The following is a 113,828-nucleotide window of genomic DNA, read 5'->3' as shown; positions in this document are numbered from 1 at the left end:
AAGTCAAGTTTATGACGTGGCTCACAAATTCCTACACATTGCCTTCGTGTTAAAACATACACAGCTGGAAGTGCAGCTTCTATTTAGTCATTTTGAGCAGTCATTTTGGCAGCTTCCTTTCCTTTTGGGTTCTGTTCTTTGTGGGAAGAGTAATCAAATTGGAATCCTACTAATGTAATACACTTGTGTCTCTGACCAGTGAAATGACTGCCCACTGTATTCCACATAGAAGATGAAGGAGAAACAGATAATGATGCAGAAGAAGACATATATCACTAATGTAACACATAATTTAAACAAAAATGTTCATCTGCATTGTAACAGTTAGATGTCTGATTTCAGTATATACAACAAAATAACAAAACATGTGGTAATGAGATTTAAAGTATAAAAACCAGTCAAGTGAATAAACTGTCCTAACAGTGGCTGTGGGAAGATCATTCACTGTCTTCCTCAATTGTTTCAATCAAGGACCCCCACAAGCATAGTTAAGATTAACAGTGCCTTACAATTCAGTTTAACTCTGATTTGTACAACCACAATAACAGAAAAATAATATTCAAATAGACTTTGTCTTGTTAAAATTTAGAGTGGATTCTTAAAATTTAGACAGGATTCTGTATTCTGCTGTGGAGGTTTGTTTTCAGTGATGAACCAGTATTCATTTGTCTATAAAATGTAAATAGGTACAAGGGTACGATCTGGGGAACAGTATTATGGAACTTTAAAGACATTCCTGAGAGTTCATTATTTCTATATGTGCTATGCGAAAGTATTATGCCATTTCTTCCTAATAGAAGGAAGGAAAGTTGGTGGGAGAGAACTGTAGGATTCCTCTGGATAGGTGAGAGTGCACTACACAGAAGAAACATTTACTTAAGGCTAGGTCATACTTTGTGGTCTTCTGATAGAAGGCTCACCGGTCAAAATATGCAGAGTGCAAAACTGATCATGTACAAAGTACAGGCACTTGAAATACCAAGATTTTAACAGCACATTGCTCTGAATTTACCAACCTCTCCAGAAAAGCTGTCATACCCAGAGTATACTCTGAAATGAAAGGTGAACAAAAGCCAAGTAGACAGCTCCAAAATATTTAACAAGACATGGAACATATACCGACAGGATATCGTCATAGGAGAGGGAGTGTTCATGGCAGTCAACAAAAAGATTATGTCTCTAAAATTGTGTCTCATTGCAAAGTTATCTGAACATGAGTAACCAGACAAGGTCAACTCAAATTAATCATCTAATTTTTTACCACCTACCTGATTACACTATAACAGCTGTTGAATCATTCAAAGAAAGTCTATACTCAGCAGAGTGGAAGTACCTTAATCACACAGTATTAGTTGGAGGTGACTTTAACCCATCAAGAAGAGACTGGGATGCTGCACATGGTACAGACAGATAACCTTGTGCAGTTCTGAACCTTTCTCTAAAAACAAACAAATAGTGAGACAACCCACACATAACGGAAATATTTATTACCTAGAGAAGCTACAAACAGGCCTGAACTTATCGACAGTGTCAGTAGAGACACAGGGATTAGCAATCGTGGTATTACAGCTGAAATAATTAAAAAAGTTAATAAACCTATCAAGAAGTCTGGGAAGATTTTATGATGGAAAGAGCACGTAAAAGTTGTTAGCATCCTGCTTAGGCAATGAATGGACATCATTCAGTTCCTATATGATGGACATAGAGGAATTATGTGCAAAGCTTAAATTGATTGTTAATCTTGTTCTGGAGCACTGTGTATCTGGTAAGTGGATTAAGGATGGAAAAGACCTACTGTGGTTTAATAACAAAATGTGAGAAAACAGATTGTTGTAGCACTCTTGGTTCAAAAATGAACTTAGACATGTCAACATTCAAAAATTGGTAGAAACTTATGCATCTGTAAAAGGTGTGATCCACACAACTTCCACACTCATAGATTAGTGAAAGAGATAGTTAAGAATCCTAGAAAATACTGATAATACGTAACACAGCTGAGTGGATCCAAGGCTACTCTTAGACCAGTCAATTGTGGCAAGAGTAGACAGCAGGGGGAGGGATGGCAGGTTAGGGGTATGAGCCGCTGGTGGAAGTGTTAAGGGACGAGGTTAAGGAGGGTAAGGCAGCTAGCTGCAGTTGGGACGTTCGACGAAGTGCAGGGGGGGCACAAAAGGAGGAAAGCAGGAAGATTGTGGGTGCATTGGTGGAATAGAGAGCTCTGTAGTGCTGGAATGGGAACCAGGAAGGGGCTGATGGGTAAGGACAATGATTAACGAATTAACGAAGGCTACAATGATTAACGAATTAATGAAGGCTGAGGCTGGGAGGGTTATGGGAACATAGAATATCTTCCAGGGACAGTTCCCACCTGCACAGTTCAGGGAAGTTGGTGTTTGTTAGAAGGATCCAGACGGCATAGGCTGTGAAGCAGTCATTGATATGTTGGAGTTAGCAGTCATGTGTGTATGAGACATGCTTGCCTGTGTGTATGAATGATATGTGTCTCTCTTTTGCAGATGAAGGCTGTGGCCGAATGCTTTATGTAAGTGTCTTTTCATTGTATCTGTCAACAACTTAACATGTCTTTTTTTACAGCAAGTAGCAATCTGCCTTCTCCCACATTGTTGTAATTCTTGCATTGCATACAATGATAGCAAAAGTTATGTTTCCCAATTTGTTTCAATCTAAGAACATAGCTAAACCTTCAATACAGATATTGGCTTCATTAAATGCCCCATCTTCTGCAGTTGTTACACTAACAGCAAAATCATTGTCATGCAAAATTGTCCCTTCTAAATCTCCTTTATTGCAATGCTTTTTGTTCTTGCTACTTGCTACACCACATTGCTAACTTCAGTTTTGTGGCTTTATGAGTATCAGCTAACTTTCTTCCACGGTTGTCAGAAAACAAAAGTATGTTGTACTTCGTTGATGATATCTGAGGGCAGTTGCTGTTACCTTAACTCTTTTTACCAGATTTGTTAACAGCCTTTTTTCCATCCAATTCCACAAGTTAACTACCTTTCATGACTGGAAACTGATTTCTGCTTTTTTTCCCCCCTTTGTGAACTGGTTTGTTCTTCTGTTAACATGCTGTTTGCAAAATCCGTCATCATTCTCACAATCATCATTACTTGTGACAGCACACTGCCTCTCTTTCTACCCACGACCATCATTTCATTTGCTAAGTTTGATACCTGTTTGGCACTTCCTTTCCACTCTTCGTAAGTCTTCTGATTCCCATTTTGCAACTTACTTGTTTTATTGTTAGTAACAATGTTGTGATATCTGCAACTCAGAATTTTTGTTTCTTAGATGTAAAATAACACTATTTAGAAGTTCCACAGCTTTTTGTTAACTTGAAGTGTGTTTGTTTAGTTTCAGAATTTCACTATTACGATTCCTACAAATTCCCTTTTTTATGGCAGAAGTGTAATTTCTATTTGCTTGATCATTAAACACAACTGCACTAAATGCCATCTTGAGCAGTAAAACAAAGTATGAAGATGTAGTTGGTTTTTATCAACTTTATAAAATTTAATCAAAAACTTGATGTAGTCTCACAAACCAGTTGTATTTTAATTCTGAAAGTGAATGTGGTGCTTTGGATTGGGTTGGCTTGATTTGGTGGAAGAGACCAAACAGCAAGGTCATCGGTCTCATTGATTAGAGAAGGACGGGGAAGGACACACACACACACACACACACACACACACACACACACACACACACACACACACACTACGTGTAATGGTTTCTTTACATCAGAATTGGTTTACACTGTGTACAATCAGATCAGAAAAAACACTAAAGTTTAGGTGTTATCACTTACAAAATTTATTAACACTAACGCCAAATAATATTAAGAAATCATCACATTATTTTTAAATGAACTTACACAGTGAGCTATTGGTTCCACAAAACACATATGTTTGTGGATAAGGCATTTTGGCTCATTGTGAGAGCCAGCTCAACATCTAGCTGACCGTGGGGAAAAAGTAGAGACAGCATATCATATTAGATGGGATACAGACAAAACGACAGTAATTACACAGTAATTTACTGGGTGTTGCCACCACAACAAACAGTTCTGCTAATATTTTCTCAGTGAATTATCTTAAACATTGATCAACTGGAGTTTTTAAGAAATGTGTCATCTGGTCATTAAGGAATTACATTTCAGTCCCACACAAGATGAAAGATATTTTAGTACTTTCACATACCACGATTCTGAATCTGAGGATAAATTGTATGCCAGATTTGTTAACTGGTATGGGTCAACATTCAGATTGTAAGCTTCTTTGTAGTTCTGAAATATAAACAAAAATGAATTATTAAAACCACATCAAACTGAAAGCAATTTTAGATGCATTAGTGTAGTGCCTATTGAGGATATGACTATTAATGATATAAAATTGTGTGCTAAATCTAGACTCGAACTAAAATCCCTGTCTTTTGTGGGAAACTGAGATGGTAATTACAGTGTTACAGGTGCATCTAAACTCAAGTTCTGAATTAGTAAGTGAGGTATGTTTGAACAGCTGAACAGGAGGAGCACTTCTAGGAATGTCGGAGATTTGATACCATTTTCTTCTCCAGCAAACATTTATAAGTTGTTGCAAAGGCTGATTTAGAATGAGCATACTAAAATAATTTACTGGAACAAAAATAAAACTTTTCTCAAGAATGTAGTTCCCAGAGCTAAGAGCCTTATGTATTTAAAAATGTAGGTAACTATTTTAATAATTTAAGGAGTAAAGGTAATAACTCCACAAACAGTAGAAGTGTTGAGTCTTCAAAAGAAACATACATAAGACAGAGAGCTTTTATAGATTTTGGAAGAATACTTCTGAGCTAGAAAAAGAATTTGCCTGAATACAAAAAGGTCCTCAGTCTTAGTTGTGTCCCTTTTGATGACTCAACACATCTACTATTCATTGTGTTGTCAGGTTACTCCTTAAATTATTTACATTCCAACAGGACTTCCAATTACCATATGTAATTGAGAAATACTAATGTGATCAAGTAAATATTGAGCTAACAACAGGAGATAAATAGCAGCTATTTTGTGTAACTGAGAAAGCAGCTGCTTTTTTCTGCTGTTGCAGCTTTCTTTCTAGCTTCCTTATTTAAATTTATCTGGCAAAAACATGAATAGCATTGAGCAGTACAGTGATAGTTACTGTTAATACAGCACACACATTGTTTCTGCGATTTGCTTGTCTTTTGCTAATGTATACTCTGACTCATTCCACATCCCTGAAGGATCAACTTCTAAATGGAAAAGTCTATCGAACCTGATGAATGAATGTATGGATGAATAGGGTGTTATGAATTGTAAAGTAGAGAGCAGGGGGTGGGGGCACAACAAAATGTGAGTGGTATACAAATAGTAGAGGAAAGAAGATGGCTAGTAGAGATGGCAATGACTTAGGGCAACCAAAACTAGATATGTTACGAGAGAAATGAGATTAGATACTAGTTTGGTGTTTATTCTACAAAGTAAGTTAGTGTGTCCTTCTCACCACAATGTCTGAGTGACCTGCTCAAACCTGTCCCTCCTAGAGGAAGGACCTAACAGTTTCAAAAGCTAAAAATAGTATCCACACTTTTAAATGTATTTACTGAAATTTCACCCCCTGAAAATAAGTATTGGCTAGCCAGTCTCCATCCTAGTAATTTTACATCTAAATGACTACTCTGCAATTCACAATTTTGTGCCTGGCAGAGTGTTCATCGAACTACCTTCAAGCAATTTCTCTACTGTTCCACTCTCAAACAGTGCATGGGAAAAATAAACACTTAAATCTTTCCATGTGACTGCTCTTATTTTATTACAATTATCAGTTGTCCCTATGTAGAAGGGCACCAACAAACTTTTTTCAAGTTCGGAGGACAAAGTTGGTGACTGAAATTACATGAAAAGATCTGCTGCTATAAAAATGCCTTTGTTTGAATGACTGTGATGCCAACTCATGTATGGCATTCATGACACTGTCTTCCCTATTTAGTGACACCAGAAAATGAGCTGCCCTTCTTGGAACTATTTTGATGTGCCTCCTAAGTCCTATCAGATGCAGATCTCACACCATGCAGCAATACTCCAGATGAGGATGGCAAGGTGTAGTATAGGCAGTCTCTCTCATAGATGTGTTGCACCTTCTAAGTGTTCTGGAAATAAATCACAGTCTTTGGTTCACTTTTCCCACAACATTATCTAGGTGGTCATTCCAATTTAAGTTATTCAAAATTGTGATCTTCACATATTTAGCTCAATTCAGTGCTTTTAGATTTGTGTGATTTGTTATGTAACCAAAACTTAGAGGAGATGATAATTCTGTAAGCATGCAATTTGATTAAAAGTCGTAGAAGTTGCTTGTGGGGAACAGTGTTAAATGCCTTATGAAAATCTAGAAATATGGAATCAGATTTGTGTGATTACTGTAAACGAAGTAATAAATAGAGATATTTAGTTTTTTTGTTCTAGTTGGGAGAAATGCAAAACAAACAATAAATAATATAAGATATCTGTCCTGGGATGGAAATATGAAAAACAAAATTAAGGGATTTCAGAGGGGGGCATTATCCTCTCTATGTGTAATATTTCTTTGGAGAATGAGTGAAAAAATTCTACCAATTCTGATTATTGAACATGATCCACCCTACAATAAAATAATTGTTGTAGCATCCTTTATGTAAATTCTCACAATAAATAATTAAAACATGACTTGTGTGTGTCTCCAACATGTCAAAGTCACCAGAAGTTGTTGTCCCCTTCAGCAAAAGCTTCATTGCATCATACGCAAACCATGCACTGAACTTCATATCCTCCTGTCTGCCACCAGTAGGTTTTGAAGATGTTACTTTCTGTTATTTTTCATGGATAAATTATGAATGGAGTGTATGCAATCAGACTTCTATTTCTTTTCTCAGAAACTTTAGGTAAAAGCACAGTTTCATCTCCCCACACTACATACATGTTGAGGGTCATCTTGCACATGCAATTACACTCTGCAACAAATGGCATGGAACTGACACGACACGTGCACTCCCTCTTAGAGCGAGAGCTTGCAACATGTTCTGCATCATGTCAATGTGTCGCAAAATGTTATGCAGCACATTGTGGGACACTGAGCAACATTGCAGTGTCATGTAGATTGAGTGTTGTATGTCATGTTAGGGAACATTTTGTCCTATCCACAGCTTAAATATGCATGCTCTTAAAGAATATACCGAGATATAATTACCTCTGAGTCACTGAACTGGCAGTAAATAATATTCTCTGCTGAAGACATATAGCGTAGACAGGTGTAAGTGTTGTTACGTGAATCCTGACACTTGCAGGATGCTGCTTGAACACATTGCTATAACATAAAATTTGAAAAAAAAAAGTTAAACTTATTTACATCAAAGTGGTCTTTCTTAAATTGTTACATTTCTCATCAGGTCATAAAGATCGACTGCAACAGTATTTATTGTCCCCAATGAATCAACTCCTGATCCAGAGCAGTACACAATACTGAGCTTGCATTGGAAAATTAATGTTTGTCAGAGTAGTATAATGAAGACAATATATTTCCAATGTGGAACATACTTACACTGATATCATTATCCACTGGTAAATGGCATTTTGGATCAATCGTTTCATCATTTCCTTCACCCACATATTCCACAAGAAAACCTCTTTTGTTAGTTTTGTTCACAGATATTAATAACTGTTTAAATGATTTTCCATCCATATTTATCAAAGGTGAAGCATTAGCAATATCAATAATGGTTGGTGCCAAATCTATATTTAAAACAATATCATAAATAACCTTTTTCTTGGGAATACCTGGGCCCCTAACTAACATAGGGACGCTGATATCAAATTCATATGGCTGCCTTTTATCCCAAGGTAGAGCAAACTGACCTGCAAAGGAAACATGGCTTGATATATGGACAAACAGTAAAGAATCTGTTGCTTGTAGAGTAGCAACACAATTAAGATATCAAATTAGGTTAACATACGTGAAGTACAGGTTACTGCTAGAATTCTCTCAAAGCAACCAGTAGACAAAGATAAAAAATATTTACATCTTAAGCAAAGATTTGTTGATCCTAAATATTGGAAACAGCATTACTCATTTGATCTTGAAGTAAGTACAGCTCACTCATTTACTGTTGTCAATAATATGCTATGTTCCACTTTTTTAAAAAATCTCTCAATTGAGAGCAATGCATGTAATAACTTGAATGCATACCTATATGAAATCCATTGTCAGATGTGTAAATAATATATGTATTGTTCAGTACATTCATAGAATTTAATGTGTTTACTACTGACTCTACCATATCATCCACTGATAACAATGTTTCCCATCGTTTATGGTAATATGTATCAAGTGTTTTCAAGGTAGTTGTTGGAAGCTCTTCAGGAGGCATACGTAGAAGCCAGTGCTTGTGCTGAAGATAAAAAAGAGGAGAAATTAGACACAAATACACAATGAGTACTCAACAGAAACAATGTCCTTTTGCAGGACATTTAGTTCTCAGTTGCATCCAGTGACGTGATAAAGGAGACAGGGCAAAGTTGGATTTTAATACAAAAAGAATTTAGACTGAAATACAATATTGCTTAAGGAATAATAAAAAACATAAATTTTAAACGGTGTGTTAAAAAAGTCTCTCCGCAGTGCCTTATGATTGTTAGCCACAGGTGCCGTATGCTGCAGTGAATATACTGAAATTAAACTCAGTGAATTACAAGTTATTAATTTATTGAATAATCATTTTTACTTACAAATTTTCACATTAAATGTCGAAAGTGCACGCATGGCTAACAATCATACGACACTGTGGAGATACTTTTTGAGCATCCTGTAGAACGAATTTGATAATAAATTTTATGTTGTGACTTACTTTGCTGGGAACATTGAAATTTTTTGTTCTCATGGCTGTGACATGCTTGAAGTAACCACTGTAGCTTTGTGCAGGTGTGAATGGTGCATGAGGTGCTGGTGGAGCCAGCATCATAAAAAAACCAGAGGACAGAACATCTTTCTGCTTTAAGAATTCCAAGCTGTATGAGGTCTGCAAATTTTTAGAAAACCTTTACTTTCTTTTGCAATACAAAAGAGAAAATTTTAACACAAGAAAGCAATGGCTCATGCTCATATTATATGCATAAATTATGCACATCAAATCAATGAAAAAAATAAACAAATAAAATAAAATAAATAAATGAATTTACAGATATACACTTTTTTCACTTTGGTCTTTATCTTTCAAAGTTGACACACAATGAAACTAAATTTTGTTAAAAAAATTTTTGCAAAAACAGGCAGATCAGAAACTTAATCCTAGATACAAGGTAGGTGCCTTGCTGAAGACATGGCACTTTTGAAATAATTGTTATGGCATGTAGCTGTGAAGCAAACTGCCATAGAAAGAAGCCCAGAAGTCACTCAAGTGGAAAACCTACTTGGTATTTCCATTATGTGGATGACATGTTCATCATCTGGTCCCATGGAAGTGGCTATCACCATGACTTCCCTCACACATGTAAACCAAAGATGAAATAGATAGCTGTTTGGTCAGATACCAGATGTCTAGCCATCCTACAAAGCCAGATATTCAGCCAAACATTGCCATGGAGTATGTCATAATACACAGGTTTCAGCGAGTCTGCAGTAGTCAGGCGTTCAGGCGTGGATGACTGGGAAGATTTACACAAATTACAACATCATAATTCATGAGTGAAATGAGCAAATAACATGTTGATGTTGTGACAGTGCCACGACATTTAACAGTGCCGCCACGACAGTACGCGCAAACGGCGATAGAGGCGCTCCGCACCTCGGCTGAGCGCGAGAATGCCACCTAGCTACAAACGGCGCCGGCCGCATGTCACGGCATGGCAGTCGTATGAGAGAGACTGAGTTGTTATCATGTAACCAGCTATTGTTTCTAAGTTTGAATATCCACGCAATTATTGGTGATTAAAGGTTATAACACTTTTAGGCGACGAGGTCGGATATTTTTTTTTTTCACTGCATTGTGGATTTGTGTGTTCGTGATGGGGCAGACATGGAACAGCTTATGCAAGCACTCATTGAACAACAAACACCACTGACGGCTGCTATTCAGGCACAACAAAAACAGCTGACAGCACAGCAAACACAGCTGTCGGCTGCTATTCAGGCGTTGTCGACGTCGCTTACTCACCGTCTGTCTTCCTCTTCTTCGCCTCCCTTCCCTCCTTACGATGAGGCCGCTGAAGACTGGGAGGATTATGAGAAGTGTTTGCGGCAACACTTCTTGGCTTTCAGCGTTGTCGATGCTCCTATGTGTAAGTCGTTATTTCTATCTTGGATTTCCCCACGGATCTATCAGCTGCTATCTCAGTTAGCCCCTCTGCGGGAACCTGCCTCCTTGTCCTTCCAAGAAATGTGTGACTTATTGTCTAATTATTATTGCAAAAACACCCACGTCGTTGCCGCCAGCGTGGCGTTCTACCGGTGTCATAAACAGCCCCATCAATCTTACCGGGCTTGGGCGGCGGAACTACATGGTCTGAGTAGGAAATGTCAGTTTGTCACGGACACTCATCATGAGTCTTATGCTAATTCAATGGTTAGGGATGCTATTCTATGGCTTGCTCCTGATAAAGAAGTTCGGCAACGTGCCCTACAACTGCCAAACCCGCCGTTGTCGGAAGTTCTAAGCATTGCTCAATCCTTCGAAGTGTCGCACGCTGCTGGCGTGAAAATAGACGCGTGGTGTGATGTAGGCGCTGTACAGTCAACTTTCGACATGGACAAATTGCCTGTTTCACAGGAGAACGAAGATGTGGCGGCAGTTCACTCGCGTCAACAACGTCGCGTTGGGCCGCCACGCTCGCAGCGAAAACAGCAACCACAGAAGCAGGTTCGTTCCGCACTTCCTTCTTGTCCACGTTGTTTCGTACAGCATGACAGGGCCGTGTGTCCAAAACGTTGGGCCACGTGTAATTCATGTAGGAAAAAAGGCCACATTGCTTCTGTGTGTCAGTCCCCTAAGGTTCCTGTCGACGGGACGAGGCCTCGGACATGGATGTTAACTGTGTGCTTTCTCAAACAAATAAGTTGTTTGTTACTGTTCGTGTTCTGGATAAAGACATTCGCATGCAAGTGGACACTGGCTCTGCAGTAACTCTCATTAATTCTCGCAGGTATTTGGAGTTGGGCTCCCCTCCCTTGTCTCCAGTTACGCGAAATCTGAGAACTTATAATAAACAGAAAATTCCTATTATTGGCCAGTTTGATGCTTCCACTGCCTAGTAGATAGTGTCGGAAGTTCCATGCGGCTTTTCGCGGATGATGCTGTAGTATACAGAGAAGTTGCAGCATTAGAAAATTGTAGCGAAATGCAGGAAGATCTGCAGCGGATAGGCACCTGGTGCAGGGAGTGGCAACTGTCCCTTAACATAGACAAATGTAATGTATTGCGAATACATAGAAAGAAGGATCCTTTATTGTATGATTATATGATAGCAGAACAAACAGTGGTAGCAGTTACTTCCGTAAAATATCTGGGAGTATGCGTGCGGAACGATTTGAAGTGGAATGATCATATAAAATTAATTGTTGGTAAGGCGGGTACCAGGTTGAGATTCATTGGGAGAGTGCTTAGAAAATGTAGTCCATCAACAAAGGAGGTGGCTTACAAAACACTCGTTCGACCTATACTTGAGTATTGCTCATCAGTGTGGGATCCGTACCAGATCGGTTTGACGGAGGAGATAGAGAAGATCCAAAGAAGAGCGGCGCGTTTCATCACAGGGTTATTTGGTAACCATGATAGCGTTACGGAGATCTTTAATAAACTCAAGTGGCAGACTCTGCAAGAGAGGCGCTCTGCATCGCGGTGTAGATTGCTCGCCAGGTTTCGAGAGGGTGCGTTTCTGGATGAGGTATCGAATATATTGCTTCCCCCTACTTATACCTCCCAAGGAGATCACGAATGTAAAATTAGAGAGATTAGAGCGCGCACGGAGGCTTTCAGACAGTCGTTCTTCCCGCGAACCATACGCGACTGGAACAGGAAAGGGAGGTAATGACAGTGGCACGTAAAGTGCCCTCCGCCACACACCGTTGGGTGGCTTGCGGAGTATAAATGTAGCTGTAGATGTAGATGTAGATGTAGACAAGTCTGTTGTCAGGCCCCTCACGTTTTATGTGGTGGATCATGCGGGCACTGAAAACCTGTTCGGTTATGAGGCTTTCCAGTTGTTCGGGTTCTCCATTGATGATGATGTGCAGCTCATATCTGAGGATATTCCGTATCAACAGCTGGATGGATTGTGTTCTGAATTTTTGTCCATGTTCTCTGCTGGTCTGGGTCGTGCCAAGGATTTTGAAGCTGACATTACTCTTAAAACTACAGCTCGCCCTAAGTTTTTCTGGGCACACCCTATTCCGGTGGCATTGCGTGCACCTGTCAAGGCTGAGACAGACAGGTTAACAGCTTCAGGGATTCTCCTTCCTGTTACCTCCAATGAATGGGCATCCCCAATCGTGGTGGTTTCTAAACCAAACGGGAGTCTGCGATTCTGTGGTGATTTTAAAGCCACCGTCAACGCTCAGAGACTCATTGACACTTATCCTCTTCCCCGTCCTGAGGAGTTATTTACCAAACTCGCTGTGGGCCAGTTCGTTTCCAAACTTGACTTATTGGAGGTGTACCATCAGTTGCGTTGGGTGCTTCTTCCAAGGAATTTCTCGTCATCAATACACCTTGTGGGTTGTATCAGTACCGGCGGTTACCATTTGGCGTCGCTAGCGTGCCGGCCATTTTTCAGCAGTTTTTGGAACAGCTCACGGCTTCCATTCCCAGCTGCATAAACTATCTCGATGACATTGTTGTCACGGGGGCCTCCACTGAGGAGCACCTTCGCAATTTGAGTTCACTGTTTCAGGTTTTGCATTCGGCTGGGTTGAAGTGCAATCTGGACAAGTCACAGTTCTTCCAATCCTCCATTGTGTATCTTGATTTCCACTTGTCCCATGAGGGTATACATCCTCTACGTCAGCACGTTGCGGCCATTAACGCTCTACCATGGCCGTCTACAGTCAAAGAACTTCAGGCATTTCTAAGCAACATTGCTTATTATCACAAATTCATTCCATCAACGGCAGCGGTAGCTCATCCTCTGCATCAGCTATTACGCAGAAACGTCCATTTCTGTTGGTCCGACGAGTGTGAGCAGGCTTTTGTCCACCTGAAGGCTTATTTGCAGTCGGCGCCTTGTCTTGCCACATTCCGTCCGGGTCAGCACTTGGTTCTGGCGACTGACGCGTCACAGTATGGCCTAGGGGCTGTTCTCGCCCATCGGTATGAGGATGGGTCGGAACAACCCATCGCCTATGCTTCCAAGACCCTCAACGGTGCGCAACGGCGTTACTCTCAAATCGAAAAGGAGGCGCTCGCTATCATTTATGCTCTCAAAAGTTCAGCATTTTTTTGTATGGTTCTAAGTTTCACCTCATCACCGACCACAAGCCGCTGGTCTCTCTGTTTAGCCCATCGGCATCGCTTCTGGATAAGGCAGCTCACCACCTGCAACGTTGGGCCTTATACTTGTCTTGTTTTCACTATGAGATTTACTATCGCCCCACGGCCCAGCACGCCAACGCTGACACATTGTCGCGATTGCCGATGGGCCCCAACCCAGTTTTCGATCGTGATGAACTACTCTGTTTCCACATTGATGAGGAAGAACGTCGTGCAGTCGAGGGTTTACCACTTACAGGTTCGCAGGTCGCGTCGGCTACTGTGCGGGACCCGGTCCCGCGTCACATGATCGGTTTTGTTCAACGGGGTTGGCCGGGCAGGACAAAGGGCTGGGCATCGGATCCCCTTTGCAACTACCATGCCTTGCACCTTTGTCTGTCTGTTCATGATGGTGTTGTTCTTCTGGCGACGGATGGCGCATCTCCACGGGTCGTGGTGCCAGCCTCTCTTCGAAAAGATGTTCTCAAACCGTTGCATGAAGGCCATTGGGGGATTTCTCGGACTAAGTCCCTGAGCCGCAGGCACGTTTATTGGCCTGGTATTGATTCGGACATCACCCACATGGTTGCTGCGTGTGGTCAGTGTGCTCAACAACTGGCTGCACCTCGTACAATGCCCTCTCCGTGGCCTGATCTGGCGCAGCCATGGGAACGGGTGCATGCTGACTTTGCCGGCTCCTTCTTCGGTACTTATTGGCTACTGTTGATTTACGCCTTCTCGAAGTTTCCGTTTGTTGTTCGAAGTCCATCACCCACCACTGCGGCGACGACGCTGGCTTTGTCCAAAATCTTTGCACTAGAAGGTCTTTCATCCACGATCGTCACGGACAATGGCCCTCAGTTCTCTTCGCAGGCCTTCCGTGATTTTTGTACTGGACAAGGGATTCATCATGATACAGCACCGCCCTTCCATCCACAATCGAATGGGGAGGTCGAGCGCCTTGTCCGCACTTTCAAAAGCCAGATGAAAAAATTCCTTTGTGATTTTTCCACAGATGACGCTCTGCTGCAATTTCTGAGTTCTTATCGGTTCACGCCTCTGGGTGATCGCAGCCCTGCGGAACTCTTGCATGGCCGCCAACCGCGCACTCTACTGCACCTGCTTCACCCTGTCAGGTCTTGTGCTGTGTCCCCTAGTGTGTGAAAATACTCGGTGGGCGCCGACGTGTGGGCACGAGGGTATGGAACTCGCCCTAAATGGATTCTAGGGGTGGTCAAGGCTCTTCGCGGCCGCCGGCTTTGTGAAATACGTATGGACGACGGCATGGTTGTTTGCCATTACGACCAGATGCGCCCACGCGTGGTGGCCATGCCGGTGCCACCGCCCCTTCCTTCGCCCCCACCACCCCGAGAAGCCAGTCCTGTCGCTGCTGCCGATCTACCGTCCGTGATGATGCAGCCAACGTCACTACTGTTTCCGAATACGCCGGAACCGGCCCCAGTCGCGACGCCGCCTTCTCCGGGACCCATCTCGCTGGAGCACATCCCCAGGTCCACGACACCTATGGATGCTGCTCCGGAGTTTTCACCCATCATCTCGTCCAGGAGGCACGTTCCACGCACGAGCTTCCGTCCTGGACATTTCGGACCATACTCTCATGTCTCTTCGCGGGATCTTCTCCGGGCCTCACAAGAGGCAATGGATGTCTCCGCACTGTCCATGACTCCAAGGAAGTGAGTGTTTTTTTTTTTCAAGGGGGGAAAAGTGTTGTGACAGTGCTACGACATTTAACAGTGCCGCCATGACAGTACGCGCAAATGGCGATAGAGGCGCTCCGCAACTCGGCTGAGCACGGGAGCGCCACCTAGCTACGAACGGCGCTGGCCGCCTGTCACGGCACGGCAGTCGTATGCGAGAGACTGAGTTGTTATCATGTAACCAGCTATTGTTTCTAAGTTTGAATATCCACGCAATTATTGGTGATTAAAGGTTATAACAGTTGACTGTCTTGATAATTAGATCAAGAAGCTCAATTCAGCATGATATGCCATTATCTCTCAATGTATTGATCTAAAGACAAAGGCATAGCTCATTTTCACTCCTTGTCTAACAGAACTATATTTTGAGGCAGTATACCTAAAGTAAATAAAGACAACAATTATGGAATGAATAGATTGTTACTTACTGTAAAGAGAACTTATTGAGTTGCAGAAAGGCACAACACATTAACCTTTTGGCCAAAGCTTTCATCAGAAAAGAAAAACACATATGCATCCACATAAGCAAGCACACCTCACAGGCACATGATTGCTATCTCTGGCTGCTTAGGCCAGACTGCAACTGTAATGTGTTGAATGGGAGCAACAATCTGTAGTGTGTAGTGGAATGGGGAAGGGGGAGGATAGCAGGGTGTGGATGAGAGAACAGGGAACAGTGGAGTGTGTAGAGACTAGAGGTGGCAGACAGGGTTGTCTAGTGTAGAGTTGAGAAGCTGTGGGGGAGGGAGGGAAGGGGAAAAAAGAGAGCAGAAAGGAGAGGACCAGAGAAGGGGAAAAGATCAGTGAGTGCACTGGCAGAGAGCACTGCACAATGAGGTGAGGGAACGTGAGTTGAGAGGAGGTGATAGGACAGAAGAGGTGGAAAGTAAATAAAGTGTTTATTTAGCAGACATGAGCAATGGGACAGTGTACCTTAACCAAATAAGGTGTTTGTTCAGCAGGTGCAAGCATTAAGAATTCTGTGTAAAGTAACTAACCGTATATCTTGCAGAAGCCTTTTTAAGGATCTTGGAATTCTTACACTCACCTACCAATACACTTATTCCTTAATATGATTTCACTGTAAAGGTGCATGACAAGTAATAATGTTCTTTAAATTGGACTCAGTATTTACAGATGTAAGTAAATATTTTCTTTGAAAACATACTGTTGTAGTCAAGTAAATATTAAGCTATCAATAGCAAATACCATCAGCTATATAGCACAACGGATATGGTAACAATATTTTTTGAATTAGCAGCTTTCTCGTTTACTCAGTTAAATTTAGCTATCATAAGCATAAATAGCATTAAGCATTACAATGATAGTTTGCTGTTGATATAGCACAGAAATTAAATTTCCATGATTTCCTGGCATTTAGTTAATGTATACCTTGTGTTATTCCACATTCAAGAATGTTGTCCTTCTTGGTGGTATTTATGAAACATGATGGATGGATGGATGGATGGATGGATGGATGAAGGAATATATCCTTTAGCTGTGTGTGTAAATAATTTCGTTATTATATGTGTTCATGTTACCTCAATAGCAGGATTGTGTTTTGATTTCTTCAATTCCTAATGTAGACTGACTGGCTGTTGCTCAGTTAGACTGGAGCTAATTATCAAATAAACATTCTGTCCTCTGGCAGCTTGTGGGATTTTCAATGGGTCGTTCCACAGATATAGCCCACATTGTTTCTGTAATGAACACTTTGCCATGTTTGTCAGCAATGTGTATTACCCATTTTAATTTATTATCACAGTCAGAAAAGGAATCTAAATGCAAAAACCATTCAAGACCTGAGGATTTCTGAGTGAGCAATAGTTTGCCACTAGAACAAAACAAACATGTGCCTCAAAAAGCTGTTGAACTAATGCAGCAAAATGCTGTATTAAAATCTCTACAGTTTGAGTTTCAAATTATCATTGTAAAGCTGGTCAACTTTGGTACTGACTGGATATAACAAATTATCAACAAGTTTTTCAAGTCAGCCTACCTCATGTGATATCTCAGATTTAGAAAGATACTCACAATCACATCTGTCAAGTAATCACCCTCCTGATCTCCATGTTGAACTCTGCTTCCATTGACAGAGAGAGTGTAGTTATAATAACGGGAATTTCCAACAAGTCCAATCCACCAGTCCCATCCAGGTGGAACATGTGCAGTTCCCTTCTCTTTCCTGCCATACTGCAATGGATACAATAGATGCACTATCATACACTTAGACAAAACATGTACATCTTCAAATTTTTATATTTTATAATTTATGCTTCACTTATTTCTTTTTCATTTTCTTTCACACAAACTTGTTACTAAATAATTGATTCAAAATATTTTCACTGTGATACTGCAATGCAAAACACAAAATAAATATTTTAAATTTCTTGCCTCAGAAAAAGAAAAGCTATACTTACACAAAAACGTACAGTTGACTAAATTTTGACCCAACTAAGTTTACAATTCAGACAAGAGACCACAAAACAATGGTACTATTTGGATGCCTATATCACTATGCAAAGTACTTTGTTTCACAACCATAACTCACATTTATGACCTTTACAGGGACTTTTACCTTTCAACAACAGTTTCTTATAAAATTTATATCACAAGTTGGCAAACATATGCCATTTACTGCCTGAGAAGTGGGGATGGTTGGAGGAAATCAGTGTTTTTGAAGATTAAATGCTGCAGTTACCCAGAAATGCAGTTCAAATTAGAACAATCATGACACACAGAGAGAAATAATGATATGACAGTAGCAACAGATGCAACCTGATAAGGTGTAAGACTATCAGTAGCAGACAGGGAAGACATAAAAAAAAGGACAGACTGCAACAAGAAGTGTTAGGATGACAAGGAGTGGAGGCAACAGAGAAAAACATTTAAACTTGCAAGACATGTATATGTTGAGCTGTCATTCTAATTACTTTTTGCTTGGATGATAAATTATTCAAACATATAACATGATGTGATACCACAGAATGAAAACATTTTAAACATAATTTCTGCTAATCAACTGGTGATAAAGACATTTTTAGGGTGAAATGCACCAAGTAACTTGCACTTAAATGTAATTTTCTGAGGTTCACTTGAAAGCTATGACTTGTAATAATCATGTATTTTAACAGTTTTACATGTATTTTTGCTATGGAAATGAATCAGCAAGAGGGGAGCCATAGAGGTTAATATACCTATCCAGTAAACGTTTTTCTGGAACAGTATACAGAGCACATAAAACTGCAGGTGTGTGTCGTATTTAACAGAAGGCTTTTATACACAATGACAAGCATATAAACTACATGACAACATTCTTAAACCTCTGCTTGCCCCACACTGGTAATGGCAACAATTTCTAAAATCAAAATATGACCTGGCTACCTTCTGGCTATGAAAGTTGATTTAGTGACCTTTGGCAACAAATGAAGAACAAAATTACAAATCAAATATATATTGTCTTCATAGATTGTAGATGATGAATTACCTGAATGATAGTATGCTTATAGTGCCATTACTACAGTCTTATAGAGGCCACCTCATTTTTGATTCTCCAAGCACATCAGGAGTTGCTGTTGTCCTGGGTTCTGAGCAACCTATCATTGACACCCCCCTCCCTCCTTCCAACCCTTCTTTCCTACATTATTCAACTTCAGATACAATGCACAAGCTCTCATGTAACAAATATGAGGTATCTGCTGCACACTACTTAAGGAAACCAATTTGGCATATGCTATAATCAGTTTAGATAAACCATGAAGTAGCTAAACCTGAGTGTCCAAACAGGGTTTCAGAACTTGACTTTCCCAAACATAAATCAAATGTTTCAATCACTGCACCTCTTCACTCAAGCTAAACTTTTGATGTACCTGAAACGGAAAGTTTGTCATCAGTTTGTATTACCAGTTGTGACTTGAGGATAGTTAGATGTGGACTTACAATGCAAAACCATCAGATCCCAGTTTCTCCACCATATAGAAAGCTAACAGTGGTCTGAGTACAGTTAAAATGATTTGTTTGAACTACAAGTATCAGATAAAAGCAGCTGAGTACTACAGGAGGAGGAGCAGTGGTTTTTTTTTTCATAGTAGCCATTGTTCCCCTGTTTTAAATAATAGCTATTTTTCTCATAAAGTACATGTATAAAGTGTTGTAGAACTAATTATTATAATTATCAATTTGAGTAGTTTAGCACTAGATATAATTTGTTATTAGTACACTTCACCAAAGTATCCAGCAGTTGTTCGTGTCTAGCTGTTAATGTATAACTTGACTCGTTCCACATCCCTAAAGGGACTCCTTCCTGATGTGGTTGATGGAACACAATGTGTGAATGAATGAATGAATGAATCTACATCTATATCTACATCAATAATCTGCAAATCACATTTAAGTGCCTGGCAGTGGGTTCATTGAACTACCTTCACAATTCTCAATTATTCCAATCTTGCACAGCATGCGGAAAGAACGAACACCTATATCTTTCTGTACGAGCTCTGATTTCCCTTATTTTATCGTGGTGATTGTTTCTCCCTATGTAGGTCAGTGTCAACAAAATATTTTTGCATTCGAAGGAGAAAGTTGGTGACTGTAATTTCGTGAGAAGATTCCATTGCAACGAAAAATGCCTTTCTTTTAATGATGTCCAGCCCAAATCCTGTATCATTTCTGTGACACTCTCTCCCATATTTCATGATAATACAAAACGTGCTGCCCTTCTTTGAACTTTTTTGATGTAATCAGTCAGTCCTATCTGGTAAGGATCCCACACCGCGCAGCAATATTCTAAAAGAGGATGGACAAGCATAGTGTATGCTGTCTCCTTAGTAGATCTGTTACATTTTCCAAGTGTCCTGCCAATAAAATGCAGTCTTTGGTTAGCCTTCCCACATCATCTTCTATGTGTTCCTTCCAATTTAAGTAGTTCATAATTGTAATACCTAGGTATTTAGTTTAATTTACGGCTTTTAGATTAGACTGATTTACCATTCCTTTTAGCACTCCTGTGGATGACCTCACACTTTGTTATTTAGGGTCAACTGCCAATTTTTGCACCATTCAGATATCTTTTCTAAATCGTTTTGCAATTTGTTTTGATCTTCTGATGACTTTATTAGTTGGTAAACAACGGCGTCATCTGCAAACAACCTAACATAGCTGCTCAAATTGTCTCCCAAATCATTTATATAGATGTTGTTGTTGTTGTGGTCTTCAGTCCTGAGACTGGTTTGATGCAGCTCTCCATGCTACTCTATCCTGTGCAAGCTTCTTCATCTCCCAGTACCTACTGCAGCCTACATCCTTCTGAATCTGCTTAGTGTATTCATTTCTTGGTCTCCCTCTAGAATTTTTACCCTACACACTGCCCTCCAATACTAAATTGGTGATCCCTTGATGACTAACAATACCAACCGATCCCTTCTTCTAGTTAAGTTGTGCCAAAAACTCCTCTTCTCCCCAATTCTATTCAATACCTCCTCATTAGTTATGTGACCTACCCATCTAATCTTCAGCATTCTTCTGTAGCACCACATTTCAAAAGCTTCTATTCTCTTCGTGTCTAAACTATTTATCCTCCATGTTTCACTTCCATACATGGCCACACTCCATACAAATACTTTCAGAAACGACTTCCTGACACTTAAATCAATATTCAATGTTAACAAATTTCTCTACGTCAGGAACGCTTTCCTTGCCATTGCCAGTGTACATTTTATATCCTCTCTACTTCAACCATCATCAGTTATTTTGCTCCCCAAATAGCAAAACTCCTTTACTACTTTAAGTGTCTCATTTCCTAATCTAATTCCCTCAGCATCACCCGACTTAATTAGACTACATTCCATTATCCTCGTTTTGCTTTTGTTGATGTTCATCTTATACCCTCCTTTCAAGACACTGTCCATTCCGTTCAAAAGCTCTTCCAAGTCCTTTGCTGTCTCTGACAGAATTACGATGTCATCGGCGAACCTCAAAGTTATTACTTCTTCTCCATGGATTTTAATGCCTACTTCGAACTTTTCTTTTGTTTCCTTTACTGCTTCCTCAATATACAGATGGAATAGCATCGGGGAGAGGCTACAACCCTGTCTCACTCCCTTCCCAACCACTGCTTCCCTTTCATGTTCCTTGACTCTTATAACTGCCATCTGCTTTCTGTACAAATTGTAAATAGCCTTTCGCTCCCTGTATTTTACCCCTGCCACCTTCAGAATTTGAAAGAGAGTATTCCAGTCAACATTGTCAAAAGCTTTCTCTAAGTCTACAAATGCTACAAATGTAGGTTTGCCTTTCCTTAATCTTTCTTCTAAGATAAGTCGTAAGGTCAGTATTGCCTCACGTGTTCCTACATTTCTATGGAATCCAAACTGATCCTCCCCGAGGTCGGCCTCTACCAGTTCCTCCATTCGTCTGTAAAGAATTCACGTTAGTATTTTGCAGCTGTGACTTATTAAACTGATAGTTCGGTAATTTTCACATCCGTCAACACATGCTTTCTTTGGGATTGGAATTATTATATTCTTCTTGAAGTCTGAGGGAATTTCGCCTGTCTCATACATCTTGCTCACCAGATGGTAGTTTTGTCAGGACTGGCTCTCCCAAGGCTGTCAATAGTTCCAATGGAATGTTGTCTACTCCTGGGGCCTCGTTTTGACTCAGGTCTTTCAGTGCTCTGTCAAACTCTTCACGCAGTATCATATCTCCCATTTCATCTTCATCTACAGCCTCTTCCATTTCCATAATATTGTCCTCAAGAACATCGCCCCTGTATAGACCCTCTATATACTCCTTCCACCTTCCTGTTTCCTTCTTTGCTTAGAACTAGGTTTCCATCTGAGCTCTTGATATTCATGCAAGCGGTTCTCTTTTCTCCAAAGGTCTCTCTAATTTTTCTGTAGGCAGTATCTATCTTACCCCTAGTGAGATAAGCCTCTAAATCCCTACATTTGTCCTCTAGCCATAGCCATGCCTGCTTAGCCATTTTGCACTTCCTGTCAATCTCATTTTTGAGACATTTGTATTCCTTTTTGCCTGCTTCATTTACTGCATTTTTATATTTTCTCCTTTCATCAGTTAAATTCAGTATCTCTTCTGTTACCCAATGATTTCTACTAGCCCTCGTCTTTTTACCTACTTGATCCTCTGCTGCCTTCACTATTTCACCCCTCAAAGCCACTCATTCTTCTTCTACTGTATTTCTTTCCCCCATTTCTGTCAATTGTTCCCTTATGCTCTCCCTGAAACTCTGTACAACCTCTGGTTTAGTCAGTTTATCCAGGTCCCGTCTCCTTAAATTCCCACCTTTTTGCACTTCCTTCAGTTTTAATCTACAGTTCATAACCAATAGATTGTGGTCTGAGTCCACATCTGCCCCTGGAGATGTCTTACAATTTAAAACCTGGTTCCTAAATCTCTGTCTTACCATAATATAATCTATCTGATACCTTCTACTATCTCCAGGGCTCTTCCATGTATACAACCTTCTTTCATGATTCTTGAACCAAGTGTTAGCTATGATTAAGTTATGCTCTGTGCAAAATTCTACCAGGCGGCTTCCTCTTTCATTTCTTAGCCCCAATCCATATTCACCTACTATGTTTTTCCTTCTCTTCCTTTTCCTACTGTTGAATTCCAGTCACCCATGACTATTAAATTTTCATCTCCCTTCACTGCCTGAATAATTTCTTTTATCTCATCATACATTTCATCAATTTTTTCATCATCTGCAGAGCTAGTTGGCATCTAAACTTGTACTACTGTAGTAGGCATGGGCTTTGTCTCTATCTTGGCCACAATAATGCGTTCACTATGCTGTTTGTAGTAGCTTACGCTCAGTCCTATTTTTTTATTCGTTATTAAACCTACTCCTGAATTACCCCTACTTGATTTTGTATTTATAACCCTGTATTCTCCTGACCAAAAGTCTTGTTCCTCCTGCCACCGAACTTCACTAATTCTCACTATATCTAACTTTAACCCATCCATTTCCCTTTTTAAATTTTCTAACCTACCTGCCAGATTAAGGGATCTGACATTCCACACTCCGATCCGTAGAACTCCAGTTTTCTTTCTCCTGATAACGATGTACTATTGAGTAGTCCCCGCCCAGAGATCCGAATGGGGGACTATTTTACCTCCGGAATATTTTACCCAAGAGGATGCCATCATCATTTAATCATACAGTAAAGCTGCATGCCCTCGTGAAAAATTATGGCTGTAGTTTCCCCTTGCTTTCAGCCGTTCGCAGTTCCACAACAGCAAAGCCATTTTGGTTAGCATTACAAGGCCAGATCAGTCAATCATCCAGACTGTTGCCCCTGCAACTACTGAAAAGGCTGCTGCCCCTCTTCAGGAACCACACGTTTGTCTGGCCTCTCAACAGATACCCCTCCGTTGTGGTTGCACCTACGGTACGGCTATCTGTATCGTTGAGGCACGCAAGCCTCCCCACCAACGGCAAGGTCCATGGTTCATGGGAGATGAGGGTTATATAGATAACAAACAGCAAAGGGCCTATAACACTACCTTGGGGAACACCAGAAATCACTTCTGTTTTATTCGATGACTTTCCGTCAATTACTATGAACTGTGACCTCTCTGACAGGAAATCACAAATCCAGTAACATAACTGAGACGATATTCCATAAGCACGCAATTTCACAACAAGCCGCTTGTGTGGTACAGTGTCAAAAGCCTTCCGGAAATCCAGAAATATGGAATCGATTTGAAATCCCTTATCATTAGCACTCAACACTTCATGTGAATAAACAGCTAGTTGTGTTTCACAATGAAAGAATACAAGAACTGAGGGTTGGCTGAGTAAACAATGGAGGGATACACGGAAGGAATTCCTAGGACAGTGAACTGAAAATGAAATTGAGGTGGACAAGGTAAGTATCTACATGAAATTCTACAAGATAAAATCGAGGTAACAATATTAATGGAAAGTGAGTATGTGACAGAAGATGGGCAGAAGAAACATGAATGCATACAGCTGAAGACATAATGTATGGGGAAGTACAGAGAAGGCCTGTATATGACAATGGATGTCACACAACAGACAGTGACATTTATAAGTCTGTAAGCATTGTTTTGCACAAGTATCCCATGTTCAACACCACATGTGCTTCCAATGTTGTATGATGGCAGGTGCTCAATACACAATGGTTGATAAAACATTTACTGGCCAGTACATTAACCCAATATGAGTTTACTGATAATTCTTAACGATAACTAATCCAAAACGATGGCATTCTCTCAGTATTTGGTTCTTCATGTACTTTTACTAATTCAACATTACCGCAAAAAGAAATAGTTTATAAATCATTTTCAAATTTATAAACTGGTGGGTATCATAAATAATACAACAGAGAATGACAAGAGTCCAAACACAATTTTTGGTATCACAAACTAGGTGACGCATCAGACACTTAAATGGGCAGAATATTATTCTACTCCCTGTCTAGCCACCCACAGTAATGTCTCTCATGCTTTCCCCAAATCACTAAAGTTGACTGACAGCATGATACCTTGCAAAAAGCAACAGTCAGTTTCATGTGCCATGCATGTCCTATCTAAGCTCATACTCTCTCTAATAGCGCTACTGCTAGTACATTGAACAGCAATTTGCCTGTCAAAATATTTTTATCATACTGCAATCCAAGTATGTTTCTTTTATGCAAATCTACGTTCAGTCAAACACGTATGTAATTCTCAGCAGAATAGAGTCACAACGAAATTGAAAGTACTTTTAATATTAGTTAACCAAATCCATTAAGATTAAGTATTTATTATGCTACACTTACGATGAACAGTGTTAGTATCAGGCTAATTTAAAAACAACTTAGTAAAATTTCCATATTATTGTTATTTATCTTGATTTCCTAGACACAAATGAGAATGAGTATGTTCTTGAAAGAGAACAGATAACTTACTGACCTGATTGAGGTATTTTCCAGCATAAAATGTTTTATAACCAAGAGATCTCAGAGGAACTGGTAAAGCATATGGTTCCAGTTCATTTTGCCATTTCCTCCCAAAACAATTCCCTTCAAATGAATTGTTCACAGTGCGATGATTATGCTGGTAAAGGCCCGTTAAAATAGATGTTCTGCTGGGACAGCATATAGGTGTCGTAACGAACTGTAAGAACTCAACAGGTCATTTCATTGCAGGCAACAGTAAATGTCAAAACAGTGGCAGGTTACATTGAGTCCTTCAGTCCTATCTATACAAGCAGTGAAACATAGTTGCTATTTACAAGCTTCTCTTACACTTATTTAAACTTTTCTTATGTTCTGTGTTACAAACATAATTTCAATCTAAAGGTATGATGCACCAAAACATTATGACCAATTGCCTATTAATGTGTTGGTCCATGATTCTGCATGGCATGGATTTGACAAGTCCTTGGTAGGTTTGCGGAACTATGTGGCACCAGATTTCTATCCACAGGTCATGCAATTCCCTTAAAGTATATGATGATGGTTTGCAAGCATGGAGCTATCAGTTGATAAAGTACCAAATGTGTTCCAGTGAGTTCAGATCAGGCACATTTGGTGGCCAAGACACCAACACGAGTTCACCATCAGGATGCTCAAACCAGTCTAACATGAATCAGACAGTTTTCCTGTTAGAAGATGCCACCATTATTGGGAATAAAATCAAACATGAAGGAATGCAGCCGGTTTGCAATAATGGTCACATAATCCACAGCTGTGATGGTGACTCCGATTACTATCATAGGTCTCATGGAAGGGCAGGTGAATGCCCTCCACAGTACAATACAGTCTCCAGTGGCCAACCTGGCGTAACAAGAAACATGATTCACTTGACCAGGCAACACATTCCCATTGAGCAATGGTCCAAACTCAATGATACCATGCCCACTGAAGTCTTAATTGATGATGTTGCTGGGTGAACATAGGCACATGCTGCGGAGCCGCATGTTCAAAAATATGCACTCTGAAATTCTTTTGCCTGCATTAGAATTGTAATTTGTGATCAGGTCTGCCTCAGTTAACCACCTATCCTGCTTTACAGTGCAGGCAAGCCTCCAACCTTCACAATCAGTCTGATGTGTTGACAACCAACACCTTGTCACCTACTCGTGGTTTTAACAGCTTTCAAACAGTTTCCATAGATGCTCACCACAGCAGCATGCGAACAGATGACCACCTCTGCTGTTTCTGAAAGTTTGGTTTACAAATGCTGGGTAATAACAATCTGCAATTTGTCATAGTCACTTCACCAGCATTCAGTCTCTTTTTTGGACAATGGTCGTATTGTTTCGGCTCATCAGTGTATGTTAACATGTTCAGACAAGTACTTTCCATAAATTGGTTATGTTAAATGTATTGTATGATGGAAGGAGAAGTGCTAGTTAAACTATCACAAGGTGTTACTTAGCTCACACAGTTGGGCATAGAAATATACTGTAGTGATAGAAATTCAGCACTCAGCCAGTCTCACATTCTGTTCACTTCTTTATAAACTATATTTGCATCTTCAAAAATGACATTTCTGACATGTGAGCCAAATGCTTTCCCAAACAGAATGAATACGTATGTGTATGTAATAAGACTACAAAAACAGAGTTTCTTGTAAAGTTCCCTACTTTAAAAATTTACTTTGTCCTCCACATGAGTGTATGTTTCAAAATGACACATCAGAAATGTATGTCAATATTCACTTTTTCAGTTTCTTTGCACATGCAGAAATGACAATATGTTGTCTGAAAGCTCCATTTATCAAGTATATTAAGAGTACAGACAGTGGAAAGTCCAAGTAGGAATATCAAAAATATTATGAAAAGGATATATTGCTACTCACCATAAAGATGACATGTTAAGTCACAGACAGGTACAACAAAAAGATTGTTACACATTGAGCTTTCAGCCTAAGCCTTCTCCAGAAAGCAAACACACAAATTTGCACAAGCACACCTCACACACACATGACCACTATCTGAACCGAAGCAGGAACTCGGAGTGTGGTTGGAGAAAGAGGAAGGATAGCAATGTATAATGGAAGGGGAAGGGTGAAAGGGTAGCAGTGAGCAATGCTTGGCAGAGCATGGAGGGGCTGATGGTGGCAAGACATTATGAATTGCAGAATCACAGTAACTACATGGCGTAAGACCTCTGCCAATTGTCTGACTCCTCCACCTATACACTCTGCTATAGTCATCCAATCCCAGAAGTCTCACATAACATCCAACCCCCGTTTAAAGCCTTAGGTGTCCCCCCCCCCCCCCCCCCCGAACCTATCCCCCAAATTCATTTCCCTTCTCACCCCTATGACACCCCACACATCCACCTTTTACATGCTCCCCAAAATCTACAAACCCAACAATCCTGGATGACACAATGTAGCTGGTTACTGTACTCCCACTAAAAGAATTTTGACCCCCATTGACCAACACTTCCAGTCAATCGAGCCTCCCATGTCAAAGATACCAACCAGTTCCTTCACTGACTCCCACCGTCCCCACACCTTTACCTCTTGGACCCTTACACGTCACTGTTGACATCACTTTCCTATACACAAACATCCCTCATGCTCATAGTTTCCCGCTAATGAACACTAACTCTCCAAAAGTCCCTTTGACTTCAAATCCTCTACCTCATTCCATATACACCTTTACTTTATCACATAATTACTTTTGCTATTAAGGGAAGGTATATAAACAAATCCGCAGCACAGCAATGGCACCATTCTATGTCATTCTGTCTATGGGCCATCTAGAGGAAACCTTTCTAGCCTCCTAAATCCCTGCTGTGGTTCATGTCCATTGATGACATCTTCATGATCTGAACTCAGTGCCAGGATACCCTATCCTCATTCCTTCACAACCTCAACACCTTCTCTTCCATCAGCTTCACCTGGTCCTCCTCACCTTCCTTGACGTTGGCCAGGTCCTCTTTGATGGCTTCATCCATGCCTCTGACCACATTAAACCCACGACCCACCAACAGTACCTGCATTTCAACAGCTGCTATCCTTTCCATACCAAAATAAACTCTCCCATACAGCCTGACCACTCTGGGACAGCATATCTGCAGTGACAAAAACTCCCTTGCTCAGTATGCTGAATATATGACAAAGGCTTTACAGACAGGTTCTACCCCCAGACCTAGTCGTCAAACAGATTTCCTGTTACATATAAATCCCCCCCCCCCCCCCCCCCCCCAAAGAACCAGATACAAAGGAGCACCTCTTTTGACACTGAATACCACCCAGACTGGAATAACTGCTCCATGTCCTTAATCATGGCTTTATTATTATTATTATTATTATTATCATCATCATCATGCACTGAAATGAGGGACATCCTAATCCAAGATTCTTCCCAGCCCTCCTAAAGAATTATTCTGTCTTCCACCCAAGCCTCCACAGCATCCTAGACCACACCTATGCCACTCCCAAACCCAACCCCTTGCTATAGGGAAGACCCATGCAAGACCTGCCCAATCCACTCACCCAGCTCTTCCTATTCCAGCCCTGTCACAAGCTTATCCTATCCCATCAGAAGTCAGGCCACTTGTGCAAGTAGCTATGTCATATAGCAGCCGAGCTGCAATGATTGCACAGGTTTTCTATACAGATATGACTACTGACCAGCTGTCACTGGGGTGAATGGCCACTGCCAAACTGCGGCCACAAGTGAAGTGGAGCACCTTTTGGAACAACATGCAGCTGAATATAACATGGCTTGATTTTAATAGCTGCTTCATAGCCTGGTCTATCTGGATTCTCCTCTCCACCACCATCTTTTTTGAACTGCACACATTCTCTGCTCCTGAAATTATCCTGGCCTCAACGTATAGTAATCTACTGTCCCCACACCCTCCACTCTACAGTTTCCATCCCTTCTGTCCTATCACATCCTCCCAATTCATGCTCCCTTACCCTCATTGAGAACTGCTCTCTGGCCCCATAAAATAAGTACACTATACTAAATTAATTAAGCTGCACAAATAATTTTGTTAAATTTATTTGACAAATTTCTTGACCACAGCTTACATTCATGAGGTGCAACTACCGCAAGAGCTAATAGAAATGCTTGCAAAGAACTTGCTGGAAGAAGATGAACAAAAGACAGAGTGTGAATTATTTGTCCGAACTGTCATATGGAAGTTATACATCAGCAGATGTTCATTAGTATAACAACATTCATCTCTATGACAGTGGGGGTGGTGTTTTCTTTGAAAATGGAGAAGCTATCCCAAATTTATATATGTAGCAGATTTTATAACAAAACACTTATGTTTTGCTGTTTCTTATGCAGCTGGTGACTTTTGGTATAATTTATGGAATACAATCTATAAACTGTGTTTTTTATAAGAGTTAGAATAAAATTCATAAAATATATGGACATATGGGTCCCAATTTGTTGAAATTAATGTAAAACTGAATACACACATAATAAGATCATAACATCAGTTGATAAGCAACTAAATAAAGAGTTGTAAAATACAAACACAGAAAACCGGAAAACATTTGCAAATTTCAAAAATTAGCATTGAAATAAGACAATGACCTGAACAAGTTTTGGCACTAACATTGTCAAGGAGCACAGTTACAGTAATTTGTGCTCATGTCATACAGCATGTTGTAAGAGTAGGATAGTTGGAACTGCTGAGCAGTATGCAGTTTGATTAAAGTGCAATTTGTGAATCAAATGTTTCGAGTAAAAGGAATCAGAAAATGATGTTTTGTACTTATTACATAAACCCAGCCATATCAAGTAATTGCTGCAAAAACTAATTCAAGAACAAGAGTATAGGATTGTGTACCATGGACAACAAGACAGATGACAACTTGCCTTCCGCGACAATGGTTCAAATGGCTCTGAGCACTATGGGACTTAACATCTGAGGTCATCAGTCCCCTAGAACTTAGAACTACTTAAACCTAACTAACCTAAGGATATCACACACATCCATGCCCGATGCAGGATTCGAACCTGCGACCGTAGCGGTCACGCAGTTCCAGACTGTAGCGCCTAGAACTGCTCGGCCACCCCAATCAAGATAAATTATAAATAACTCCGCTTCTCACTCTCACATGAACTATACGTGTTGTGCAAAATACTAAATTCTCCTTACATCATTATCCACACAGAAAATTTATATTTTTACCCAATTAAGAACAAGTACGTTTTAAGATGAATTTATGGATTTATTATTATTATTATTATTATTTTGTAACTTGGTCCTGGCTCATTGTTACCCATCTTGTATGAGATCTTTGTACTCTTTCACATCACGTAAGCCATCTTAGGTGGAGTTCTGAGTAACCTACAGCTGCTCCACCACCTCCACCTCCACCTCCACCTCCACCTCCACCACCACCACCACCACCCGGTCTGATCTCACTTGACCTCTCCCTCTCTTCTCCTAGGAGAAAGAGCTTGTGATTGAAAGATACATGGAGAGCTACTGTTTATTTTCATGTATAGCAGTACTTGGAGTAGTGCCTTCTGCAGGTAAATACAGGAGGCCCATCTGTCTCTCCACGACTGAACGCACTCAGTTCAGGGCACTTTCTTGCCCTTGGGGTGGGAAACTGCCCCTAAAAGGAAGAAGAATCAGCAATGATCAATGGCTGAGAATGCAGAAAGCATGTGTCTGAAAAAATGTCATGATGATCTCTCCGCTGGCAAAGATTCCACACTAGCTCTCCTTCAGACCTTGGGGAATGGGCTGCCAAGGGGAAGATGACCGTGAGAAGGAGACCGAATAACCACCAAAAGGATAACTTTATACAAGTAGGGACACAGAAAGTCAGAAGTTTGAACGTGGTAGAAAAGACAGAAAATCTGAAAAAGGAAATGCAAAGGCTCAATCTAGATACGGTGGGGTCCATGAAGAGAACTGGAAAGAAGACAAGAATTTATGGTCAGGCAAGTACAGGGTAACATCAACATAAGCAGAAAATGGTATAACAGGAGTGAAAATTGCTATGAATAGGAAAACAGGGCAGTGAGTGAGTTACGCTGAACAGTTCAGTAATAGGTTTGTTATCATCAGTATCGACAGCAGACCAACACCAACAACCATAGTGCAGGTATACATGCTGATATCACTAGCAGAGGATGAAAAGACAGAGAAAGTATATGAGGATACTGAAAGGGTAATTCAGTAAGTAAAGCGAGAGGAAAATGTAATAGTCACTGGGGACTGGAATGTGGCTCTAGGGGAAGGACTAGAAGAAAGGGTTGCAGGTGATGTTCATCACAGGAATGATAGGGGTGAAAGACTAGCTTAGTTCTGCATTAAATATCTGTTAATAATAGTAAACACTCGGTTCAAGAAACACAAGAGAGGGAGGTATACTTGGAAAAGGTCGGTAGATGCAAGAAGGTTCCAGTTGGATAACATCATGGTCAGTAAGAGATTATGAAATCAAATGTTTGATTGTAAGGCACACCCAGGAGCAGATATAGACTCAGATCACAATTCAGTAATGATGAAGAGTAGGCTGAAGTTTAACAAACTAGTCAGGAAGAACCAATGAACAAAGAAACAGGATACAGAAATGCTAAGTAATGAAGAGATACAAAGGGCATTCAAAAAGTTTTGCACAGTCTTCTGTAATTTTTATATTTTTTGCAGGAGGAGAATGAAATTTTTTGTGAACATACTTGGAACATTTAGCTATAACTTGGTATATAAAAGTATTTTATTTTATTTACAGGTGAGCCATAATGGACCGTGAAGTAGATGTCAGGTTGCAACAATGGTCGGTGATGGTGTTCCTCTTCAAGACCGGCGATGACTCTGCCACATCGATTCACAGGAAGTTGCTCCCTATTCATGGGGAGGATACAGTGGATCGCAGCAGTATCCAGCAGTGGTTGCAGAGGTTTAAAGAAAGTGATTTCCCTCTACTGGACAGTCCACGATGCCGTAGACCATCGACGGCAGTGAGTGATGTGAATAAGGAGACCACTGATCAAATCATCCAAAATGACAGATGTGTGACAACGTGACAGCTTGCTGAAATGACTCGTTTGTCATTGGGTAGTATGATATCACTGGTACAGAAAAATCTGTGCATGCTGGGTGCCTAGATAACTGACAAGAGAAATGAAAACAATGAGGCAGAATGTGTGCGAGGGTCTCATGAAGACCTTTACTCAAGAGTGGAAACAGTGTTTTGACGGCGTCATTACTCAGGATGAAACATGGTCATTTTTTGTCCAAACCCAAGAGCAAAACCCAATCCATGGAGTGATGTCATCTGGGTTCCCCAGAAGAAGAAACCAAGACTTTCACAAACAGCAGGCTGAAAGGTGATAGCCTCCTTCTTCTGGGATCAGTGTGGTGTCATTTTCACTGACTTTTTGAAACCTGGCTTCAAAATTAACTGGGACCATTACTGTTTCTCATCGGACAAGCTGCGACGTGCCATCAAGACCCACAGACCACAGCTTCAGAATCAGTTCATCAGACTACACCACGACAAGGCCAAACCCCATACAGCCCTTATGATGCATGAGAAAATCAGGAAAATGGGTTGGAAAATTGGTCCTCATCCTCCTTAGTCCGGACTTGGCTCCGTATGATTTTTACCTCTTTGGTCATCTCAAGGCCCACCTGTGTGGTAAAACATTTGATAGTGAGAAAGACCTTCTTTCCTGTGTCAAGCGATGGTGTAAAAGTCAATCCATAGAATTTTACCGAAGTGCATTTACATCATGGAAAGAACGTTGGGTCAGATGTGTGACAGCTGATGGAGGCTAAATTGAGTAAGCTCAATGTATAGCTAAATGTTCCAAGTATGTTCACAAAAACACTCATTCTTCTCCTGGAAAAAATAAAAAAATTAGAGACAACTTTTTTAATGTCCTTTGTACATTTGAAGTTCTATGAGGCTATAGATACTGCAATAATGAATAGCTGGGTAGGCAATTCAGTTGAAGAGGAATTGACCTCTCTAAAAAGGGCAATCAAAGAAGTTGGAAAGAGACACATAGGCACAAGGAAGGTAACTGTGAAGAAACAGAAGAAATACTTCAGTTGATCGATGAAAGAAGGAAGTATGAAAATGTTACAGCAAATTTAGGAATACAGAAATACAAGTCACTTAGGAATTAAATAAACAGGAAGTGCAGGGAATCTCAGGCATAGCGGCTGCTTGAAAAATGTAAAGAAATTGAAAAAGAAATGATTGTCAGAAAGACTGACTCAACATATAAAAAAGTCAAGACACGCTTCAGTGAAATTAAAATAAGGGCAGCAACATAATGAATCCAATGGGAATTCCACTGTTAAATACAGAGGAGAGAGCAGATAGGTGGAAAAAGTACACTCAAGACCTCTATGAGAGGAAGGACTTGTCATGTGATGTGATAGAAGAAGAAACAGGAGTCGACAGGGGTGAGGTAGGGAATCCAATATTAGAATCAGAAATTAAGATAGTTTTGGATGACTGAAGATCAAATAAGGCAGAACGGATAGACAACATTTCACCAGAATTTCTGAAATAATTGGGGAAGTGACAACAAAACCACTATTCATGTTGGTTTCAAAGATAGCAAGAGCTATCAGTACGAGAATTATTGCACAATCAGCTTAGCAGCTCATGCATCCAAGTTGCTGACAAGAATAGTAAACAGAAGAATGGACAAAAAAATTGAGAATCAGTTAGATGATCAGTTTGGCTTTAGGAAAGGTAAAGGCACCAGACTGGCAATTCTGACATTGCAGCTGACAATGGAAGCAAGACTAAAGAAAAATCAAGACAAAAAGTATTCAACAGCATAAAATTGTGCAAGTCCACTCCCTTCGATGTCTAACTGCCATGCAGTGGGTCAGGGTTTGATTCTTGGCTGAGTTGGAGATTTTCACAACTTGGGGACTGGGTGTTGTGTTGTGTTGTGTTGTGTTGTGTTGTCCTCATCATTATTTCAGCACTGACACGCAAGTCATCCAATGTGGTGTCAACTGAAAAGACTTGCAACCTGGCAGCTGGACTTACCCATGTGGTGACTCCTGGCCATCAATGCCATACCATTATTCATTCCAGTGGTGCAACATGTTCCAAATTCTGAGAAAAATAGATGTAAGCTACAGGGAAAGATAGGTAATACACAATATGCGCAAGAACCAAGAGGGGATGGAAGACAAAGAACAAACTGCTCATATTAAAAAGGGTGTAAGACAAGGATGTAATCTTCCACCACTACTGTTCAATCTGTATATTGAAGAAGCAATGATGGAACTAAAAGAAAGGTTCAAGAGTGGGATTAAAATTCAGGATTAAAGGGTATCAGTCATAAGATTCACTGATGACACTGCTATCCCCAGTGAAAGTGAAGATGTATTACAGGAGCTTTTGAATGGAATGAACAGCCTAATGAGTACAGAATACAGACTGAGAGTAAATTGAAGAGAGATGAAAATAATGAGAAGTAGCAGAAATGAGAACAGTAAGAACCTGAACATCAAAATTGGGATCACAGAGTAGATGAAGCAAAGGAATTCTGCTACTTTGGCAGCAAATTAGCCCATGATGGATGGAGCATGGAGGACATAATAAGCAGACTATCACTGGCAAAAATGGCATTCCTGGCCATTAGAAGTCTACTATTATCAACCATCAGCCTTAATTAGAGGAAGAAATTTCGGACAATGTACGTTTGAAGAATGACATTATATGGTAGTGAAACATGGACTGTGAGAAAACTGGAACAGAGGAGAATCAAGCATTTTGATAAGCAGTGCTACAAAAGAATGTTGAAAATCAGGTAGAAAGAAAAGATTAGGTTCTCCACAGTAATCAGCACAGAAAGGAACATTTGTAAAACATTGACAAGATGATAGTACATGTGGTAAGATATCAGGGAATAACTTCAGTGGTACTAAAGGGAGCTGCAGAAGGTAAAAACTGTACAAGAAGCCAGAGATTTGAATGCATCTAGCAAATAATTGAAGATGTATGTTGCATTTGCTACTCTGAGATGAAAAGGTTGACACAAGAGAGGAATTTATGGTTGACTGCCTTAAACCAGTCATAAGTCTGATGATGACTTTTTTTGGGAAGAGGGGGGGGGGGGGGGGGAGTAAGAACCACTAGCGGTTTTAATGTTCACACACACACAAATTTCAAGCTTTCGCAACCCACGGTTGCTTCATCAGGAAAGAGGGAAGGAGAGGGAAATACGAAAGGATGTGGGTTTTAAGGGAGAGGGTAAGCAGTCATTCCAATCCCGGGAGTGGAAAGACTTACCGTAGGGGGAAAAAGGGACATGTATACACATACCAGTATGTGCGGATGGATATATATGTGTGTGTGTGTGTGTGTGTGTGTGTGTGTGTGTGTGTGTGTGTGTGTGTGTGTGCGCCCGCGAGTGTATACCTGTCCCTTTTTCCCCCTAAGGTAAGTCTTTCCGCTCCCGGGATTGGAATGACTCCTTACCCCCTCCCTTAAAACCCACATCCTTTTGTCTTTCCCTCTCCTTCCCTCTTTCCTGATGAAGCAAGCATGAGTTGCGAAAGCTTGAAATTTGTGTGTGTGTGTGCGTGCGTTTGTGTGTTTTCTTATTGTGTCTGTAGATAGACACAATAAGAAAACACACAAACGCACGCACACACACACATATATATATATATATATATATGAGGGAAACATTCCACGTGGGAAAAATATATCTAAAAACAAAGATGATGTGACTTACCAAACGAAAGCGCTGGCAGGTTGATAGACACACAAACAAACACAAACATACACACAAAATTCAAGCTTTCGCAACCAACGGTTGCTTCATCAGGAAAGAGGGAAGGAGAGGGAAAGACGAAAGGATGTGCGTTTTAAGGGAGAGGGTAAGGAGTCATTCCAATCCCAGGAGCGTAAAGACTTACCTTAGGGGGAGAAAAGGGCAGGTATACATTCGCACACACACACATATCCATCCGCACATACACAGACACAAGCAGACATTTGTAAAGGCAAAGAGTTTGGCCAGAGATGTCAGTCGAGGCGGACGTACAGAGGCAAAGATTTTGTTGAAAGACAGGTGAGGTATGAGCGGCGGCAACTTGAAATTAGTGGAGGTTGAGGCCTGGCGGATGACGAGAAGAGAGGATATACTGAAGGGCAAGTTCCCATCTCCGGAGTTCTGACAGGTTGGTGTTAGTGGGAAGTATCCAGATAACCCGGACGGTGTAACACTGTGCCAAGATGTGCTGGCCGTGCACCAAGGCATGTTTAGCCACAGGGTGCTCCTCATTACCAACAAACACTGTCTGCCTGTGTCCATTCATGTGAATGGACAGTTTGTTGCTGGTCATTCCCACATAGAAAGCTTCACAGTGTAGGCAGGTCAGCTGGTAAATCACGTGAGTGCTTTCACACGTGGCTCTGCCTTTGATCGTGTACACCTTCCGGGTTACAGGACTGGAGTAGGTGGTGGTGGGAGGGTGCATGGGACAGGTTTTACACCGGGGGCGGTTACAAGGGTAGGAGCCAGAGGGTAGGGAAGGTGGTTTGGGGATTTCATTGGGATGAACTAAGAGGTTACAAAGGTTAGGTGGACGGCGGAAAGACACTCTTGGTGGAGTGGGGAGGATTTCATGAAGGATGGATCTCATTTCAGGGCAGGATTTGAGGAAGTCGTATCCCTGCTGGAGAACCACATTCAGAGTCTGATCCAGTCCCGGAGAGTATCCTGTCACAAGTGGGACACTTTTGTGGTTCTTCTGTGGGTGGTTCTGGGTTTGAGGGGATGAGGAAGTGGCTCTGGTTATTTGCTTCTCTACCAGGTCGGGAGGGTAGTTGCGGGATGCGAAAGCTGTTTTCAGGTTGTTGGTGTAATGGTTCAGGGATTCCGGACTCGAGCAGATTCGTTTGCCATGAAGACTTAGGCTGTAGGGAAGGGACCGTTTGATGTGGAATGGGTGGCAACTGTCATAATGGAGGTACTGTTGCTTGTTGGTGGGTTTGATGTGGACGGAGGTGTGAAGCTGGCCATTGGACAGATGGAGGTCAATGTCAAGGAAAGTGGCATGGGATTTGGAGTAGGACCAGGTGAATCTGATGGAACCAAAGGAGTTGAGGTTGGAGAGGAAATTCTGGAGTTCTTCTTCACTGCGAGTCCAGATCATGAAGATTTCATCAATAAATCTGTACCAAACTTTGGGTTGGCAGGCATGGGTAACCAAGAAGGCTTCGTCTAAGCGACCCATGAATACCAGAATGCATTTTCACTCTGCAGTGGAGTGTGCACTGATATGAAACTTCCTGGCAGATTAAAACTGTGTGCCCGACCTAGACTCGAACTCGGGACCGTTGCCTTTCGCGGGCAAGTGCTCTACCATCTGAGCTACCGAAGCACAACTCACGCCCGGTACTCACAGTTTTACTTCTGCCAGTATCTCGTCTCCTACCTTCCAAACTTTACAGAAGCTCTCCTGCGGACCTTGCAGAACTAGCACTCCTGAAAGAAAGGATACAGCGGAGACATGGCTTAGCCACAGCCTGGGGGATGTTTCCAGAATGAGATTTTCACTCAGCAGCGGAGTGTGCGCTGATATGAAACTTCCTGGCAGATTAAAACTGTGTGCCCGACCGAGACTCGAACTCGGGACCTTTGCCTTTCGCGGGCAAGTGCTCTACCATCTGAGCTATCGAAGCATGACTCACGCCCGGTACTCACAGCTTTACTTCTGCCAGTATCTCGTCTCCTACCTTCCAAACTTTACAGAAGCTCTCCTGCGGACCATGCAGAACTAGCACTCCTGAAAGAAAGGATACAGCGGAGACATGGCTTAGCCACAGCCTGGGGGATGTTTTCAGAATGAGATTTTCACTCTGCAGCGGAGTGTGCGCTGATATGAAACTTCCTGGCAGATTAAAACTGTGTGCCCGACCGAGACTCGAACTCGGGACCTTTGCCTTTCGCAGGCAAGTGCTCTACCATCTGAGCTACCAAAGCATGACTCACGCCCGGTACTCACAACTTTACTTCTGCCAGTATCTCGTCTCCTACCTTCCAAACTTTACAGAAGCTCTCCTGCGGACCATGCAGAACTAGCACTCCTGAAAGAAAGGATACATCAGAGACATGGCTTAGCCACAGCCTACGGGATGTTTCCAGAGCTTCTGTAAAGTTTGGAAGGTAGGAGACGAGATACTGGCAGAAGTAAAGCTGTGAGTACCGGGCGTGAGTCATGCTTCGGTAGCTCATATGGTAGAGCACTTGCCCACGAAAGGCAAAGGTCCCGAGTTCGAGTCTCGGTCGGGCACACAGTTTTAATCTGCCAGGAAGTTTCGACACATGAATAGATTGGCATACGAGGGGGCCATCCTGGTACCCATGGCTGTTCCCTTTAATTGTTGGTATGTCTGGCCTTCAAAAGTGAAGAAGTTGTGGGTCAGGGTGAAGCTGGCTAAGGTAATGAGGAAAGAGGTTTTAGGTAGGATGGCAGGTGATCGGCGTGAAAGGAAGTGCTCCATCGCAGTGAGGCCCTGGACGTGCGGAATATTTGTGTATAAGGAAGTGGCATCAATGGTTACAAGGATGGTTTCCGGGGGTAACAGATTGGGTAAGGATTCCAAGTGTTCGAGAAAGTGGTTGGTGTCTTTGATGAAGGATGGGAGACTGCATGTAATGGGTTGAAGGTGTTGATCTACGTAGGCAGAGATACGTTCTGTGGGGGCTTGGTAACCAGCTACAATGGGGCGGCCGGGATGATTGGGTTTGTGAATTTTAGGAAGAATGTAGAAGGTAGGGGTGCGGGGTGTCGGTGGGGTCAGGAGGTTAATGGAGTCAGGTGAAAGGTTTTGTTGGGGGCCTAAGGTTCTGAGAATTCCTTGAAGCTCCACCTAGACATCAAGAATGGGATTACCCTGGCAAACTTTGTATGTGGTGTTGTCTGAAAGCTGACGCAGTCCCTCAGCCACGTACTCCCGATGATCAAGTACCACGGTCGTGGAACCCTTGTCCGCCGGAAGAATGACGATGGATTGGTCAGCCTTCAGATCACGGATAGCCTGGGCTTCAGCAGTGGTGATGTTGGGAGTAGGATTAAGGTTTTTTTAAAAAGGATTGAGAGGCAAGGCTGGAAGTCAGAAATTCCTGGAAGGTTTGGAGAGGGTGATTTTGAGGAAGAGGAGGTGGGTCCCGCTCTGACAGAGGATGGAACTGTTCTAGGCAGGGTTCAATTTGGATAGTGTCTTGGGGAGTTGGATCATTAGGAGTAGGATTAGAATCATTTGTGGCAAAGTGATATTTCCAGCAGAGAGTACGAGTGTAGGACAGTAAATCTTTGACGAGGGCTGTTTGATTGAATCTGGGAGTGGGGCTGAAGGTGAGGCCTTTGGATAGGACAGAGGTTTCGGATTGGGAGAGAGGTTTGGAGGAAAGGTTAACTACTGAATTAGGGTGTTGTGGTTCCAGATTGTGTTGATTGGAATTTTGAGGTTTTGGAGGGAGTGGAGCTGGAAGTGGGAGATTGAGTAGATGGGAGAGACTGGATTTGTGTGCAATGAGAGGAGGTTGAGATTCGCTGGAATGGTTGTGAAGGGTGAGTGAGTTATCTTTCCAGAGGTGGGAAACCAGGAGATTGGATAGTTTTTTGAGGTGGAGGGTGACATGCTGTTCTAATTTGCGGTTGGCCTCTAGGAGGATGCTCTGAACAGCCGGTGTGGACGTGGGAGAGGAAAGATTGAGGACTTTTATTAGGGATAGGAGCTGATGGGTGTGTTCATTGGCTGAGTTGATGTGTAGGTGAAGGATTAGGTGGGTGAGGGCAATGGATTGTTCAGTTTGGAACTGGTATAGGGACTGATGGAAAGAAGGGTTGCAGCCAGAGATGGGAACTTTAAGTGTGAGGCCTTTGGGGGTAATGCCAAATGTCAGACAAGCCTGAGAAAATAAAATATGGGACCGTAATCTGGCTAGGGCGAAGGCATGTTTGTGGAGGGAATGTAAATAAAACTTAATGGGGCCGTTGTGGGGGTGTTGTGAGGGTGACATGGTATTAGAAGGTGGAAAGTGTAACATGAGGCTGAAATGAAAATGAAAATAAAAATATATGGGGAGAGATAAAGGTGAACTAGAAAGCAACTGGAGATCTGGTGTGAAAAAAGGCGAAAAAGTGTTGGTTAAAGCTGGGCTATGTTGATCCGGTGGTCCAGGGCCTCGCTGCGATGGAGAACTTCCTTTCACGCCGATCACCTGCCACCCTACCTAAAACCTCTTTCCTCATTACCTTAGCCAGCTTCATCCTGACCCACAACTTCTTCACATTTGAAGACCAGACATACCAACAATTAAAGGGAACAGCCATGGGTACCAGGATGGCCCCGTCGTATGCCAACCTATTCATGGGTCGCTTAGAGGAAGCCTTCTTGGTTACCCAGGCCTGCCAACCCAAAGTTTGGTACAGATTTATTGATGACTGCGGTGTCACCGCCAGACACCACACTTGCTAGGTGGTAGCCTTTAAATCGGCCGCAGTCCGTTAGTATACGTCGGACCCGCGTGTCGCCACTATCAGTGATTGCAGACCGAGCGCCGCCACACGGCAGGTCTAGAGAGACTTCCTAGCACTCGCCCCAGTTGTACAGCCGACTTTGCTAGTGATGGTTCACTGACAAAATACGCTCTCATTTGCCGAGACGATAGCATAGCCTTCAGCTACGTCATTTGCTACGACCTAGCAAGGCGCCATTACCAGTTACTATTGATGCTGTAAAACATGTACCGTCAAGAGAGATGTTCACCAATTATGGATTAAAGTTAAGTATTCCAACAGATACGTACTATTTTTGCTAGTCTCAATTCCTTGTCCTGTTCCAGACCTCACGCCAGCCTGTGTGAGCTTAAACGCGTGCCTATTGGCTTCCTGTCATAGTGGATTGGCTGTCTTGCCAGTCCACAACAATGACATCTTCATGATCTGGACTCACAGTGAAGAAGAACTCCAGAATATCCTCTCCAACCTCAACTCCTTTGGTTCCATCAGATTCACCTGGTCCTACTCCAAATCCCATGCCACTTTCCTTGACATTGACCTCCATCTGTCCAATGGCCAGCTTCACACATCCGTCCACATCAAACCCACCAACAAGCAACAGTACCTCCATTATGACAGTTGCCACCCATTCCACATCAAACGGTCCCTTCCCTACAGCCTAGGTCTTCATGGCAAACGAATCTGCTCCAGTCCGGAATCCCTGAACCATTACACCAACAACCTGAAAACAGCTTTCGCATCCCGCAACTACCCTCCCGACCTGGTACAGAAGCAAATAACCAGAGCCACTTCCTCATCTCCTCAAACCCAGAACCTCCCACAGAAGAACCACAAAAGTGTCCCACTTGTGACAGGATACTCTCCGGGACTGGATCAGACTCTGAATGTGGTTCTCCAGCAGGGATACGACTTCCTCAAATCCTGCCCTGAAATGAGATCCATCCTTCATGAAATCCTCCCCACTCCACCAAGAGTGTCTTTCCGCCGTCCACCTAACCTTTGTAACCTCTTAGTTCATCCCAATGAAATCCCCAAACCACCTTCCCTACCCTCTGGCTCCTACCCTTGTAACCGCCCCCGGTGTAAAACCTGTCCCATGCACCCTCCCACCACCACCTACTCCAGTCCTGTAACCCGGAAGGTGTACACGATCAAAGGCAGAGCCACGTGTGAAAGCACCCACGTGATTTACCAACTGACCTGCCTACACTGTGAAGCTTTCTATGTGGGAATGACCAGCAACAAACTGTCCATTCACATGAATGGACACAGGCAGACAGTGTTTGTTGGTAATGAGGATCACCCTGTGGCTAAACATACCTTGGTGCACGGCCAGCACATCTTGGCACAGTGTTACACCGTCCGGGTTATCTGGATACTTCCCACTAACACCAACCTGTCAGAACTCCGGAGATGGGAACTTGCCCTTCTGTATATCCTCTCTTCTCGTCATCCGCCAGGCCTCAACCTCCACTAATTTCAAGTTGCCGCCGCTCATACCTCACCTGTCTTTCAACAAAATCTTTGCCTCTGTACTTCCGCCTCGACTGACATCTCTGGCCAAACTCTTTGCCTTTACAAATGTCTGCTTGTGTCTGTGTATGTGCGGATGGATATGTGTGTGTGTGCGAATGTATACCTGTCCTTTCCTCCCCCAAAGGTAAGTCTTTCCGCTCCTGGGATTGGAATGACTCCTTACCCTCTCCCTTAAAACCCACATCCTTTCGTCTTTCCCTCTCCTTCCCTCTTTCCTGATGAAGCAACCGTTGGTTGCAAAAGCTTGAATTTTGTGTGTATATATATCAAATTTTATAACTTCTTTTTTACCTAGCTGTTCTTAGAAGTCTTACCGCATTAGGGAAGGTAATTCCCTCGTTGGCTATAAGTTTCTGTGTTTTCTTCATGGGAGTCTGAAAATAAAACAAAATCAGCTTGAGTGACTCGGATTTTTTTCATGTTATACTGCACAAATACAATTTTAAATCACATGCCACCAGTCATTATTTGACCAATGAAATAAGAAAAAGAAGGCAAATAACTTATTTCCATTGACAAGAAAGTGCTTCATACTTTATTATTTGCGTGACATGTTTCACCTAATGCATGTGCAATGGAACTTTGAACAACTGTCTGCACATCTTTGCAGAAATAAGACCTTTTTTCTTATTTACAGTGCTGAATACAATCTTTTTTCTCATCTATTCAGTACGAGTAAATTTTTTCTCACAACCACATGAACATCTAATAAATGAAAACTGTATCATTTGATTAAGAAAACAATGCTTCACTTTTAGGAACAGTGAGGAGGTGGGGAAGATAGGGAGACGGAGAGACCAGAGGAAATTTGGAGAATCTGTTGACAAGTAGTCAGGTCATTCCAGGTGAATCCGTCTTATGATATTCAGGGCAGAAAGGGCACATAAACACAGATAAGTTACATATAAGAACACTGTTAGGTTAAATTCAATTGAAGAACACAGATAGAAGCACTGGAATGAAGATAAATGCAGTAACAAATAGATATAACACACAGTATGTGAAAAGTAACCACACAGTTCAAAAAAGGAATTACAAGAGTGACTCAAACATAAACTGGAATGTTTTCAATAAGTTTACGTAATCTTAACAAAAATTTATACACATGAACTTTTTTTTTTCACATTGTCTCCTTAACAGGAAACACATTTTTCCCAGAGGATAGAGAGTTTCTTGGTCCTGCTTTTGTAAAATGAACAAGGCTGTTAGAGCAGCCAGTTGCACATGAACACATCGACAGCGCCATCATCATCATCAAATCTGTGTCCTCTGACTGCTTCTTTTAGTGGTCCAAGTAAATGAAAATCACAGGGTGATATTCCAGATCCTTGGGGGGATGTTATAGTGTGGTCCACAACAGCTACTGAACTTTTTGTTATGTGCACCATCACATCTCGGATTGGAAATAGATGTCTTTTCAAAAGATATGCATGTTTTGTATGGTCAAAAAGTTGACAACAGTACACAGTGTTCACAGTATGGTGTTCATGGAAAAAAATGATCCAAAGAAAACCTTTAAAACCCAAGAAGAATGTTGAGAGAACTTTCCCAGCAAAGAGACAGCTTTTGGCTTTGGCAGGTGTAGATTTGTCGTTTTTGTGTCACACCATGCTGCTATTTTTTTATTTCAGGGTGTAAGTAATGAGTGCTGTCAACAAGGGATCTCAGATCAATTCCATATTCCTAGATTTCCAGAAGGCTTCTGATACCGTACCTCACAAGTGACTATTAACCAAATTGCGCGCATATGGAGTATTGTCTCAGTTGTGTGACTGGATTTGTGATTTCATCTCAGAGAGGTCACAGTTCGTAGTGATAGACGGTAAATCATCGAGTACAACAGAAGTGATATCTGGCGTTCTGCAAGGTAGTTTCATAGGCCCTCTGCTGTTCCTGATTTACATAAATGATCTAGGTAATAATCTGAGCAACCCCCTTAGATTGTTTGTAGATGACACTGTAATTTACCATGTAGTAAAATCATAAGACAATCAATTCCAATTACACAATGATCTAGAGAGAATTTCTGTATGGTGCGAAAACTGGCAATTGGCACTAAACACAGAAAAGTGCAAGATCATCCACATGCATACTAAAAGAGATCTGATAAATTTTGGGTATACAATATATTGCACAAATCTAAGGGCTGTCAATTTGATTAAATACCTAGGAATTACAATTACAAGCAACTTAAATTGGAAAGACCACATACATAATATTGTGGAGAAGGTGAAACAAAGACTGTGCTTTGTTGGCAGAACACTTAGAAGATGTGACAAACCCACTAAAGAGACAGCCTGTATTACACTTGTCCATCCTCTGCTGGAATACTGCTGCACGGTGTGGGAGCCTTACCAGGTAGGATCGATGGAGGACATCGAAAAAGTGCAAAGCACGGCAGCTCATTTTGTGTTATTGCACAATAGGGGTGAGAGTGTCACTGATATGATACGCGAGTTGGGGTGACAGTCACTGAAACAAAGGCGGTCTTCTTTGCGGCAAGATCTATTTACGAAATTTCAATCACCAACTTTCTCTTCTGAATGTGAAAATATTTTGTTGACACCCACCTACACATGGAAAAATGATCATCGTAATAAAATAAGAGAAATCAGAGATCGAACGGAAAGATTTTGGTGTTCCTTTTTCCCATGCGCCATTCAAGTGTGGAATGATAGAGAAGTAGTATGAAAATGGTTCGATGAAACCTCTGCCATGCACTTAAGTGTGAATTGCAGAGTCACCATGTAAATGTAGATGTAGATGAATGGTGCACCCACGTTTCACCGCAAGTCACTATATGGTACAAAAAATGTTCCCTTTCAGTTTGGTAGTGTGTCAGTAGCTGTTTGCACACCTAAAGATGACACAGTTTGTGCTCTGCAGTGAAAAGACAAGGCACCCACCCTGCGGCCATTTTTTGAAATCTAAGGCTATCAGTAATGATCACCTGAGCACTACTGTAGCTTACGCCAACCTCAATAGCTATTTCAGCAACTGTTATTTGGTGATCATCTTCAATAAGCTAGCTAACAGTGTGAATATTCTCCTGAGTCACGCTAGTCCTTGGGCAACATCAGTAAGCTGCTTTCTCAATAGTTTCTGGATCTCATAAAAAGTGTTTGTACCAACTGTCCTTCAGTCTTTTTCAGAGAGTTGTCCCTCAACTTTGCTACAAATCTCCAAAATTTTGGACAGTTTAATGACCTTTGTTGTGATAAAATTGATTTTAATGCATCATGTAACAGATGATGCATAAAAAGTTTTTGATGGTGCTGACCCCAGTCATAAAGCATTTTTTGAAAGAATGCACTGGCATTTGTCTGTATATTACTGCATTTTTCTTCTGTAAATCTAGATTTCGGATTTTACATTGCTATCAGGCAAAATGTACACAATAATGACGTAAAAGCCAAAATCTAGCTTATACAGAAGAAAAATTACAGTAATACACAGTCAAATGGTGATGTGCATCTGAAAAGAGACAGAGAGAGAGAGAGAGAGAGAGAGAGAGAGAGAGAGAGATTGGTACCTCTTGCTCTGACACTATGTTTATGAGTAAAGAAACGGTATGACAATGCTCTAGCTGTGGAGAACAATCACTGGGAATGAAAGCAACAATGAGCAGAGATCGCACTGCTCTCTACTTATGAGAAGTTTTACAAAACTAAAATTCCAATTTATATTTGATTCCCTCATATACAGCAGTTTCTTGAATTTTGGATTTGCATGTGGTGCTGTAAGTAAGTCAGTCCTCTAACTTGACTGGCTGTCACTACCTGATATTAGCCTCACATGATATAAACCACTGATCATCCATACTGCCCCTGTTGCTTGAGAGACAGTGATAGTATTATGATGGTACTTATAGCTGAGTACGCAATATTCCTGCCAAAATGTATTATAATAGTGAGGATGTTCCTTGGTGGAATGTTTTCTTACAGAAGAGGCACTATTTCATCTGAATGTATTTCGCAACAGCTGCAGCATTCATGGCTGGATTACTAATAAGCCACCCAAGTGGAAGGAAGGAAGGAAGGAAGGAAGGAAGGAAGGAAGGGACTATATGAACAGAAAGGAACTGTATCAAAAATACCCAGTGTGCATTCCTAATTGGCTTGAAATTTATTTTTTTATGTGTGCATATCTCTCTCTCAGCCCACATGAAGTAGCTTTATGTTGATTCATTAACTCATTCATGTTTCCCTGCTTCATTTTGTTAAAGCAGATCTCATCTCATTTCACTTTCCCTCATGAAAGAACCTACTGAACATGATGAATGCATCAGGAATGGCCTCACTGACAAACTTTGTGGGATTTCATATTTTATTTTCGCACCATTTCAAATTTGACTTTATTTCTGGGGTGGACTTTGTTAATGTGATTCTTTGCTTTCTGTTACTAAGGTAAGACTCCATCCAAACAAAAGGGATGTCATTCATACCATAAAATTTTAGTTTTGCCAAACACAATTTTGTGGTTCGACTGATAAAATATTTTGGTAATCTCATGGTGGCAGCATGTGGCTTGGTCCAACCTTAGTCTCAACTGTATTGAGATACCAATCTTAGTCTCAATGACATTGAAATAATACATTTATGAAAGTGTGGCATATAAATCATGAAGTTATGGACCCTGCTTCTCAACAACGCTGTGTCCAGGCTCAGTTCTGGCCCAGGCTGTGTTCGCATAGTCACAATTAGGCCCACTGTCTTGTAGTAAGAATCACTGACAGATGCACATTATGTGAACATTCTTGCAGGTCATCTACATCCTTTTCTGGAATTAGAGTAACCTGACAGAAATGCTGAGTGAATGCATGCAGGTGGCTTGATAAACAGTTCAGAACAATTCCATCACCTTATAAAGTCCATACGTCAGTCCGTTACTGCAGTTTTGAGGGCTCGTAAAGGAACCAATCCCTATTAACATCACACCCAGTACCTTGCCATGACTTTTGGTCCTCAGTAAAGTTCTCTTTGGTGCGTCACCTCTTCGGGCTTCACAAAAAATACACTTCATACATCAGCAATTGGGCTTGTATATTTGGTATTGAAACACTGTGCCTATATACGGATCATTAGATCACACTTGAAAAAGAATGACGTGGAGCTAAATGACACTATCAGAAAGACAACAAAATCCACCCCTACTGCATGGCTGCTCTCCTAGAGCTGTATTCCACCACTGGAGATAAGGTGTAACAATGTTCTTCTTAGAGAGTACCACAAGATTAATAATAAGTGACACCTACACATGCATAACGCATAACTGCCCTGGATTGCAAATAACTAAAATCAAGGTGGCCAACGTTAGTCATTAGTCATTACTAAGAAAAGACAAGCTCAAATTCCGACATTCACAATGTCTGTAAACAACAATAACATGAGCACTGCCCACCACAGTGTCAGAGTTTTGCAGTCACACAAAAGCCCCCTGGTTTCAACCAATCATGTAAAGTGCAGACAACACCAAACTGAATATCCAATGGCCACACCAGAAGTGCCGATGTCTTCCATAAATGGGGGGAGATACCATCTCCAAAAAGCAAATTACCTGACACAGGGTGAAAAAACGTACAAATCAAGCCTGCAGTGTAACCATATTTGTCTGTACAAATTTGCCTCCGTCAAATCTAGCTCAAAAGTTGGTGTTTGAAAATAGGCTATATTAAATGATATGTTCCAAACAAAGGTTACAGTTCAAACATTTTAACTACACTTTGATTACTAAAGAAACTAATGTTTATGGCCTGACTGAGTCTCATTTACTTAAATTATGCACAGATAATTGACTAGCCACATACTACTCTCGGTTGATGATCTGTGATGTGATTGTTCGAGCACACTAACCTAACACTGACATGATTATTCACAATAGTACTCATGTGGCAAATGTATATTATTAATGCAGTCACTGAAACCATTTCTTCACTGTCCTTGAAATCTAACAGTCAAATCAATATAAAAACGATGTGCACAGTAAAAATACTTTGGAAATAACTCAATTCACAGTCTGACCCAATTGTCACAGTAGATGATGATCATTACTGAAGATTAACGCCACTGATGACAAAAATTACTAGTTCACAATCAGTCGCCAAAAAATGGTCACTGGACCCATGGAGCGAACTCTCAGACTCTAAATTTGAATAAATTGTGGTACATTTTCTGACTTGTAAACTGTACTAAATTGTCTGTGGTACATTGTCCAGTAATTTTGGGCACAGCTCTTGCTGATATCACAACCTTCTGGAGACTGACGAAAATGGTTTCCACCTTGACTTTTCTATAAATCTGCAATAATTTGAAAATTCAGCTATTGATGTTTGCTAAGTTTTCCCAAATTAAAATTAAAGGTTTATGTTTCTGAGCAAATGAACAGTAGAGGAATATTCTTCTGAATGAGGACTTTTAGATAAAATAATAATCTCTATTGAATTAAGCTGACTAGTTTGCTTGGTTGTGGAATTCTATTCCAGTAACAGTTTTAACTAAAGAAGCTAATTACACTGACACTAAATGAGGGAAAATCTCACAAACATGTTTTCATAATTAGCTGTACAATTGCTGCTGTTACTTACATACCTTTTGCATCTACTCTATCAGGAAGGTGGTAATTGGATATATATATTTACATATGAACAATGATAATGAAGTTTCAGATTACTGGTATTTTGTAAGTAGCACAGTTTTTAGGTAAACTAATTGCACTTATGGATTCTAAATAATAAACAGACTGTAATAGGTACTAAAGTTAAGTTGGCTAGATCCTGGGTTAATATCAGATATTTTTATGTACTATGCACATTCCATATAAATGACAATACTTAAAATATTTGGAGAAAAATTAAAAAGTAAATAATAATAATAATAATAATAATAATAATACAGGATCAAACAATAAACACCAGATATTACAGCAAGCATATTATTAAAGATCCCAATATCACAACAGATAAATGCAGACTTTGCAAACAACAAATAGAAACAGTAGATCACATCACAAGTGGATGTACAATACTAGCAAATACAGAATACCCCAGAAGACATGACAATGTAGCAAAAATAATACATCAACAACTTGCCATACAACATAAACTAATAAAACAACATGTTCCCACATACAAGAATGATGAATACAAATTATACTGGAACAGATCCATTATGACAGATAAAACAACACCACATAACAAACCTGACATCATACTCACCAATAAAAAGAAGAAATTAACACAACTAATCGAAATATCCATACCCAATACAACAAATATACAGAAGAAAACAGGAGAAAAAATTGAAAAATACATCCAACTGGCTGAGGAAGTCAAGGACATGTGGCATCAGGATAAAGTTGACATTATACCAATTATACTATCAACTACAGGAATCATACCACACAATATCCACCAGTACATCAACGCAATACAGCTACATCCAAACATATATATAAAACTACAGAAATCTGTAATTATTGATACGTGTTCAATTTCCTGAAAGTTCCTAAATGCAATGTAACATATACCGTACAGTTAAAAGGAAGTCATGCGTGATCAAGGTCCGCGTCACTTTCCATTTTTAACCAGACATAACATCTGAGAAAGGAAAGAAATAATAATAATAATAACAACAGTAATTAATAATAATTCTAGGGCAGGGGGGAGGGGGGGGGGGGAGGGGGGAGAAAAATATAAGAGATGGAAAGTATCCGTCTGATTTTTTACAATTCTGAAATGGACCCTTCATTGATTTCCTTGCAGGAGAAGATGAGGCGATCAATTATATCCAATGATTCGATGTTAATTTGTGACCAAGTTTGCTACATAATACGCACACATAAACATGAACTATGTTGAATTTATTTTTATATGAATATACATGTATATTATGTAAAAATAGCAAGCAAAGCACCACATTCCAGCCCAGAGGGGCCAACATAACCAACCAACCACCGTATCATACTCTGGCAGTGGCATCATTTGGATGGCCATGCGGTCAGTACACCTATCTATCAGCCATTGTCGGCTTTCTTGACCTAGTAGTCGGATCTTCCGCACAACAGCTAGGCACACCAACACCTCAGCTACAAAGGTGGACTATAATGATGTATGTCATATGATAAAAATAAATAAAATGATGCAGATAAGAATGTCATAGTCTTTTCCACCAAAGGATTCATGAATGGAAAGAATGGTAAATAAAATTTCAGTAAAATTACTGGTTCCTCGATAACGGACATTCACTTAACTTAGAAGTAGATATGGTTTATGCTATACATGAGAATATGTATTTGTACAAAATGAACTTTCCTCATGTTGTCTACTGTGCACAGCCAGCACCATCTGACTTTGTGGTTCGTCTGATTCAGTCTCCCACTGTCATTGTGTTCTATAGCCTCTGGTTTTCATTTTATTTCCATTCAGTTTCTTTTTTCATTAAGTGTTCTTTTTGCTTTCTCCATTGGTCCTGACTGTTTCTACAAACTCATTCATTTATTCATTCACACACTGTATTCTGCAAGTCCCAACATTGAGAAGAGCTTTCAGTAGTGTGGAATGAGATACTGTATACATTGACAGACAGAAGCATAAACTAATACCAACTTCTTTGAAGGATGGTACAGTAGAGTCTCAATAGTTGGAGGTGAATGGGACCGGAACCACCTCGAACCATCGAAAACTCGGACTATCGAAATTTAAATGGGAAAAATAAATATTATGATATTGTAAGTAGTAAAGGTCAAAATATGAACTTTATCAAAATAAAAGTATTTACACATGCATTTGCATTGGCAGAATAACAATAATTATTTATTTAGACAAGTAATAGTGAAGGTCTTTTGTCTGGCGAAGTTGCAATGTTTCCTCGTGGCAAAGTCATGCCACCGTCTCAGGAGCGGTAGGTCAGCTGGTGTTGCCTCAGGCTGTTGTTCCACATAGCATATGGCGGCCTCGAGAGCAGTGTAACCATCGGTGTGACTCATCATCGGTGTGACTCATCATCAGTGCAACCTCTGCCTCGTCACTCTCACACTGCGATGGAATGTTAACCATGTCAATTATAGAAGAGTCTGTCACTTCCAACTGTTCGTCAGAATTTAACCACTCGCCTACTTCCACCTCTTCTGCCTCTTCACACCCTGGCAATCTTCTGATTAAATTACACAATAGTTGATCGGCCTCATCTGCTCAATCTTCAGTCTCTGTGTCTGGCATACTTTCCTGTAGAATTTTCCTCCATGACTTAGAAATTGTGTCCGATTTTATTTCGCTCCAAGATTCGCTAATCTAGTACACGACGTCGTTCAAAGTCACTTTCTTCAAAGCTCCTACAATGCTTTCATTGCCTTTGGAATGCAGGATTGACAGTAGCAATCGCCGTCGATACTTTTTTTTTAGACATTCCAGAACGCCCTGATCCATGGGCTGAATGAGATAGGTAATGTTTGGTGGGAAAAACAAGGTGCGGATACTGTCGCACTGCAGTTCTCCTGCACTTGGATGTGAGGATGCATTATCCATGAGCAAAATTGCTTTACATGGCAGTCCCCTTTCTTTTAAAAAATTCTTGCAGTCAGGTACAAATGAGTTCTTGAAGATTTCCTGATTTATCCAGGCATTATTCTGATGTGTATAGACAACCATAAGAGCTGAGATGGATACATTCCTGAATCCTCTTGGCTGGGCAGACTTCCCAATCACAACTAGTTTTAGTTTGTGGTTTCCAGTTGCATTTGAAGGTGCCATAACTGTGAGCCGCTCTTTGCTTTTTTTGTGCCCAGGAGCACTTTTTACTTCACATGAAGCAAGTGGTCTCGCTGGTAACATTTTAAAATTTAACCCAGTTTCGTCACAGTTATATATTTTTTCATTAGACAAATTTTCATCAGTTATGATTTTTTCTTAAACTCGACGATAAATTTTGAAACGGCCTGAGCATCACCAGAGTGTTTTTCTCCACATACGTCTAGTTGACACACTCCATACCTCATCTTCCACTTGTCGAGCCAGCCCACACTAGCAGTGAAATCATCATCTCCTTCCTGTAGCTGGTTTCTGAAAAATAAAGCTTTTGCTTGCAAGATTGGGCCAGAAATCGGAGCACCCTTCTGTCTCTGTTGGGTAAACCACATGAACAATGCCTCACTTGTTTTTTCGAAGTCTGGCTTCTTTACACTTCTTCGACTGAGAGATTCCTGTGAGCATTTCTTTGAAGAAAACTGTTCCAATTTAAGTTGGTTTCTTCGCCAGTCACCAACAGTAACTTCACCGACACCATATTCGAGAGCAAGTTTTTTTATTGTTTCTCCTTTGTCAAGTTGTCTTAGTGCTTCTAATTTTAGATGCAAAGGCACAAATTTCCTCTTTTTTGTTACAGCACTCATCTTTGTAAGGTGTACAATGGAACGCACAGTCAACAAACAAAATGACACACAACGCTGTACAGTACAGGTACTGGGAACTACAGCAGCTTATGAACTCCCCAGTTTTGATCAGTAGCAGCCAGCAGCAGTCGGGGTATTTAGTGCCATACTGACAACAGATGTTCATGCAACAGGGCAGCGAGCTAATCGTCGGTGTTGATTGCATTGTTGTCTGCTTTGTCACTGAGCTGTACTCTCCCCTAACTATCTTTTGCAATGATGTTTTCATTATTTATCACGTCAGTAAAAAAAAGAAAGTAGAGTGTTGCAACCTTTTTTTATTTATTTATTTATTTGACTCTACTGTAACAACAAAATCTACTTAGACAGGTACTTACAACCACTACTTTAACATACACTGACGGGAAAACAAAACACAACACGAAGAAGGAACTGTGGGACAAACGAAAATTGGTAAGCATGTTTCTACAAGTGAAAGATGTCTATTCAAACTTCGCACTAGTCGCGTAAGAGTTGTATCAGAAATGCCTCTTTGAGGATGCAAATCAGGTTTGCCTGATATACACGCTGAAACTGTCATGAGTGTTAGTTACCTTTGAGATTTGATGTGGTGAGTTGATGTTAATCATGAATATGTTTAAGTGACAAAAACACAATTATTAACACTTTACTGAGTTTGACTGAGATTGTGCAATCAGGTTACAAGATGCTGGTTGTTCCTTCTGTGATATTGCAGGAAGACCTGACATGAATTTAGCCACTGTACATGGTTGATGGTGGCGTTGGTCACAAAAATATGGTCACAAGAAGATAGGGCTCCGGATGGCCAGGTGGCACTACTGAGAAGGAAGATCATCATGATTAGTGTATGGTACTGACACATTGTACAGTGTCTGCAGCAGCAATCTGAGCAACAACTGGCACCACAGTGACACAAGAAACTATTATAAATATGTTACTTCACCAACAGCTCCAAGTCAGATGCTCTGTAGTGTGCTTTCCACCGATCTCAAACCACTGCCATGTTCAACTTCAGTGGTGTCAAGCGAGAGCTCATTGGAGGGGAGGTTGGAGGTCTGTTGTGTTTTCTGATGAAAGCTGGTTCTGCCTCGGTCCCAGTGATGGCCGTGTATTGGTTACAAAGAGGCCAGTTGAGGGCCTGCAACCACATTGCCTGTGTTCTACATACACTGGACCTACACCTGGAATTATGATCTGGGGTGTAATTTTGTATGACAGCAGGAGCATTCTCGTGGTTAATTCACGCACCCTGACTACAAATTTATGCATCATTCTGGGGATTTGACCTGTTGTGCTGCCATTCATGAAAAGCATTCCATGGGGTGTTTTCCAACAGGTTAACACTCGCCCACATACCGCCATTGTAACTCAACATGCTGTAGAGTGTTGACATATTGCCTTGGTCTGCTTGATTATGAGATCTGTAACCAATCCAGCACAAATGGGACATCATTGGATGGTGATTTCAGCATCATCCACAACTGGCATTAACTATCCCTGCATTGACCGACCAAGTGCAACAGGCATGGAAATCTATCCCACAATCTCACGTCGGGCACCTGTACAACACAATGTATGCACATTTGCATTGAACATTCTGGCTGTTACACTGGTTATTAATGTATCAGCATTTAAAATTTGCATTGGCTTATCTCACACTTAAACTAAACTGCGATTTTGAAACATTAGTCACTTCAATATGTTACCTACACAAACATCTTCCTGGAATTTTATTACTCCATGTTAATTATTTTTTGGTGTGAGATTTTTTTCCATCAATGTAACTGCCTGACATTAAAAGTTTGCAGGAGGTTATCTTAAACAAAGTTTTGCAGTGTTCTTTTGGAAAAATTTTTATTTACCAAGATCTCAAGGAAGGATACAATTATTAGTTTTGACCAGTTAAATGGCCATCTTCAAATTGCAAAATAGACAACAGTGTCTGCAGTGGTTATTGAAGTAAGACACTTTGTCTCAAGCGTGTTTACAATTCTAACTACAGGTAAACACACTCTCACTCTCTCTCTCTCTCTCTCTCTCTCTCTCTCTCTCTCTCTCTCACACACACACACACACACACACACACACACACACACACACACACAGTCTCACTTTAATAACCAATGTAGATTTCAGCTGATCATATAATGGAACAGTTGAAAAAGAAAAGAAAGGATAATAAAAAAAAGTGTTTATTAATATCCTTCAGTGTCTCCAATAAATCATTCAGGTAGGTCAAGAACTGGTGCATGCTGAATGGATTAACGGTATCCAAATTTTCCTTTGGGGCTATTATTTTCAACTTCATGCAACTTTTGCACTAAATTTCACTTACAAGCTGTTTTTCATACTCAGCCCCTTTGGCCATCCCTGCTATTTTTTTTTCCATCTGCCACTTCTTCCAGCAACAAGTCAAGTGTTCCTGGATGCTGCAGCTGTCCCTTCTTCTGACAACTGTCTTCCATATCTTCCTCACCTATTCATTCTAGCAGTTAATTTTGATTTTTATCTGTCCACTTAGTTATTAACATCCTTTCATTGGCTCATATTTCAAATGTCTCAATTCTTCTTCTTCGGATATTTTGTAGTCCATGTTTCACATCCCTACAGTGCTGAGCTCCAGACATACACTTTCTCTGACTTCTACATCATTTACAGATCTATATTAGATACCAGAAACACTGTTTTACTGAAGAAACCTTTCTTCACCTGTGAAAATCTAGTTTCGATACCTTCTTCCTTCGGCCATCCAACGTAATCTTGCTTACTAGAAAATGGAAGTGTTTCACTCCAGAAACTGATAGTAGGTAGTTGTGGCTTCTCTTTTATGCAGACACACCACCACCTGAATGGCCACCATGAGGCATGGTTATGAAGCTCTGGAAGTATACTGAAGCAATGCCGACAGTAGGTAGGGCTGCAGCCAAATCTTAGTCTGGTCATTGGGTATTTTCTGTAAGCACTGCACAGAGCAGATTCCAAAAATTTGTGTGACAGGGCTGGTGAGATAGATGTGACTACACTATTTGAACATTTGTCAATGTGAACAGTTCTGGGTATCCAACAGGGTAGCATTGTAATTTCTCCACAATATTTCGGGAGACATAAATGCTGCCATCTTCAGGCGGTTCCTGACGAATGCTGTGCTGTTCCTCTCAGTGCCCTATATATACTAGCCGTTACCCCCTCCACTGTTCCTCTCCTGGTGTCTTTGGTGCGGCCGGCGCGGCGGCTACTGGAGGTGGTGGGGGAAGCGGCGCCTGGGTTTGAACTGGGGTCTGCAGTCTCCCTGCTGCCGCTGACAGAGGGGGGTGGGGGGGGGGGGGCGGTCCTCGATCTCTGGTGGGACCGCATCTTTCTCTCCAGGCTGAGTGCAGGGTTCCACGTCTGACTAAGTTGAAGGCCGCTGTCTTTATTAATTAGATCGTCCTGTAGTCGGATTTCAATGGCCTCTTTAGTAACGCAGTCCCAGAAGTAGGAGGATTGACAGAGTATTTTTGTTTTTTCATAGTCCATAGTATGGCCAGTCTTTATACAATGGTCAGCAACGGCTGATTTAGTGGCCTGGCGTAATTTGGTATGGCGGGAAAACTTCAGATCACATTTGTCAGTGGTTCCATGATGAAAGGTGTGCCCCTACCACAAGTGGGTGAGTGACAATGAGATGGCTTTCGGTGGTGTATGACACACAAGGGGTGGAATTGGTAGTTTTGCTCCAAGGCCAACATTTCAATGCACAGAGACTCCTTTGGCCACAGTATCCATTGTTCTACTTGTGGGAAGAAACTGTAGGTTGGAGTGTTTTTCTAGAGTGTGGATTATACAAAAGTTGTAATTCCATCAGATTGTATTTTATCATTCTGGTGGCTAAGTTCACTTTCAAGCCAGGTGTACTAAAGTGCTAATAGTGCTTCGCCAGGCAACAATCAATCCAGATGTAGGTAATACACGCATAATACACAGTCACATGGAATGTCAGATTAATTTCTCATTGTAGATGTATTCATAAAGTGCAGCTGAATAGACTGCAGCAGTCTAGTTCAACTGCACTTTAAGAATATATCTACATAGTAAAATTGATTTAAGTCTGTTTTATTCTAGCACTGTGCCAATAGAGCTTTAGTAGTGCAGCCTATCAGTAGTCAAGTTCAACAGGTCACAACAGCACTTTGTAACAGATTATGTAATCACTGGAGTCACACACAATCCCAGATGATAGGATATTGAGGTGAGGGTCCAGGGTGGTTAAAAATGAAAACAAGAAATCACTTCTCAGCTTTTGAGAAGATCAGTGTATAGTTTATTTAACCATTCATTACATCTTTAACTTCTCGATGTACTCTTGTCCAGTTCTCGACTGATGTTACAGATCTCATACACTATTACACTTGGTCTTATCAGCAACAAACTTGAATTTCATAGACTTTCCATAATCCCTGGCAAAAACAGATACAGTGTGATGGATCTACATTAAAGAAAAAAATGTTTCAGCTACTGGACTGTCAGCTGGAGGATCCTGTGATCATCTTGTGCACACTGACCACAGTAAGTTGACAATTCGCAAGTTGGCTATCAGGAATGGTATGAGTCACACCTTGCCCACACATCATGATTGGCAAGAGGAGAGGAGCAGTGAGGGCAAAGCAGCTTCATCTCCTTACCACAGTGCTGGCTCTATTACCCATGTACTGTAATGAGACAAAGCCAGACATGACAAACACAGAAATACTAGCAGCACTGGGAGGCAAATGAATATCTTACAACTAGTGCCAATTTTTTTCTGCTACAAGCCACACCAGTAAAAATCATCAACTTATTGTGGCCAAACTGTATGCATTTTATTACAGAATTTAGTAGGAACTCAGTGGCTGTTGACTGTGCTACTACGAGGGCCATCCAAGGTGACTAGTATTTTGCAAGTCTGTGTCTAATTGGAAACATTTCTGGCCTGTATGGGGTGGGACCTGTGGATAATCTCAATAAAGTGTCAACATACTTACTAGCATCAGAAATATATTTTATAATTATTTAGGAACATCTGCCATTACTGCTGCTTTTGGGCAGCTGTCTCATGCAATCTTAAATCTGCATTGAATAAATCAATAATTTCATGTGTTGCAGAAAAAAAATTTAAATTTTTTTCACTGCATAAATTATTGTTAACACTTCTTCCAAAACTGAAAATAGTCTGCTACATTTAACAGCTCCGAGACAAAAGTATAGGTTGTTTTGTGCAGGCCTGTCTGAATTCTTCTGGCGAAGAACTGCATTACCACCATTTTGAAAGGCATTATTGCTAAGACCGAATGACTCTCTGACATACAGGTTGGGAAATGTAGTGCTGACTATACTCTCACTTCCATGAAATTCCAAGGTCAATTACATTTTATTACCAATCAAATTTTATTCCTTTGTTTCTGAGTTCATTTCAAGGCATGGAATAGTGCTACATTAAAGATAAATTTCCCATTAATAAATTACTTTTCTCAATAAAGCTTGCAATTCCTTACGGCATCTAGTCTCGTTTTCTTAGATGACGATCTCTCGGGGTATAGCCTACTGGGTGGATGTAACTGGTGTAATTATGTTTTGATAATGTAATTTATCCACCCTGACCTTAAGGTTATTAATGATTGTGAAAGGCATTGGATAAGTTCCGCAACACTGAGAAGGCATTTTCTTCAGCATAATGTGTGCTTCATAATTTAATGCACTCTCTCAATTTGCTTTGATCAGCACATAATAATAATGATATAACTCTTCTAGATCGTTATGTGAGAGAGTTTCTGACACTAGAGTCACTGTAGAAAGAATCTGAAAAACAAATGCTGAAAATGGTCTCATCCTGAAAACATTCCCCCGTACGGAAGATGAAACAATATGAAAAGCCGAGGCTTGTGTCACCTTCTGATATGACATTGTCACAGGTATTTATCCTCTTAGAAGCATTTTTGTAACAATTCAGGTAGTGTTTCTTGGTTTGATGTAGTGGCAAATGACCTATTTTGCTGTATTTTTTCCAAATGAATTATGGAAACTGATGAAAACACTCTCCACAGGAATTTCACGGCTGTGCCTGATAAGGAAAGCATAGAAGTAATTTTTGGAGAAATGTTGTCAGTCATGGTCTGCCAGCCATCAAGTCTGTATTTTGGCTGTCTGCACTGTTATGGTGAATTTGTGGCTATTATTTATATTTGGAAAAGAACCTTAGAACCTTTGAGTGGAAGACAGTTTATATTTGATATAAGGAACAGAGAAGAGCCAAAAGAAAAAGAAAAGAGCAAACTGTAACAGATTTCACCGTAATGCTGAAGAATTCAGCTGCAATTTAGGCACCTTGCATAATTCATTTACTTATACAAACAATGGAAACTTCACGTAGGAGTATCAACAAAGTAGGAAAAGACAGATTGCTAAAATAAATGTCATGTAACTAGGGCCTCCCGTTGGGTAGACCGTTTGCCAGGTGCAAGTCTTCCGATTTGACGCCATTTCGGCGACTTGCGCATCGATGGGGATGAAATGATGATGATTAGGACAACACAACACACAGTCCGTGAGTGGAGAAAATCTCCAACCCAGCCAGAAATCGAACCCGGGCCCTTAGGATTGACATTCTGTCGTGCTGACCACTCAGCTACCAGGGGCGGACAGATAGATTGCTAATTACTATAATGAAGACGTGAAGACTTACACAAAGCTTGTGGCCACAGACTTCATCAGCAAAAGAGAAACACACACCATTCATACACACAACTGCCAATTGCGGTAGCTTGGGCCAGAATGTGATGCTCCCATGTACCGGAAACAAAGGAGTGTCCCCTTTGTCACCCAGTACCACCCCAAACTCGGTCAATTGAATCATATCCTTTGCCAGTGCTTTGATTACCTATCACTATGCCCTGAAATGAGGGACACACTACTCGAGACCCATTCCACCTCTCCTAAAGTGTAGTGTCATTGTCCATCCAACCTCCACAACATCCAAGTCCATCCCTATGATGCTCCCAATCCCAACCCCCTCCAACAAGGATCATATCCCTGAGAGAGACCTAGGTGCAAGATATGACTAGTACCCCACTGAGCACTTCTTATTCCAGTCCTCTCACAGGTTTATCCTACCTCGTCATGGGCCAGGTCATCTGTGAAAGCAGCCATGTCATTTACTAGCTCTGTTGCATTAATTGCACAGCCTTTTATATTGACATGAGTACTAACCAACTGTCCCACGATGAATGGCCATCACCAACCTGTGGCCAAGACCAAAGTAGACCACCCTGTGGCACATGCGGGTGAGCATAACATGCTCGATTTCAATGGCTGTTTCACTTTCCGAGCCATCTGGATACTCCCCTCCACTACCAGATTTTCTGAACTGTGCAGATGGGAGTTATCCTTACAACATAAGCTCCACTCCTGTAACTATCCCAGCCTCAAGCAACGGTAACATACTGCCCCCACACCCTCCACCCAACAGTTTCCAATGCCTATCATCCTATCATCTCCTCCCTATTCCTGTCTACCAGCCTCTTTGTTTGCCACCATCTGCCAACACACTTGCCCATTTTTCCCCACTCCCCTCCTTTTCGTTCCTGTAGCCCCACCTTCCTGCCCTACAACCTTCTGATCCTGCACTTGTTGGTATTCTACTCCCTGCACATGCTGCCAGACAGTGTTCCTCTGTACCCCCATACACTACTATCCCTTCCCTCTCCCTGTCCCCTCCAGACTGCTGCTGCCATCCCTCTTCATAGATGCATTCTGGCCTGAGCTGCAGGTACCATCAACCACCAGCAATACTTGCCCTTTGACAGCTGCCACACATCACATACCAAGACTTTCCTTCCATACAGCCCAGCCATCCATGGACGTCGCATCTGTAATGATGAGTGGTCCCTCTCAAAATATATTGAGGATCTCACTGAGGCATTTATAGATAATAATTACACTCTCAACCTTGTACAAAAACAAATCTCCCATGAATTATCTTTCCAGCCACCCAAAACCTCCCACAGCTCCACCGTCCAGCCACAGAGGAGCATTTCCCTCATGACTCAGCACCACCCAGGATTGGAGCAACTGAATTACATTCTCTGCCAGGGTTTCGACTACCTATCGTCGTGCCCTGAAATGAGAAATGTCCTACCCACTATCCTTCCCACACCTCCCATAGTGGTATTCCACCACCCACTGAACCTACACAACATCCTCGTCCATCGCCAAACAACTCCAGCTCCCAACCCCTTGCCTCATGGCTCATATCCCTGCAATAGACCTAGTGCAAGACCTGTCCCATACATCCTCCCACCACCATCTACTCCAGTCCTGTATAAAACATCATATATCCCATCAAATGCAGAGCTACCTGTGAAACAAGTCATCTGATCTATAAGCTAAGCTGCAACCACTATGCTGCATTCTACGTGGGCATGACAACCAACAAGCTGTCTCTCTGTGTGAATGGCCAAAAAACAACTGAACAACCCTGTTGCTGAACACACTGCACAACGTGACATTCTTAATTTCAATGATTGCTTCACAGTCATGGATCCTTACCAACAACACCAGTTTTTCTGAATTGTGCAGTAGGGACTCTCCCTGCAATGTAACCTACATTCCCGTAACCATCCTGGCCTCAACCTTTATTAGTCATTGTCTTTACCCATCTTGACCCTGGCCTGTTCCCATTCTAGCACTACACAGCCCTCTATTCCATCAATACACCCAGTCTTTTTACTTCTCTCCTTTCCCACTAACCCCCTTCCTCTATCCGCCGCCCTCCATCTAAACTTCCAACTGCATCTAGCTGTCCCACTCTCCACCTCATCCCTGCAGGCTGCCAGCAGCTCTTGATCATTCCCCATCCCTACCCTGTTATCCCTCCCCCTCCTTGCCGCAGCGTCCACCTTACTCCCACCCGGTTGCCCCTTCCATAATGCCCAGCTGCCAGAGACACTGATCATGTGCGCGGAAGTTGTGTTTGCGTGAGTGTGTGCGTGTATGTATGTTGTCTATTTTTGACAAAGGCCTTGTCGGCTGAAAGCTAACTTTTCAACAGTCTTTTTGTTGTGCCTTTCTGCAACTCAGATTCTCCACTATATAGTGAGTAGCAACTATCCTTTTCATTGTATTGTTACACTCTGTCCTGGATCTTCCATTGTTTGGAGGAAGTCATCCAATTAAAATGATAGGAGAATCATAAATGAAACCAACGTGAAGTGAATGTTATGCAACAAAGAAGTTCTAGTGAAGATCATGAATTGTTAACAATATGATAAGTCATACGAAGAATAATGTGGATTTCAAATCTAGAGGCTTTTGCACATTATGATAATTTCAACAGAAGTCGCTGGCCTTACTATTCTTAACTTATACCGTATTTACTCGAATCTAAGCGCACTCGAATCTAAGCCGCACCTGAAAAATGAGACTCGAAATCAAGGAAAAACATTTTTCCCGAATCTAAGCCGCACAAGAAATTTGAGACTTGAAATTCAAGGGGAGAGAAAAGTTTTAGGCCGCACCACCAAATCGAAACAAAGTTGGTCCATTGTAATGTTGTTGTGGTCTTCAGTCGTGAGACTGGTTTGATGCAGCTCTCCATGCTACTCTATCCTGTGCAAGCTGCTTCATCTCCCAGTACCTACTGCAACCTAAATCCTTCCCTCTATGATTTTTACCCTCCACGCTGCCCCCCAATACTAAATTGGTGATCCCTTAATGCCTCAGAATATTTCCTACCAACCGATCCCTTCTTCTAGTCAAGTTGTGCCACAAACTTCTCTTCTCCCCAATCCTATTCAATACTTCCTCATTAGTTATGTGATCTACCCATCTAATCTTCAGCATTCTTCTGTAGCACCACATTTTGAAAGCTTCTATTCTCTTCTTGTCTAAACTATTTATCGTCCTTGTTTCACTTCCATACATGGCTACACTCCATACAAATACTTTCAGAAATGACTTCCTGACACTTAAATCTATACTCGATGTTAACAAATTTCTCTTCTTCAGAAACGCTTTCCTTGCCATTGCCAGTCTACATTTTATATCCTCTCTACTTCGACCATCATCAGTTATTTTGCTCCCCAAATAGCAAAACTCCTTTACTACTTTAAGTGTCTCATTTCCTAATTTAATACCCTCAACATCACCCGACTTAATTCGACTACATTCCATGTTCCTCGTTTTGCTTTTGTTGATGTTCATCTTATATCCTCCCTTCAAGACACCATCCATTCCATTCAACTGCTCTTCCAAGTCCTTTGCTGTATCTGACAGAATTACTATGTCATCGGCGAACCTCAAAGTTTTTATTTCTTCTCCATGGATTTTAATACCTACACCGAATTTTTCTTTTGTTTCCTTCACTGCTTGCTCAATATACAGATTGAATAACATCGGGGAGAGGCTACAACCCTGCCCCACTCCCTTCCCAACCACTGCTTCCCTTTCATGCCCCTCAACTCTTATAACTGCCATTTGGTTTCTATACAAATTGTAAATAACCTTTCGCTCCCTATATTTTACCCCTGCCACCTTCAGAATTTGAAAGAGAGTATTCCAGTCAAGATTGTCAAAAGCTTTCTCTAAGTCTACAAATGCTAGAAACGTAGGTTTGCCTTTCCTTAATCTAGCTTCTAAGATAAGACGTAGGGTCAGTATTGCCTCACGTGTTCCAATATTTCTACGGAATCCAAACTGATCTTCCCCAAGGTCAGCTTCTACTAGTTTTTCCATTCGTCTGTAAAGAATTCGCGTTAGTTTTGCAGCCGTGACTTATTAAACTGATAGTTCGGTAATTTTCACATCTGTTAACACCTGCTTCCTTTGGGATTGGGATTATTATATTCTTCTTGAAGTCTGAGGGTATTTCGCCTATCTCATACATCTTGCTCACCAGATGGTAGAGTTTTGTCAGGACTGGCTCTCCCAAGGCCGTCAGTAGTTCTAATGGAATGTTGTCTACTCCGGGGGCTTTGTTTCGACTCAGGTCTTTCAGTGCTCTGTCGAACCTTCACACAGTATCTTATCTCCCATTTCATCTTCATCTACATCCTCTTCCATTTCCATGATATTGTCCTCAAACACATCGCCTTTCGCTGCGGTCGCAGGTTCGAATCCTGCCTCGGGCATGGATGTGTGTGATGTCCTTAAATTAGTTAGGTTTAAGTAGTTCTAAGTTCTAGGGGACTGATGACCTAAGATGTTAAGTCCCATAGTGCTCAGAGCCATTTTTTTTTTTACATCGCCCTTGTATAGACCCTCTATGTACTCCTTCCACCTTTATGCTTTCCCTTCTTTGCTTAGAACTGGGTTTCCATCTGAGCTCTTGATATTCATACAAGTGGTTCTCTTTCCTCCAAAGGCCTCCTTAATTTTCCTGTAGGCTGTATCTATCTTACCCCTAGTGAGATAAGCCTCTACATCCTTAAATTTGTGCTCTAGCCATCCCTGCTTAACCATTTTGCACTTCCTGTCAATCTCATTTTTGAGACGTTTGCATTCCTTTGAGCTTGCTTCATTTACTGCGTTTTTATATTTTCTCCTTTCATCAATTAAATTCAATATTTCTTCTGTTACCCACGGATTTCAACTAGCCGTCATCTTTTTACCTACTTGATCCTCTGCTGCCTTCACTACTTTATCCCTCAAAGCTACCCATTCTTCTTTTCTTCTTCTACTGTATTTCTTTCCCCCATTCCTGCCATTTGTTCCCTTACGCCCTCCCTGAAACTCTGTACAACCTCTGGTTTAGTCAGTTTATCCAGGTCCCATCTCCTTAAATTCCCACCTTTTTGCAGTTTCTTCAGTTTTAATCTACAGTTCATAATCAATAGATTGTGGTCAGAGTCCACATCTGCCCCTGGAAATGTCTTACATCTTAAAAACTGGTTCCTAAATCTCTGTCTTACCATAATATAATCTATCTGATACCTTTTAGTATCTCCAGGGTTCCTCCATGTATACAACCTTCTTTCATGATTCTTGAACCAAGTGTTAGCTATGATTACGTTATGCTCTGCACAAAATTCTACCATTCGGCTTCCTCTTTCATTTCTTACCCCCAATCCATATTCACCTACTATGTTTCCTCGTCTCCCTTTTCCTACTACCGAATTCCAGTCACCCATGACTATTAAATTTTCATCTCCCTTCACTATCTGAATAATTTCTTTTATTTCATCATACATTTCTTCAATTTCTTCGTCATCTGCAGAGCTAGTTGGCATATGAACTTGTACTACTGTAGTAGGCGTGGGCTTCGTGTCTATCTTGGCCACAATAATGCGTTCACTATGCTGTTTGTAGTAGCTTACCCGCATTCCTATTTTTTTATTCATTATTAAACCTACTCCTGCATTACCCCTATTTGACTTTGTATTTATAACCCTGTATTCGCCTGACCAAAAGTCTTGTTCCTCCTGCCACCGAACTTCACTAATTCCCACTATATCTAACTTTAACCTATCCATTTCCCTTTTTAAATTTTCTAACCTACCTGCCCGATTAAGGGATCTGACATTCCACTCTCCGATCCATAGAATGCCAGTTTTCTTTCTCCTGATAATGACGTCCTCTTGAGTAGTCCCCGCCCGGAGATCCGAATGGGGGACTATTTTACCTCCGGAATATTTTACCCAAGAGGACGCCATCATCATTAACCATACAGTAAAGCTGCATGCCCTCGGGAAAAATTATGGATATAGTTTCCCCTTGCTTTCAACCGTTCACAGTACCAGCACAGCAAGGTCGTTTTGGTTAGTGTTACAAGGCCAGATCAGTCAATCATCCAGACTGTTGCCCCTGCAACTACTGAAAAGGCTGCTGCCCCTCTTCAGGAACCACGCGTTTGTCTGGCCTCTCAAAAGATACCCCTCCGTTGTGGTTGCACCTACGGTACGGCTATCTGTATCGCTGAGGCACGCAAGCCTCCCCGCCAACAGCAAGGTCCATGGTTCATGGGGGGATTGTAATATGAGAGACAATTTAGGTGGAATGAATGACGATACAGCTACAGTAGGTTCGAGTCGTAAGCTTAGCAATTAAGCTTTACTAGGTAGCCATTGCTATGCGCCATGCGCTCCATCTGTATTTATACAGGCACCTTTCCTTTTTCACGTGCTTCGTCTGGTTTGAATTGATTGTTTATTTTGCTTAGATCTGGTAAGTGCCGATCTCTTTGTCATCGGTGTTTACGTCACTCTAAGCTGAAAATGCATTACTGTACTGGGCCATGCATTGTTTGTCGTTTTCTGATAATGAGTGTTTACAGCCTGTCGCCGCTCGCTGCATGGCTTGCTTTTGTGCGCACTACCGCCGCTTACAATAAAAAAAGAGAGGAATCGTCTCATTAGCAAAACAATGGCAAGAGACTGCTATTTGTTTTTACTTACACTGCTCCTTTCTTTGATAATGATCAACAAGAACCAAATAATAGACTGCTTATGATAGAAGACGTTCTGAACGAGAGTTTAGCGAAAATTTTTCTCGGTTTGAAAATCTTTGCAGGCGCCTCTTTAGTACATTACATTCTGCACAGACATTAGGGTCATCTTAGATTTAAAAATCTAGTCAATTGCCGTGCGTCATTTCTAAGTGTATCACTATTAGGCATAAGAATAATATGAATATAAACATGACATGATACGTATATTCTTCCGCGTTTGCTGCTCTGTCATCCTAGTTTCGTTGTTTATTAGGCAGACAGGATTTAAATGAGATAGCAGCAAACACGAAAGAATACATGGCAAAATGTTTATATTCGTATTATTCTTATGGCAAAGAGAATACTGCATGTGATTCACAATTCATAAAAGTTTCTATTAGCAACCATCTCTTCTCACAGGTAGGAAAAAACTCAGAACGTAGAGTTGGCCATATTGACAAACATCCCAAACAGTCTTGCCAGTTGGATTTTCATAGTACATTGAAATGCTGTTACATTCGAAGATGAACAATACGGAATTTGTATTTACTTCGTTGGATAATGTATAAAATGCAGTGGTCGAAACTCGGGGTGGAGAAGAAAGGTCGTCTTCCACAGTTTTTTTTTAAATTTATTTACTGACGCGGAGGTTTTGGCACCAGTATATCTTTGTGCCTGAAAAGCATGCCCATGTAGCGCTACATATAGTTGTCGCGGCACTTAGCAACATTTTTCAGAACTTCCGCTTACTTTGCACTCGATTCTAAGCCGCAGGCAGTTTTTTGGATTACAAAAACCGGAAAAAAGTGCGGCTTAGATTCGAGTAAATATGGTAATCCCATTCTTGTGCGTTCTTTGTCAATGGAGAAAGTAAGCAAATAGAAGAAAAAACAGCAATAAAATTGTCCACACTTTCATTAATGGTAGCAAGACAGTACTGGCCTATCAATTTTCAGATGTGGTGTGGTAGCTGCATAGGGAGGAAGACAAAAGTGAATCCCCGGTAGAGGGGGGAAAAAGTATATCAGCACATAATCAAGCTAAAACAATTTGTGTATAAAAATACTTTATAATCATTTAACACCTTAACACACAGTTCTGTTTGTTGTTTCATATGACTACCATGATCAAATTTTTACAATGTTTTATTCTTCTTGCATTTAAAAAGCTCCTCTTTCATTTAAATAGATTATATACCTTGTATCTTGTGTGTTGTCAAAGTTTTACAACTGTGTAATTTACTCCCTTCTGGAACCAAAGGCAGGTTCACTTGAAGGTAGTGCAAATCATTATTCTTCTGAGTACTGTATTTGCGAATACCTCTATTGCCCTCAAACTGCACTGAGTTGCGGGTAACAAATTTCACCTGTGAATACATGTACTGTTTGGTTTTGTTTTGCTTTAGGGTGTGAAACCCAACTGGAGTCATATGCACCCAAGTCAAAACTATAGAACACAAAGACAGAGAGGAGTTAAAAAATGGCTATACGTCAGTCCCAATTGACATAAGAGAAGACAGCTAAAAACAAGCATGTGGAGAAAGGCCTGAAAAAAGACACCATACCGAGAGGAGGTCGTCCAAGCCGCTGGGAGAGGCTTAACCCTTTAACTGCTCTGGATGTGTTAACTCGTGTGCCTTTGTACCTGTCCCTGTGTGCTCTGAATGTGTTTACATGCACCACCAGTCCTACCTGGTACTCTGAACGTGTCTACGCAGGTACAAAGGTGCGCGTGTTAACACATCCAGGGCAATTAAAGGGTTAATAAGTCAGAGCTTATTACCGTGAAGAGAGGGCCATTGGCGATGCCGAAGAGACACCACCTCCTGACAGACGGCAACACAGAGATCATCAGAGGGAATATAGGAACTAGGAAGCCAAGGTACGAGGACTGCAGCCTTGGCAGCAGTGTCAGCAGCCTCATTTCCTGACAGACCGACATGACCAGGAACCCACATAAACATCACACTGGCTACACCAAGAGTGAGCAAGTGACAGTTTTCCTGGACCCGCTGCAGTAAGGGATGGGTGATGTACAGTGCACATAGACTTTGAACAGCGCTGAGTGAGCCTCAGCAGAGGACACAATTGAAAAGCCTGTGTCGCCGGATGTACTCCGTGGCCTGATACAGGTGAAGAGCTCAGCTGAAAATATTGAGCAGTATACCAGAAACTGATACCAAAAGACACAGGTGCCAAGGATGAAGGTGCACCTGACCCCACGGTCAGTCCAAGAGCCATCAGTGTATACAAAGGTACTATTGCGAAGTTCCATGCAAAGGTCCTGAAACTGAAGGCAATAGAGCAAGGCTGGAGTAGTGTCCTCAGGAAGCGAATGAAGACCAAAGTTAACATGGGCTGCTTCACGAAGCCAAGGTGGTCAGGGGTTCACACCCACTGGGAAAGTTGCAGTAGTGTGAAGTTAAGCCGCTGTAGCAATTGCCGAAAGCGGACACCAGGAGGTAACAGAAGAGGGACGCGCCCCAAGCTGGCAACCAAAGGAATCATTAAAGAAAGAGGCATAGGACGGGTGGCCATGCATGGCAGACAAACGGCATGCATAACTGCTGAGGAGAAAGTCAGACGGTGCTAGTTCAGCAGCTTCAGCATACAGACTCTCAACCAGGCTATGGTAAACGGCACCAGTGACCAAATGGATGCCACAATGGTGGATAGTGCTGAGATGGCGTAAGAGGGATGGACGTGCAGACGCATAAACAAAGCACCCATAGTCAACTTTCGAATGGACAAGGGACCAATACAAATGGGGAAGGGTGGTTCGATCGGCACCCCAGGAAGTACCATTGAGGACATGCAGGACACTGAGGAACCGCATACAGCGGGCTGCCAGGTAAGACACATCGGAGGACCAAGAGTGTTTCCCATCGAGCATGAGCCCCAGGAATTTCATAGTTTCAAAGAATGGAAGGGCAACAAGCCCAAGATGAAAAGATGGTGGGAAAAACCAACTGCGCTGCCAGAAATTCATACAGATGTTTTTGTCAGTGGAAAAGGGATAGTCATTGTCGATGCTTCAGGAGTAAAGACGATCAAGACATTGCTGAAGATGCCGCTCAGAGAGACAGGTCCATGTAGAACTGCAATAAATGGCAAAATCATCAACAAAAGGGGGGCAAAGGTGCCCGGCGGGAGACAGGCCATTATAAGGTTAATGACAATGGCAAAGAGGACAATTCCTAGATAAAGGTGTTCGACACGGTGGAACCTACATGCACCTTGAAAACTTGATCTTTTAAAAATTGCTGAATAAAACAGACAGGCAGCCACAGAAGCCCCACGTGTAAAGAGTACAGAGGATACCAGTTCTCCAGCAGGCCTTCTACAAATCAAAAAACACGGCCACAGTCTGGGATTTCCACAGAAAACCATTCATGACATGGGTGGGAGAAGTAATGAGATGGTCAACTGCAGAACACTGCGCTCTAAATCCACACTGTGCATTCGTCAGTAAATTGTGAGACTCGAGCCACCATACCAGCTGGGCATGAATCATATGTTCCATCACCTTGCAAACGCAGAGGGTGAGAGAGATGGGGTGGTAGAAGAAGGAAGGTTTTTGTCCTTACCAGGCTCAGGTATAAGTATGATGGTGGCTTCACACCAACATCTGGGAAATGTGTCCTCTGCCCAGATGCAGTTGTACATGTTAAGCAGAAAGTGTATGCCCGCAAGAGAAAGGTGCTGCAGCATCTGAATGTGGATGGCGTCTGGCCCTGGGGTGGAGGATCAAGATGAACTGAGAGCATGATCTAGCTCCCTCATACTAAAGACAGCATTGTAGCACTCACGATTCAGAGAAGAGATGGGTATCGACTCATTTCCGTTGGAGGAAGGCAGGGTGATAGTGGGAAGAGCTCGAAATATCCACAAAATGGTGGCCCAAGATGTTGGAGAAAGGAATAGTGTCCATGATGACATTGTCTTCTTCTGTCAGGCTGGAAATTGGGGAATGGATATTGATCACAGAGAGCCATCGGTGGTTGGTCTGCACGACAGAGGAAGGGGTGGAACTGTTAAAAGAACTAGTGAATAAAATCCAGCTAGCTCTTTTGCTATCCCAAAGAATGCGATGACACTTTGCATGCATATGTTCATAATGAATGCAGTTTGCATCATAAGATGACAGTTAAAAATGCAGAGAGCATGTCTTTGTGCCTGAATTGTGTTGCAGCATGCCTCAGTCCACCAAGGGACTGGGACACAGTGTGGTAAAGAGGAAGTGTGAGGAATGGAATGTTCTGCAGCAGTAAGGATAACATTTGTGAGATATTCCACCTTGTCATCACAACTGGGGAAATCTTGTTCTTCGAAGGTCGCCAGGGAGGAGTAAAGCTGCCAGTCAGCCTTAGTAAGCGGCCATTTGGGTGTGCATGCTGGTGGGGTAGGAGTTGGCAAACGGATAGTACATGGGAAATGGTCGATCGAGTAGGTGTCAGAAAGAACGGACCACTCAAGACGATGGACAAGCTGGGCAGCACAGAAGGATAGGTCCAAATGGGAATAGGTGTGTGAGGAGTTGGAAAGGAAAGTGGGTGCCCCAACGTTAAGGCAGAAGAGGTTAAGTTGGTTAAAATCAGCCACGAGGGCACCTCTCTGACAGGTCCTGGGAGAACCCCAAAGGGGATGATGCGCATTCAAGTTACCAAGTAGCAAAAATGCGGGAGATCGCTGCCCAATAAGCTGAAGGAAGTCTGTGAAAGCTCAAAGTGATCGTTAGGACGCAATTTCGTTTCCTGAAGGCAGAGTGCAAGGGGGCACTGCTATGCTAAAAGAAGCTGTAAATCCACTTTGTGGGACCAAAGGTCGCAAACGTTCCATTGGAGGAAGGTCATGATGAGGAAAGAAATGAAGGGATGTCATCTCAGCAGTTGCTGAGTGACAGCCTGTGAAGAGTTGCTGCCACAGGGCATAGAAGGAGGAGGATCATACTCCATGGGATCCACAGAAGCATTGGCTTGCGCGTGCTGTCAGTCTGCGAGTCCAGCGCTGAAAAACGGTTTGTCATGCGCACTGGCGACACAGAGGTCGGTCAAGCTAAGGTATCACATGGCAACACCGTTGAAGAGGATCTTCAAGTCGGCAAAGGAGAAGACTGTTTGCCTTTAGTGGACTTCTTCGAGCCTTTCCGGTTAGCAGAGGAAGACTCGGGTGTTGTTTGGCTGGAGGGATGTACGAAGTCTGCACAGGAGTACTCCTTCTGTCCTTTCCAGTCTATCGGTTGTGTAGCTGGTGGTTTCGCCTCTTGAGGTGAGAGTTTGGTGGCTTGTTGCATAGCTGGATGGGGGGATGGTGATGCTACCTTGACACTGGGCGATTTTACAACCTGAGAGCTGAATTTGAGATCACATGTCTGCATGGCCATGTCCTTCATGGAGCAAGGGTTAACAAGAATAGAACTAGAGGTGCCAGATGGGAGAACACAGGGTTTGCGACTTGCCAATAACCTCCGAGCAACTGGGTAAGGCACTTTTTCCTTTACCCGGATCTCTTGGACAGCCCCCTCATCAAGATACGCAGGACAATCTCCAGAGGAGGTGGCATGGCCGCCTTTGCAGTTGATACAGTGTGGAGAAGGAGGCAGACAATCGCCCTCGTGTGCATCCCTACCACAGGTTACACAATTGGCTGGGTGTCGACAAGACATTCTAGTGTGGTTGAAATGATGACAATGGTAGCAGCATATCAGATTCGGAATGCATGGTCGGACTGTGATAATTTCATAGCCTGCTTTGATCTTGGACAGAAGCACCACTCTATCAAAGGTGAGGAAAAGAGTGTGGGTGGGCACCAAGGAGGAATCTAGCTTTTTCATCACCCAATGGACAGCAATGACACCCTGATCAGAGATGTAAGATTGGATTTCGGCCTTGGTTAGACCGTTGAGCAGCCTAGTGTAAACAACACCCCAGGAAGAATTCAGAGTTCTATGAGCCTCGACAGAAACAGGGTAGCCGTGGAGAAGTGAGGCGGCAAGCAGTTGTTGTGCTTGATAATCAGAAGTAGTCTCCAAATGCAAAGTGCCATTCCATAAGCAAGAGCAGGATTTCACAGGGCCAGCAATTGCATCAACACCTTTCTGAATAATAAACGGATCCACTGTGGCAAACGACTGACCGTCTTCAGTACTTGAGACCACGAGGAACCATGGTGCAGCAGGAATGATCTTTGAATCATTAGCCTCATTATGTTTATGTTTCGTAGACATTGAGTGGGAAGATGATTGGCGGGAAAATTCCCCATGATTGCCAGCATCTCCAATGGCGCACTCCTTCGAACTGGGGGCCCCCTTCACAAGGGGGCACACCTGCCTTAGGTGATCATTCACATCTCAGGTCACACCTCCCAAACACCTGACAGAGTGACCAATCAGCAATTTGGGAGGGTTGCAGCTCAGGCAATCACCCCTCCCTGGGCCTGACCTGTACCAGGGTGTATGTGCGAACCCTACCTGTTGACCTGGGGTCGGGAATTAAGCGTAACCCCGTCACCTGTTACACGTCAGACTTGTGAGCCGGTCTTCAGGAGCAGACAGGGAGGAAGAAGAAAAAGAGAAACCTCAAATGCCGAAGCGGAGGAACAAGAGCAGAAGGGAAGCAAAGAAAGGAAAAGGGAATGAAAAACAGTGGTGAGACTGTTCTTATGTCAGCGACAGACAATGCAGAACATTCCTAATAACACCCCAGACACGTTCCCCAAGGGATGGGAAAAAGAATAGCAAGAGGAGGATAGACATGCAGCACACAAGGGAAAAGAAGCTGCAAAGGCTGAGGCCCCGTGGTAGCCAAGCACGAACCTGGCAAAGAGTGGCGAGCCCCCTCGGAGGGGGGGGGGGGGGGGGGGGGTGTTTATGTGTAGTTTGATTAATATTCCTGAATGCTTAAACAGATGCCTGAAAGATGTGCACATGACAACTCCCACACTTGTCATTTCTTTCTTTTCTGCACTGAATACTTTTTGCTAAGTGAGAATTTACTCAAGAATATTACTCCATAGACCGCCACTATATGAAAATATGTTAACTTACTTATTTCTGTGCCCTACAGATGGCAATTTGCCTTCTGGCAAAAGCTGCTGTACCAAAATGTTTTAGTAGGTCTACTATCTGTTCTCATCTGTTTTCACCAATATGGACACCTGAGAACTTAGTGCCTTTTACTGTGTTTATTATTTTCTGTTGGTACACTACATTAACAGGAGGTGGGGAATTATTGACAGTATGAAACTGGATGAGTTTTTTGCCAACATTACAGCTGGCACATTTCAGAAACCCACTTAACAACTTTAACAAACTATCATTTATTATTTTCCCTGTTGATGCTTCTTTGCTCAGATTGACAACAATGCTTATATAATTGCAACATTAACTAATGCTCCCACATAAAGCTGACTTTTTGTTTTTCTTTTTTGAAACGCGTGAAGAGATTAATCCTGATGAATAAAGGGATTTGAAAGCGACTCTCACCACAGCAAAGTCCGCCCCGGTAGCTGAGTGGTCAGCGTGACAGACTGTCAATCCTAAGGGCCCGGGTTCGATTCCCGGCTGGGTCGGAAATTTTCTCCGCTCAGGGACTGGGTGTTGTGTTGTCCTAATCATCATCATTTCATCCCCATCGACACGCAGGTCGCCGAAGTGGCGTCAAATCGAAAGACCTGCACCAGGCGAACGGTCTACCCAACGGGAGGCCCTAGCCACACGACATTTCCATTTTTACCACAGCAAAAGGAATCACCAATCCCTATGACAGTTACGTCAGTCTATGGAAGTGTCTGATTCCACCTGTCTGCTTTGACCTGTGGCGTAATGGTGGTGTTGTGTGTGAGGTCACTATGGCGTACTTTGTAGATGTTGTGTTGTACTTGATGGTGTCCTCTGGTCGTGGATGTAGACAAGTGGTGTTTAATGCATAGTATTGGGTTCATTTGAGTTCTGATTGTCATCTTGCTAACTTAGTTTTGAGTTTATATTGTTGATGCAGTAACAAGGGTTGTGGAAGTGATTTCAGTGAGTTATTAAGGGTTTTTCTTTATTTCTTTAATGTTTTTGCCATTTTCGTATGCTCTGATTCATTTGGTGTTTGTTGTGTAGAAGGAAGCCTAATTTTTTTATTGCTTTTTTGTTAGGTATGGATATGGCAGTGAAGTACATGAGTGTATCATTACGTTCTGTGATGGGTGATGACACGATGTCTGTCATACAATTGCTGTAGATGTTCAATCTTATTGCTGAATATGTTAAGTGTCACATTTGTGGTAACATGAGGTTGACGAAATTTCTGGCGGCTCAGACCAGTGACATGTATATGTGGCATTATTGGTGTTACAGTATTTGGTGGTTGATAAGATGTGGTACTTGGTTCGAGAAACTATGTTGGCCATGAGGGAGACTGTCTTGCTTCCTTATTGATTTTGTTATTGGTCCTCTATAAGTTATTGAGCACATGAGACTGGTGTGAATGAGAGGGCTGTTTTGGATTAGTTTTCATTTTGCTGAGAGGTTTGTTTGGAGTACATGAAGTGTAGAGGGAAATTAGCTGGGCTGGGGGTGATTGTTGAAACTGACGAATCACAGTTCGGTAAGAAGAAGTATGGGAGGGGCAGTTCTTGGGTTGGTTTGAGGGTGGGGGGGAGGGCTGTTATTTTTTTTTTTGGGGGGGGGGGGGGGGCGGGGTATGCTGATCGTGTTTTTAGGGTTTTGCAGGGGCAAAGTGTAAGGGAACTAGTGGGTCTGATTGAGCAATATATTGAAGAGGTAGTACTATAATTTATGACGCATTTTCATGAGACGAGCGGCTATAATCATTGAATAGTAAACTACAGAATTGAGTTTAAGGATTATGACACTGGTGCTTGTACTAACATGATGGACAGATTGGGGGGGGGGGGGGATTAAATCAGTTATAGAGAGGGGGAAAAGGCACTCTCCAACCTACAGTCTCATTTAGATGAGTATCATCCTTAAGAATTTGTATACTTTTTGTACCTTTTAGAGGGCTGTGGCGAGGATATATAGGCCAAGGGTGGTGAGTTGAGAGGGCTGGGTATGTGTGTGTAAGGGATGGAGGAGCTGTGAGTATTGGTTGTGAGGTTAATGGGATATGTTATAGGTTGGGGGAGGGTGTTTAGAAATTATGTTGGAGAGGACCAGTTTGGTTGCAGTTTTTGTTTTTTGTAAGGTGTGACTGATTGTATTTTTTCTTTGTTGGTGGTGTTTTTTTCGAAGGTGACAACGGATGGATTGGGGTAGATTTATGGGTGGCAGGTTGTGGGTGATTTAGGAGATTCTTTTTTTTGTTTTCTGTGTGCATGTGTGTGTGTGTGTGTGTGTGTGTGCGTGTGTGTGTGTGTGTGTGTGTGTGTGTGTGTGTATGTGTGTGTCTGCGTGCACGTGTGGTACCCAACAGTGGTACTGTCAGAGGCTTTTGTTGGTAAGTAATTTTTGTTTTGGTTTTATTCCCTGGTAATTGTGATGTTTTGCCTGCTGCTGTATATTTACGGTAAGTTGGATGTGTGTTAATTGTTGTCGTGACTGTCGGGTAATTGAGCTGTTGGTATTTTGGTTATACTTTTCGGAGTTGTAGGTATTAATTTTTTGGTATTGATAGCTGCAGTTGAGCTATATAGGTCAGTGTCCTAGTCCTGTGGTTTTTTGGCGTAGCGGAATGCTGTAATTTAATTTATACTTTTTGTTTTGGAATGGTGCAATGTTTTTTTTATTGTTGTATATTTAGCTTGTTCCCAACCTAAACCCCCAATTTTCTGCAGTCGTCCAGTTAGTTTTATTTTATTTTTGGATTGATATGTTACTGTTTAATTTTTATTTTTGTTCGCATTTGTTGGCATGTGTATGTAGTGGCATCATTGTCGCCATTTTGTATATGCTGGAAGTAACCATTTCTCTCATATTGATGACATCATGGGTCAAATCAGATGGGTGGAATTGGATGCTTCTGCTTTCATGGAAGCCTAGAACATGGGCATAGGCTGATAGCCCTTCGACAGGAAGGCGGGGCTTATTCCCCTGCACTGCTCCTCACCCCTCGGACAATCTAAGTTCTCGTTTGTTTATGGTCAGGGCCAACTGCCACGATACACAATAATAATAACACTGGTCAAAGCAGAACAACATTACCATGAACTTCAATGCATTTACTATCGTCACTAGGCTTATTTAAACCTAATAAACAACAAAATCTAAGCCTGCACCCATGAGAACTAAACAGCTCACTGCAAATATAGCTCACGAACAATATCCACAACTGAAACACAATAAACACCGAACACAAGTGATCTCCCACTTCAAAGAATAAACTACTGTGTTGCATTCTTCACAAAATCTGAGTTTCACCTGGCCATGAGTGCAACCATTTTCTGACAGTTCTCCATCCTAGAGGGAAAACCACAGAGGTGGTCTTTTGAATGAAACACTAGGGGCATTTCTGGGGTAGCTTATGTTCTCTCATTAAATAGTAACAAAAGAGAAGTTTTCAAGTATTTGTCAAATCTTATACCTTCCCAATAAGCAAATTTTTGACTGATAATGTTGTTCACTGTAAACATCAGCAATGGAGAGTTAATAATTTGAGATCAGTTGCACAAATGTAGGAGATACATGTATATTACATTTTACACCAAGTAGATGTGATAGTAAATCTGGTACTTACGTTTTCTAGTAAAGAAACTGACAATCTTACATGAAAATGAGGCTAGGAATGAGATATAGGCTACATGTGATATATAAGCACAGATCTGTGAGTTTCAAGATGCACAGAAAAAAAAGTAATAATAGAACTCCCTCTGGAAGACAGTGGTACTTAGTAATGAAATACATGTCTGGAAATTTCTAGGTGTAATATAGTGAATAGCTGTCAATTGGGGAACTATTGGCCTGTGGCCAAAATATTTTGAGAGAAAAAGAGAAACTCAAGAGTGCCACTGTATGTTCAGAATATAACTATAATAATGGTTTGCCATCTAGATTAGATTAACACCCGTTCCACAGATAATCTTTACTGCTAAGTGTCAACAAGGATACAGTTATACCCTTTGCATAATTGGGATAACATTCTCAGTTATGTAATATTTCTGTCTGCAGGGCCTTATAGTCTTTCTTACATATTCACGCTTTTACAAATGACTCCACCAACAAAATAAATGTGTGTCAGGCCTATCTGAAAATTATGTTGTTTTCTTTATAGCTGTATGATTCTTTAAAGCATAAATAAATACAGAACTGTGCAGAATCATGTAATTAAATAAATGTTAATTGCAGGAGGTGAGCTTTCTAAGTGATGTAGATGTAGTTGAAGCTTTTAATGGAGTGACACATGTTGTTGTTGTTTTAAACATCTTCAGGGCATTGATAAATTTTAAATACACTGATCATACCTTCGTTTTAACATACGAACAGTTACATACTTATGAGCAACATTTTATTTCAAAATCACTTCTGCTGTTGTCCACGTTTCGATACCCACCACTGGAATGCTGTAGGGAGTACAAATGGTTGCTTCGGGGCCTGAACTTTGCAATTTTTATAAGAAATACATTCGCAGAAACATAACAGAGTTTACTAAAGGAGGGGCAACAGTCAAACGGTTTCAAAACATTCGTTGCCCGAATAATATAATTTATTATTCTTTTCTCTTTGGAAACTGAAGAATTATTCACATAATTTAACAACGTTTTCGTACAGAAAGAGATATACAAAACATACTGCTGTTCTATCACGCCATTCATACGCTCGTTTTAACTATTCACGTCTCAAGGGATTAATGACAACATCAGTTTAAAGAACGCGTAAGCAATTTTGTATCTGAGGGCACGAAAAAGCGATGGAAGACGTAAAGGTTGTATCGTCTACTTACGCACCATTCCGCCAATGGTTATGTCTTGATCATCCGTAAGAATAACAACGAAATTTGGCTTGGTCGATTCGCTGCTGCATCGTGAAATTGCTACAACTACTGTAAGTTGTAGGAAAAATTTAATGGTTGAAGCTGTCATTGCGATCCTACGCTTTGTCCTTCACCTTGATTAATCTGATTACTTCATCCTTTCACGTCACGATTGTCAGAAAAAATTAAATACTATCGACACTTTCGCGAGTTCTCATTCCAGAAAGCTAAACCTAAAACCGACGTCACTGACAACGTAAAGCAAATGAAGCGGAATTATGCCAAAAGTTCTCTTCTAGACACCTCGCATTACCCGCCACAACAGGTGTTTATGTTTACAAACACTTGTGTCTACGGACAGCAAAACTCGGCGCCAGTCGGTTGTGCTCGGGCATGCAGCTTGCAGCGCATTCTGGTAGCAGACAGCGAAAGTCTACCGGCAATAGTCACAGTACTGTAACGTTTGTTGTCTTCGCGCGCATTTGATAGGCTGTTGTCTGTATTTGTACAGCCACATTGCTACAGTCTCATTTGGAGAATGGAGGAATATAGTTGGAACTGGTACACTGCTACATGTGGCAGCAACAAAACTTGAATCGCCACATCTGCTGCAAGCATCCAGTTACCCATGATGAAAAATTTACTTGTGTTTTGTGCAGACTCTCTCGAGCAACATGAGAACACTACACCAAACGGATCGGGAGGGTAAAGTGCAGTATGCTTTGTCAATTTAGTAGCCCCGACGTAAAGAAATGTTTCAGCATTTGATACATAAGCAAACTATCTGTGAAGATATTCACGAATTTTGGCATGAAACTCAGTTTTATGAAACGAAGCACGAAGTTGAAAAAGAAACTCCGAGTGTGTTTGTATAGATGTAAGGACAGTGGGTTAAAAGTGCAGATGAAAGCACGAAGTTATATTTTATGTGACACTATGATGGGGTGTTCAAGTTCTGTGGAAGTAATGTACGTCACAAAAAATGTTGGCCAATATTTATATTGGTGGTCTGCTCAACCAGAATGGACGTACATTTTACCCATCTTGTGAAGTTAAAGTTACCTTCTGTGGTACACGTGTGGATCATTATTGGGAGATAATCAATTTAAGACCCTTGAAATGTAAAAGAAACGAAATATCCAGGAAAACAGCATCAAAAATTACATTTGACCACATTCGTGACTGTTTTAGGTATCTGGGTCAAGACAATAGTTAGCAACATCCTAACTTGTTGTCAAGAAACGATATACGAAATGAAGTACAAAGTTACTACTTAAACTGTGAGGCAACAAGACACTTAGACTATTGCACTAGTGTAAATCTTAGGTGAGGGACTTGGAGGAAACAGTTTCACAGTCCAGTTCTGAAAGCACAAGGTGTTGTGCCAGAAACATATGATCTACGAAATGAAGGTTTCATTGTAATAATAATAATGAATGAAATGCAAAAAAAACATCTTAAACAAATTTGGAAGTAACTTTCTTTGTATAGGTAACACCTACAATTTAAATGAATATGGGTTTGCACTAACAACTTTACTTTTTAGATGAATTACTGCCGGGATTTCCATGTTCACTCATGTTTTTGAATACACGAGATCGTCAAGTTATGGAAGTTTTTTTAAGTATGATAAAAATACTTTTTAAGTATGAGTGCAGACAGATGTAACTGATGTCTGACATGACAGAAGTATTTTTCAAAGCTTGGTGCAAAAGAATGACTCCATTGACTGCCAGTAACTGCCACCTACGAACTGCAGAGTAAACGGTCTTCGGGGGCTCGTTGTTCTTTGGGTTTGGTCTTGTGGACTTGGGTTACGGTGTGCGTGTTATGATTTTCTGTAGTGTTTTTCTTGTGTTTTGTGTAATTACATGCACTTTAATAAAAGTGCCTGATCATAATAGCTTGGAGTTTTCTGTGTGTGGTCAGTCGCTATAGCCAGAAAAACCACATAGGTCACCCTGAGTCGCGAAAATACATTGTATTCACTCACTATGTACCACTGGTTTCGTGCCAATAGACAATGTCACAAACTCCAGTCTTTCCGGCAGTGCAGGACACCATGACTGCAGAAAGGACATTCGACTATGAAGCACAATGCTTTACCCCATGTGCTACTAATACACCAGGAAAGTTTGTATGTCCGGTGTTTGTTTCGACTGGACAAGTGACGCTAACCCTCATCGGCACACCACACCAGCCACTGTACACATTGGTGTGGCCACATTCTTTGGCATTCTACACTCGACAGAATGCTCCTCCAAGACAAGATCATGGAAACCCCTAGCCCGAGTTTCTACTGCACATGGACCATGCAGCTGTCCAGTTTCGGGGTCCACACACATGGCCGCCCCCTCCTCAGAGTGGTCTACCGTTTAATGTATCCCCCTATGTGCCAGTCAAAAGGACATTCGTGCAACTGCATGTTGGCATGTGTATGCCTACCCGTCCTGCCACCCCACCCACACGTTGGGTGACACTCCTGCCGTGGTTCCACCCTGTCACTCAGCGATCAGTCACGATTTCCTGCCTCTGCTCAAGATTTTGTCTGCATCGGACATTGATACTTCCACACCTGCCGTGCCGTGCTCGTCGTGTGGTAATACAGATTTCCTGCCTACAAGGACTCGATATCACTTCTCGCCTGCACAGCTAACGGATGTTCAATGCAACACATCGCCCGCCACTGAGGTAAAGTTTGCATCAGTAAACACCGTGCAGAATCCCCGTATAATTTGTGCCTTCCCTACACCCCCACAAGCACTGGTCCCCCGTCGTCTTCCGAAGCTGCCGCCGTCACAACCAGGCAACCCAGTGATGTGGTTTACCATGGACAACGTGTTGGACATACATGGTATTGCAGATGACAGCACTCGTTTTGTGTGTTTAGTGAACCACCTGCATGGGCCACCTTGATCTCATCAGTGACTTGTTGTGGAACCCACCCAGGAGCAAGAAATATGCCTCTGCTCACGCACTACTCATTGAATGCCTTTCTCATCTGACAGCCAATACAATTCACAAAATTATGTATGACGAGACTTTAGGTGACAGAAACCCCTCACTGTGGTGGCGACGCTTGCGTGCGCAAGTCAGTACTGAGATCTGGCCGTACTTAGTGCTTTGGGCATTGCAGTTGTACAGCTGCTGCAAGAACTACAATTACATTTGCGTCCACATACTGCAGTGTTACTCACAGATAAACTACAACTGGCAGACCAGGCATACGCCATTATAGAGCACTGTCACCTCCCTCCACGCAGTACAGTGCCTAGGTAAGTAATCCTGTGAATATACTTCCACCATTGGGTGGTAGAGGCCAGGTGCGTGCGTATTGTGGACAGCACAAGGAACAGCAGACATCTAGTGGCCAAGACAGGGCATCGCAAGCAGGCCAGCACTAGCCCCTCCCCACCTCAGCCTTCCCCTTGCCTGACACTTCAGTAGGTGGGGCGAGTACAGCTGACTCATGCATATGCTGGTTCCACTCCACTTACAGGGACGCTGTTCACAACTACCACCTGCCCTGTGCATTCCCAAATACTGCACACGGGCCACAGTAGGCCCCACGGCTCCTGGATACATGCAAGGGTGCCCACAGACATTGCATTCTGTCAGATCCCCCACCTCACAAGGACATCTGTATGCCTTGGATTTAGGTTCGTGCCGGTATTTTCTCGTCGATACCGGAGCAGACATTAGTGTCATAGCTCCCACATTTACCGTAAAGAACATGAAACTAGCCAAACTGTATCTTCAAGCAGCAACTAAACTGCCATTTCGTGTCGACAATTTGGCCAAGTTACCTATTGAACTTATACCTGGCAAACAGTTTACTTGGTCCTTCTACATGGCTGACATAGAAGACCCAGTATTAGGCATTGACTTCCTTTTTCATTTTGGACTGTTGCCAGACTTCTAGTCGGTTGCATTATTGCACCACACCTCATCCACTCATATTGTCTGTTAATTCAGCTCCTCGGCCCCCTCTCCCTCAGCTTATTGACGATTTTGACACGGCTCTCATCGAGTGTTCTTCACTGACGGACAGCCCACAACTTCCATCACCCAGCTACTGACGGACAGCCTCGCAACTTCCATCGCCCAGCTTCAGTCTGAGCACTCTGCAGTTGGTGATTTCCGCAACTGCAACACCAAATTGAACCGCACCATATCGTAGGCTACGCAAGCTCTCACTGAGGCATGATGCCTCGTACAATGCCTGTCAATGCCACCACCCTCCAACACTGGTGACCCACCATGTGGGTCTTTGATGCTGCTGCCCCCAACACCATAGATGCACCTCGTGGAACTTTGTCACTGCCGACACGAACAGCTTCCCTGGCACATCAGGTTAGTGACTGTTACATGCCACTGATTCCCGTTCGTGACAACCCACGAGCAGGTTCGCCAGCCCAGCTGAACCTTATCACGAATTGCACAACACAAAACTGTCACAACAGATGGGTCATAAAGTGCACTGACTGCTGCCACTGCTAACTACACCTTGCTAAGGCCGCAGCAGAGGAACTTCTGATGGCAGGTATTGTTCGCCTGTTGGACAGCAAATGGTCTTTGTTCGTACATTTACTTCCCACAAAGGATGGCACAGTGCACCTCTGCGGCGACTATCGCTGCCTCAAAGTGCACACCGTATTAGACAATTAGCCGATACCTCATATACAAGACTTCGTGCAAGTACTTAGCAGAGCATGCATCTTCAGTGTCTTGGACTGCCACAAGGCATATTTGCAGATACCCATTGAACAGAGTGACATACCAGACAGTGTTGATCACATCTTTCGGCCTCAAAACACGGCCAAAATTTGGCAACGTTTTATAGATTCACTTCTGTTTAACTGCACATATTGTTACACATACCTCGATGACATACTCATTTCTCATGTGCCATGGTGGTGAGTGGTCCGATGCCCTTCCCTGGGTTATGTTAGGAATACATAAGGCTTGTAAGACAGACCTCCAGGCTTCACTTGCAGAGCTCATGTATGGTGAGACCCTACTTCTCCCCGCAGAGTTTGTCAATGACGAAAGGGACGTCGACCTGTCCAGCCTCCCTACTCTAGTTGAGCTTGTCTGGACACACATAGCTGCAATCCGCATGCCCCTTCCATGACCACATATCCATACTCGGGTCTTTCTGCATTCGGCACTAGACTCTTGCGAGATTGTTATGTTACGGGATGACACAGTCAAACTGGCATTACAGCCACCTTATTCTGGCCCACATCGAGTAGTAGCTCACACGGACAATACTATGGACATTCTCAACAGTGGCCATTGGCAGACAGCTTCCCTTCAACACGTGAAACCAGTCAGGATGATCAAGGAATCTGTACCACACCATCTTGAGTGTTCCTGTGTCAGATGATGACTCTGATCTCACACAGACCTACTACTCCCTGCGCCCTGCCATGATCATACCTGCAGTGAGCCTACACCTGTGGGCAGCTCAATTGTTGCATGTGACAATACTCTACCCTCGTTTCACTCGGGCACTGTGTGTGACAATTCACAACTTCAGGCTCAACCATATGTTGAGTGTCACATAACACCGTCGCAAGTGTCAGCACCCAATGCGCCCACAGAGTGTTCCAGTGTTTCTTCTGAACTACATTATTTTTCCCCACTACCTCCCCTAGTGCCCCCTATGTCCACTGTCAACGAGATTTGTATCTCAATCAGTGCCTCTGAGTGCCCACATGATGAGCTTTCCTTGCAGCTCCACGAGGGATCCATCTTCATCCTTCGCATGGGGGACACTTCACGTGAGTGCACTCACACAACAAATATCACCAAGGGGTGGATATGGCTGGCATAGCTGCAACGTTCAGCACTGACGGGATGCTCAAGATTCACATCCCCCTCTCTGCCTGTACTGCAACACTGACATCTGTGCCAGTCCAGTTCACACGTGCAGGTTGACCAGTCCGCCACTAAACTGGATGGGGGACTCTACCAGCGCAAGTCCACCCTGCACAGAGAGCATGGATTCTCCACACACACCTCTATCAACCAGCGAGCATCCCACAACACCACTACACAGGAAGATGCCCGGGGGGGGGGGGGGGGGGGCTCTGTGGCGGCCATCGATTACCAGTAACTGCCACTTACGAAGTGCAGAGTAAACGGTCTTTGGGGACTCGCTGTTCTTTGGGTTCGGTCTTATGGACTTTGATTACAGTTTGTGTGTTGTGATTTTCTGTAGTGTTTTTCTCGTGTTTTGTATGACTACACGAACCTTAATAAAAGTGCCTGACTGTAATAGGTTTGAGTTTTCTGTGTGCGATTAGTCGCTATAGCCAGAAAACCCACAACTCCATCACAGCACTGATTGTTTTGTTCACTGTACATTGACAATGTGTGGTGAAAAAATGTGTGTTAGAGATATAGAGACGTGAAAATGAAGTATAGGTTTATAAGCTTAGCAGGGCGTTCGTGGAACGAATGACCGAGAAAGTTTCCAGGAAATGTTAGAAGAGACCATACTTTACATGAAGACAGACCCAGATTCGGCATATATTTTGAAAAAAAAAAAAAAAAACTACAAGGCCACAATTGCAAATTGCGTATGTTGTTACAGACAACACAACGGCCTTAACATCAACATGCGCTTAGGAAGGATGCATTATGTAATAAAACATATTTGTCTGAAGGGACAGAAGCCAAAATGTGACTGGGCATGACCGTTCATGAGCTTATGCTCTACTTGTATGACACTTTACATTTGAATGAGGAAAAGTGACATCCAAAACGTCAGCCATAAGGCAGCAGCGTGAGTCATCAGAGGAGCTTAAGCCTGAACATGTCATTTGTGGAGATGGTATGGAAAGTAGCAGTACCAACCAATAAGGAGACATAGATTGTGAAAAAAGTTACAAGGCAGTTCCTGCACGTGTGAACTATGTTGTTCAGACTGCAAAGCCTGCATTCATAAATACATCTGTAGCTGTATCGATTCAGCCATAAAATTCAACGTCTGTAAATATATTCATTTCATTCGCAGATTTATAGCTGAAAAAGTTGAATGAATCTGAGTCCTCAGACACTGAGTTGATTATCTGAGAGTCATGTAGCGGTGATAATCAGCACATCATAACAAAGGAGCTGCAGGACAGTGTGGAATCCTGGAAGACATGCGAGAACAGCTTTTGCAACAATTTGTCTGAATGAAGAAAAATCTGAAGAGCCATATGAAGCCATCAGGAAATGTCTGTTCTCTCTAATGCCCAGTGGAATCTTTGTCAACTTTACCTAAACTTTTGTCGAGTAAAGGTTCTAAATGTGAGCCTCAGAAAAGATATGTAGCCATCAAAAGGTAATGTGAGATGACATGTTTGTGTATAATGAAGCCTGACACCTCAGAAAGGAAAAATATTGTCACCAGACTACTGTCAATACACGAAGATGGATGATAAAGCAGTAATTTATGTCCACTTTGCAGTCAGGTCCTTCACGTCTTCAACGCCAAGATTTGCTGCTGTTGTCACTCTCCAGCACTGCAGTTCAGCTGCGAGGAGGCATGGATAATTGGCTGCAGGCCACGAGCTGTGGCCACATCACCTGGTTGTGCTGCTGGCGGTGGTAGTGGTTGGTTTACTGGCTCTAGAACTGTGATGTATGATTAATGTGTGTTGCAGTTTAACCTGACCCAAAAAAACCATGAGTGAGTTTTTTTAAGAGAAGAAGCTGTATTTGATTATGAAAATTACATAGATAGCATTATACAAATTAAAAAGAGTGATCACCTTTATTGAAGGCAACTGTTAACTGTCACAAGAATTATTTTAGTAATATTGTGTTGTATCATGTCTTGCAATATAAGAAACATGATTAAATAACATTTATACTTCCAGAAAAAAATGGAAGAAAAAAAAACTTTATACAGAATTGTAATGGCTGTAAAGTACAAATTAGCCCGTTCTGGAATCATGCAGATATTTATAGATTTTAATTAATTCCTCAGCTCTTGTCTCTCCCAAAATTATTTCTTCATTTTGATCAAACAAGTTCTTAGTTGGAGGACATTTTCTCAGTGAATGCAGCACTGGCAGGGTAAAAAATGGGGCTTTTTGCAAAAGTAATAAATCCTGTTGATAATTTTCGTTTTTTTTAGTCCATTATCTTCCAACATTTGTTTGGATTGGTCTGTGTTGCAATTGCACCAGAAAACATAGTGGCAAGAAAACAATCGGGATCAGCAATCCTAAAAGACATAACATTTGGAATCCAACCTGGATGCGTTTTTGTGAGCCAATATTCTACACTTTCTTTTCGTCCATATCTGCATTTTTCTCAACTCTTGGGCTGTGGCAATGTGTCATCCGTGATGTGTGTGTTTGTCCAGATTGTGTGTATTTGTTTTCTTCTTTCATTTTGTTTCTTCCTGAGGTTCGCATTTAGGATATTTTCTGGATAAAAGTGCAAGTAAAGTTGAACAAGACTTGTTGCTAAGGACATGAGAAAAGACCGGTTTATTCTCATAGCTTCAAAGTCATCCTGAGTGTCTGCGTTGTCGGTAGTTAAGTCACAACTTGAGGTTTCAGAGCCACTGATGACATTCAAGCAGTAAGTCTGTAAATTAGTTGAAAATATTTGGAACTCTGGCGACTAACATCCTTCTCAATGTTTCTAGGTGGTACTTTACAGTCTCCATCTCCACAAATCACATTTTTATACATGTAAATTCATTCGTTCTGCAGTCCTAAATAGCTCATTAATGCATCAGAATCCCTTGGTGCCACGTCAGGAGCATAGCAAGTTGCACATCTAGTATTCTGTCTGCTTTTGCAATTTTGTCTTGCACTTAGACTTGGTAGGATGGGTAGGATGTGTGCATACTGTGCAAACGCAGGAGGAACTAGGCACAGTTCGTGAACAACTGAAAGCACTTTTGGCTATGGTCAGTCACCTTCAAGCCACTGCCTAGGGGTGTAGAGGTGGCAAAGAATCTGTCACATCACATGGGACAGCTCAGATATTGCTTGTTTTGCCCAAGCGATCTGCTGCCAAGGTACGTCCTAGTGTACCTGACACAGTGGCGGATGGTAACACGTTCACGATGCTCGGAGCAGAGGGCGAATGTGAAGACTAGCCATCTGGCTTTGTCCCTTCATCCTGTGAGTGGACATGTGGCTGCTGCTTCAGCAGGTTCCAGCAGGAAAATGGGGAGAGGAGTTCACTAGTTACAGGGAGCTCCAACATTAGACATATTATGGAGCCCATTAGATACGTAGTGTTCAGGGCTGGAAAGAAAGCCAGTGTGCACTCAGTATGTCTGCAGGAGGCTTCATCTGAGATGTACAGGCAGCCCTGCCTGTGCCTGTTGTGTGTACAGGAAGTAATCATCTGCAAGTTGTAGCTCATGTTGGCACCAAAATCGTCTGTTACATGGTTTCTGAGGCAACCCTCAGTTTGACAGGTCGCTGGCGGAGGTGGTGAAGGCTGCTAGCCTTGCATGTGAGGTGCAAGCAGAGCTTGCATTTTGCATCATTGTTCCCAGAGTTGATTGGGGTCTTTTTGATTTGGAGCCTAGTGGAGGGTCTCAAACAAAGGCTTTGTTGACTCTGTGGCAGTCGTGGTTGCACATTTATAGGTCTGTGTTACCAGGTATGGATCTGTAGGTGTCCCCTTGATAGGTCAGGTTGCACTATGCAAAGGAAGCAGCTACTTGGGTACCAGAGTACTTGTGGAGGTTTTTTTAGTGTAGGTGGTAGTTTAAGATACTTGGATGAACACTGGTCAGTCGATACACAGCAGGGGAAGTCAGACTGCATTTAGAGTGAAGATACCTAAACTGTCAAAATTTTATCAATAGGTTGTCAAAGTATTCATAACAAAGTTCCCAAATTTACTACCCTCCAGAAAAATTCTTGCGCCCAAATTATTCTTGTGACAGAGAGGTGGCTGAAAGTTGAAGTGGAAAGCTCTGAAATATTTAGCAGGACATGGAATGTATAATGAAAAGGCAGATTAGAGGCTATAGGAGGGGAAATATTCATGGCAGTTGACAAACCTATTGTTCCTACTGAGGTCTAAGTTGAGTGTGACAGTGAAGTTACCTGGTCACACTTGTTGGATGTTTTTAACAGCCACCTGATCCCACTGTGACAGTTCTAGAGTCATTCAAAGAAAGTTTGCGGTCAGTGACTTGTAAATACCGAAATCATGCATTACTAGTTGGAGGCGACTTTAACCTGCTGAGTACAGATTGGGATGTCTATGGATCTATTGCGGAGGATACCTACAGGCCATCATACAAAGTGCTTTTGAGCACATTTTTTAAAAATTGTCTTGAGGAGCTAGTTTGGCAGCCCACACGTAATGGGGATATCTTATCTACAAATAGGCCAATCCTTATCAACAGTGTCAGAGTAGAACCAGGGATTAGCAACCATGATGTCATTTGAACATCGGACAGACTCCCGCATGAACAATATAGTAATAAGCATCCCTGGCGCAGAGAAACAACTGACAGACTTGAAAGTAAGTAAGTCACCAGATCTGGATGGAATCCCAATTCAGTTTTACAGAGTATTCTAGGGCATTGGCCCCTTACCTGTATTGCATTTATCGCAAATCTCTCACCTAGCAGAATGTCCCAACTGGCTCAAAAAAGGTGCAGGTGCTTCCTGTATACAACAAGAGTAAAAGAAGGGACCCACAAAATTACAGACTAATATACCTAACTTTGGTTTGCTGCAGAATTGTTGAACAAATTGTCATTTCAAATATAACGAACTGTCTTGAGACTGAGAAGCTTACGTTCATGAATCAGCTCAGTTTTAGAAATCTTCGCTTGTGCAAAACTCAGCTTGCTCTTTTCTCAAACGATATACTGTGAACTGTGGATGAAGGGCAATAGGCAGATTCAATATTTCTAGATTTCCAGAAAGCATTTGACATGGAGCTCCTTTTTCAGGCTGTTAACGAAAGCATGACCGTATGGAATAGGCTCGAAGACTTCTTAAGTTATAGAACCCAGCACGTTGTCCGCAATGGCGAGCGTTCATCGCAGACAAGATTGTCATGAGAAGTGCTCCAGGGAAGTGTGTTAGAACTGCTGTTGTTCTCTATATACACAAATGATGTGACAGACTGGGTGGACAGCAATCTACGGTTGTCTTTTGCTGATGATGCTGTGGTGCACAGTAAGGTGTTGAAGTTGAGTGGCTGTAGGTGGATGCAAAATGACTTACACAAATTTCTAGTTGGTGTGATGAATGGCAACTAGATCTAAATGTACAACAATGAACGTTAATGTAGATGTATAGGAAAAACAAACATGTAATTTTCAGATACAGCATTAATAGTGTTCTGCTTTACACAGTCACATCATTCAAATGTGTGGGCATAACATTGCAAAGTGACATGAAATCGAACAAGCATGTGAGGTCTGTGGTAGGGAAGGTGAATGGGCAACTTAGGTTTATTGGGAGAATATTAGGAAAATGTGGTTCATCTGTAAAGGGGACTGCACATAGGACCCTGGTGCAACCTATTCTTGAGTACTTCTTGAGTGTTTGGAATATATGCCAAGTTGGATTGAAGGAAGACATTGAAACAGTTCAGAGGCAGACTGCTATATATGTTACTGGTAGGTTCAAAAGTGCTCCATATATGCTTAAGAAATTCAAATGGGAGTCCCTGGAGGGAAGACGATGTTCTTTTTGAGGAATGCTGTTGAGCAAGTTTTGAGAACCATCATTTGAAGCTGACTGCCGAACGGTTCTACTGCTGTCAACATACATAGCACCTAAGGACCATGAAGATAAAATATGAGAAATTAGGGTTCGTAAGAGGCATATAGACTATTGCTTTTCCCTCGCTCTATTTGTGAGTGGAGCAGGAAAGGAAATGACTGGTAGTGGCACCGGGTACCCTCCACCATGCGTATCTGTGTAGATGTAAAAATTGTATCCTTGGATTTGAGCTGCAGTTATGTTTTGTGCTGCTGTTTTACATCACCTATCTTTACTAAATTTTATTCAGCTGTACCAGCCTATCACACAACTTTTATCTACAGTACTGAGATGTGTACATCTACTTACTTTCCTCCAGGCCTTTCAGATATGTATATTTCAGGTTGCCTTGCCTTATTTTAAGTGTGTGTGTTGAGGCCCTTGTACTGGCAGTAGCAAGAAATTTGTATTGCACCAGTGATCTTGTAGATTTATCTGAAAATTCTGGTATATACGAAATTAAGAAATGTGCAGGTCCTCTTTCGTATAGTGCGAAGCCACTTCTAAAAATCTCTAATACGTTTCTTGAATAATCCACCAGGCTAGCCAAGAGCGCTAATGTGCTGCTTCCTGGACTTGGGTAGGTGCGCTGGCCCTGTACCAAATCCGTCCAAAGGATTAACGACATAGAGCCGGTGTGCCGGCCTGCCTGGATGTGGTTTTTAGGTGGTTTTCCACATACCACTAGTGAAAACTGGGCTGGTCCCCACATCCCACCTTAGTTACATGACTCGCAGACATTTGTAACACCTTTGCACTATTTCAAAGTTTTGCACTAGACGCAATCTGGGGTACACTACTTCCATCCCAGGGGGTATGAGGGGGCGACAGGAAGGGCATCTGCCCACCCTCTGAAACTAACATTGCCACAATCCATAGTAACAACTCAGACCAAGCGGTCGCTGGAGCGGCATTCGGATACAACAACAATGTTTCTCGGTTGTAGTGTACCATTATATTCTGCTTGTTTTACTCATTTGTTTACCTTCTACCAAACTTTCTCCAGTATAGTTGTCAGTCCAAAACTATTGCATTGGATGCAAAATTTTCCATTAACAGTTTACAAACACACTACGTATGAAGAAACAAGTAGTGTTGATTACAGTGTTAAATTTTTTTATTATTTCCCTTATGCTCTCTTTAGGCACCTTCTGACAGGCCTACAGAAGAAATATAAAATTTCATAATAGCGGTGTGACCCCATTTAGTGAGAGTGGATTACTAAAAAAATGTAAAAGAACTGATATTTGGTGCATAAAATATCCCAGCAGGTAAATGTCCCTTGTCAAAGCTTTGAAAACACTGGACGGTGTCTTGTAAAATGTAATAAAACAGAAGATGGCCGAAAAAGTATTTAAAAAAATATGTAACCTGCTTTGTCCTTACGTTGGCATCGCACACTAGAAATAAAAAGGAAGCAGCAGATTACCTTTTTACAGCATGTGGTGCATTCCAGTGCAAACCAAGCAAGCCCAGTCTTACACTAAATCTGTACATCAGAAATATACTAGAGGTGCATAATCTGGCTGCACACATCACACTCAATGAAAACATGCAAGGGTCTTAAGACTACTGTATGCAGCTCTCGGCAGGTGAAACCTGCTGGCTGGGAGTTACGATGGTGTTCAGTTGTTAAATCTTGTCATAACAGCAAACTATGACAGTTATTATCGACGACTGGTGCTCTAAAATTGCTGATAAAATGCTTAAATTAATAGCCAGAAATGAGGGTGAATAACAATGAAAAACTAAAGTATATCACAAATAAAAAATGCATTGCTGTAATGGGAAAGCATGAAGGTACATAGGGATCTCCGAGTACCAGTTTTGAGTGTCCCAACTAGTATTATAGCCAACAACATTTTTCATACCTGAATCTCCATAAATCTGTCACTACTGACTAACATTGTCAATGCCTTGTCCACGTGCCAAACAAGTGTGGCATCTAAGTCGTAAAATATACTTAAGTGGAATGCTGATAAATGCAAATACCAACATGAAATATAATATATAGTCACATCAATGTAAAAGAAAAACAAAAAAAACTGCTATGGTTATCTATTTGGCACCCACCATAAAACACAGAGACCTCTCAGAGCAAAAGCTGATAGCAAAAATTAATCTTAAAAATCCCACTTCCAGACAATAATGAACCTTCTTGTTAAAAATGTAAGAGCTACATCAGTGGAAGAGCGCAAGTGGCAGCTATATGTCACAGTGTGCATAATAATAGAACATCCACTAAAGGGTGCAAGAACTAAAAAAAAAAAATCAGTAAACTTTAAAAATAAGACATTTAAAAGGATAAATTTTTGAAAAATGTAGTGGGTGGCATGATTCAATTACATAGCATCCAAGGCTTAGCTCTTAAACATTAAACAAAATCTCCTACTGTCGAAGTACATTTGGTACCTTCTAGCCAGCTGATGGTTTAGGAAGCACCTGTCTGCTTTCACTTTGTGCTTGGCTATTTTTATTTCTTCCATGATGTTGAGTTTTTATCTTTTTCAGCACAGTGGAGAATTTTTGAATTTTGCAGAGTGGGAGGGTCATGGTCACTGGACTTTATATGATTTGGTGAAGGTTGAGTTTTTCTTAACTTGGCCTTCCTTACTTAGAAGGTGTTCTTGAAATATAGATTTCAGTGTTTTTTCAGTTTGACCAATGTATGTAGCTTGACATTCATCACATTCGAGCAAGTAGATGCCTGAACTCAGAAATTTATCTCTGGTCGGTGTCTAATTTTGTATGTACATACTCTGAATATTGGTACCTCCATGAATGTCTGTTCTCCTGAAAAGTTTAGCTGGATCGTATCAAATGTAGCCTAAACAGGGCAAGCATACATAGTTAGTGCTTCCAACAGACGGGCTGTCAGGAGAACTAACGTGATCTTTATCCTCTTTGCTTCATAGAGTTTGTTTACGTGAGAGCACTGTAGCCACTCTTAATAGCAAAGTGTTTGAGGTTTTTAAGTTCTATGCTGATGCCTGCATCACTAAGAGGTACCTGTAGAACCCAGGCAACCATTACTTTAATAAGGCTGGATCGGACTAGGAAAAGGAGTAAGACAAGGATGCTGTCTATCACCTGCCCTTTGCAACCTCTACTTGGAAAATATGATTGACCAATGCTCATTAGATGACAAAGGAGTAGAAATTGGAAGAAGGAGAGTAGGCTGTTTGAGGTTTGCTGCTGACATGCTCCTTCTAGCCACAGGGGAAAAAGAATTACAGGATTTAGTGGAACCTATGAATATAACGGAAAAAATTGTGGAATGGAAATTAACACAAAGAAAACAAAAGTATTGGCACTAGGAGGAAATAGAGAAATAAAAATTATGCTGAACTAAGAAATATTGGAACAGGTACAAAATTTTAGGAATCTTGGAAGTGCAGCACAGAAATTAAAACAAGGCTAGCAATGGCAAAAGAGGCCCTTTACAAGAAAAGGAGAATTTTCTGCAGCAGTCTGGACAGAGAACTAAGGAAAAGACTCATAAAATGTTTTGTTTGGTTTGTTCTTCTGTATGACACTGAAACATGGACTTTGTGAAAGAAAGACAGAGAAAGGCTGGAGGCTTTTGAGATGTGGACATGGCAGAGGATGGAAAGAATGAGTTGAATGGACAGAGTAAAAAATGAAGAGGTACTGAGAAGAGTGGGAGAGAAAAAACAGTTACTAGATGTAATAAAAGGAAGAAAAAGAAATTGGATTGGGAATATGTGAGGAAAGAATGACAGTTTTAGAAGGTTATGTAGAAGGGAAAAGGAAGCGAGGAAGGAAGAGATTACAGATACAGGATGACGTGATGGGCGGTACAACATACAGCAAACTTAAGAAGGAAGCAATGGATCGCAGAAAATGGACAGGCAAAGGACCTGCTAATATAGCAGAAAACTGATGATGACCTCATGTACTGATCACTACCAAATGTCAATAAGTTCTTTTTTATTTCCTTGGTGATCCAATCTCACTACAATGGATCACACCACTATTATGAAATTCTGTTTTTCTTCTGTAGGGCAATCCGAAGATGCTTCAATAGAGGTGAAACGCATCATTGGGAAATAATAAAGCTTTTAACACCAAGACTGCTTGTTTTTTCATATCATACATACTGGCTGCTGAGCCAACCCCAGGATGAACGGATAAAAGTTTCACAATAATCTGTCTAGTTGGGCAGAGATAGGGGGAGTGTCGTAACTACAAAACTTGAAATACAAAACTATGAAGGCATCACTGAACATCAAATTTAACAAACAATGCCTGGAGAAAAAGCTAATTCCGGTGTATGTGCACAAGTCTATTAGAATAAAAAAGGAACCAATTCCCAAGTCATATTATGTTTAAATGTGCTAAGACTATAATTGCCAATGAAATCAGACAATTGTGTGTAAAGAATGTTAGTTCAAATAAAGAATGTTAGTTCAAATGTTGTAGGTTACAATGCATATTTTTCCAGAGCTTCATTACTTAATGCCATTACTTTTGATGTTATGATACAGTTTATTAATGTCATTGTTTGGGAGGAAGGCCAGATGATCGAACAGGGGCACAAACATAAACTAGAAGGTCTTACACAACCGTACACTTGGCCCAACAGGCTGCCCCCACACTCTGGTGAAGGTGTGTTTACATTTGCGACAAAGCTGGTCACCCTTACTGTAACCTCCTTTAACAATAAAGAAACAAAATTATTTGAGAAAGGGTTAAAGAGCAATATCAGGCTCAATGAGATGATAGAACCATTACAGCATCGACAGCTGACTTGAAGATAGCAGTAGACAAATGTGGCCCTAACAAAGAGGAAAGTCGAAAAGATACATGTAAAGAGAGTGATATTATTGCTAAAGCTACTCAGAGGCAATCAGGTAATAATGACTCTATAGAAAATACCGTAATAAGTATATTGACAAAGTACTGTCTGTTTTTGCAGAGAATGACATACAAAGATTAGACCAAGATCGCTTGGGTGTCTATGTGAGGGAACTGAGGTCTTGCTTAGTCAGGTGCTTGTATATCATACCTTGCGAGGCGCTGGGGCTAGCAGTGAATTTAACACTATATTCTTCTAGAATTTTCATATGTAAATGATGCTCTAAGGCGCCCCCCCCCCCCCCCCCCCCCCCGCCCCCCTAGTCTAACTCCGACTTTTGCTGTTGCACATGGATTAAAAAGAAATGTGAACTGACTGTAATCGACCCTGCAAGTGGAGTAGGAATAAGTTTGGCACCTGCAATAATTTAATTTGATATAAATTAATTAAACAAAGGAAAGTTTCATTAACGTAGTGAGAAATGAAAGGGTTCTCGACCGACTAACAGAATGAAAGTTCTGTCCAAAATAACAATGTGATTTATTACGACTAAACTTAAAATAATAAACAAAACACATGAAACATTTACAATACATCAAATTGGATACTCAAATAAATGCTGTGAAGGTGAAGTTGTCCCTAAACTAGATTGTGACATTTATGACGAAGTGGTATGTGTAGCCAATTCCTTGCAACTAAGATCTTAAGAGAAACACACAGCCAACCCAATGTTAATTGCTGCTACAGTAGTGAGAACTCAGACAATGAACACCCAAAACATAACAAAGTTAGAAAAAGACGAACAGGCGCGCTCTGCTGAGCTCTGATTATCACCTAGGAATATCCCTAATCTGCCGGTGCTGCGGACATACATTACCAAGCTGCCTTCTTAACTGCAAAAACACGATCTGGCGTACCGGAGGTGATGGCTGGTTGCTTCGACGTCCCATCGTGGTGATGATAATGTCGCGAGTATAGCCCGAAACAAACTATCCTGGTCTGGTTGTTCCAGACTAAAGACTTCCTAGCAATACAAATGCGCCTCTGAGGGATACAAAGAAGGCTCGCCACACAATCACTGACGGTACAGTGATTGATTTTAACAAGCGAAGTCATACAGTAACCCCGATACAGTCAACTTTAGCCAAAACTGCTCAAGACAGACAACATAGGCCGCTTGTACACAGAACGCTCAATTGCCAACTGTACTGGGAAAGTTACATTGAAGTCTAAACTTAAGCAACTTCGTCAAACAGTTACAATTAAATAAAAGTATATTAGACAGCCAATGGAAGGCAAGCTGCCCAGAGCAGCGAGAGCTCAGACTTGTAGCCTACTCCGACCGAAAGGCGAGAGCCGACTCCTTCAAGAGCACCCGTACAAGCCGAACACAGCACATTCCCGCCCCCACGACAGTGGCCGTGGTTAAAAGTTCCAATCAGCAACTCGAAAACCGGCGGAAAATTCCAATCTATTGCCCAAGCACTACCATTTCACCAATGGAGATTCTTGGCGCCAATTTCTGCACCGGTTTTGCTACGTCACGGAGCTATGCCCTGAGCAAGCCAATCACAGTTACGATTTTGCGGAAAACAGGCGAATTTGCCCGCCAAGACTGCCTGGGAACACAAGTCATTCCCACGCCTCGCTGGTAGCCCGCCAGAAACGGTTTTCACTACGTTTCTGCGAAGTAACGGAATCTCTAGCCCAGCCGCCCCTTCTGCCCCATCTGGGCGTGTCGCTCCCGCTCTTATGACAATGTCGGCGTCTGAACTCAATCACACATGACACTATTTGAGTTAACAATCTCTTTGTGAGCTTTCAGAATCTAATTACAACCCCCGATTCATTCTGTCTCCCTGCAGTAAGAATAACCTTTACAAAATGTTCCCTGAACTGATGGTCAATTAGCCAGCCGCAGTGGTCTCGCGGTTCTAGGTGCTGAGTCTGGAACCGCGCGACTGCTACGGTCGCAGGTTCGAATCCTGCCTCGGGCATGGATGTGTGTGATGTCTTTAGATTAGTTAGGTTTAAGTAGTTCTAAGTTCTAGGAGACTGATGACCACAGATGAAAGTCCCATAGTGCTCAGAGCCATTTTTTGATGGTCAATTCACAATGACAGTGGTGGTATCTGCCTCAGTTTATGGGGACTTTAGGCACACTGTTTGCATACACACAACAATAAATACTAAATACAAAAAAAACATGGTGTAGAGCACAATACAGTAATTTGTAATATGTGCACCCTACTGTATCATTTACGTAAGAATTACAGTGCAAATTCACAAACACATACAAGGTATAACATACATTACAAAAACATCACTAGAGAAAGAAATTAAAAAAAAAAAAAAAAACGGTTCATGGGGTGTCAAGTTGTGCTTGCACATTGCACAATGTTCACGACTGTGCTGAGAATGAGGCACTAAATCACATTCTTCGAAATATTCGAAGCACTTCACAAATTCGTTAGTTTCTCTGAGGGTGTTGGTATGTTGAGTCATATGCATTGATGCACTTGGTTCCATGTCTTGGGCATCGGAGGGGGCCTTTGGGATGGGGCCACAGTACTGACATCACATAGGGCTAAACGTCGGGTGTTGTTGCTACGTTGTTACAACAGCAATAGGGTGTGCTGGAGCATCTGCAGTACGCTTTTGAGATTGCAGCAAGACCCATGCATATGGTCATGGCAGTACGGTAGGAAGACATAGTGATAGGCTCCCCTCACCTCGATTAATTGTCTCTGAGGTCTACTAGTTGGGATGCATCACTAGTCCAGATCTCTTCTCTCCCTGGGCAGTACTTTACGTTTACCAATATTGAAGTTCGACGAGGGATGATGGCACGAGGAGTGACTCCACAAGTGTGTGAGGTCATCCATACAGGATCTAACTAGGAGCGACGATTGCTACAACTGCTCTCTAATAGAGAGGAGAAGTTGGAAATGAGACAATTCATTTGTTAGAGTTTGTGGCATGATACTGCTTTGTGTATGCAGATCGGCCAATGCTAGTGAGTTGTAAAAACTCAAACAGGTGAGTATATAGCGTCCCTTTCTGTCCTGAGGCACATAGGCGCAGGTTCTGACACTGTACGTGATCTTCTTTGTGTACTCACGACAATGTGGTCTGCCGCAGGGAATCCCTCCAAACGGCTGCCGCGTCCGGAGAGCTAGTTGGCTATTGCGTCCTGGTCGCGTGTCAGTGTCAACGGCCAGCCTCACTTTCGCTTGTGGCCCGGCGAGGGTTGTCTGCCGCCTAATCCCTCAGGTATACGGTCAGGTGACCGTCGACTTGTAGGACGGGACGCTCCCGCGCCCTTCTCGTCAGGTGGCGCACTGACGCTCCCCTTCTTGCAGATAGCCGATGATCTCTTGTTTTTGCTCCGGCTGGCTTCTGCATTGCCACGATTTCCGTCATCTGCACAGTTCTGACAAAAATGTTATGCCTAACTTTTTCCCATGACCTTCTATGTTATGATAAATTTACGTAACGATACATTGATGGTCTGTCATATCAGACACTCTTATTTTAATTTTATAGTTATCAATCTATGGCTATCATTATAACAAAATCTTAGTGTATCTAATCTAGACATGGAAATAATTTGTCTTGATATTTGTGTGGAGACCGATTTCAGTACTGTACATGGTGTGTGACGCTATATTGGATGAACAACTAAATGTGCGGGCCCGCACTAATATTACTATTACTTATATAGAGCGACAGTAGACATGCTCAAGAGTTAACTACCATTTGCCAACGATCTACATTCTATGTCTTTTGAATAAATTATGTTATTATGCAGGTCGAAGTTTTACTGAGTTATAAAGAACATGCAACTATTCTACGTTCGCTCGCCCGTCGTCCCTCTATCTCGGGGTCTGTGGTTTGGTGACCTGAAAAATAGCATCCCAACAGGCGCGCGCCAAACACTTGTGGTAGAAAACCCCCACAATGTTAATGATATAGTTATTGTTAAATCCTAAAGTTTAACTTATGCTAGTATATGGTACTCTCCTTTTTTTTTACCTTATACAATACTCTTACATAATTCCTGTTACGCTGAGATGTCTCGCTGCTCGCCGCTATTGACGACCACAGTGATGTGCGCGCCGTACGACACGGCCTCCGAGTTCTCACTACGCCTCACTGAAACTCCAGAGACTGGGATAGCCATGGCTATACAAGACAATAAATTTATAGTTGCAACTTCTTTTTTCTATGTGATGCTGTTTTAGCGATCAAAGGGCACCTTTCCAGAGGCAATGTAATATGACCGAGCCAGGACTGGTTCCTGTTGAGGATTCCGTCGCCCACCGCACGCCAACTACACAGTATGTCACGAATCTCCAAGTATAATTGCTTGGTTATTCATCGGTGACAGTCACGAGCAGCACACTAAATCCCCAACTAGCACATTGGCATGGTAGGCTTTCTGCCCGCAATTCTACCGTCTAGGGCACCATTGGAGTCAAACGCTCACAGGTTCAGCCCAACTTGCAAGACAACGATGCTGGCGCATCTCTGTAAAAACTATACTGCCCGTATTCATCCTCGAAATCAAGCAATATAACACAATCTTGCGTGCCTGCAAGCATTGGTATGAACGTCTCACGAACTGATTGTGGCCGCTATGGACCATATCTCGACTTCTCAGAACGCTTCTAAGAGCACGTTCTTGTATGCGCCCGTTTGTGCTACATCTCCTCACTCATCATTATCCCTCAACATGGACACCAGACAGGAAAGGACAAAAACATTGCTCATGAAAAGGTAGTGTCTCCTACTCCATCGACATTGGAAGTCGCGAACATAAACAAAACAAAAAGTTAGCAGCAGTAAATTCTTATGCGAGAAAACGCAGCGTGTTAATACTTTAACAATCTTAATCTATTAATGCAACGATTATTGTTCCCCGAAGAAAGGTTCATATATTTGCCTATTCTACTATGCACACCACTTAAACTACTATTATTCCACGAACTTCTTTGTGTGAGAGATGTGGTGGAGTCCTATGGACTAGCGCCAATCCCTTGTCAGACTCCCCCTCCTCTGACGTGTATTAGGATTTGCAGGTCTAATTTCAATCTCCTGGTTCTCCTGTTGTCCTTGGTTTCGCTCTCTCCAATTACGGTCGCTTTGCCGTTCGTTATTCCTCCTGTCCCAGATTCCTTGTCTAGATTGACCCTGTTCCCTGGCGTTCTGGTTTCCGTGTCTCTGGTTTCCATAACCTTGAATAGCGTATCCTTGATTTCCGTAACCCTGGTTTCCTAACTGACCAGCGTGATTATGCGATCTGTTGTCGTCTTCCCTTGCTGCCCCGTGGTATTTGTTATTTTGTGCCTTCTTCCTGTCCTTTGCGTCTTGTTTGTGAAAGACTACTTCGAGTTCGCGCAGTAGACTTTTGAACGCTTCTATGTCAGATCCACACTTCCCGACAAGTGTCTGTTGGTACCTAAATGGCAATTTGGAAAAGCAAAATTTAATGATTTCTCCGTTGCTATATGGACTATCTAAAAACTGATTCTTCTTGAGTAAATCATCAAAAAATTTGGTTGCGCTCCTATGACCGGACACTTCCAGTTCAGGACAAAATATTATTTCCTATTTAATTCTGTCTTGCGTTTTCTTTGACCAGTAGGTCCGCAGGAATGCACCAACAAATTCCTGATAAGTCCGACACGTCGCTGCCACACCCCGCATCTTTTCCGCGGCTTTGCCTTCGATGTGTCCACACATGAATTCTAATTTTGCCTGGGTTGGACATGACGACGGTAATTATCTTTGAGCTTCTGGAATTTTAGTATCGACAGGAAGTGATTCTGATCAAAATCCTGTCCGATCCACGCACTGGTGTTGTCACTCGTTTCCGATACTTGCACGTCTGCTGAGTGTCCTGATCTATCTTGTTGATAACTGTGATGTGCTACCTCTGTATCACAGTGGGAGTGGCATTCAGCATTCACTCTTCTAAGTGGGCTGCAATTATTGGAGCCATTACTCGCTGTTTCTGCGTGTGCACTGTTAGTTCCGCACTCTGTCACTGGGCTAGAACACGGCGAGCTTTTCCTCGGAGACACAATTCTGTGTACTCCATCACTGGTATCCGAACGCGCAGTGCTCGTGTACCCGTTTCGCTCTGGTTTTGCTAGCCGACTCTCTACTTCTTTCATTCGTTTCGTGATGTTCGTAACCGCGATATTACCTTGAGTTTTTAAGAAAGCTAGGGATTTTGAGTGGGCTTGTGTCGCACGTCGCAAGCGCTCTGCGAGTTGAGAAGTTACTTTTGCGATTTTCATTGCCCTTGTTGCTGCCGCTTTAGCTAGGCCTACTACTTTTTGTGCTACCATTGACATTTATTTTGCTTTTCCACGTTCTTTCTTTATTGTTAGTAATTTCCCACGAATTTCCCCTATATGCGAAATTATTGCTTCAGTGTCCTTCTTACGCTGTTCGTCAGCTTCTTCCTTCTCCTTCTTACGTTGTTTCTCATCTTTTTCCTTCTCCTTCTTACGTTGTTTCTCATCTTCTTCCTTCTCCTTCGTACACTGTTTCTCATCTTCTTCCTTCTCCTTCTTGCGTTGTTCGTCAGCTTCTTCTTTCATTGATCGTATGAAGCTCAGTATTGGGTTTATGTCATCTTTTTGATCCTCGTCACACATGGCGATGTAACTCAGGACACCTGGGCGCTAGAGCTCTGACGTGACCGAGCTGGCCCCTATCTGCTCTCGTTCGTTTGATTATAAACTTCTGCTACCGTCTCGACCTGTGTGCCTGTCTCTGTTTCATCCTCTACCTCACTATCATAATCACGGCCGCGACGTTGCTCTAAGATCGCGTCCAAATCACTTTCCTCATCAATGACCCTGTCGTCCTGTCCTGCTAAAAATGTGCCCATCTCATCTCCGAACCTATCTCCGTCAGTAAACTGCCCCTTATCCGTTATGCTATCCTCTTTTGTTTCAGCTTCGTTCGATAATAGTTGTGCCTTACTTCTCGTGGTCATTCATGAAAAATAAATTTATCTAAAATGCACAGTAAAAATAATCTACTGCATATATTTTTCCACATAGACATAAAATTTCAACAACACCGTTCTAAAGTTGTAATTACATGCACGATTTGTTGTGGTACAGAAAGTGCACACAAACCCGACAAAGTGTGATGTGGTATGGACACCACATCAAAGAAACACATAAAACAATGAACAGACCAACAAATATATACGCTGAAAACAAAAACAGTAATCATGTGCCGCTACTTAAAACTAATCACGGAACTACAAGAAAAAGAACTTGGTTATTAATCAATAAACAAAAGCAGAGAAAAAAATTTGAATGTTCCTACTGAGAATACTGTTTGCTCATCAGTGATTCACAGGAAAGATCCGATTTTATGCGATGGGCCGGGGCTAGCAGTGTATTCAACACTAAATTCTTCTAGAATCTTCATATGTAAATGATGCTCTAAGCCCCCCCCCCCCCCTATTCTAACTCTGACTTTTGCTTTTGCACATGGATTAAAAAGAAACACGAACTCACTGTAATCGGCCCTGCAAGTGGAGTAGACAAGAGTTTGGCTCCTGCAATAATTTAATTTGATATAAATTAATTAAATTAAGGAAAGTTTCATTAACGTAGTGAGAAATGAAAAGGTTCTCGACCAATTAACAGAATGAAAGTTCTGTCCAAATTAACAATATGATTTATTATGACTAAACTTAAAATAATAAACAAAACACATGAAACATTTACAATACATCAAATTGACTCAAACTGGATACTCAAATAAATGCTGTGAAGGTGAAGTTGTCCCTAAACTAGATTGTGACATTTATGAGGAAATGGTATGTGTAGCCAATTCCTTGCAACTCAAATCTTAAGAGAAACACACAGCCAACCCAACACCCAAGACATAACAAAGTTAGAAAAAGATCAACAGGCGCGCTCTGCTGAGCTCTGATTATCACCCAGGAAAATCCCTAATCTGCCGGTGCTGGGGGCATACATTACCAGGCTGTCCTCTTAACTGGCGTACCGGAGGCAATGGCTGATTGCTTCGACGTCCCGTCATGGTGATAATGTTTCGAGTATAGCCCGAAACAAATTATCCTGGTCTGGTTGTTCCAGATTAAAGACTTCCTAGCAATACAAATGCGCCTCTGAGGGAGATGAAGAGGGCTCGCCACACAATCACTGACGGTACAGTGATTGATTTTTACAAGCGAAGTCACACAGTAACCCCGATACAGTCAACTTTAGCCAAAACCGCTCAAGACAGACAACATAGGCCGCTTGTACATAGAACGCTCAATTGCCAACTGTACTGCGAAAGTTACGTTGAAGTCTTAACTTAAGCAACTTCGTCAAACAGTTACAATTAAATAAAAGTATATTAGACAGCCAACGGAAGGCAGGCTGTTCAGAGCAGCGAGAGCACAGACTTGTAGCCTACTCCGACCGAAAGACGAGAGCCGACTCCTTCAAGAGCACCGCTCAAGCCGAACACAGAACATTCCCGCCCCCACGACAGTGGCCGTGGTTAAACGTTGCAATCAGCAACTCGAAAACTGGCGGAAAATTCCAATCTATTGCCCAAGCACTACCATTCCACCAATGGAGATTCTTAGCGCCAATTTCTGCACCGATTTTGCTACGTCACGGAGCTATGCCCTGAACAAGCCAATCAAAGTTACGATTTTGCAGAAAACACGCGAATTTGCCCGCCAAGACTGCCTGGGAACACAAGTCATTCCCACACCTCGCTGGTAGCCCGCCAGAAACGGTTATCACTACGTTTCTGCGAAGTAACGGAATCTCTAGCCCAGCCGCCCTTATGACAATGTCTGGAAAGCATCCACTCGACTCCCTCACACCTGTAGGCTTAACCCTTTCAAGCTCAGGAGAACTCGCCTGTCACCAGACCACCTGGGTGACGAGAGACGCTGCGTGGGAAGTCCGCGTGTGAAGGAATAGCAACTTTTCACGGCATGCAATCAGAGAGGCAAATCGAATTACTCAGAGTAAGATAGAAATATGAGAGGCGACTCCTGCCACCTCTCAACCTCCTAGTCAGTTACTGAAATTACGTGTTATGAACGCAAAAACGTTGGCACTTAGGGGTTGTATTAAGACACACAAATATGGATTCCCAATTTGCCAAATATTTAAAGGAAGGGAGGATCCTGGAAACCCCACCAAAAAGTTTATGCTGTATATGAATGCATAGTTTCACTGTGCTATATACAGATAAAATTTTTTCGGGCTACCAGCCGCATCCAGCGGTTTAAAATCGACGAGCTTTCGGCTGAGTAGTCCTCAGCCATTGTCAAGTGGTGACTGTCGAATGACTGCTGTTGCTGTCCTTACAGAGTCTCCCTCTCTTCAGAGATGTCACTGGTGCTCGCTCGAGCGCCATATATGGCAATATCTTTATTGCATGCTTGCCGCGCCCGCTTCAACTTTCCGATGGCTGAGTTCCAAGCTGTTCTTAGCTGCAGGGCGCCGCCTTTATTGAGGGTGTTGCCAGAAAATTTTAACTCGATGGTTTCTTTTGTAACATTGTCCCAAAAATTAGCAGTCCGCATAATAACTGATGACTTGGAAAATGCAATTCGTTGTCCATTCTTTAAAGCATGACCGACCACAGCTGATCTCTAAGGATATTGTAAGTGAAAATAGCTCTTGTGCTCCACATGGCGCTGTTCAATAGTATGTACAGCCTGTCTGATATAGAGCTGTCCACACCCACATGGCAATTTATATACTCCTGGCATTCTGAGACCAACACCGTCTTTCACAGGTCTCATTAGATGTCGAATTTCAGATGGTGCCCTAAAAACCGTATCAATTTTGTGCTTCTTTAGAAGACAGCTAACCTTTCCTGCCGCGTGGGGTAGCTGCGCTGTCGAAACGCCTTGCCACAGTTTGCGAGGCTCGGTTCGAGTCGTCCCTCGCCCATGGGTGTGTGTTGTCCTTAGGGTAAGTTAGTTTAAGTTAGATTACGTAGTGTGTAAGCCTAGGGATCGATGATCACAGCAGTTTGGTACCATAAGAACTTACTACAAATTTCCAATCTTTCCAATCATTGAGCCACAGAAGGCTAAAAACGCAAGCTTCTTCGTGCCCTCCTCAGGGGTCTCCTGATTTATGTTTCTTTGGCAACATGGCTTGCGAACTCTGGCACTTGTTGTAGCCGTTTTCTTTGAAGACTTTCCGTAAGTGGCTCAGTTTCTTTGGAAGGCTTTCAGTGTCTGAAGCGTATTCCGCTCGTTGCACCAATGCCCTGAGAACAGCTGGTAGTATGCAGATATTGGTCTGTGTGAGTGAGTTTCCAATAAACACTGTGGCTGAGACACCCATTTTATTTCCGGCGGACGAATATGTCTAGAAAAGGCAAGGCACCATCTGTCTCTGCTTCCATAGTGAATCTGATGTTATCATGGATGCTTTTGATGTGACTGAAAAATTCTCTCAGTTTTTCACGCCCATGAGGCCATACAACGAATGTGTCGTTGATGTAACGATAAAAGCGACTAGGACTTACAGGGGCAACGGCCTTGCCGCAGTGGATACACCGGTTCCCGTGAGTTCACCGAAGTTAAGCGCTGTCGGGCGTGGTCGGCACTTGGATGGGTGACCGTCCAGGCCGCCATGCGCTGTTGCCATTTTTCGGGGTGCACTCAGCCTCGTGATACCAATTGAGGAGCTACTCGGCCGAATAGTAGCTGATTCGGTCAAGACTACCATCATAACGTCCGGGAGAGCGGTGTGCTGACCCCACGCCCCTCCTATCCGCATCCTCCACTGAGGTTGACACGGCGGTCGGATGGTCCCGGTAGCCACTCGTGGCCTGAAGACGGAGTGCTTTAATGCTTTACAAGAGCCATGTCCAGGGCTATGTTCTCAAAGTACTCCATCACTAGATTGGCTATAACTGGAGCTAATGGGCTTCCTATCACGAATCCGTCCATCTGGTTAAAAAATCTTCGTCGCACAAAAAATACTATCAAGTCAGAGTGTGCTTAAATAAATCCACAACAGTGTCATCAAATAACTGGGAGAGCAAACATAAAGAGTCTTTGATGGGAACTCAAGTGAACAATGATACCACCTCAAAGCTAACCGTCATATCTCCTTCTCCAAGATCTAAGCATTTAATTCGACTGATGAAGTCGGTCGTATTCTTGATGTGGTGCTCACAAGGACCAACGTCTGGAGTAAGGAGGCTGGCCAGATGTTTAGCTAGTCGGTACATTGGTGATCCAATTATGCTTACGATGGGGCACAGAGGAGTGTGCTCCTTATGAACCTTGGGAAGGAAATACAAAGTAGGTGGACAAGATACCTGAGTAATCAGCTTTTTAATGACATTCCCTTCTAGTGAAGACCACTTTAGAAGCTTCGACGGCTTGTTAATTTTTCTACATGTTGTGTCCCAGTGAAACTGCAGAAGAAATCCATCATGAAATGAGTCGTATTCTTTCAACATGCAAGCTACCAGCCTCGAACTTTACAAGAGCTGAGTGTAATGGTCTTCATGAGCTCCCCAATGATCCTCTCATCATAGTTTTACCAGCAGGGCAGGGCAATGCAGCCGTCATTATGGAAAGATCGGACTATGACGCGAAGATCCGGTTGATGCTGGAGGAGGAGATGTACCAAAAACTTTCAAGGGGCCCAACGAATCAATCACGCTGATAATGTGTCGTGGAATGTCTGACTGGGACAGTTTGGAAATTAAGCCATAATGCCAGACTCTATCAAATGCTTTCTTAATGCCGATAAACACTGTTCCCGTGATGTGTTTCCAGTTTCTCGCCCTGCATATGTGTTCCACCAGACACAGGGATTGGAGGATGATGCTGTGCTCTGCATGGAAGCCAAACTGCTCAGGGCCAATTAAGCTGTTGTCTTCTGGAACTTGTCTTGGGACTGGGTGAGAGATCTGTGGATAAGACACTCCAGTACTTTCTCTAGAAAGCACAGGAGTTTAATGGCTATGAAGCTTTGGGGAAGGAGGAGGTTTTTCTTGGATTTAAGTAATGTTATGATCTGAACACTTATCTAAACGGTTGGCAAGTGGGTTAGGAAGAGGCACTGGTAATAGGATGTGGCGAGGTAGGTAATTATAGAAGGAGATAGGTGTTTTAGTAAGGGAACGTGATCCCTTTGGATATCAGGAGCTCTGTTGTTTTCTATACATCTGATACAGTCACACACAAAGTGATCGGAAACAGGTATAAACTCTGTCTCTGATCTTATCTGTCTCAGAGCCAGTCTTCCGACTATTTCCCTTTCCTGCCTATCACTCTCATCATGCTTGATAACATGAGCTCAGAAGCCCTGGGTATAGCCTTCTGCAATTTCGTAATCTTCCACACATTGCTCATGTTATGATCCCCATCTCTGAGTTTTTCTTCCCAGCAGAGACCACTGCGCTCTTGTAGTTTTTCTTTCACCTGGCCTCATAACTGACTAAGTAAATGACGATTGGTGGGATCACATTAGCATTGCCAGTTCCTTCTCATGCGCCACTTTGTCAGATTGCAGGTGTAAGGATGGAGGTCCCTATCTCCAGATTAGATGGTCAGCTTGGTCCTTGTTTCTCAATCACAGGTCTGGAGGACAATTGAAAATACTCAGCTGCCACATCCATCTATCTTTCGCTCCACATTGGCGGTGGGTTCTCCATATGATGTCCCACCCATGGTGTTGTGTTGTCCCAAGTTAGTAATGTACGTTATGTTTGACATCCTCCTGCCTGGTTCTTCGGCATTGGCATATTCCAGGATAATTGGACTGTAGCTGAGTCCAGATCACAGTGACTTTGGATGCAGCCCTCCACAGCAGGCCCTTGGACGGGAAAATATCTAGGGTATCTCGACTGAACTGAACTTGGTAGGAGATGTGTGTAGGCTCCTCAGGAATAACTATCATCAAGGAGAGATCGCTTTAGACAAACCGTCTCAGTCTCCTTCCACTTGCTTTTACAGAACTGCAACCCGCCATGTTTGGCATTCAGATTCTCTGCTATTTTGCAACCTTGAAACTGCCTGTCGAACCTGAAGGTCCTGTGCGGTTATGTAACTATGGGGAGGGTTATAAGTTGAAACTATTGTGAGGACATGATTACCTATTTTGAACTCTACACTAGCAGCCTCAACCGTCAGTAGATTCATTATATTGACAGTCTGGAGGCAGATTTTCCGATTCACAAGGACGGTTGCCCCTTCAACTGTGGTGGTGACAGTGAAGCTTATCCACCCTGAGATCAGTGTAGTTGCTCACCTTGAATCGATCGGTCAGTAATGTATGCGTCTCCATAATGTAGGCGACATCTATAGCACGCCAGCCTGCACAGGACTGTAATTGTGTTGTCTTACCAGAAACGATGTTGGCATTCCAATTTGAGATACAGATGTTTCTACAACTAAGGGTCATTATCTAGTAGCGACGTGGCGGCTTTCACTTTCACTAGTACAATTACTTGCGCGAATTTTTCTGGCTGCTAATTGAGTCCCTCTACAATAAGGGGTGGAGCCCCTCCATGCCCACACCAGCATGATGGCCAACTGAAAAGGTCTACTGCCATCTCTGCATAAAGGGTTAGTGTTTACTAAAGTGAGGTGTCGCAGGATTTGGGTACTGCCATGTTTGCGTACGTCTGGCTAAGGTTAGCCATTTATACGCGCTCATCTGGAGATAGATTACGTCGAAAGTCGAACGAAGGGTAGCGGCTTTAAGGGCAGAGGGCAAAAAGTAACAAGGCAAGCGCCAAGGGAGAAAAAACCTCTGCGATAGTTAGGTCGGATAGTAAGAGCAGTAGCGGATGTCATGCAAGGGTAGGTTATGTTAGAAGCAGGTATCATGCAATCGGATAGCGTGTCATGCCAAGTTTCGTCATAAGAAATCAGTCCTAGACGGTGCTGCAGTTGGGTGTGCTGTAGTACGTGCTGGGCTCGTGTGGATTCTCCTGGGCCTGCTGCGGTGGCTTCATCCCTGTAACAAAGGAATTCAGAGCGGCAACGCATGCGTTGCCTTTACGCCCTCTGCTGCGCCATATCGCCAGTGACTTGGCACAGCTTCACCAGGCTGGTGCTGAACGGCGTCCTCCTCTACGTTGAGTGGAACGGGGACAGTATTTATGCCTACTGCCTTCCCCCTCCATGGACGGTTTTAGGCACACCGTCGGCAGTCCGGTGCCCCTGGCTTGGAGCTGGTGTTCCGTTTTCGGTTTGGTGTGCCTGACTGGAATGTGGTGCTGTGTTCTCGGTACATTGTACCTGAAGCTCTGTCTGGCAATCGTGCCCCATGTCCAGACTCTCATTTCTCCTTCTTGTTGAGTTTTGCTGCTGAAACTTGCGTTACAAGCAACTCCATTGCAAGGTCCTGTCCTTTGCTTAGTTGGTAGCCAGTCTCACGATTCAAGAGGTTTTCCGCCATCTTTATCTCTGTTGACTCTCTTATAACTCTGTCCCAGTATCTAGGGTCTTGCCAGAACCTTCGTTCCTTCATATATCACGGTATATATAAGTTCAGATAGTGACTATGTAGGCTTTCCCAGCGTAATAACTGCTAATATTATTCTCCGGTCTGCAACCGGATTATGAAGTCATCTGGACACAATATATCTGCAGTCCTTCTGGCCGCCATCTTCAGGTTAGTAAACTGTTTTATGAACTCACCGGTACTGAATTCAGACTGCTAGCGGCGGCTCCTTTATGAACTGCAGAAGGCCAATAGTGCATGCGTAAGAAACCATTGTAACTGCCCTCTAATGCAAGTGAACATATAGCGCCCCAGTGATGGAAGCTGGCGAAATCGACAAATCGAAATCGAGAAATATTCTGATGGCTTAATCAAAGACCGTTTTTTGTTTGATAAAACTGGGTTCCAAACTTACTTAAAGGGCAACCCCTGTCTCTAAAACTGTCAGATAGTGGAATTTCAATGGGTTCTTTTAAAACACAGCCCCATTAGCGAGACGAAGGGGCAACCGTTTGTATCTCTTCGTGCAACGTTTTATATCACTTGGAAAGACAGTGCTCTGCCGCTGCGGATTTCAGATTTGTTTCAGCCTGAGAAATCTGCGGTGGCAGAACACTGTCTTCCAGAAGAACATAAAACATTGTGTGAAAAGCCACAAATGGTTGCCCTGCCTCGCTCTTGGGACTGTATTTTAAAAGAATCCATTGAAATTCGAGTGCCTGACAAACAAGGGTTATCCAGTAAGTAAGATTTGAAATCTGTTTTATCAGAGATTGACGAATAGCGGTCTTTGAGTCAGCTATCAAAATAGTTTTTTTTTTTCATAGCAATTTATCAGTTTCACCAGCTCCCACTTGCGCTAGAGGGCAATTATGACGATTTCTTGTGCATGCGCTCTTTGCCTTCTCCGGCGTATAAAGGAGCTGCCGTTCGCAGTATGCATTCAGTTCCAGCGAGTTTGTGGAACAGCTTACTCACCTGAAGATGGCGGCCAGATGGGCTTCAGAAATATTGTGCCAAGACGACTTCATGATACGACTATACACCCGAGAAGAATATTATAACTTCCGACAGTGTTCGACAAAGGTTAATTTAGCTGCTTGTCTCAGACAGGTGTGCCAATGACAGTCTTGGCGTCTGATGTCCACTGTCCTAGTTGTTTGCCAACGTACGACACGCCACACTGGCTAGGTATATTACAAATTCCCGGTTTTCGTAAGCCTAGGTTATCTTTCACATTTATCAGTAGACTAATTTTGTTAGGTGGACAGAACACAGGTCATGTTACGCTTCTTGAGACTTCTGCTGAACTTGCCAGAAATAGATCCCACATACGGCAGATAATCCATCTTCATCTTCATCTTGTTCTTCCTTTCCATCATGTGGCAGAATGCGTGGTTGAATCTGTTTGACCATGTATCCATCATTGTAGAAAACTGATCTTAGATGCTCTGTTTATGAAGTCAAACTATCTTGATCTGACAAAGTGTGCGTCGTGTGGACGAATGTCTTAAGAACTTCATTCTTCTGTGCTGGGTGACGACAGCTGCCAGCTTTCGAGTATAAATGAGTGGCTGTCACCAAACGACCCATCTGCTCTCCTTCTTCGCAGTACAGCCAGAAACGGTAGAAGAAATCAGCCAGGAGACATGCAGCGCGATCACCACGACGAAACCTCCAAAATCGAACATTTCCACTACCGAGAAGCTGGCAGTCTGGCATATCAAGAAGCTCTGGGAAGGCAGCAGCATTGCGGTTCTGTCAGCAGAAAAAAGGAACTCCACAGTCGTTATTCAACAGATCGAAAATGATCAGAAAGTTCGTCAACTTCTGGAGGACCAGCTACAGACTTTAGGAATATGACATTTCGGGCAGAGCAAACAAGATCAGGGCTCTATTGAACGCAGCAGACATGTCTCACAAGATCATCAAAGAAATATGACCCACAGTGCCATTTACACCTACACTCTATGGACTCCCGAAAATACAGGAAACGGGTGTGCCACAACATCCATTTGTCAGCAACAATGGCGTGTCAACGTACCCAACAGCTAAGTATTTGAAAAAAAAAACCAGCTGTGCTCATATGTGGGGAAGTGTATTCTCCACATCCTAGATGTCTTGCAACATCTCAAGTAACATCACAGAATCTGATGTAATGGTCAATTATAACGTGGTCTCCCTTGTTACCAAGGTACCACTGAAAGGCTCACTGGAACTGATTGCAGAAAAATTTGACGATGCTCTCATGAACCTGTTCAAGCATATACTGTCAACATATTTCCCGTATGGGGGCCCATATTGCAATCATACAGAAGGAGTGACCATGGGCAGCCGCCGTTTGCTGTGGTTGCCAATCTGTTCATAGGGAAGGAAGCATTAAAGATAGCTAGATACAAACCCAAATGCTTCTTCACATGTCTAGGTGATTTCTTTGTGATCTGACCTCATGGAAGGAAGATCTCAATGAATTTTTGGAACATCTTAACTCACACTAACCAACTATAAATTGCACCACTGAACTCGGGAAGAATGGTCAGCTGCCGTTTCTGGATGTACTGGGAAAAAGGAGAACAGATGGGTCATTTGGTCGCAGTGCGCATTGCAAACCAGCACTCACTTATTTGTACTTGGAAGATAATAACTGTCAACACCAAGCACAAAAGAATGAAGTTCTAAAGAAATTGGACCACATGGCACGCACCTTGTCGCACCAAGAGAGTTTGACATCAGAAGTAGAGCTAACCTAAATGAAGAACTATTTTCAACAGTTACAAAAGGAGAAACGAAAACTGTTTTCGCTAACAAGGGAATGGAATTTCACCATTCATCATTAATTACAGCATGAATGAAGATGGATAAGCAGGGCTATCAAATGTTGTTTAACCATTCAGATGTACTATATGTGAATCATGTTTCCATGAAGTGATAAAATGGCATAAGAGACTTGGACACATCGCTTTCAAAGGTCTGTAGAATGTGACTGATATTAATTTTGTTCCTTGTTTAAAAATAAATCAGGTCAGTATGGCAAGATGACGAGGTCTGTAATAGAGATCGAAAGTTCATGGCGAACTTATTCATGCAGATTTGAGTGCATGGATGAGAAAACTATCCCTTGGAGGTGCACATTTATACATAGTTTACAAGGGTGATTGTACTTCTTACAGATTTCTGTATTTTCTTAAAAATAAACATTATGCTTTGGTTCAAATGGTTGAAATGGCTCTGAGCACTATGGGACTCAACTGCTGAGGTCATTAGTCCCCTAGAACTTAGAACTAGTTAAACCTAACTAACCTAAGGACATCACACACATCCATGCCCGAGGCAGGATTCGAACCTGCGACCGTAGCGGTCTCGCGGTTCCAGACTGCAGCGCCAAAACCGCGCGGCCACTTCGGCCGGCAAACATGATGCTTTCCCTGTGTTTCTGAAATTTCAGAGGCTGACTGAAAGATAAACTGGAAACAAAAATCAGAGTTCTGTGAAGTGACGATAGGACTAAATTTTTAAATAAGTAATCTGGAGATTATTTCAAGCAAAATGGAATAATACATGAAAAAAAACAAATGCCTTTACACCACAACAGAATGGCCAAATAGAGCGAGATAACTAGGTCCATTGCTGAATTTGCTTGCATCACGTTACTGAATACTCATGACTTTTGGGCAGAGACATCAAATTGTGCTGCACATGTCTTAAATCAATGACTACATAAAGCAAACAATAAAGTTATACCACCCGAAAAATGGGTCGGAAATCCTCCATGTTTAAAATAGATGAAGGAAATTAGGTCAGGAGTATATGTACATGCTCCTCATCAGTTTAGACCAAAATGAGACTTTAAATCGAAGAAATTAATCATCGGTGGCTGTGATGGATATAGTACCAATTACAACCTCTACAATCCTGAGTCGAAGAAAATTACAATCCCCTGCAATGTCTGTTTCAGTGGAGAAGAAAGACATGCCTTATACTTGGAACTAAGATATTGATTTTTATCTGTGGGACCATGTTTCAGAAAATGTTGAAGAGCAATCTGAAGAGGATGATAATAGTGAACAAGTCAAAGAAAATGAAAGGATGTATCTTGAGAGATCGACGTAATCTGCGAGGAAGTACTCGTTTTCAGGACCATGGCATCTTGTTCTGCCATTCTGTTTGAACCTCAAACTTTTGAAGAAGCAAAGATGTCACTAGAGTAATCAAAGTGAAAGCAAGCAGTGGAAGACGAAATGGCATCTCTAAAGAATAAGGGCTCTGGCGCCATTAAGAGAAAAGCGCAAGACAGTTAGACGTGATATATATTACAGCACTGAAGATGGTCACTAAGTGACCGAAAATCGATTTTGCGATAATAAACAAAAATATACGTCCAATGCTGTCTCTCCTTCCAAGTATACCCATTATCTGGTCGTAGTGCACAGGACACTATGGAGTCGCCAATCAATAAGTTAGACGTGTTATCGTGTCAAGCAGAATTCTGAGGGAAAAACTGACCACCCGTGAAACTAGATTATTCGTAAAAGGCTACTCCCAACAAGGAGAGAGGTCATCTCCTGTGATCTTGTACGACTCAGAGTTTTATTAACAATAGCACGAAATACAGAAATCAGGAAGCTTGACGTTAAGATTGCTCTTCTCAACAGGGATTTGAAAGAAGTTTACATGGTTCACCCAAAAGTGTTTGTTTTAGAGTACTCAAATATTGTTCGCAAGTTGAAGAAGGTACTGTATGGGCTCAAACAA

At 42.2% G+C, this 113,828-nt stretch overlaps 1 protein-coding gene and 1 pseudogene across 1 annotated transcript; one reads left to right on the top strand and one right to left on the bottom strand.

Annotated features, from left to right (window-relative positions):
• Window positions 1–3,813: 3,813 nt before the first annotated feature.
• On the bottom strand, window positions 3,814–78,371 carry LOC124595945 (N-acetylglucosamine-6-sulfatase-like). Its single transcript, XM_047134867.1, has 9 exons — window positions 77,978–78,371; window positions 42,568–42,627; window positions 25,170–25,373; window positions 17,265–17,423; window positions 8,902–9,072; window positions 8,244–8,445; window positions 7,599–7,912; window positions 7,248–7,364; window positions 3,814–4,309 (listed from the first exon to the last, which is right to left on the bottom strand). Exons 1-9 carry the CDS (start codon window positions 78,110–78,112, stop codon window positions 4,154–4,156), a joined length of 1,518 nt encoding a protein of 505 aa, XP_046990823.1. The 5' UTR covers window positions 78,113–78,371; the 3' UTR covers window positions 3,814–4,153.
• A 26,764-nt stretch (window positions 78,372–105,135) lies between these two features.
• On the top strand, window positions 105,136–105,253 carry LOC124596797 (annotated as a pseudogene).
• The last annotated feature ends 8,575 nt before the right edge of the window (window positions 105,254–113,828 follow it).

This window comes from Schistocerca americana, chromosome 2 (assembly GCF_021461395.2).
Source record: "Schistocerca americana isolate TAMUIC-IGC-003095 chromosome 2, iqSchAmer2.1, whole genome shotgun sequence".
In the NCBI taxonomy this organism is placed as follows: Eukaryota; Metazoa; Arthropoda; class Insecta; order Orthoptera; family Acrididae; genus Schistocerca; species Schistocerca americana.
Note: the sequence above shows the minus strand (reverse complement) of the source record. Positions and strands in the feature narration are given on the sequence as shown.

Excerpts from the sequence above, each read along its gene's own strand:
- LOC124595945 (XM_047134867.1), bottom strand. The coding sequence starts at position 78,112 with ATGACAGCTTCAACCATTAAATTTTTCCTACAACTTACAGTAGTTGTA. Across the intron at positions 25,374-42,567 it reads GAATTACCTTCCCTAATGCG|TTCGTTACGACACCTATATG; the intron begins GTAAGACTTCTA and ends GAGTTCTTACAG. Across the intron at positions 8,446-8,901 it reads ATTTCAATGTTCCCAGCAAA|CACAAGCACTGGCTTCTACG; the intron begins GTAAGTCACAAC and ends TTTTATCTTCAG.